Consider the following 126,886-nt stretch of genomic DNA (forward strand, 5'->3'; position numbering starts at 1 on the left):
GAGAGAGAGAGAGAGAGAGAGAGAGAGAGAGAAAATGGAAGTTGCGTGTATCCACGTCTGTGCGTTTATCTTTTTAGACTGAGTTTACTTAAAAACAGTGATTGTATCCTCTCGTCGCTGGATAATATAATGTAGCGATTCAGTATTTAAACTGTATTTAATAAAAGTCACGTGGCAGTGTTGACAAGTTTATTTTCTCCTGGATGTGTGAGCTGCACGATTTCCGATGTGTGTGTGTGTGTGTGTGAGTAAGCAGCTCATTAATAAAGAACGATAATTAAAGGCTCTAATGCACACCAGCACACCAGTATATGTGTGTACTGTAAGAGCTAGACGACGAATGATGACGTGTGACGTCATGGTAGTGGTGTCCCAATCCTTAGGGGAATATTTTCTCCCCTACCCCTTGACACTCTGTTTCAAGGGACAAGGGGAAGAGGTAGGTGGAGGGGTAGGGGAAGGGGTATAAAATAGAATTGGGATTGGGCCTAAATGTATTTATCTATACCACAACAAATATCATTATAATTAACCTTTAATTCTCTGTGTGTATATAACATGACGATAGTGTTTCTCAAAAGAAATGGCAAAATGCTCATGAAATGACTCTCAGAGCTGTTCTAGAGATCATGTCCAGGAGTGGTCATCTATCACATTTACATCACGGAAATCGTAGGGCCCTATTAATCCAAACAGTTGGTTACATATGTACAATACTGATAACTCTTTCTGTGTTTCAAATTCCCTATAAAGTGAATGCCACAGAGCACTACATAGGGAATAAGGAGAGATTTCAGAACAAACTAATGGTGCTTTTCCACTGCGTGGTACGACTCAGCTCGGTACGGCATGGCTCGGCTCGACTCTGTTCGCTTTGTTTTTCCACTGCAGTTTAGTACTGCTTTAGAGTGGGTGGAATTATACACACGTCGTTAATTTTGTGCCACCTCTATTGCCCTGACTCGTGAAAAACTTTTTCATTCTGCGTCGCCCCATCAGGCAGTGACGATTCTCTCTTGCTTATCTGTGATCAGCAGAGTTTACACGTCACGTTTTGGTACACAGCGTCAGTCTAGCTCAAAGAAAACCCCGGGCTAAGGACAGCCTGAAGTGCTGTGTCACCTCTCTTCCTGCAGGACTCCTTGATCTCCTCACACATGCGGTCAAACTCAGGGTCCAGTTCAGAGGCGATCATGGCGTGCGCAGTATCCTTCATACTGCAGGCCCTGTGGCGGATGATTTTATCTGTGGAAGCACAAAGGAAGGCCACAGTCAATGAAAAATTCATTTGGGTAGCTGAAGGAGGAGCCACATTCTTGAAGACTGAAAATAGGATCTCTGGGTATTAGGGTTGCAATTAATCAGAAAAATAATGAAAGTCACATTTACAGCTACCACAATTAGATAATAATGAAAAAAAAAATTACAAGTTACAACAAGACCAAACTCATACCCACCTATTATAATCAACAAGGTGTAGACACTGCATAAATAAGTTTTGTAATTATTCCAAATTCGAATAGCAGTTGTTTTAAAGTATATTCTATTTATGGGAAAGAATGATTGGGATTGCATTATCAATGGCAAATTATATTAGATATTTTCGTATATAAGTAATCTATATAATATGTTAAAAGTAATTAATTATTTCACTAGTTACTTGATAAAAGTGTCCAATGCATTACCACAACACTGTCAGTGACCACCAATAGGAGCAAAGAAGTTTATGCACATAATGAACCTAAATGGCAATGTTACGGAGTACCAAAAAAAAAAAAAAAAAAAAAAAACTTTAATTATATAAATAAAAATTATGGAATGAACAAGAACATGAAAAGAGGCGCAACAAATCAAAATCAAATTTGGTGATGTAAATCAAGCAACGGCTCACTGTAATCGATTAAAGATTCACTGAGGAAACTTAAGCATCGGCTTTTTCATGCGAGCATCTGAACACACTTCTGAAGCGCTCCGCAGGAAGTCAATCGAAGCATCTCTGTTTACAAAAACACACTGGTGTGAGAACAGGGATTACGGTGTTTTCTCAAAGATCTCAGAGCTACCATTTGTATTCTAGCCTTATTTTTTCTCTCTCTATCATTAATCAAGCCACTTTCATACATGTAGGGAGGAAAAATGTGTGTGTGAGAAAAGAGAGCACGTTACTGGGTAGTCCTCATTACTCTAGGACGGGCTGGAGGTCAGGATCTGGCAAAGTTCGCCTCTTAATTGGAAGATGGGCCTAATTAAGCCATCTAGAGCGAGTGAGAGGACACTCTTTACTCCAGTCAAGGATATAATGGCAGGCAGAGAGGAAGAGAGTGTAAATACACTTGTTTTGACTTTCAAAGCACTGCACACAGATCTAAGGCTGCTGGTGCCAAAACTGACAATTGAACAAACGGTCCCAGGAGAAATTAAATCAGTGGTGCTCAGTCCAGATCTTTGAGATTAACCTTCACACTGAATTTGAACACTGTTTGCAATAGAATACCAATTTACTCCTTATTGGGTCCTGCACAGTATATACTCCAAATTATCATGAACTAGTGTTGTCACGGTACCAAAATTTCAGTATTTGGTACCAATACCAGTGAAAATTCACGGTTCTCAGTACCAATTTCGGTAGCAAAGCAAAACGAACAAATTGCTAATTAAGAAAACAAAAAAGACAACGCAATTCTTTATACTTATTTACAATTGTGTTTAAAGTTCTTCTACAAGTAATATAATTATGAGAAATAGTAAACAAGTTCCTCCAAAATTTTATTTGTCTTTTAATTAATTAAATATAAACACATTAAATTTTTTTGTAAATAAAGGGTCTTTTGACAACACTATCATGAACTATAAAAAAAAATATATAAGCATATTTTATTTCAGGTAACAAAAATTTGCAGCAATAAATATCTACACCATTTACATAGTTTTTACTACATACTTAAAAATATATACAGTACTTCTCCATCCCCAGCAAAGTACATAGTTCTAATTTGAAGGATGTGGATTGGGATGCAGACTAGAAAGTTGAAGCAGCTGGTTTAGAACAGGGCTGGAAGGAAACTCAGCAGGGAGGCTGATGTCCAGGGGCAGGATTAGGCAGCTCGGAATTAAATCATCGGAATTAGAAGAACCTTAAAACTCGCACGCTAAGATGTGATTTTGAAACTTCAGCTGGGGTATGATTTCAAAGCACACATTTTCTAGGAATCTGACTTTCAAACGACCGCTGAGAGACCCTCTTGAATGAAAGGAGGTTTCCCAACTCCGCACTGGATCCGCACAGCACTTTAAAGAAAGAAGTGAAACTCACAAAAAAAAAAAACACAACAACGAACAAATGACCAAACAAAATGATTACCTATATAATGAGGGAAAGGACACCTTCGATTTTTAAGAGCAACGTTCATGCTTGAATTGTGAGAGTAAAGCTTAACAAATGGAATTTTGACAGCTCTTAAATCCCATATTCCCCTGCTCTAACTGGACTAGAAGCCTCTTTCTGTTTCCTTATTAAAGTAGCTAATTGCGTTTTGTCTCATTCCTTCAGTGGCTCCTCTGTGGATGCTGCATTTAAACAAATGACCCACGTTCTCCCAGCAAATGGGCTACTATGATTTATTCATAGGCACCAACTGCATTTAGCCAACAACCTTCACTGGCTGACCAATTAATCCAGACGACTGGGAGTTAAGTCCTGACAAAAAAGTGTTGTTCAGAAGTAGCCAGCTAGCAGACTTCAATTATATAATCTAAAGTTGTCTTATCTCACTTCGCCCACAAACAATTATGTGGAAAATCACATGACCGTTTGCACAGATTGTTAGTATGTTGTTTTAAATAACGCATGCTTTATGCACGAGTTATACAGGTTCACATCTTCAAAAGCTCTTTGCCTCACTTGATGGTGTTTCTCAAACTATTAGGGTCAGTAAAGATGCAAAATTAAGGGGCCAAATAAATATTGCACTGAAAACCCACCGTCAACTTACATAAATTCACCTTAGCATTTAAGGCACTGTTTCCATGGCTCGTTTAATTCTGGTTAAGTTTATATTCAGTAAACTATTTACATGTATGGCACATCCATAAACACCAATAAATATCTCACAGAATTTTCTACACTACAAAGTGTCCCAACTGACCGACCATATGGCCAGAGAATAGCAAGAAAGTCCATTAAAGCGATGAATGGGTTTTATGGAGACTGCTCATTATGGTGCCATTTTTCCTCTGTGGAGAGATCAGCGACAATGATTTCCTGTGCCTTTTGAATAAGGAAAGGCCAATGGGTTAATATCCAGCTGCATTTACTGTCCTCAAATTCTCATATATCTCAGTGAAGGACTGACAAGTCTGGCTGATTAATCACTGATTTAGCGTCCTCCACACTTCAAGTACCGCGGTCGCTGCTGCTGTTTTTGGTTGGTATCACGGTTTCTGAAACTCTACACGAAGTACTAGAGATGTGCACAACTAACTGACTAGTTCTGGTCAACAAGTCAAAACACTTTTTGAATGTCTGAAATGGATTTTTCTTTTATACCTATATAATTTGTTATACATTTATGTATACATCATTTTTGTGTCTGTCTCTACTGAACCTACTGTTTTTTTAATACAAGGTCAACATAAGATAAACAAACATCACATGACTTAAATATTCTAACTCGGCACCAACATTCACTGAAGTGTGACGTTCTTTTGCTGCTTTTTACTGTCTGTGTGAATATCCCATAACAAGTGATGTACTGTTATTTATCCAGCTGCTGTGTATTGTGTATTTACCTCCCGGATCCTTGTCTGGATTGTACTCTAACGCATTGCTGCAAATGAGGTCAATGTCCACTAGAAAATCCTTGGCCACCATGTATTTGTGAGTGTCGATCTTCATCATGATGGTGGACAAGTCCATAGGCTGTTTGATAACCTCGAGGTAGTCTGAAACCTAAATCAGAAAAATACATAAAAACATTTCACAAAAAATAAATATATATTAATATATAATAAATAATAATATATAAATAACTTATTATTGGGTGATTCAAGACACAGATTAATTTTGAAGGGTACAAAACCATCTTGGCCAACAAAATACAAGAAAATGCCACCAGATTCAAAGCGCTTCATATTGGAACAGGTCAATGACCCACAACACCCTGCCAGTTCAGTTAATCATGGCAAAGAAATGGAAAGTCTTAGATTACCTAAATCAGTCTCCAGATTTAAATCAGATTGAGCATGAATATCACCAGCTGAAGAGGAGAGCAAAGGCAGAAACTCCCCAAAACAAGCAACAGTTGGTATTATACTCACTTCAAATAGAGGGATGTACTCGAAAAGTGCTGTCCTTTTTATTTGGTAAAACATGTATGTGTTGAAACAGCTAATAATAAAATGTGACATTCTGTAGTTTTATATATATACACACAAACACACACACACATATACAGGTCCTTCTCAAACAATTAGCATATTGTGAAAAAGTTCATTATTTTCCATAATGTAATGATAAAAATTAAACTTTCATATATTTTAGATTCATTGCACACCAACTGAAATATTTCTGGTCTTTTATTTTTTTTTAATACTGATGATTTTGGCATACAGCTCATGAAAACCCCAAATTCCTATCTCAAAAAATTAGCGTATCATGAAAAGGTTCTCTAAACGAGCTATTAACCTAATCATCTGAATCAACTAATTAACTCTAAACACCTGCAAAAGATTCCTGAGGCTTTTAAAAACTCCCAACCTGGTTCATTACTCAAAACCGCAATCATGGGTAAGACTGCCGACCTGACTGCTGTCCAGAAGGCCATCATTGACACCCTCAAGCGAGAGGGTAAGACACAGATAGAAATTTCTGAACGAATAGGCTGTTCCCAGAGTGCTGTATCAAGGCACCTCAGTGGGATGTCTGTGGGAAGGAAAAAGTGTGGCAAAAAACGCTGCACAATGAGAAGAGGTGAGGAAGATTGTGGAGAAGGACCGATTCCAGACCTTGGGGGACCTGCGGAAGCAGTCTGGAGTAGAAACATCCAGAGCCACCGTGCACAGGCGTGTGCAGGAAATGGGCTACAGAGAAGCAGCACTGGACTGTTGCTCAGTGGTCCAAAGTACTTTTTTCGGATGAAAGCAAATCTTGCATGTCATTCAGAAATCAAGGTGCCAGAGTCTGGAGGAAGACTGGGGAGAAGGAAATGCCAAAATGCCTGAAGTCCAGTGTCAAGTACCCACAGTCAGTGATGGTTTGGGGTGCCATGTCAGCTGCTGGTGTTGGTCCACTGTGTTTTATCAAGGGCAGGGTCAATGCAGCTAGCTATCAGGAGATTTTGGAGCACTTCATGCTTCCATCTGCTGAAAAGCTTTATGGAGATGAAGATTTAGTTTTTCAGCACGACCTGGCACCTGCTCACAGTGCCAAAACCACTGGTAAATGGTTTACTGACCATGGTATTACTGTGCTCAATTGGCCTGCCAACTTTCCTGACCTGAACCCCATAGAGAATCTGTGGGATATTGTGAAGAGAAAGTTGACAGACGCAAGACCCAACACTCTGGATGAGCTTAAGGCCGCTATCGAAGCATCCTGGGCCTCCATATCACCTCAGCAGTGCCACAGGATGATTGCCTCCATGCCACGCCGCATTGAAGCAGTCATTTCTGCAAAAGGATTCCCGACCAAGTATTGAGTGCATAACTGAACATTTATTTGAAGGTTGACTTTTTTTGTATTAAAAACACTTTTCTTTTATTGGTCGGATGAAATATGCTAATTTTTTGAGATAGGAATTTTGGGTTTTCATGAGCTGTATGCCAAAATCATCAGTATTAAAACAATAAAACACCTGAAATATTTCAGTTGGTGTGCAATGAATCTAAAATATATGAAAGTTAAATTTTTATCATTACATTATGGAAAATAATGAACTTTTTCACAATATGCTAATTTTTTGAGAAGGACCTGTACAATATATATTTAAATATACTAATTTCTATAATATTTTATGTATATTTTCTAAAACTGTCCTTTCTGTATTGTGAGGAATATAAATTACATAATTTACATAAATATATCCCTTTACTCACATCACAGGAATTAAAATTTAAGAGAAATCCTCCTTTATGATAAGATATTTTGCATTTTAACATTATATCCAAGATAATTTCGCAACACAATAAGAATCCGGATCCATGCTCTCGATTCATAATATGAAGGCTTTATGAACGTCACCATACAACAAACTCAAAAAGCTTCAAGAGATCAGGGCCAAAATGTGTCGTACTCTGTATTCACAGACACACCGTCCTCCTTGATTGCTTCTCATATTTATGAACTTTTTAATTGCCTTCTCAAATTTACTGATTCAGGTAACGATCCTGCCCGCAAGCTGTCATATAATGACAATCATTTGATTTGTTTGGTTTGGGGGTTGCTAATAAACCATAGGTGCCTCTAATTAGATGGTAATATTGAATGGAGTACAGACCCTAAAGGCATTAATCATACAGCTGCTGACTTGCAGTAACAGTAACAGCCCACCTCCTCAATGTCCACGGGTTTGCTGAAGATCTGGAAGCGCTTGTCGGTGGCGAGCCGCTTTGTGACGTCCCTGAGAAAGAGGCGGAGCTCGCGCAAGGTGTTCTCCTCCTGCTCCTCCAGTCGCCGCTGCTCCTCTGGCGAGAGCTGCCGAGGACCGGGATCTTCAGCAAGGGTCAGCACCTCCAGAGCGCTCGCTGAAAACACAAAAACGGGCACAAACCCTAAGAACAGTACTTCACTACAATCATGAGGTATTAGATCGTTCTGTTTTCATTCTTGTTCGGTACTTCTGAAGGAGTAAGAAAAGAATCACTTAGAACCAAAATTATCTTTGTATTGCCTTTTGAATGGTTTTCAATGTTCATGCATTTCCTCTGGACAGAGGGATAAAATTAATCAATGCATGTTTTCTATACTAAACAGACACAAGGTAGAATTTATTGCATCTGCAGTTAACTCTAGATTTTTTGCAAAAGACACACAATAATAAAAGATCGGTATTTAACTAAATATATTTTTTCCCATAATATTTGTATTTTATTTTCATTTTTTAAACACTTTGAAATACAGCCTTTTACAACCACAAACAAATGACTTCCATACAACCATAACATTGCTGCTTTTACTCTAGAAAGACCAAATAAAATGTTTAAAAAACTCAACGCTTAATGAGAATGCTTCTCCTGTTTTTGCACATGGTAATCTATTCAAAACTGAATTTTAAAATCATAATGTATACAAAATTAAACAAATATATGTTGAAGACATTATTAATTCTACAAGGTCTGCACTGTCCTCAAAGATTAGTCATCCACTGTTAAATCCAAATTCTTTAATGTAAGTAATGAAAGGACTCCATATGTTTTCAAATACATGCTGTTTAGCCTTTAATATTTAAGTTATATTCTAATGGAAGGCTAGATTTAACTAAATATATTTAAATTCATAAATACAAAATCACAGACTTCTTAAAAACGTTTTTAAATGGAACAAATCAAATTAAGAATTTAAAATCTATTTGATGAAAAAAACACTAAAACTATTTTTAATCTTAAAGGATTAGTTCAGCCAAAAATAACAATTAAATCATAATTACTCCTCATTAAGTAATCCTACGTGTTTATGACTTTCTTTTTTCAGACAAATTCAGTTGGAGTTATTTAAAAAAAATTGTCTGATCTTTCAAGCCGTCTGATGCAACTTCCCTTGTGTTGCACTCCATCGGTTAATGAGAAGTTTAATAGAAAGTTAAACCAATAAATCGATGTGTTTTTGTAAAAAAAATATCCATATTCAAAATGCAATAATCTCTTTAATCTAATTTAGTCTAATAACATTATGCAAGATCCATAAACAAACTTTGTCTAGAAACTCAACTGTTTTTGATCTCCAAACCTAAATGTAATACCAGATGAAACGCTGAGCAAATGGTGCGAAACAGGGAAGAGTCAGATGACACTGAAACTGTGCCAGAGCAGCTAGAGGAATTACAAACACCCTGCGTTATGTGGATGAAGTCGAGAAACGCTTCCCACCACAGCGTGGGCTGCAGAGTATTATTGATTTCTGAAGAGCTCCAACAAACAACCTGACAGCTGCAGTAATTCAGGACTGAATCTATACAATGAACCAAATACACACTGCCAGAAATGACCAAACACACCATGCGCTAATGTGGCACTGCCTTGTAAGAAAATATCGCTAACAAAAGAAAAATCTTCTCGGTAAACAGGCCGAGAACCTTGTGCTAATCCAAAGATCTGGGCAGAATGCCTGAAAGTCGTTGAGCCACCAGCCTCAGCAATTTGCTTTGTGGCAGCAGCTAGCGAGCAGTCATGCTAACTGTGAGCATAATTATAGCTAATGGTTAAGGCCCGGTGTTTAATAGAGCCCCTTTCTCCCACCACAGATGCTACGCAGCCAAAGGAAGTAGGGTTTGTGTTTTATTCAGAGCTGCCCGTGGTCGGCCCACAGGAGGACCCCTGCTCTGCATCAATGGGTCGTGATGCTCCCATTTCCACTTGAAAGCCATTCTCTGCTATAATGGCTCCAGCTGTGAGGGAGCCGATGAGCATGGCAATCGGCCACAAGGAGAAGATATCCAGAAGAGAACATCAGGAACACCCGGGACGCCCAATTTATGCATAAGCTGGAGTAGCAATTCTGGAAGAGCAGCAGCGGTGACGGAAGTAATCGCAATTGAGAGAAGTTAATTCAATGACAGCAGCAGAAGTTATCAAAACCAAAAAATGAATTTACTCACAGTCATGTCATTCCAAAACTGTATGACTTTCTTTTGTGGAGCATTAAGGATGATATTTTGGATAGTGCATTCCTTTCCTTACAATGTAGTGATATTTTAGCATCATTTATGTTTATTATAATACTAACACTTTGTATTAGCTTTTAATTGTAAATTTTCAGTGTTCACTTTGTTCACATGGCACTTGAGGTTTAGGGATTTTGTGAAGTGATTTTTTCAGTTTTGGATGGATAGACAGACATACACAGTGTATATAGTAAATCTAGTACTTGAACTTATTTGAAATTGAAGCATAATTTTCATCTAATATTAATATTATATTTTAATGCATTGTGATTTTAATTCATTTTTTTTATAGTCTTAGTTTTTAGGATTATTTCAGGTCTACATCCCTTTCAATCCAATCAAAATTGTATTAGGACTGAGCTGAATCAAATTGACTGAGTTGTTTACAAAAAGGTTTTCATTCAAATTGAGCCATCAATAACTAATTATTTGGGTGCGTGTAAACTTAAAGCAAATAAACGTGGACATATGTTGTTTTGGACCCCATTGACTTTCATTCTTCAAAATATCTTCTTCTGTGTTACACAGAACTAAGAAAGTCATACATGTTTGGAACAACTTTAAGTGGAGTAACTAATTTTTCATTTTTGGGTGAACTATCCCTTTAAGAATCTGAACCAAACCAGAAGTGAGGGACAGTGTGAGGAATATTAAAGTCACAATGGTAATAAATTACATCAGCATCAACAATTACGTCTGACACCCTAGAAGACCGAAGGTAGAGACCTAAGGCACTTTAACATACACCTTTCACATGCTAATGGCCTCATTAGTGCCCAAGCTCAAAGTGCGTGTAGCCCCTATCATTCTTCTTTTTCTTGCTAAGAGTCTATGGCCGTCACTGCAATCGTCCTGTGAAGTTTCTTCTTGTAATTTTTCTATTACTTGGTTGCAAATTTCTGGTCTGGTCTCCATTAATTCCTATTATATACTGAGTCATATGGACTACAAGGTATTTTGAAACAATTTCTGAAACAAAAATAAAATATCACCATGCAATGAGGGTATCTGACCAGATTTATGATGAAGCTTAGATTTCAACACAACGTAACAAAGATTGTTCACAGTGCTTGGCCCAGATCATAGCTGCCCGCAGCTGCATTTACTCTAGTAGATTAAGAAAGTTGTTCAAGAAGTCTTACAAAGGTAAAAAAGTTTAAATAACAAAAAAGGGGATTTAACTACCTCCATTTAAGAACAGATAAATCTATACTTCTGCATTAAGCACAGTAAACACTTACCGGTTTTCCTCCTGCTGGGTGGTGCCTTGGCTGCCTGCTCAAGAATGAGGTCTGAAAAAAACTTCCTGCGTGCTTCTTCTCCCGGCATGCTTAAACAAACCACCTCTCCGTATGAACGGCTGAAGATGCATGTCAGCTGTAGAAAAAAAAAAAAAAAAAAGATAGCAAAATTTAGAAATTAAAAAAAAAATTGCAGTTTGTAATTTAGTCAGCAGACTGAAAAATAATAAAAAATAACCTTACATATGCTTTTTAACAACAAAAATTAGACACACATATACATGCATATATATATTTATATGACAATATGTGGAATCCGGGCTAAAGTCTTAAAATCTAGTAAAGAGATAAGTATCAAAGCTTGATTTCGACCATTATTTTCAATATGATTTCAATCTTTGACCTTACTCAGTTGATATTAAAGATTTCAAGGTTACATTTTTACAGAATGTTCTTTAGCTAATGAATGATGGTTTTATGTAAAACAGTAAATCACCTATATATATATGCTTTAAGTTGAGCATCAAAAACAGTGACTCATGAAGTCAACATATACAAACTGTGAGAACATCTGCCATGAAAATAACACTCCAAATCACCCATACTGCTCTTCAAAAGCTGCCAACCAGCAGGGATCAAATCCCTGGGACTCCACTAAAAAGCATCACACATCTAGCCAAAAAGTGAACCAGCCAACATACAAACTCATTTAAACTTGTGTTGAACCCTGTCGATTTGGTTTTCCCACAGCATTCTTTGTTCTTGTGCGTAACACTTTTTTTTCTGGTTTCTACCCCGAAAGCACATTGCATGACGGGCTTTGACTCTCGAAAATATTCTCCCGGCATGAAGCATTGTTCTGCTCAGCTTGAACTATGAAAAGAAAGTTTGCTGGTAAACATACAGTATTTATAGGGTAAAACCCAAAGCAGTTAGAAAATCAAACCAATGATGTGATGTGTTAAGACATCAGATATTTTTTTAAATGTTCAAATAAATAATTTAGTATAATCATTATCATATGTCATATTATACTAATTATATTATTTTATACATATATACACACACAGAGAGAGAGAGAAATACATTAACACGCTAAAACGGATTGAACAACATGTTTTATGCATAATTTCCCTTTGATTTTATCACCGTTTAATGATCAGAATAGGGTTACAGCTCTTCTTTTTAATAAGCCAGTGGTTTACTCAAATTTTAGGGGTAGGTTTACAAATTCGGCTATAGGAGCAAAAAACATGGTGTTTCAGCAACACATCCTACTTGACAAAATCATGGCTGCCGTCAGTCAGCCAATTAGAAGAGCAGGATAACAAAAGGCTTTAACGAAGAGTGATTTGACGGAAGATAATGAAAGGATGGAGAAGAAATGTGATGATGCACGCATCCTTCCTGACAGCCAAAGACTCGTGCATGAAGAGAAATCCTGAAAATAATGACCAGAGTCTGGTGCACATGGTCACAGGTGTCATTGAAGAGTGTTTTAATGAGCAGTCTCATATGGCTACATTCAACTCTAATTTCACATGGTAAAGTGTGCTGTGCCAGTCCAATTACTGAAGTCTGGGAGCGTTTTTTCTTTTACTGAATCAGCAGTTTAAACTTCACTGTAAGTTTCTTCAAGACTGCAGCAATCAGGACAAATTAAATCAGGTAAAGGCTAAAGACTCCTAAATATCAGAAAGCTCTCATATCTTAGCGCAAACTGAGCCACTTTAAGAAGTCTCCAGGGCTCCCCAAATATTACAAGGCGGCGACAGATTTAGGAGAGAATTTCTCCATAATGAGGACCCGCAGAGCACTTTAAGTTCAATTTCCAATCATGAGCAGGTATTGAAGATCCAAACAATCCCTCATCAACTGCATTATTTTATGTGTTGTTCCCCTCATGGCAGATTTGTTTCCACTCAGGTTGCTTTCAGACTTCTTTGGTCCAAACTCTTGAGGCGAGATGAAGGGAAGCAAAGCAAGTAGCCCACAAAAGAGCCAGGTAGTGATTTTATGATTTGTCTCCGAGCTGATGGAAGCCTTGGAGACTAATGCAGATTCTGAGAGGAAGAGAGCCGAGAGACTAAATAGGCCTTTCAACTCGCCCGAGAACAAGGCATCCAGAGGAAATATGGAAAACACATTTCTCGTCTCCTCCTGTCATTCTCTTATTGACGCATGTTTCATCTTCACTTCAAATGAACAACAAGCAGATAAGAAACTGATAAATAATACAGTTGGGATTTGCAAACCGGTGTGATATCTGAATTTAAAGTCAACATCAAAGGACATACGCAATGTGTTTTACTTTCATAATGCAACATTTTCAGGATGCTTTCAATTAAGAGGTAAAAATGAAGTTGTGCCATATAAATATGTTTTTAAAAAGTTATTTCAAACCATGGTGTCAACTTTGGACGATCCCCGGGGGGTAAAATGCCCCACTGATTGAAACTTAAAGGGATATTTAATTCAAAAATGAACATGCGGTCATTATTTACTCACCCTCATGTCACACAAAAACACGTGTGTCTGACTTTCTTCTGTGGAAAAGATTTTGAAAGTTTTTTTTTTTTTTGTCCATAAAATAAAAGTCAATGAGATGCAATGTAATTTGGAGGCCAACGTTCTCCAAAATATCTTATTTTGTGATGCGAGTTAAAAAGTTTGAAACAACGTTTTGGAGCAGAATTTAACTTTAAACACTTTGGGTTTTTTTTTTTTTTTTTTTGCAGTCTAATTTTCCAGTTAAAAAATGGTTGAAAGAAAATGTATTTTGTGGGGAAAAAACTGTGCTGGAGTAACAAGATGAAATAGAATTATACTGATGATATAATCGCTAACAATGAATCTAAGAATCTTTAAGTATTGCATGTCAAGTACATTTATCTTTTTAGATATTTTAACTGGATAATTAGCCAAAAAGTTTTGCATTTTTGTATTTTTATTATTATGCTGCATTGAAAAACAAGTTTACTAAAAGACTAGTAAAACGTTATGCAAGTAAAGCTGAAATATTAGAAAGTTAAAAAAAGGTCACTTTTAAAGCCAACTGTATTGAAAGACTTAGTCTTTCCACCATATATAGTTTTTGTTTTATTAAAATGTTCACTACCCATATTGACTAAGATTAAAACAATTACAAAATTGCACCGACAGATAAAAAGACATCAGGCTGTTCAACGCAGACCCTGAAGGTGTTCTAGTGAACTAACAAGTGCACACTGAGGTGTAACCTTTCTCTGCTGGAGCTCACTGCTAGCATCCCTCCTACATGCGCTGGCATGAGCCAAAACTCTTCCCGCACCCGAGCACAGGGCCACGTACCTTCTCCCTGTGATCTACACCACCTGCCCCCACTGCAGATGCTGTTTACAGACGGACATGGCATCTGGCTCTACAGCTTTCTCTTTAAGAAATGTGAGGGAACGGACGAGTCGAGAGATTTTTTGTGGTTATTTTGTTCCCCTTTCTTTTAATTTATCGGTGGCCTCACCCCTGACGTGCAGTGCTGCAGAGAGGACAGCTGTCTCGCTGAACATGCCAGAAGCCCAAGGCCAGTGCAAACTGTTCTCGAGCTTCTACTTTGCATATTTGGGATGCACTTAATGCGGATAAGCTCTGGGCTAATGGACTTTTTAAAATCTTGAACCAAAGTAGGTTCAATATCTTCTCACTTAAGGCCTACTTGAGGTGAATGGAACGGGAAATTGTTTCTTAGGTATGCTGGTTTTTTTAAATATTACAACCAATCTGTCAGCATGTTGATTTCGTACAGTTAATATAATTAATATGAGAAAAAGAAGGAGAGAGTGAGTCATTTTTTTGTTTTTCAAAAAGCATGTCAAAATGGAAAGCATGCCCAATCACAAATAAATCTTTGGATTGTTTCCAAGATTTCACCAAAACAACCTGGTCTAGATGAAAATAGTCACTAAATAAACTGCAGAGTTATGATCAGCTCATGCCTTTCACATAATTTTGACGCTTCATTTTTTTCAATAGCATAGGGCTGCACAATGCTTATAGCACAACTTTGGAAACACAACACGAGTCAACAATCTTCCCAAATTTGTAATGAGAAGCACTTGTGAACCAGCTGTTGTCAATAAAAGAGAAGCTTTAATGGCTTTCTGCCAAAAAAAATAAGGTTTAACATTTGAAACCAAAAGAAATTAAATATTAAATATTACTATTGAAGTTTTACTGTGTAATGTAAATTAATGTAATGTAAAATTGATTTTTAAGTTTACAGTGAAATATGAAAATTTCGATATTAATTATTTTGTTTAATATATATATATATATTTTTTTATTTAGTAATAATTAAATTAAATAACAATTTTGACCAGAAAACTCACAATTAAATTTTTCCTCAAATCATGGTGATATTTTGCCGAAATTAACAAAAAAACATTACTCATTTACAGAAAAAACGTATTTGTCTTGTCCAGAGTTAATATGGCTACAATAAACCTGCAACAACAATTTAGATTTAGTGCTGTCGATTCAATTTGGGGGGATATCAGTTATGATACGGTGATCACAGATAAAACCAACAGATTCCAGAAACCAGCATATTCATCCATTATGTACTTCTTCCTAAGGGTTAATTTAAAAGTTTATTCATCAGTTAAGGAAAGTACATTTCCAACTCAGTCTAAAGCATGACTACCGGGTGTTTCATATAACTACCTGCTGACATCAGTGAAGGCCAAATACATCCTGATCCTTCACAGCACTCCTTTCTGAATTCCACACACAAACTCTCCATCTCCAAATCTCACAGGCCCTGGATTCAAGTGTTCATGAGAGGGAGCGGCCGGAATGGTTTATTCTAAGGGAGAATCTGACCGTAGAAGCTCTAGTGGTGTTACTATGAAGCTCCAGTATTGATCGCAGCTTTAACACAGGACCCCCTGCCCGGATGAAGAGATGATTCTCACACCAAGGTAAGGGTGGTATGATTCAGAGCGAGGATGGTATGATTCCACTGAAGGGGCCTTGGGGTACATTTCAAAGTGGGAACGGGCTTTGTGGATTCAAACAGCCGATTCTCTGAGTTTGCCCACTTCACCATTCAAAGCCACTTCAGATCTTTCTGTGGTTGCCAAAACTCTGGGTTGAAGTCAACATAAAATGAAATTTTTAACCCATTTTACTTTTATACTACAACATATTTCTGATTCAGTCAAGGACAAAAATAACTAAATGAAATGTAGAGCTGGACTTGATAGTATCCATCAGAAATGGACTGAGTCATGAAAACTGGGTGTTCTGTACCACAATGGAGCCACAGCAAGATTGTGGAGGAATACTGCTCCGTTAAGACCTCAAAAGACACACTTTAAGGAAGCTTTTTAACCAGGATTTGCAAGAGATGCCTAAATAGATGCTTGAATATTGGTTAACACTAGACACTTTTGGTTAACATAAACCACCAGGCTGTGCAACCTAGATGAAGTATGCCAGAAGGAAAGTTCTTTCAGAGGTGAAACTATAGATGACGCGGTTTTAACAAATCTTGTCAACATAATGAACTACAAATAAATAGTGTGCATGATTACAGTTATGGCCAATAACTAATAAATGGCCAAAATTATAATATAAAACAACTAAAAATAAAACGTAAACTAATATAAGCCATTTTAAATATACATTTAGAATGCAGAGCATGAAAAATTTAAATTCATATTGAGTTTCGTTAATAACATTAAAGTGTTATTAAATAAAGGCTTTTTTTGTTTTGAAAGATTAACTATTGGAGCATAACATGATGGCAAAGGTTATATAAAAACTTTAAAATAAAGGAAAACATACACTTAAATATCCAATATTGGCCAGTGTATCCATAGTTGACTGATGCTGATTTAAAGCAAATAATAGTGATATAGATATAATAATATAATAATAGTGATATAAGATATTCATTCCTTTAAATATTTTTCCCTTTTCAGCAAAATCAACCAAATGACTATATTATTAAGCATAGTTAATATTTGAAGGGTTTGGTTTTTAAAACGCTGAGTTTCCGCACAATAATAGTATTGAATCTGGTCAGTATTGAAAAGTAAAATTTTTATTTTACGCAAAAAAAGGATACCCAACAAGTTATTAGGTCATGTTTTCTCCCTTTGAATCAATGTAACATGGCAAAGATGAATGCACTTTTAGAAATGGAATATTAGGGAAATGTCATTTTGGGATATCTGTGGTCTAACTTGTTATTGTTGTTCATGATCTTGTTAATGATGAAATTTTCTTTTAATGTTTAATTAATTTATAGCAAACAAGATGACCCGTTGAATTCATTTTGGGAGCGATGGCTGATGAATGTATTTTTAGGCCGGTGCCAAGAGGCTGTCCATATGGATCAACTTACTACGTTGTGTATTTTCAACAGTATCAATATGAAAAATTGCTTTCATATTGATTCAATTGATTTATTTCATTTAAAAAAATAAAAAAAAAACCTATCATGGATTTATTGCATTTTGGGGGGGGAAAATTAAATCTTATAATTTTGATAAAATAAAAATCTGGATTGGAATTTTTTATGTTATCATAACCTAAAGATGCTATGAGAAAGTTTGAAACAGAAAATAGTGGTTTTCATCTTGCCACTTACTCAGCAAAGAAAACACATTTTTACTCAAATTAATCGAAATGGATTTATAGTCTTTTGGAACCAAACTCTTCATTTGTCTCTGCACATTATTCTGGGATAATTCCAGAACTATTACTCATTTCAAAACACAAAAAAATTCAAGCAATACAAAGCAAACAGATTGACTGTTGACTGCAGATTCATAATGCAAACACTGTCATATTGGTAAAATTTGAACATCAAGACACCACAGAGGACTTCGAAGGGGTGATTTAACACTGAAAGTCCAGAAAGTGTGTGAGAAAACAAAAAACAAGTGTGACAGAACCCAGCACCACACAGAGGGTAAAATAACCAACCCATCCTCGTCTGCTATCAATTAAACATGTGTCTTTCCTCGGAGGAATGAGACGGGCTTTAATGAACACACCTTGCAGGAAGAGAGCGAGCAAGAGACAGGGCTGTCAATAACATTAAAGCTTTTATTCCAAACACTCTCGTGCCCTCCTGGTGGGCATCAGTCTCTTCAGTGGGCGCTATGATCAAGGGCTTCGCCACCAGCCAATCACTAGTTGCCCAGCGACTCACCCTGGGATGCATGGGGCGCACAGCATGAGCCGCTGGAGGTGCTTGATGCTGGATTGGGAGGTGAAACCGCAGAGCTGCCAGAGTGACTCCCCGTCAGCATAATTAAGAGAGAGGGGTTTTTGGTTGTGTGACTTCAGACTGCATTACTTATCTCTTCCTTCCACCCTCTCGCTCCCTCTTTTCCTCTCACATGTTCTTCCTGCCATGTCTTTGAGAATTGATTTTAACGCCTCTGGGTGTGCTTAGAAAAGGACTAGAAAGAACAGAAAGGGAATGATGGGTACAGGTCAGGCCTTAAAGAAAAAAGAAGAACGAGGGACAAAACCTCGAAAACAAAACGAAAAGGAAAAAGGTTGAGCCTTGGCCTAGCGCATGGGACACAAATTAGGCTCAAGTGATCTTTCTCAACAATGTTCAATTCAATTCCACGATGCATCACGATTATATCGAATTTATTTTGTGCATTTTCATTAAATTATTTAAGCAGCCTGGTTTAAATAATTATGTTAACTATGAATGTTATTAATATTATATTAATTCATATATTCATAAATATATAATTAATTATTGTTAAGAATTAAAAGCAAGTATAGCTTTTAAAACATACAAGCAAATGCAAAGTATTAAAGAGGGAAAATACAATTAGGGATAAACGAAAAGCCCTTTCATTATCTGGGAGTGCTTGAAGTATCCTAAAGTTTACAGATAGGCTAACCATAGTTATGGATTTTTTCTTTTTCTTTTGCCATTTGATTCTTACTGTTGAGATCATAGACAGTGGCAGCTTTAATAGGCTGCATTCACACTGATGCACAGATCTATTTCAACAAATCAGATGTTCTGTTTACATCAATTTCATATCATGAAAGTAGATACAAGTGTATTTAACCGCAGCCACGAGCTTCAGGGCAAGCTGACTAAAAGGCTAAGCTCAGATACATAGATACATGCACACAAACACACATATACCAAGCAAATACAGCGTTTGTTTTACAACTACAGATGTTAAACTTAATTTAAGATATCCATTTTATGTTTACCTAGTTTTATAAATCTTCATTTTAATGAATCGGTATAGATTCTTAAAGGAGCAGTAAGCAATTTCTGAGAAACACTGTTGATAATTGAAATCACCAAAACAAACACGCCCCCGCCCAAAAGATCACACTTCCATTTCCCCAAATTCACAGACACACTATGGGGGAACCAGAAACCGATTGATCTCCATCTTTAGGACATCTCAATTCTCTAAAGCCCCTTTCACACTGCCATTCCGGCAAATACAGCTGTAAAGTGTTCCTGTAATTGTTCCCTGGTCGCTAGATTTGGCACTTTCACACAGCCAGTGATGACCCGGTATATGTGCGTGCTTTCACACACAACCCCTGAAGATCCCGTAACGACACGTGACATCAGCGCGTGACGTGTAATGTACGAGTCGACAACGCTTGGCATGTTATACTTTAACTGAAGCAAGCAAACGATCTCTGCGTCAGCGCGGAAAGTGAGGAACTAACTGATCTCTGCTTCATTACAGTTTGCACATGTGTTTTCGTCGCGAATGTTGATCTTCCTTCAAAACAGCCGGTAAAAGAGTCGCGCGATAACGCGCGTCATCACTTCGATACCGAATTAGATCTGGCTTTTGTTCACACAGCGCTCGTTCCGGATCGATTACCGCAATGTTACTATGTCCCCGACCCGGGTTCGATTCGGTAATCAATTCCGGGACGTGGTTGCTTTCACACAGAAGGCGACCAGGCAATGTTACGGGAATATTGCGGGTCCGACGTGCAGTGTGAAAGGGGCTTAATTGAACCGTGAGGAGACGAGGAACGAGGAACGAGGAGTGAGGAGCTATGAGCGAAGATACACAGGTGTGGCCTATGCGGAGGTCTTTTCAGTCTAAACACCTGAGCGCGTATAAAGTCTGATCATTCAAATTCTGCCGATTTTATATGGTAATTCAAACAATAAATGCCGTTTGGACACTGATGTGTTGTGAAGATGTCTTAGTTCAAACTACAAATAATATTTATTTAAAAAAATTCTAAAAATCACACTATTTTTGATTAGAATTCAATATGTAAATATTTAGTTCTAATATAATAATAATTCTACCCATCGCATAATTTGAGAGTCATACATTCAACCATCACAGATTTCTATGCAACTTCTTTAGAGTGGGGAAAAATAATTTAAAGTACACCTAACCTCAACAAAATACATACAGTCTGTTACAGACATGAATATAACACAGAAAAGTGTATTTAGGTTAAGGGGTATGTCCAGGGGACAGATTGGTCACCTCGTCTGGGAGCTGCTGGTAGATGGTCTCTGCTGTGGCGAGGATGAGGAGCGGTGTGAATGAGGGTACATCCTGCAGGAGTGTGAGGAAGCTGCTCTTGACCGTCTCACTGATGGCTTCCCACCAGTCACTGATGTGAGGCATGTAGATGATGCTGGGTACACAGCGTCGAGCCTCACGAAACACCTACACACAGACCAGACGTTACAAATGACCACATTCACTCCTATGCAGAAAATAAGGTGGATAGCGTGCGCCGACTACCATCATCACACATTTTAAGCACAATAATAGTTGTACAAGCCCACAGCACCACACACTGGATGTGTGAAGACTTTAAAAGTGATGCTGTGTTTTTGGGCTTGCCTGAGCACAAGACTCCTCTGGGGTTTTGGCACTGACGGAGTATAGCGTGGGTAGGTCGAGACGGTGCACAGTGAACTTCTCCAGGTGGTGCAGCACAGCAGGGGCCAGGTGTGTGCTCTGCCCCGCGCCTTGGGGTCCCGTCAGCAGCAGCCGTGGCCGGTAAGAGGTGGGCTGCTTGTAGGCAGAACTGAAACAAAAAGAAAAAGGTCACTATCTATCTATCCATCTGTCTAGGTGAGTTAGAAACGTTCAATTCAAAGCTAGAAGCACAGAAATGTTGTCTACACAGATGTTAGTTTTGAGAAACTGCCTCAGTTTAGGAAGAGGTGCTGACAACTTGAATGAAGCTACGACGGTCAAATAAAATTTCAATAATGAAGATAAATAAATAAGGTAACTGATAAAGTTAGCAGCTAATTTTCATGCATTTGTCATCTATACTGTATATTAATATAATAAGATGAACCACTTGCCAACATCTCATTTAAGTGTGAGCAGCTGCAAGTATTGATGATCGCAAGCTAATGCCATAAAACACTGTTTCACTGAACCGTGAAGAACAAATCGATGCAAACGGGATTGAAGTAGGTCTGCTGAGGAACACAAGCTGTCTCAGTGCAGACTGTATGTCCTGCAGTAAACCAACAGATGGCAGCAAAACACAGCATTTGATTTTATTGTGTAGAGACTTTTAAATCTGGAAAAAGTTTTGTTTGTTTATTTTCTTTTGCCATAACAGCATTAAAATTGCAACATAAGCATAATAAATGAAGGGCCTCAGTGTATGTATGGATTATGAAAGTGCGCGGAGGTTGAAAGCTGAGAATTCAAGTGACTCACGTGGTAAAGTGGAGAAAGGGTTTGTGTGTCGTGATGGAAGCTGCTTCCTTCAGCGATCCTGACTGAGTTTCATAAATGGAAGGAGCACCGAGACATTCCTCGTCCTCGCTGTACGAGTCCTCCACCAACAGATGATTGTCAGTGTCTGAAATCACAGAGAAACCACTTTATATTTCTGCAGACGTCTCTTCAGATGCAGCGTGGTTTATAAAAACAGCAGATTAACAGAAACAGAAAACAAATGAAACATGCAGCAGGAAAAGTGCTCTGATTTGATGCACTAGTATTGGGGTTACTCTGATAATAACAATGATTTGATATAATCTTAGATTTTATCCCCCTTTCCCTCAATAGTAAATAAATAAAAATAAAAGGAAAATCTTGCACTTTTGAAAAAAGAAAAATTGAATTAAAACTTGGTAACGTGGGAATGCAAACGAGCGATTTTAACTAAACTTAGGACTGGTGGTGCTTTCTTTGGTTATTCAGTGTTCCTGGAAGAAACTAACATTAATACTGATAAAATAATAATTATATATATATAATTATATATATATATATATAATTATATATATATATATATATATATATATATATATATATAATTATATATATATATATATATATATATATATATATATATATATATATATATATATATATATATATATATATATATATATATATATATATATATATATACACACACACACACACACACACACACACACACAAATTATACTGACACTAACGATTTAAAACGCATCAAGGATTAAAGTGCCCCTACTATGGAAATTGAAAGGTTCATATTTTGGTTTTGGGAGTCCCCAACAACAGTATGACATGCATGCAAGGTCAAAAAAAACACTTTTATTATGTTATAATATGCATTTATTTTTACCTTACTTGCTCAACGACTCCCAAACGATTCATTCAATGATTCAAGGGCACAATAAAAATATAAAATCTGTCTTGGAAATCTTTAGCGAAAAGGGTTTAAAATCTTCTAGAGGAAAAAGATTCCATTCATTCAAAAATCAACCATTTAGGAAATATGTATAATAATAATAATAATAATAATAATAATAATAATAATAATGAACAAACTCGATCTAGGAAAACTAACATCTCTAACCAGGTGTCCGTTCATCTTTGACATATGAATTTTCTAACTAAATGGTGAACTAAATGGTGCGATGAGTCACATGACTTATTTCAAAGAGAGCAGTCATTAAAAATACTGGGAATTCTATTCCCAGCAGTAATATGAGGTGGTAATTATAAAGCTCTGTATGTAAGGCACAAAAAATAGATCTGAATGGATGATGAAACACCTAAATGAGAAAAGAAGGGCAAAGGGAAAAAACTAATTAAACATTTTTTTGTACCTGTGATGTATAGTAGAAATAACTCACTGAACAGAATAAAATCCAACAGCAGGAAATGTGAGCGTACCGTGTGTGTGTTCCCTGTGCAGGAGCTCTGCGTGGGGGAAGACTCGCATCAGGCAGGCCAGCGTTTGGGCCAGTGTGGGTTCCAGCAGGGGCTTCAACACACAGGAAAGGGCCTGGCCGGGCGGAGCCAGGGCCCTTTGACCCGCAGGTACTATGGAGCGCAGAGCACGACCAAAATCCTGCGCTCCCAAAACGATGGAGCCCACGTCCAGCTGATAACGCTGGCTGCTGCCGTAGATCTGAGGATAGCACCGCCGCAGAGCCGCTAGCGCAGCCTCTGTGCAAAGTGCTTTGATGTCGGCCCCACAGTAACCTGAGACACAGCAGAGTTAGACACTCATCTGGACAAAAACGTCACCTTTCATACGGTTCAAAAACGTTAGTAAACTGATAACTTTAAATATTTACAACCTAACAGTTGCATCATTACTCAAAATAAATATATATAAAATAAAACAATAAAAGGCTATGAAAAAATAAGATATGAAATGTTTTCACAAGCTCTCATTTTTAGTTTAAATGTTTTAAAATAGTTTTTTAGTTTTTTGGTTTCCATTTAAACGTTTTTTTGAATTCGAAATGGTTAGAAATTTGAAAAGATAAAATGAAAAAATATTGATTAAACTTTATTATTATTAAGAAGTCTAAATTGACAATAGTCTAGCTTACAGTGAAAATATCAATACTGTGTTCCATTCAACTTAACTCAAGTTTTTTTCATTTTACAGTTGGGAAAACAAACTGCTACTTAATTTTAAACTTTAAGCTACAAACAATAGCCAAAAAGATAAATTTGAGAGCAAATAAAATGTTTCTACATTAAATAATGATAAATCTGTTGAACAAATGTTGACATCTGTGTAAAACAGTCAATTATCTGATTATGGGAACAACATGTGTTTCATGTTTCATCTTCCAAACATTGGATATCAAAACACTTTATGGTCTCGAGAAATCAAGTAGTAATAACTCATTGCCATTGAATACAGATTAAACAAACATGTTCTGATCGCCTGTGATTTTTTCACTTTGCAGCATCAGTGAAGAAAGAAATTACTTGAAACTAGGGATATTCATTTTAACCGGTTAACCGTTAATTTGACTGATTGAATTTTGACCTATTAATACAATCAGTTAAATGGTTTAAAAAGTCGTTTATTTATTTTCAGTAATTTATCAAAATATTTAAAAAGGTTTGCTGCATAGTTAAAATACGCTAAACATATAATAATAAGAAAAAAATTCTAGAGAAAAAAAAAACAAGTCGCGTATGTGTCATTTTCTTTCATTCAGAAATAGTCCTAATGCGACGCAAAATGTTTACAAACATTATAATAAACACTGTAAACATAGCGAGGCTATTTTAGTTTCCCTCACTCCACAGTAGGCTATTTAGAAAAGAACAATAAATCAAAATATAGGCTAAATTATAGCCATATAAATAACAAGCCAAAACATTCATTTAGGCTAAAACAAAATTTAAACCAATGTTGGGTCTCTCCAATCAGATGTTTCCATATTCGCGATGTATTTGAATGCCAAATTTGTTATGTAGCTTACTTCACTGGTGTTCCCAGATTCATCTAAAACAAAATGTTTTGCATAACATCGCAGCGGTACAGTGATAACACTTAACGGCACAGATTTTCCTAAATATTTAAACTGAGCAGTGTGTGTTTTCTTCAAAATGTTTGACTGACTGTATTTTATTATGATAATGAACGGCTGCATTGTCAAGGTAGCAAAGCTTAACTGTGTACATGCATGCGGCGCCAGCACAATCAAATGATTTTTTTTTCCTTCTAACAGTGGAAGCAACAAATCCTATTAGTCAAAGATAATTGGAATTGTAAAAGGTTTTCCTGTATTTGTGTACATTCACAATAAAAGCAAATCTTTGTGCTTTTGTAAAATAAGCTTAAAGAAAAATAGGATGCTGCTTTCTGCTGCGCTTCCTTTAGCGCAGCACAAAAATGAACCGGAACTCTGCATATTAGGCTACTTGTTGCACAGTTTTTCATTTAATTTCTTAATTTATTATTTAGGTAAAAATATATTTATTGTATCAGCCCATTTATTCGTTTTATATATATGTATCTTTATTATGTTTTTCTCCGCTCTCAGAAGCGCTGCAGGTGCGTGTTGTGATATGAAGGCCATGTGTATCCTCATGTTGTTTGCTGCTTTTTGCGCATGTCAAATTCTTTTTTTTTTTTTTAATGGGTCAAAGACACTCTATCCTTTCTAATTTAATCAAATTCTAACTTAACGGTTAATAATTGGTTAACAAGCATTGGTTGTCAGTTAGGAAAAATAACCAAAATGATCATCCCTACTTGAAACCCAAAACGTGTTCATGCTGCAACTAGTTGTGTTGAGATATAGAGCTGAAGCTAGAAAAGCATCACTTTTGCATCCATCTTACCGACACACTTCTCAGCTAGCTCATCTATGAAGGGTTCAGCTAGCTTGGGGCTCCAGTCCCTGGTGTGGATTTCTAAAATGTGCTTTCGAGCCTGTTGATGAACGTAAACACAAACACAGACTGTGTACAGATAAAACAAGGCACTTCAAAATGCACAGCAAATCTGTTTTGATCATAAACACTTAACAAAGGGGCTGGTAAAAACATAAGAGCTAACGTCTGATTAGCCAGCACCCTGCTGTGAAGACAAACTACATACACATCTAGAAATCAGACCAGCACTGCGCTGACTTCATATCACAACAACTTCAAAAACAAAAGCTCAGGCATAGATGATGCACACAATATAAGGGTGTAGATATGTTTGACAATCCGATAAGTTGTGTTCTAGATTCATAAATTGGATTCAGTGTAAACAGAGCTGTTTCTAGTCTAGGTAGTTTGTTACCACCATTTGCGGGTCAAAATTTTCTACAACAAATAAAATAAATAGAGTTGGTATATAAATCAGTACATCAAGTTTTCTCAATACAATACATTATCAATAATTAACTGATTTTTTATTTATTTAATAATAAATTACTCTAAATGGCAAAAATAACAACATCAAAAAATACAGATTTATATATAATTTTACAAATTATATAATATATAAAATAATATATTAAATATATAATACTACAAAAGTAGTGCATTGTGCATTTTTTCATTTAAAAGTACTGCTACATGAAAACAATGCAATAACATTTGGTGTATACACACACACACACACACATATGTGTGTGTGTGTGTGTGGGGGGGTCTGAACCCACTACTGAATACACCACATATTAAATATTTTGTACTTTCTCATTACAAATTATGTTTTAATTTATAATTCATAATAAACAACTCCAATTAATTAAATAAAATGTTATGGACTGAAACAATTAGTGAAAACTTATTGCATCTTTCCAATTAATTTGTTTTTTTTTTCTTTACTAACTACATGTTGTACATTTTTGAAAACTTTTAAAATGTTAATTTTGAAAGGCTTTAAATATTTTTTAAATCTCCGATTTTTAAGTCTAAAACTCATTGTATAAAATAAAACTACTCCTAGTAATTCAACAAAACACTACTGCATTCAATTCTTCTGATCATCGTTTTCAACCTGTTTCTGGTGTCATTGGGATTTAAAATACTCTCATCTGTTTAAATGCTGTTTAATGTTCTTACTTTATCTGAAATCTCTGACTGTTGGATAATATATAATCTAATGTTATAATATCTCTTTCAATGACTAGTTAGCCTCTACTTAAAATAAATGTGTAAAAGAAACATACTTATACTTCAGATGACAGTATTTTTCACAAATAAATAAATATTTAATAAAAACATAATTAAAAAGAAAGTTAACAATGTAACTAACAGGGGACTCAGTATTCTGGGAAGTTTGTGTGCATTAGGAATCATATTTTTCAAATAAAGCCAGGTTAACCCTCATTTTACATACAGCACACAGAGAAAATGACATGAATATGACAGTAGGCAAATGCATAAAGCGCAGCATAAGTTTAAAACATTCATTTCACACGGACCGACCGTCACACAGAGCACACGCGATCATGCTGGATAAAAATGCACTCTTCACAAGATCTCACAACTGGATTCGACTAAGTTTGCAAGATATGTTACATTTTATGTTCATTAGTCATTCAAAGATTTGTTTAAAATATTTAAATGTATATTTGCTTAATGCTGATGGCAAACAAGAAAGTATCATCATGTTGGCCTTTCTATTACTAACAGGCCTAATATAAAAGCAATCATTCTAATACTTTCTGTATACATAAATTCCTTTGTTAAACCGTCTGATTATTAGACAGACTTCTATCCATATTAGACAGAACTGTTAACGACGATGATGAACAAGAGAGAGTGTGAGCACTGCGTGCGCTCAGGCGATGCCGCTCTCAGTGCAGTCAAAAAAAAAACACATTGGCCAAACAGAAAAACTTATCGTTCCCATGTCGATATTTGAAAAATGCCAAATATCGGCCGATATATCGGCCTTAGCGATATATCGGTCGACCACTACTTATTTGTAGTTTGAAGGGCTCAATACTTGGCACATCTTTAAACATACAATTTTCAAGTTACTCATAGGTAATGTTTAGGCCTTTAGCTCCGGTCATGAAATGTTTTGAACTAAAGCAGGGAAGCTTTGATATCAGCAGAGATCAGCATACTAAAGTAACCTCATCAAAATTAACTGGCTTTCCGTTTATCAAGATTAAAACGAGCTTGGCAAGCAGAATCTGAGATTATCGCAGATAAAAGACGACATTTTAGTGACCAAACCAACTGCAAAAGACTTAAAACTGAGCTGTCAGACAAGTCCAGGATAAGTGTTTTGAGAGAGGGACACGAGGACGCTCTGGGACACTGAATGTCAGTTGGCTCCGAAATACCATGTAGGAGTTCAATAGGATTTGCACACCTTTTTATCTGGCAGGTTGAACAGAAACTCCCGGTCAAAGCGCCCGGGCCTCCTGAGTGCGGGGTCAATAGAGTCGAGTCTATTTGTAGCACCGATGACCACTATCTCCCCCCGGCTGTCCAAACCATCCATCAATGCCAGTAATGTAGACACTATGGAGCTAAAACATAAAAAGAGAAAAGAAAATGACTGGTTAAACTCTTCAAATGTAAAATGAATAGGTGTTGATGTGTGAATGTGGGTAGTACATCAAACTCTTTAAAAGAGCAAGAAAAATCTTGTTTTCCATCGTATACTCCTTGTAATACTAAAAGCCTTTGTGTGGAAATCATATCGAACTACTTGATTTCTTCAGGAGCTTTTCTAATCCTGATGATGAAACCTTCTGCAATCCCCACCGCATTCATTCAAACGCATTACCTGTGAATCTGATCCTGCCTGCTGGAGCGAACAGGAGCGAGGCCATCAATCTCATCGAAAAAGATGATGGAGGGTCTCATGAGGTATGCCTGCCAGGACGAGAGGAAAACATCACCTGGCTGGATAATCACACATCTAACACTTCAAAACAGCTGGAGAGAGAACTGAGCCTGACACCTGTTTTATAGGGATATGTGATTCACTCTAAATCTAAAAAGACAACTTGTGATACACTACAAGAATCAACAAAATACAAATCTGTAAATATCTGACACTGTTTAAAGAGTACAGGTAGAGAAAGGCATTTTTTTCCTCAAAAAAAAAAAAAAAAACTGTAAAAGGTAGGTTCAGTTATGCTGCATAAGCGATATTTTATTTTTTTCTCTCACAACTTTTCACAATAAAAATGTATTGAAATGAATAGAACTTGTGATTATTGTAAGGTTATTCGATGACAATAAAATACTTATTTGAATTTTTTTTTTTTTTTTTTTTTTATAGAAATCCAATCCTCAAATTAATATTAATTAACTTTATATTTTAAACCATCAATTTACATTTTCAGTAGTGGAAAAATTATTATTTTCATGATTTATATTAGATTTTAAATACTGGATTTTCAATAATACTTGATTTAATATGTATTTTTTGACTATTATTTGACTGTATTTTTTCACTAATTATAATTATCAGTATTATTATTGCTGTTGTAGTTGATGATGTTATTGTTATTATTAAGCAAATGACAAAAACGTTTTAAAACTGTAACCTGCAAAGACGTTTAACACTTAATTTAACACTTGAACATTTTCTAAATTAACCCTAATTTTCTTTTACATAAAACAAACATCCAGGAATGTGCAATATCTGGTCATCAATAAATATCAGCTCACAGACAACAGAAATGATCTCAAAGTCATACTAGAGCCAGGATTGTGAGGTCACCTGATCAAAAAGTAGGCGGAGCTGTCGTTCAGACTCTCCCACCCATTTGCTGAGGCAGTCTGCGCCCTTGCGCATGAAAAAAGACACCTTCCTGTCACCCTGACTGCATTCATTGGCCAAAGCTCGTGCCACCAGCGTCTTCCCAGTTCCTGGAGGCCCATAAAACAGACATCCTCTGCAAAGCGGGGAAAACATTTTAAAAATGTTAGTGTCAACCTCTGACACGTCAACTAAACACAAAACTGAAAAATATACGCAATAAAACCTTACCTTGGGGGCTGGATCTTAAACTTCTCAAACACTTCTGGATATAATAAAGGAAAGACGACCATCTCTTTTAAAGACTGAATGTGATGGGAGAGACCTCCAATACTGTCAAACTTCACCTGCATTGAAAGAGACAAGGACATATGCTAACCCACAAAGCATCTTTATCCTCAGTAAAGAAATCTAGAGAAGTGTAAAAATACTCAGACTCACAGAAGTGTCCAGATTCATGGGATCCACATCTGCCAAACTAGCACCCACTTTTACTCTGTCTCGAAGCACACCGCTGGACAGATCCTCTGCTCGCAGGTTCATGGGTAGACACCTGTCACACAAAAAAAATCAAGCAACATCAAACCTTAGTAAAAATGTAGCCATGTAATAAGTCACACATTGAGTGAATTAATAGTTGTTCTGTTTTTATGTCACCTGTTACGAGCTCGGCTCATGCTTTTACTTTTCCGCCTCTCAAAGCGCTCTTCATCAGACGATGATGTCGATTCACTACTGTGAATGGCATGTTTCTTTACTCTGGTTACGAAAACACAGTGTTGATTTAGTATCATTGAGATTATATTATAGCTTTTATTAATAGTATTTTATATTAGTATTTTTAATGCTTAATTTTACATTTTGCTTTAATTTTGCTTTTAAATTTTATTGTGAGTTTTAGTACCACATTTTGTGGACTATAAGTCGCACTTTTTTTCATATTTTGGCTGGTCCTGCGATTTATAGTCAGGTGCGACTTATTTATCAAAATTAATTTGACATGAACCAAGAGAAATGAATCAAGAGAAAACATTACTGTCTACAGCCGCCAGAGGGCGCTCTATGCTGCTCAGTGCTCCTGTAGTCTACACTGAAAACAGAGCGCCCTCTCTCGGCTGTAGATGGAAATGCTTTCTCTTGGTTCTAATAATATGTTACATTTTTAAATGTAATATTTTGTTTCACTTAACTTTCCATTCTTTTTTTTTTTTCTTGTTTTTGAGTTAATTATAACAACCCTCAAACAGAAAACATTGCCCTCCAAAAAAGGAAGATATTACACATAAGAAAACACTTCTGAAAAAAAAAGAAATGCACCTAATATGGCTTCTTCTTGCAGGAGATCTGTGCGTGTCGAACAGAGAGCCCTTGCTCTGCTTTCTGTTCACTGGCTCTGAGAAAACAAATGAAACGCATTTAAAAGACAAAATCATTCATTAAAATAGCCAGTGATTGCACACGCTGCATGGCATGGGAACATCTGAGGGTCAAAAGGATGTTTTAGGTGCTCAAGCACATAAGCATGAATGAAAACTGTCTGAGCATCGATGCTCATGAGTGCATGTGTATGAGCAAGTACCTATTGGGGGCGCTTCATATCGCTGCACAGTTTTACGCTGCCTGAGGTTATAAGGTCTGTCGTTCTCCTCTCCAGCCTCTTCTGCCTCGTCTCCTTCATCGTCTTCATCATCATCAGCCTCCACATCTTCATCCTCCTCCTCCTCTTCATGAGACTCTTAAAAATTAATAAAAGAGAACTCTTTAGAACAAACGCCAAACTAAAATAAACATCATCACGGTTGAAAATCAAAAAAGGAATATAATATATGTTTAGGACAGATCAAGAAGACAAATGACATTGTTAGATGCAAAAAATGTAACAAACAAACAATAATACAATTTATTTGATAATTACTATGAAACTGGAACTGTTGAATGGAATTAGAAATGGACACAGAATCATTAATTACATTTCTTATAATTCGCCTGGTCATAAAAATTTTATATGAATGCAATAAGCTGCAATGATGCTTGGGAACATTAAACAAGCAACCTACACCAGATACAAATCACACGGTGTGACACTAGCAATGCACCAAAAATATATATATATTTTTTTTTTTTTACCAAAACATTGAAACCTAAATTAAAGTCAAACATTTTAAATTGGTAAACCAAGTTAACAGAGTTGTATAAAAATAATTAATTAGCGAATAGGACAGTTTCGGAGTCCACACATACCTTCAGTTCCCTCCTCCTCTTCGGGGTCCTTTGACTTGCTCATGGCTTTGTGATGCGCCTGCATTCCATACGTGTTCCTACGCAAAGACTTCCTCCTCTTCACGCGGGAGTACATGTCCATGTTTTCCTGCAGCAAAAAATAAAGAAATAAACATCTAAATGAGAAATGTGGAAGAATCAATGGAGTTTGTAGTGTGTGAGTTTCGACTCATCAGTGGATTCACAGCCCACACTGAAGAGAAAAACCAATGCTTCAGAGTAAGGCAGGATTTTAATAACCTCAATGTGGGCAATCATTTCCTTAATGAGATGGAAAATAAGGCGGCCCAATTGTTCTGCTGTTTAATCATCAGTGTTAAAGAATAGAAGGAGTCACCAGTTCAGTGTCCGTCCACATGCGGAGGCGCTCCACTTCCCGATTCTGCCGTATGCTGCTGATGTTGTCCATCTCTTGAAGGACTGCTTCTGCCGTACTAACAACAGACACAAGATTCACATGCATTCAATGACCAAACATTTTAGTCTCATGAGACAATAGTTCATAAACAAGATTAACCCCATGAAGCCTTGTCATATTGGATATGTAAAATTATAAAGCCTCTAAATTATTGACATGATCAAAACTTTAAAGAAATACCTGTTGAACTAGGGCTGGGCGATATGACGATATATATCAGATGAACGAAACATTGTTTATGGTAATACTTTTCATAATTATATATATATAGCAGATGTTAGCAGATGCACCAAACTGCATTTTGTTGCTCAGTTTGAGCCTCTTAATAATTTTATCCCTTCATGATTCATATTCTCTATGGAGACAAAAGCCTGATGTATCAAATGATACTCAATCATAAAATATAAGCCTACGCAAATTTCTGACTTGCACTTCATATGTCAGGCTTCACAGGGTTAATATGGAGGAACGTCATTCAGAATGAGTAAAGCAGCTCAAGCCATTCATGTGCAACACCAGCAGGTCTCCTCTCTCCAATACACTTCCACCATCTGTCTTTGACTCGCAGCAACATGTTACCTCATGCTAAAAACCCCATTAGGACACAACCCAGTTAATCCATCATTAAAAATGTATTTCTAAATCAACTTTTTTTAATACACAGCCAATATAATCATCGAATATAAAAATACATGATTATAAAAAAAAAAAAAAGAGTTTTGTTTTTGAATACCCAATGCAAATAAACGCCGCCAATCTATTCAGAATTAAAGTGTCCAAACTGCAAAGTCTCTAATATGTAAAAAAAAAAAAAAAAATGATTTGCACACTAAACCCAGCAGAAAACTCCTGCACAACTCACATATTTTTTAATGCTCATGACAAACATCACTACCTACAATTCACAACATCTGTCAGCTGCCTGGTGTTTTTCCTTGATATTTGCATAAAGTTGAGCATTTATGAACTGTTCAATGCTCTCAACATTTTCTCCAATCCACTGTCAATCCCACAATCCACCATGCTCTCAAAGGGAATTAACTAAAAATACTGCGGCGGTGTAAACACACCATACGTCTTCAATGTTAAACCACTAATGCATGCTCAAACACACGTTTTGACGGTTCTAGGGACAATCACAGAAACTTTCTTTGAAAAAGACATGACAGCAAATGTTTGATTAGCATAAAAGATCTCCAGAGCTCAACAAGTATGAAATACCACCCAAGAACTGATGCAGCTCATTAGTAAAAATGTTAACAAAGACTTACAGGATTAACAAAGTAAGGTCTAACTACATCATTTCATGTCCAGCCGGAACCTACTTAAGCACCCTGGTATACGTGTATCCTTGGCTAGGAATCACCAATTATATCATAAACCATTATCTGCATGAATGCAAGATGAACAAATGTAGTCACCATAAATAGAGTAGTCTCTTGTAATCTCTTCTAGTTCTTGTCTGTTTCTGCAAGAGTAAACTCTGTTGGCTTCATCAGATGTCCTACTAATTATACACCAGCTACTCAAAACCATGAGGGAATTATAACGTACGCACACAATGTCCAAACAGAACATGATTTGGATACTGTGACTCGTAGTGGATTCATGGGGTTGAAAGCTAGTTGGTTTGAAGCCAAAGAGGTTCATCCAAAGACATTTGATGCTCAGAATGCTTATAGACAGACTCTCTCCCAGTCAACCAGGAGTTAAATCATTTGCCTAATGATTTGCTGACTGGTTGCATCAACAATAAATATATATCTAGACATATAAATGTGGTTAATCATGTGTTCATGTATTCAATGTCTGTCATCATTAAGAAAGTAGCAAAACATCTGAACAAGCTGTTTTTGAACATTGGTAGCATTACATTTTCTGTCTAGAATGTTTTGAGTTTGAAAATGTACAGAAATCTTTTATGTTGAGATGACTATCATACTTCAGGCATGAATTAGCTATGTATACAACAATCAGCATTTACCTGTTGACAAGTTGGTCGAAAAGTAAACTCTGATTGAGGTGTTCGAACTGGGACTTCCTGATGCGGCGGCTCCTCTTGAGCTCAACATGACCGTTCATGCGAGCGTGGTCCCCATCTGATGTAGAATCACCCCTCAGACTCATTCGACCTATGGTTTAAAAAAAGGACTTACAAAAACCATCGCCTGATGATGAAGAATAACATCATAATGACATCAAAACTGATGTGAATCACATAAAGGCAGCATAGTTGATGTATCTATTACATGCTGTATATTGATTGGATGGATATTGAAAGTGATGTGACATTCAGCCAAGTATGATGACCCATACTCAGATTTCGTGCTCTGCATTTAACCCATCCGAAGTGCACACACACCTGGAGCAGTGGGCAGCCATTTATGCTGGAATGGAATTAGAAGTCATGGTATTGCTGGCCGGAGACTTGAACCCACAACCCTAGGGTTAGGAGCCAAACTCTCTAACCACTAGGCCATGACTTCCCCATCGTCACAATTTAAACATTGTGACCAATGTTTAAAAAATCTAGAGATTAATTAATATTTGCAATACTGGGAAGATTGACTGTTTACAACTTTATCTGATATTATCTGCATGGATGGAGTGAATATAAGCCATACAAACTTATAGAATGGAAATTTGGTCATTGTATTGATGTTTTTTTACTAAATCTTAAAGAAGGTAGCATATTTAATCAGAGGATTACGGATATACATTATCATACAGCAGTACATTAAGTTCTCTTTCATTGTCTTAAGTTACCATAAACAATAGGAAAGAATTCTTATGTTTGTCATTATATTTACATTTTTGGGTGAACTCTTCATTGTAGGAATTAATGTTGTCACGGTACCAAAATTTCAGTATTCAGTAACGATACCAGTGAAAATCAACGGTTCTCGGTCACAATTTCGTTACCAAAGCAAAACACAAAAATATCACATACATTCTACTAAATAATAGTCATATTTCTAGCACAATACCTTTATGTAAAAATTAACTTTTATTTTGACGGGTTACCGTGAATACCTTTAAATTGACACTGGTTTTACTCAAATGAAACAGTAAAATGCTTGTGAAGTGACTCAGTACAGTTCTGGTGATGTTATTTATGTATTTATATCCTCATTGAGACGGCAGATGCTAAAATTACTGCAAGCTTCACGCGCTTCAGTCTATGTAGTAAACAAACCATTCATTCATTCAAACAGAGACGCGCAGAACATGCAGGATTCATATTTCAACCAACTTTTGTGGCTTAACGTTTACCGTATTTTTCAGACTATAAGTCGCACCTGAGTATAAGTCGCATCAGTCCAAAAATACGTCATGATGAGGAAAAAAACATACAAGTCACAATGGAATATAAGTCACATTCATTTAGACTTACAGTTTAATATGGACAGTCACGGAATTTGTCAAAGTTAGCATAAATTTATCAAATCTCCATATGGACCAGTATCTGTACCGTATTTTCCGGACTATAAGTCACACTTTTTTTCATAGTTTGGCTGGTCCTGCGACTTATAGTCAGGTGCGACTTATTTATCAAAATTAATTTGACATGAACCAAGAGAAATGAACTAAGAGACATGAACAAAGAGAAAACATTACCGTCTGCAGCCGCGAGAGGGTGCTCTATGCTGCTCAGTGCTCCTGTAGTCTACACTTAGCAGCATAGAGCGCCCTCTCACGGCTGCAGACGGTGGATTTTAAGATTCCATCCGTGTTTTCTGATTCGCAGAAAGCATAGAGCTATATGCGTCAAGAACTGGGTTGACAGGGTACTCTGTACCACCGGTACTTAAAGAAACCTGGTACCGTGACATTTTCATTTTTTAGTACTGACTTGGTACCGAAGTACCAGGTCTTTTGACAACACTAGTAGGAATCATTAAGTAAATCAAAATAAATAATATACACTTACTGCGTCCATTCTGCAGGGCACCAGTGGACAACCTGGAAGACAAAGTGTAATTCCATGAGAAACAGTTTACAACACATAAGAATACTACTACTTTTATCACATAAATAAGAGAAACAAACATTTAAAGGTGCCATAGAATGCAAAAATAATCACTTTTATATGGTGTTTGAAAACAGCTATGTGGCTACACAGTGTGTGAAAACAACCACTATAATGGTAAAACTCTACTCACTCAATCTTTTACAATTCCAAAAAATCATAAACCGTCTCTCCACACAAGCAGTTCTAGACTATGACGACATGGTGAAAGTCCCGCTCATTTGTGATGCTCCCTGCCCTATTAGCATACACACAGCCCTGAGTGAGAAGCTGTGGTCCACAATTACTGTTCTCTTGCTGTAGCTGCCAGAGATACAATGTCAGCGCCAAAAAGCCATTAAAAGTGTTGTGTGTTGGGATGCACCAATCAACATGAGTCTCCATGGACTGCTGAGGACACGGTGGTTACATTTCATTTTTGAAGGAAATGTCCAGGAAAATAAAAACAGAAAAGTCCTATACTTTGTGCTAACCTTTTACACCGGATTTGATTGCCTCACAAATGAGGGTCATTTTAGCGCTGGAGTTGTGCAAAGATTGCTTCTGAAGAAAAAAGCAAGCCACGGCAACAGTGTTAAAGTAGTGGACTTGGCAACACTGGAAAGGAGGCAGGAGCAGCAGCTAATTTTCATTTAAAGAGGACATGCACTTAAACAGAGCATTTTGGCTCATACCCTAAAAGTGGCAATTTCAACAAGTTCTATCTCAGAGTGCTCCATTTATAATGTGCCTTTTGCTATAGTTGAGCATTACAGCCAGTCACAGATGTATACACTGAGTGCATGAATGCAACAGCCAATCAGAGGCCTTTTTGTTAGTCGTATTAAAATCAGCCTTATACAAACTGCAGACTATCATACTAGCACACTACAATGAGTGCAAAAGAAACATTGCCTGACTGACACCCAAAAAAGAAGCCTTAGAGCTAAAGCTAAATTCCTGGTAATATTTTGGATTTGCTTCATGTTATGTTGCTCGCTTGCCATGCAGACGGTATAAAAACCAAAATTCAATGTTTGTTTATTAAGTTTTTTACGCCATGTTATGGCTATTTACATGGCAGACAGGTTCAGTATCATCCATAAGATTTACATTATATAAAACATTTCAACTTAACATAAGATAGAAAATCTAAAATACATTTAGGTGGTACATTTTCAAATATTCCATGCTATTCCATTCCATGTTTCTGAATAAAAGCGTTTTCTAGCAGCATCATAAAAATTACAATTCAACAAAATATGCTTGATAGTCAAAGGAACTTTACAGGAGGAACTTCGCCTATTAATAAAACCCATGGGTAAGTCTTGAATGCCCAAGTCTACACCTAGTAAAGACAACTTGATCATGTCTTGATTAAAAATTGAACTAATATAGTTGAGCCACCAGAAGGTCGATGTATGTTTGGACCATATGCATTAAAGCTAACAAACTTTTTCAAAGACAAAGGAATGTCTGGTGACAAATGAGTTTCCAAAATTCAATGTAAGCAACACATAACTAAAATGCTGCCATTATAATCAACTAAACCTAGACTTGATGTAAATAAGGGTGCTTTCACACTTGGTTCACTTGGCTGGTCTGAACCCGACTTCGGTTGCTCCCCCCTCGCCCTGCCCACGCTGGTTTGTGTTCATATTATAATATTTGAGTCCGAACCGCTGTTCGCTTGCATCATCAAGCCAGCAGCTGTTTATACCGTTGCTTGGTAACTACAGCGCAGGAGAAGGCGGCAAATGCATAACATTACTCTCTGCACTTATGTTTTACGTTTTTGAACTGTTTGTTTTGTTGATAAAGCTTCGGTACATAACGGCACTTGCGTCTGTCTTACAAATTTACTGAAAATGCTCTAAAGAACGTTGAAGGCGAACATAAATGAGATGTACAGCTCTCTGCTTGCAGCGCGTCAGTCACGTTCATCAGGAAAGTGAGTGAAACACACACAAACACATTTTCATCAAATAATTTGTCATTAAAAGTGGTTCACTTCTGCGATTTGGTACGATTGCGTTCACATGAGCAGCGAACCATGCCAGAGTTCACATGAAGTGTACCCCAGACCACCGTTTTTAAGCGGACTCGGGTATGGTTCGCGGGTGCGCATCCGAGTATGGAAGACAGCGTTCACATCATCCAAACGAACAGAATTCAGACATCAATCGACCCCGGGTGCGCACCAAAAGTGCTAGTGTGAAAGCACCCTAAGAGATTTTTAGGAACAGCATTTCTTTGATTACAATAGGATGGGATCATCAAGATAAGCATTATTCATGCAGCTCTACACAGATTATCAGACCTCACCTAGTACAGTGTTTGGACATGGTCCACGGGGCTCTCTGGCCTTTACTCTGGGGACTTGGAGAAGTATCGGTAGAACTTGGTGGGGTCTGTCTGCGTGTCCGCTTGGGCGGCGGGGACAAACGTGGACTACTGCTGTTAACATCACTGCCTGGCTCCTTCTGTAACAGAGGAGTGTAGGATATTAAAAAGCTTGAAGGAGAATGCAGAATACACAAAGAGAATATAAATGACAAAGTCTGTTCTTAAACACAATCTGCACTAGGGAGGCACGGTGCAATATAACAGTCCTCAAACCGCCTGAAATAAACCTGTGGATTCATATGACAGGGACTTCATCGTTCTCTACTGATCCTGCGAGCGACAGACTCATATCATCTCCCAAATTATTCTTCTCCTCCCAGATTTCATTCTAACCTCCCTGCTGACTAAATACTTCTGAGTCACACATTTACAACACCCTAACACATGTAAGGTGATAAAATAAAGAAACAGAACCTGTCTACTGATGAAATCAGGCCAGTGTTATGATACTTCATAACCAATTAATTCCCATGACTTTTCCAATTGTTTGCAAATTACTGGAAAAGTTTTTTTTAGCATTTTTGTACAGCACTTTGGCGTAACTCTGTTGCTTTTTAATGTGCTACAGAAATTAATTTTGACTTGACATTCAGAATGAATAGCTAAGGAATCATTTAGAACAACTTGTGAATCAACTTGTTTGATGACTGAAAAAAAAAAAAAAAAATCATTCACACATAAATAATACATCATTACATCATTACAGCTTGCAAAAAAAGTTCAACCATTCACAATAGCAAAATAGTTTAAGGAAAATGTAGCTATATTTATATCCGTTAAAGAATTTATGACTTTTACTATTTTTGTTTGATTATTCCCAACAGGAAAACACACTTTCAAAAACCTCAAATACATATTCATTAAAGATATTTGATCAATTGCACTGAATTCATTGATACTTCCAGGTTTTCAATGACTGTGGGAAAACCTTCATGGAATCAATCAATCAAACTAAATGGGTGGTGATAATTTAAATAGTGGCAATGCAAACTAAAACAACAAAGAATCTTAAAGCATTGACCAAATTCAACACCAGAAAAGAGGAAAAGCCTAAACCTCTTATGCCAAAAACTTGTGGCAGTGGTATTATAGGATTCTTTTTGTTCAAATAATTCCAAGAACCTTGACAACTAACAAATAACTGCAATTAAACTGCACACACTTTCAATTAGTACTGTGGAGGAAATTATGACATCAGCCAAACTTTACTACTGTGATATATACAGTGGGGCTCGAAAGTTTGGGCACCCCTTGCAGAATCTGTGAAAAAAGGTTCACTTGATGCTCCAGAAGGAAACAAGATGCATTAAGAGCTGGGGGTGAAAACTTTTGAACACGAGGAAAATGGCCAAATTGTTCTTATTTTGTTGAAATATATATATATATTTTTCCATTTAGTTCTGCCCTTCGTAAGCAACAGAAGATACTTGTATGTTTCCCGGTACACAAATTAAGTACAATTTACCTTGATCTTCAAATTCCAACAGTTTCAACCCCCCAAAATTTAATGCATCTTGTTTCCTTCTGAAGCATCAGTGAATGTTTGAACCTTTTTTAATAGATGTGTTTAAGTTCCTCAATTGTTCTCAGTGTAAAAAAAATGGATCTTAAAATCAGTCACTGCTGGAAAGGGTTGAAATACGCAAAGATGCTGGAAAACTGAAGAATCTGCAAGACCTTAAAGATTTTTCTGAAGAACAGTTCTCAGTTTAACTGTTCAGAACAAACAAGGGACTCAAGCACCACCATCACAAAAAAGAAAGACAGTCGTGGATCATCCGAGGTAACAGCACACAGTATTGGGAACCAAGGGTTCTCAAACTTTTGAATGGGGTTATTTTAATAATATCCGTACTTTTTTGTCTTGTGGACTAAATGTAAACATTTTTTATGTACAATATCTTACTCAGGACAGTACTAAATAAAAAATAACATGCTTTTAGTATGAGGTCTCTTTTTTTTTATTAATCACATTTTCACAGACTCTGCAAGGGTTTCCCAAACTTTCGAGCCCCACTGTACCACTGTACTGGATACCAGAGTACTATAGTGCAGAGTCAAAAAACATGGCAGTATCTTGATAACACGTCCAAACGAACACTGCGATGTGAATTCGGGATATGTTATCATTTCAAACAGCACTCTAATGTGAAAAACATCAACAAGACACAACCTGTGTCAAGAGCCGATTACACACTGCAGCTAAAGTCACACATAAACACTCGAGTTCAAAGTTTACTTTGCAAAAAAAATTTAAATCAAAAACAATAACTGTTTTGAGCCACAAGGGGTCTGTCTCAGCTGAGCTTTTCCCTTCCCCCAACTCTAGCTTGATTTATTGTTGAAGACACGCGGAGGACGAGACGTTTTTCGTCCGACAAAAAGTGTCAAACGCGCTTTTGTTTTGACGGTTAATCGGTGTGCCCGGAGCGCGTGACAGCATGGCGCGCGCCGGTGTCTCTCGAGCGAAACAAACACAGCAACAAAATATCGCTCGATTCGCGATGGCGAGTCGGTTCGATCGAACTGTTGTTTTCGGTGATCCGATTCACTTGATTTAAGGCTCAAAAGCGCTCCTAGTTCTTTAAAAAAAAAAAGTTGCTTTTTTTTGCTAAATTAGCTCAGGAGGTTTGTAATAAAACTATACTCGTTTTACGTAAAATGCTTAATTCCGTATTGGAGTTGTGACTCTATTACTTGTTTGATAAGTACACGTTCTCGAAAATTATACTGTAAAATATTAAGTTATATATGGCTTTGTCATCTTAATTGCAAAAGTTCTCCTCTACTTAAAGTACCGTGCAAACACAGCGAATCGGTTCGTTTGAATCATTCAAAACAACTGGATCAACAGAACGATTCGTTCGCGAATCGGACACCAATATAACAAAGACAACTTGGGGGCACGGAGTCCATTAAAGCAGCCGGCCGGCTTCAGTAAAGTCCAGCCATTGTGTGTGACAAAACACATAAAACTAAGCGACACGCCGCGATTAAGCGTTGTCGTGTCATTAAACTGCCAATTCTGCATCGCCAAGTATCACTCAAGGCGCAATTTGGGAACAAAAGAGGTGGACAACCACCCAATTCGTCCATTTATCTATACATCCATCCATTCAACCATCCATCTCCAAAAGGCCAGAGTGAGCAGCTCGCTAACCGGCTGGCGGAGAGAATAGGCTGCCGGTGTCTCTCTCTTCCTTACACGGCTGTTGTGCTCGTCCAAGTTTGGGTTGCTCCTCTGAGACGACCTCGTCCGGCCCGAGATGAAGGGACTGATGGGCTTGTGCTCCGAGCTCTTTCTGGTGTTCACCATGATTGCTGTCTGTCCCCGCTGATAGACAGATCCAGTCCTGTAGCTCTTGTCAGCTGCTTTCGTTCTGAATGTGTCTCAGCTACTAGAGTGTCGAGGCGCCATTTCTCTTTCTTTCTCTCTCTCTCCCTCTGCTGTCAGCCAGCCGAAACTCTCCGGCGAGCCACTTCCGCTACAGAAAGACACGAGAGTGCACGGAGTGCGCGCGCTTCTATGAAGTTGGCGCCACAGAATTAAAAAAAATATATATTATTATACAAAATAATGCGTTAATTTATTTATCTTAGTAATATTGGGTGTTGACAGCTGACTAATGTTTTAATACGTTTATTAATTATAATAAATTATAAGTTGAAACATGTTTAAAGTTGCAGTGTGTTAATGTGCGTTAATCGTCTCTCTAATTTGGTCCCAGTTTGTTTGTAGAGTCCTTATAAGTACTTTGAAACATGGTAACCATTTCAAATGAGTAGCTTTACTAATCTTTAGGGGCAATCATTATTTTTGCCATTATCGTCCTACGGTATCTGCACAGCAGGTTTGTATGAAGTATATTGTAAGAAGTAGCCATCCATGCTATATGTAAAACATTTTCAGGACAGTCAGGGCTATCCAGATCTGCCATAATTTGACATATTTGTTGTATACGTTTTATATTAGATTTCATATTAAAGAAAACTATTTTTATTAAATTGTTATATTTGTATATCTATCTCACAAGATATTGATGTTAGGGGAGATATCTTTTCAGAGACAGACAAGACTGTCTGGTGATATCAGAACCATGATGGTGGGACAATCCATGACCTAGCAATTAAAAAAAAAAAAAAAATATATATATATATATATATATATATATATATATATATATATATATATATATATATATATATATATATATATATATATAATAGTGTATTATGCAACAATAACGACTGGTACTAGTTGAATAAATAACCAATGATTGTGATCATGAAGTCTCTGCAGCTCAACAACATTTTTCTTGTTTTTGACCAGGTATTATATATGCCAAAACTGCACAAATTACCTGGAAACACCAGGAGCTATTCAAGAACATCATCCTTAGAATGGGGGTCTTCCATACCACCTGTACTTTTATGGCAACAATTGGAAAATGGTTTGCAATTGCTGGTCTAAGAGACCTTTGTGTAGAGGCAGGAGTGATAGCTGATGGCTTAATCTCAGGGGTTATTGATGGTCACAGGTATAATCGAGCACTAAGGCTCCACAAACTGCTGTATGGGGCTTTCCTGAGATTAGCATGGACAGGTTTTCATCCATGGTTAGAACAGAAACATTAGGAAGATCTTATTCACTTGGAAGCAACTCTGCAAGCAGTCGAAAACCTGAGTGAAGAAATATCTCAGACAAGATTTGAGGAAACCCTCAAGCAAGATTCATGTCAATGCGTTCTGACATGATTCAATGAGTTCCTCAGCTTCCTTAGAGAAAACAATGATCCCCTGCCTTCTGGATTTCTTATGTGGACATGCTTGAGATTTTGCTTAGTCTTATTCGAGCATCAAGAGCACAAAATGAGAAAACAGAATCTGAAATTTTCTCAAGCATCAAGACGACAGTAAAACAGGTACAGAAGAAATATGTGGTCTTGAAAGCTATCTCTTTGGGCCTATTATCATTTCTTCACAAAGCAGAGAATTTCACATTGAAGATGTCCTGGCTCATCCACTTGGTCCAATGCCTTGGGCACTCTCAAATCCAGATGGCTCATTGCGAAAAAAAAACTAATAAGGCTGCTCTTGCAAGAGAGTTAGAGAAATCAGCATCATCAGATGAAGATATTGGAGAACATTCTGCATGCATCATTGATGGAATGATCAGAAACTACAAGGTGATGGCAAGACTTTTAGAGAGATTGCAGGTTCTGTGATGAACCTAACGCTGCACGAAGGAAGAAACAATAAGAGGATAGATGGGGGATTTGATGTGTACTGGAAAACATCAATCAAGAATGCTGAGAGATACAATCTTGGTTCAGCAAGTAGCATTCAATGGAAGAACATTGCCCCAGGATACAATCTAGTGCAGTGGAGAAAGCTGTTAAGTAATACAGACAGTAAAACAGCCTTGGTAAGATTTTCTGTGGACCAGTGGAAGCTAGCAGAGTACCAAGTAAAGCTTCAGGACAAGCAGCTATTGTTAACCTGTGGAGAGAGATGCTATTGTCTGACCAAAAAAGACTGGATGTTGTTGAAGATCTGAAATCTTCCCATGAGGAGGTGGATACCCATATGCTCCTGCAAATCATACTAGCCAGAATGGCTATCACAGTTATTGTGACTTAGGATACAGATGAACAAGGCAGAATTATTTAGTTTTTCTTTGTATGACATGTTCTGTTCAAATAAAGTAAAGAAAAAAAATTGTATTATTATTCTTTGGCTCAACAGTTAGTGTAATTGAAGGATGATTTCTGTGACAAAGCTACCACTAACAAAAGGTTATCATGTTGTCATATCATCTTACGATATTTTCTTTAAAAAAAAATAGAATTTGCCACATTGGCTGGAACCAATTAGTGAAAATTGTGGAATGGTCCATGGACTAGTTACGCCCCTTTTACAATATGCAAGAAGTCTCTGGGGTTCCCAGAATGTGTCTGTGAAGTTTCAGCTCAAAATACCCCACAGATCATTTATTGTCAGGTATACGCGGGACTCAGATGCAGGTAACAGAGTTTATTAGCCCACACTGGGCAAACAGGAAAAAACAGAAGAATGGCAACTCCTCAGAGTAGAACAAAAGAGACCTCTCAGCGGGGACCAGTCCAAGCGTCTTCTGTGACGCAACGTCAGGTCTCATCCACCAGAGCGTCGTTGGGGGACGCAGCGTCAAGTCACACCAAAATCCCTGAAGGAAAGGACAGAGTGCAGAGAGGAGCTGGGGGTCAGGTCTCAGAAGATCCAAAAGAGAGGTGAGGCAGGGACCGGAGGCAGAACCAGTCTAGACTGATAAGAGCAGTACCCGGGGAAAGAACACGAATCCAAAAACACAACAAGGCAGGACTAGGCAGACAGGTTGAAACAATCACACTCGAAGCACAAAACAATCACAACGGTCTGACAAAAGACAGAGCACGAGAGGAACTAAAATAGAGGAGAGCTAATGAGGAAGGAGTGGCTACAGGTGTGACGGAACACAGGGAATTAAGGGTAACGAGTGGGAGGGGGAAGAAACACTGACAGCAGAGCACATGAGCTGTCAAAACAAAACCCATGTGTTCTGAGACTAGACACACAGACAACAAGACAAAAATATAGCAACACAGACCTAAGTCATGACAGTACCCCCCCCTCCAGCTGCGCCACCAGGCGCAACCCGGAGGGTCTCACTACGTCGCCGGCGGAAGTCCTCAATCAGAGTCTGGTCCAGAATATCCCGAGCCGGAATCCAACTCCTCTCCTCAGGACCGTAGCCCTCCCAGTCCACTAGATACTGGAAACCCCGACCACGACGTCTAGCATCCAAAAGCTTTCTCACAGTGTAAACAGGAGTACCATCCACTAGACGAAGGGGGGGAGGGGGTATGGGGGAAGAGACAATGGGATTAAGGGGGGGATCTAAACACAGGCTTAACCCTGGACACGTGAAAGACAGGGTGAACCCGACCAAGCGTGGGAGGAAGCTTGAGCCGTACTGCCACCGGACTCAGGACCTTGGTGATGCGACATGGCCCAATAAACCTCGGTGCCAACTTACGAGAAGGCACCCGGATGGGCAGGTCTTTGGTGGAAAGCCATACCTTCTGTCCGCAAACGTACTGGGGAGCCGGAGTCCGGTGACGGTCAGCCGCCAATTTGATCCGTCTGGAAGCCCGGGCCAAGGCCTCCTCAGCCCTCCTCCAGGTGCGCCGACACCTACGGACAAAGGCCAAGGCAGACGGGACCGCAGCTTCGGGTTCCTGTGCAGGGAAAAGGGGTGGTTGATAGCCAACAGAACATTGAAAAGGAGACATACCCGTAGACGCCACCGGGAGGGAATTGTGGGCATATTCAACCCACGACAACTGCTGACTCCAGGAGCTCGGACTCTGTGATGCTAGGCAGCGGAGAGCACGCTCAAGATCCTGGTTGGCTCGCTCGGCCTGCCCATTGGTCTGGGGGTGGAAACCTGAAGACAGACTCGTAGAGGCCCCGATCTGTCTACAGAACTCTCTCCAAAACCGGGAGACGAATTGTGGTCCTCTGTCGGAGACCACATCAACCGGAAGACCATGGATCCGGAAGACGTGGTCCACGACCACCTGAGCTGTCTCCTTGGCGGAGGGGAGTTTGGGTAAGGGGATAAAATGGGCCGCCTTGGAGAAGCGGTCCACCACCGTCAGAATAACGGTGTTACCCCTCGACGGGGGAAGGCCAGTGACGAAATCAAGGGCCAGATGAGCCCATGGACGAGAGGGAATGGGTAGAGGCTGTAACAGACCAACAGGAGACTGGTTAGAAGTCTTATTCTGAGCACAAACTGAGCAAGCCAACACAAACTGCCTGACATCTTGGGCCATGGATGGCCACCAAAATCGCTGACGGATGGCAGCCAGCGATCTCCGAACCCCTGGATGACAAGCAACTCTGGACTCATGACCCCACCGAAGGACCTCAGGACGCAGCGCAGCCGGTACAAACAACCGACCCCCCGGACACCCCCCTGGGACCTCCCCCTCCCGCACGGCCTCTCTTACCCGTCGTTCGACATCCCAAGAAAGGGACCCCACCACCACCTCTCTGGAGAGAATAGTACTGGGGCTCACCTCCTCACCGGGATTCTCGAACAAACGAGAAAGGGCATCAGGTTTAACATTCTTTGACCCTGGCCGATACGAGAGGGAGAAATTAAACCGCCCAAAAAAAAGTGCCCAGCGGGCCTGGCGGGCATTCAACCTCTTGGCCGAACGGATATACTCCAAATTCTTGTGATCCGTCCAGACCAAGAAGGGCAACGCTGCGCCCTCCAACCAGTGGCGCCACTCCCCCAGGGCCAGCCTGACTGCCAGCAGCTCCCTGTTACCTATGTCATAGTTTCGCTCGGCTGGGCTCAGACGGTGAGAAAAGAAGGCGCAAGGATGCACCTTCCCATCCTTGGGGGACCGCTGGGACAGGACCGCGCCTACCCCGACATCAGAAGCATCCACCTCAACAATGAATTGCCGTTCCGGATCTGGGAGACAAAGAACAGGAGCAGAGATGAAACGGGACTTAAGAGCACCAAAGGCCTCCTGAGCTTGTACATTCCATTTGAACGATACCTTGGGAGAGGTGAGTGCAGTTAAGGGTGCAGCAACCAGGCTAAAGTTCCTGATAAATCGCCTATAGAAGTTGGCGAACCCCAAGAACCGCTGCAACGCCCTCCGTGAGTCAGGGGTTGGCCACTCGGCCACGGCCCTTACCTTAGCGGAATCGGCCTTGATCCCCTCCGTCGAGATAATATGCCCCAGGAACGAAACCGACTTGGCATGGAACACGCACTTCTCCGCCTTGACGTACAGCTGGTTCTCCAGCAGCCGTTGTAGCACCTGACGGACATGTTGAGTGTGGACCTGCAATGAGGGAGAGAAGATGAGAATATCATCAAGGTACACAAAGACAAATCTGTTCACCATGTCTCTCAACACATCGTTCACCAGGGCCTGGAAGACAGCTGGGGCATTAGTAAGCCCAAAGGGTTGGACCCGGTATTCAAAGTGTCCCGTCGGGGTGTTAAATGCTGTCTTCCACTCATCCCCCTCACGTATACGGATCAAGTGGTAGGCATTACGGAGGTCTAGCTTGGTAAAGACCTTGGCTCCCTGTAACAACTCAAAGGCTGATGACATCAAAGGCAGAGGATACCGGTTTTTTACAGTGATGTCATTGAGGCCACGGTAGTCAATGCAGGGTCGCAGGGAGCCATCCTTCTTCTTAACAAAGAAGAACCCAGCCCCAGCAGGTGAGGAAGAGGGCCGGATGAGGCCGGCATTTAAGGAGTCCTGAATATACTTGTCCATGGCCTCTCTCTCAGGACTAGACAAGGAATACAAACGACCCTTGGGCGGAGAAGTGCCTGGGAGGAGGTTGATGGCACAGTCATACGGCCGATGAGGAGGCAGGGATGTGGCCCGGGACTTGCTGAAGACCTGACAAAGATCACGGTACCCCTCCGGGACCCCGGCAAGATCACCCTCCTCAACCTGAAAAACAGGAGACACAGAGCCAGGAGACAAAGCAGAACCAAGACAAGACGCAAGACATGACTGACTCCAAGAGAACACAGAATTGCCGGACCAATCCACATGAGGGTTGTGCTGCACCAGCCACGGGTGCCCAAGGACAACAGGAGCACCCGGGGAATCTAGGAGGTACAACTCAATTACCTCACAGTGATTGCCGGACACAGTCAAACTTACAGGGGTAGTGGAATGGGTGATGGAAGAGATGAGGAGACCATTTAGGGAGCGAACAGAAATAGGAGAAGGAAGAGGAATAGTAGGAATACCCCACCGTGCTGCAACAGAGGCATCCAGGAAGTTGCCCTCAGCACCAGAGTCAACAAGTGCAGAACAGGAATGAAAGGAGTCCTTGTGCTGAATCGAGACCTTTAACATGGTACGAGAGATGGGGGAGTCGACATGAGGAGTAGCACCCACCAGGATCCCCCGGACTACTGATGGGCTCTGGCTTTTAACGGGCACTGGATAGCTCGATGGCCCGGCTTCCCGCAGTACAGACACAGGCCCCGAGTCAGACGATCCTGCTTCTCTTTAGGGGTGAGGCGAAGACGCCCCACTTGCATAGGCTCAGGGTCTGTTGACGGTGACAAGGAGGTGGAAGCACTACTAGGAACGCCCTCCACGAGCATCCAGGGGGACTGAGCACCACGCCGCTGATGTCTACGCTGAAGGCGCCCCTCCACACGGAGGGCCAGATCCACAAGGATGTCAAGACTCTGCGGTAGATCTTGAGTGGCGATCTCATCCTGGATGTCATCATCCAAACCTTCCCGAAACCTTGCACGCAACGCTGCCTCATTCCAGTCACAGGAGGCTGCCAGAGTTCTGAACTGGATGGAGTAATCGGTGACTGATTGCCTGCCCTGGCTCAACCGCGCTAACTGGGCAGCTGCCTCATCGCCCTGAGCAGAGCGGTCAAACAGTTTGATCATCTCTGCCCTGAAGTCCTGGAAAGTGGCACAGAATGGAGCACGGGCATCCCACACAGCTGTTGCCCAGTCCCGGGCCTTTCCTTTCAAGAGGGTGATCACGAATGCGACTTGGGACTCCTCAGTAACATAGCGCCGAGGCTGGAGGGCGAAGACCAGAGAACATTGGGACAGAAAGGCACGGCAGGAGTTAGGGTCCCCATCATATGGCGGTGGACAATTGGCATGGGGTTCAGGCTCAGAACGAGTAGCCGATCTGCTGGCCAAGGCTTCAAGCTGGAGCCTCTGAATCTGGAGATTGAGGTCCGCTACCTGGGCTGTGAGGCCCTCAACCTCCCTAGAGGTGGTGGTCAACTGGCTGGAATGCTGTCCCAGAAGAATGCCTTGTTGACTGACTGCGACTCTTACTTGGTCTGCACCTGCTGAATCCATCTTGGTCAGACCGTTCTGTCAGGTATACGCGGGACTCAGATGCAGGTAACAGAGTTTATTAGCCCACACTGGGCAAACAGGAAAAAACAGAAGAATGGCAACTCCTCAGAGTAGAACAAAAGAGACCTCTCAGCGGGGACCAGTCCAAGCGTCTTCTGTGACGCAACGTCAGGTCTCATCCACCAGAGCGTCGTTGGGGGACGCAGCGTCAAGTCACACCAAAATCCCTGAAGGAAAGGACAGAGTGCAGAGAGGAGCTGGGGGTCAGGTCTCAGAAGATCCAAAAGAGAGGTGAGGCAGGGACCGGAGGCAGAACCAGTCTAGACTGATAAGAGCAGTACCCGGGGAAAGAACACGAATCCAAAAACACAACAAGGCAGGACTAGGCAGACAGGTTGAAACAATCACACTCGAAGCACAAAACAATCACAACGGTCTGACAAAAGACAGAGCACGAGAGGAACTAAAATAGAGGAGAGCTAATGAGGAAGGAGTGGCTACAGGTGTGACGGAACACAGGGAATTAAGGGTAACGAGTGGGAGGGGGAAGAAACACTGACAGCAGAGCACATGAGCTGTCAAAACAAAACCCATGTGTTCTGAGACTAGACACACAGACAACAAGACAAAAATATAGCAACACAGACCTAAGTCATGACAATTTATCATATCATTTTGAGAATACCTATTTTGGGTGGAAGCAGAAACTGTAAATTTCAAAATAATGTGCATTAAATAATAAATCTTTGATTATGAATATTTGAATTAACGTGTCCCCACACACTATTCAATGCAATTCTAGTGTTTATAAAGAACAGCAGAGTGAGCAAGTTTTTGGAAATTATAAGATTAAATTTATTTCAGTGAATAAAGTACCACATTTTCAGCTATCGTTTTGTTGTTATAGTGGCTAGACAAAATGTTATTTTATCCTTGCTTCTAGAAAATCCTCAATCTAACGTTACATGTTTTATAACAGCCTCTCATTTAATTTTAACTTGGCTTTACTATGTATCGTTAAAGGCCCTGTCCCAAATTTATTTATTTTTTATTGAATCACTCAAACTCAACATTTTACAGTAGCCAGGGGGTGAATACAAAAAAAGAGATACAAAATTACAATGAAATAGAAAAAAAATAAAATAAAATAAATAAAAACATGTAAATGTTGACATAAGCTACACTTAATAAACTAACAGCTTTCTTGTTTATTAATTTGTAAATAGATTTTAGATATTGTTTAAATTCTGGTTTTCAAAATGAGAAACAATGGTCGCAGTGAAAGTGAAACTTTGGCCCTGTCCCAAATGGAACACTTTCATGTGCACTTTCGCTAAATTCACTAACGAGCAAGCATCTGTCACTGTCACAGCCAAGACAAACACACACACACGCGGTCTTTATTTAACCTTCCTTCAGTGAACCAACTCATTATATTCATATCATAGAGTATGTAAAACACCTTTTCAAATTCAAGCTCGTTTGGCTTTCGTGATGTCATAGCAACGTGTGCACAAACGTGACGTCACTACCACGTCATAGGAATGGTGGACAACCGTAGCGTACGGAGCGGCAAGACCACTGTGAGAAACTTACGAGCTAAAGAGACAGTTTTTCGACACCATTCAAGCCTTATACTGGTAACAATCTGCAATTTTACAATCGGAATTATGAATCTGCTATACAGAAGTTATATGCTACGTGTTTGCTGTCATAACGGAGCGCAGTGCGCTTGCGTGCTCTCTACACTGTCCTTACGTAATTTTGGCGCACTGCTTTCATTTATTATGCTGCTTTTCATCCGTTTGGTACAGTGAATATGAATAGAATACTCAAAGCCTTTTTAAAGTTTAATAATCATTTAATTAAATAAAAACTACAGAAATTGGATTCAGCATATTATTGGTCCTTTCTGGTCAGCTGAAACATAATTTTACCTAGATTTACTGGACTGGTATGAAAGCCAATCAATGTGTTTTGAGAATGTGAGATCACACTGCACATGTCAATCTCACACAGAATGTCCTGCTCCATGCATTATTCAGGAAGCACTGATGCAGTGGTTACACTGACTTGCACCATCCCTTGTAACTTATATATGCCCGCTTATGTTTGTGTTGCAAGATGGACAATACAAGAAGTCATGATGAGAGATATTGATTCAAGAGAAAGGGTTCAAGATGACACATGGTACGCTATACACTGCTCTGTGTCCATTATCCATCCTCAAACATCATCATGTCAGTAACATTACATCATTACTGCATGTGCATAATTGGAGGAATCTAAAATTAATCACACTCTGATGCCTTTGTGAGCTCTTAGGTGTGAAGGGGCACAAAATGAGGAAGAGGAGGACGACGAAGAGGTGAGCCCTATTAGATCCAGTTTCTCTGTGGAGGACCTGCTTGATGAGGTGGAGAAGATCAGCAGTGTCGCCAGCAGCGGCAAAAAGGTCAGACACTTCATATGAGACTTCTTGTGGTTCTAAACATTCTGGTGGTTACCGTACATAAAAAATGTTGCTGTGACATCAATTTAATGACACTTTGAGAAGAAACTTCACCTGCAAAATAAAATAGCTGAAAATGTTCTCAATCTCAGACCTTCCAAGATGGAGAGTTTGTTTCTTCATCAGGAAATGTAGCATTGCATCACTTGCTCATCAATGGATCGTCTGCAGTGAATGGGTGCCGTCAGAATGAGAGGCTGATAAAAACATCATAATAATCCACACATGACTCTAGCTGATCAAAATCGGTCTTGCGAAGTAAAAAGTTGTTTGTTTTTATCAGCTGTTTGGACTCTCATTCTGACGGCACCTATTCAGTGCAGAGGATCCATTGGTGAACAAGTGTTGTAATGCTATACATTTCTCCAAATCTGTTCAGATGAACAAACAACCTCATCTACATCTTGGACTGAGAGTGAGTACATTTTCTGCTTTTGTTTTTATGTGAAATATTCACTATAGAGTCACTAGCATAACCAAAAAGAAATGCAAAAATAATCAGTTTTCAAGGATTCTTCATGCTTCTTACGAGTGTTTCATGGCCCAACTTTTTCAGGTGGAGATTGTAGTGAGACTGTGGAAAAATGGTTTCACGGTGAACGATGAAGATTTACGCAGTTACACTCTAGAAGAAAACCAAGAGTTCTTGGAGGCCATTAAAAGAGGGTGAGCAGTGTTGAGAATTGTCACGTTGTCAATACTATAGCAATTCAGATTCTACTTCTCGCTAAGGTATAAAATGCCCATTCTATTATTATTATTATTGCACATTTCCCCTCAAATGATAACATACAGACAGAATAATAATCTGTAATAATCTACATATCCTCTATTTAAAGTGAGCTGCCTCTTGAGCTTGAAGGAAGCGCTGAGGATGAAGAACTAGAAGTCAATGTGGAGGACATGAAAGATGAAGTTTATGTCCCAAAGAAAAAGACCTTTCACCCGTTTACAGGCCGAGGTTACAGACTGGGAAGGTATCAGATCCTCTCTGGCATATAGTGTTTTAAATTGGCCTGTAAAGTTTCACACCTGAACTTAAGTAAAGAAATGAAATGAAAGATTTTAGTAATTTATCTAGTTGTTCCTACAAACATCCACTAGGTGTCCTCGAAACATTTCTACTCTGTGATGGTTTGACTGTAAATGTGTCAAGGATTATCCAGATGTTAGTGTTAGTTCGTTGATCCTCTAATCACAATACTTGCAGTTCATTAGACAAATTTAAGCTTTTAACCATACTTCAGAAATGGATTAATTTACAGTTATTGTCCTCTGTAGCGTGGCTCCGCGAGTGGTGGCCAGGTCTCGGTCGATACATGAAGACTGTTCTGGTCCTCCTCTCCCAGCTGTGGAGCTGAATGAGGACCTCCCTGTGACCTCCCTCCAGATTTGGCTGGCAGACGGTCAGCGTCTCGTGCAGAGGTTTAACCTGTGCCATCGGTGAGTATCATATGCTGCTAGAAGGTGAATCTCTTAAAAACACATCTGGGTTATATTTCCCCCTAAAGAAAGAAAAAAGCTCAAAAGTGTGTGTCATTTTTGCAGCCTTAAATGTTTCACAATTAAATAAATTGATTTTAAAAAGAGTTAAAGTAACTGTTTACAATGTATAAAAATTTAATAAATGTTTTTATGATATTTAAATTTATAATAATTTATAATATTTTAATATAACTTATGTAATATTATGATATAGAAGTATTATATGTGTGTGTGTGCTGTGTATATTTATTATGTATATATAAATACACATATATATATATACAATATATATATATGTATGTATATATATATATATATATATATATATATATATATATATATATATATTAAATAGTTTATATGATTATAAATATATACATATAAATATTTTCTAAATATATGCTGTATGTGTGTGTATTTATATATACATAATAAATATACACAGTACATACATACATATTATGTAAACAAAAACTTTTATTTTGGATTCGATTAATTGCGATTAATCATTTGACAGCACTTATTTATATATATGGCAGTGACTGCAAACAATACATGTTTTAAAGGGTTAGTTCACCCAAATATTCAAATTATGGCATTAATGTCTCACCCTCATGTCATTCCAAACCTGTCGGACCTCTGTTCATCTTCGGAACACAGTTTAAGATATTTTAGATTTAGTCTGAGAGCTTCTGTCCCTCCATTGAAAGTGTGTGTATGGTATACTGTCCATGTCCAGAAAGGTTAGAAAAACATCATCAAAGTAGTCCATGTGACATAAGGGTGTCAGTTAGAATTCTTTGAAGTATCGAAAATACATTCCCGGAGTAATTAATGTACTCAAACAGTACACTGACTGAACTGCTGTGAAGAGAGAACTGAAGATGAACACAGAGCCGAGCCAGATAACGAACGACAGATTGACTAGTTCTCGAGTCAAGATCAGGTTGCATCGGTTTTCGGATCACCAGTAGTTATGGGAAGTTCGGTTCTTTTCTAAACCGCTTCTTTCGGACAGTTAGATTTAAAAAACTAGTTGAAGAAAACGTTTCACCGGTTCTTTTGCGCTCGGCGTAATGACGTCATTGGAGATGATTGCCCTTGATTCAAGCCTTCGGTTTACCCGCGCTCATAACACTAGCACAGAATCAGTTCAGAATCAATCACCAAAAGAATCAGTTCGGTTCAGACGCTCTGTGTGTCAGTCTGCTTCACGCTGAATCACACATGCACAGTATCATCAGCTCCTCGGATCTCGAATCCGACAGAAACGGATCTTGACTCGAGAACAGGTCAATTGTTCGTTCGTTATCTGGCTCGGCTCGGTGTTCATCTTCCGTTCTCTCTTCACAGCAGTTCAGTCAATGTACTGTTTGAGTGCATGAATTACTCCAGGATATTGGTTTGTTTGAACTCAGAAGAAGTGTCAGCCACATTAAAAAAGTTAACAGCTTAAGTCATTTGTGGAGTTTCAAACGATTCAGTTCGATTTGGTGAACTGGTTCAAGAATATCCGGTTACATCGAGTGATTCGTTCGAGAACCAAATATCACTACACTTGAACGCGCTCACAACAGATACGGAGGAGAAGACAATGCTGAATAAAGTAGTGTAGTTTTTGTTATTTTTTGACCAAAATGTATCTTCGATGCTTCAAAAAATTCTCAAAGCATATGGACTACTTTGATGATGTTTTTCTTACCTTTCTGGACATGGACAGTATACCGTACACACAGCTTCAATGGAGGGACTGAGAGCTCTCGGACTAAATCTAAAATATCTTAAACTCTCTCACGAGGTCTCAAGAAGGTCTTTGGGTGAACTAACCCTTTAAGAAAATGTTTATTTTCCACACGCCATTAATATACTTGAGCCAACCATTTGTACTATTAAATAACTGTTTGGTATAAATGCATAGAAAAAATTTTTGGTTTGTACTTTGAAAACTGAATATGCATTCTTTAGTGTACTGTGCTTTTATAAACTGGACACAGCTAAGGTTACAGGACTTAGACATGATTATGCCTGAATGTTCTTATTGTATTGTCCACCCTGGGCATGTTGTGGTGCTCCAGTTTTGAAATCCTACCCTCAAAAGCTCTTACATAATTCTCCTTCATCATTTATGTAATGCAAGCTCACAAGGTAAAATGGAAGAATCGTAAGCTGCAACTTTGCAGCAGATCAAATCAGATTACGCTGGATTTAACGTTTGCGTCACCACATGTAAGGATTTCATGCCTCTGACTTGAACATGATTGCTAAGATGCTGCTGCAAAGCTCCCTGGGAAGATGCATTCATGTTGGCCTTTGTGTAATTGTTCCAGGATCAGTGATGTGCAGCATTTTGTGGAGCGGGCTCAGAGAATGGATGCTCCGTTCATCCTGACTACATCCCTGCCGTTCCGAGAGCTGAGAGATGAGGGTCAGAGTTTGGAGGAAGCCGATTTAGCAAATGCTGTCATCGTTCAGAGGCCTATCGACACACAAGCTGCTTTTGGTCACTCCTGACTGTTCCTGCTTGCACCAGAGACCCAGATTTATTGGTCCCACACGTTTGAGAGACATTTCATAAATCCTTCGCTCTTATAGGAGTGGATCACCTAAAAATGAAAACTGACTCACCTTCAGGCCATCCAAGATGTAGATGAGTTGTTTCTTCATGCGAAAAGATTTGGAGAAATTTAGCATCGCATCACTTGCTCACAAATGGATCTTCAGATGTCTTATCTGAGTCAGGAGAGAAATATGCACACATCAGGCACTGTTTATAGGCTTAGACTGTTCTAAACAAATATGTTAGTGGATTTTGATGTGAGAGGGCGAAAGAGAAAAACAATTATTATGGATTTGTATTTTGTCCAAAAACAACAGTTTAAAGTTAAAATGCCTTAATTAATGATGATTATTTTATTATTTCTTTTGCAAACATGCAGCTTTTCACTTCATAAGATATTTATTGATATTGATTGATTGGAGTGGTGTGGACTACTTGTGAATTACTGTGAAGTTGTTATCAGCTGTTTGGACTCTCATTCTGACGGCACCCATTCACTGCTGAGGATCCATTGGTGAGCAAGTGATGTAATGCTAAATTTCTCCAAATCTGTGCCCATGAAGAAACAAACTCATCTACATCTTTGATGGCCTGAGGGTGAGGATATGTTTAATTGTTTTTTAAACCATAAAGGCCGGTGTTTTTCGTTTTTCTATTTCCATTTAATTTTGAAAACCCTTCTTAAGACATTATAGATCAGTTGACTCACTCAGTGACCCAGGTACAGCAAGTTCGCCGGATTAAAAGATAAACAGTGAATAACAATCTACATTTCAGTCAAAATGAGTGGCTGATTAAAAATGGTAAATTATGACAGAGATATCATATTTGGGTGAATTATTCTTTTAAAGTTTTATTTTGATTTCTTTCACAGTTGGATGCGTTGGCCTTTTCTGATGCAATGCAGTATGCACAAGCCAAGTCTTTTAACCTTCACTGCTATACATGTTTACACAGATCAATGAAGAATTCAGATCATGGAAGCTGAAGCATGATGCTTAATGGAGTTGTGTTCGATCATCTGTGCTCGTATGTCTTACTGTGAACCGTTAAGTTATAAATGTCAAATGTTTTATGCACTTTGCCTAAGACAGAGGCTCTGTTATAAAGACCTCTGCTTGCAATAAACCTACTGAAGATATGCTGATTCCTTTTCTCATTTCAAAGGGGGGTAAATGGGTTCCAATGTGTTTTAAGTGCTCACAGAGAGTACTTTAAGATAATTTTTGATCAGTATGCTGCTTTTTCTTCTGACATATTACTTTTAAATATTTTAGAAGTGCATTTGTAAACATATAGTTTAAATGTCTTTATCAGTTTTTGGGTAGTTTTAGATCCACTGTCAATGCAATTTTAGTCAAAGCATTTTCATCACTATTAATCATTCAAGGAATTAGTGTAACTAGTTGTTCCATATGAATCTCTGTACTTTTAAACATCCTGTTCATTTCCACATCTTGTTTACTGTTGCACAAAATGTTGGAAATGCGTTTACATGTAATGCTAACCATATGGTTGGTTTCCTGGCCAGTGGGCTGAATGTCAGGAATTTCTGGAGTAATATTAAGGATGATATGACTGTTTTGACCAGGTCTATTTATTAATCTTTTAATTAACTTTATGGCAAGTGTATACCTGGGAGTTTGTGAGCAGTTAATAAATAAATATGTATTTTTAATCATGGTTTTTTTTTTGTGGTTTATGCATAAAACGTCTGTCAAAAACAATACTGTGAAAATATTTTCACAATTTAAAATAACTCTTTAAAATGCTGTTCTTTTGAACTATCTATTCATTTAAGAATTCTGAAAAACAACTGTTTACAACTTTTGACAATAGCCTAATAGGAAATGTTCCTAGTATTTTTTATTTTAAATCAACCTATTAGAATTATTTGTAGAGACTGGAGTAATGATGCTGAAAATTCAGCTTTGCATCACGGGAATAAATTGCATTTTAAAATAGATTCAAACGGAAAACGGTTATTTTACTTTGTAAATACATTTCACAATATTACTGTTTTGTATCAAATAAATGCAGCCTTTGTGCAATGCCATGCCACTACAACTTAGATTTAAAATGCCTGCATGCTTATTATTTGATTTATTTACTACAGTAGATCTAGGATCCTGTGAGTTGTGTTTGCTGTCCTGTAGGGGGCGCACGTGTGTGTTTGTAATTACATCTATTGAACGTGCTGCAGAAGCTGATAGTTCACCGCATCACTCAGTCAGGTTAGATAACATCTATCTATCTATCTATCTATCTATCTATCTATCTATCTATCTATCTATCTATCTATCTATCTATCTATCTATCTATCTATCTATCTATCTATCTATCTATCTATCTATCTATCTATCTATATCTGTATCTAATAACATAGGGTATTACCATACGTTTCGTTAGTCAACGTGTAATGATTTATTCAAATTAAAATGTCACTTGGTCATGTTAAAAATGCTTGGATAATTTTATTTATTATTTTATTTTTTACATTATATTCAAGGTGTTTCTGATGGAAAAGTGAACGTTTTGTTTTGTGATATACTAATTATATATTCAGCACATGCAAGTAATTAAATTCTTAAGCAGCTCTTACTTTGCATATGTGTTTATCTAGCGTTTTTAGCGTCAGTGTAACAGTATAGGAATGTATGCTGTATCAGATTCAGGTAAGCAGCTTGTTTTGGCAGAGCGAGGCATCTGATTGGCTCACATCTGTGAGTGACGCCTGGAAAGCATCTGTGCAAGCTCTGTAACCCCGCCCATCCTCTCACTGCTGCAGTATGTGAATGGATGCAGGCACAGCTGTAGCCAGCTCTGAGAAGCCCGAGAGTTCAGCTGCTGTCTCTGTACCCCTCGCACCGGCTGCCATGGCCAAGGGGGAGAAAGCCCGGGTCACTCCAGGGGACAAACTCACAATGAAGCACCCTGAACCTGCTTTCACCAAGGTGCCACCACAGGTAAGGCAATGTGATGCACACTTAAGTTTTTCTGCATTAGTTATGTGCTTGCATATTGCAATATCTTTTTAATGTTCTCCATAATGATCTTTAGCTTGCAATTTCCATCTAAATGTATATTAATGTTATTCAAGTCATGTATATGTGTATAACATGACAGCATTGGGTTGCACAAATCATATATAGTGTCAGGCAATGTAGAGTCGATGAACACTCAGTAGGGGGGAACAGGTGCCAGTATATATGTATTTTTGTTTTTAAGTTATGATACCGCTCTGAACTTTTTTTTTGCATCTGTATGTTATGAAAGTATGCGGAATGGCATGTTTTAATGAGCCAATGGAATGTTTTTGTGGATGCTTTACCAACACACATACCCAAATGCTGTTTAGGCGTAGCGCTGACAGGCAGACAGTAAACCCACAAGTACATAGTGCTGTAAAGACACAAGCTGTATTTTTAAGTCATATATTACAAGATTACAAGAGTTTAACCATTGCACCAGTTACAAATCACTTCTGTAATCAGAACCGAATTCCTTTCACATGCCACAGACTGACAGTGTATTATCAGCTGGGTTAGAAATAAATATAATGTGCGTTGAAAGTACGTGAAAAGCTTTTCACTGTTAAGTGTTTATTCCTAGATTCTTTTTAATAGTTTAAATATATAAATGCTTGGCTTTTGGATGTTGGCCAGCAAATATTGGTTTAATTCCACATGCAATTGACATTGTATTCTACTTAAAAGACCGTATAATATTTGAAGACAGCATTATACTGGAAGCAATATGACCTTCATCCATGGAAAAATAATGTCAGGGATGATCTGTCAAGTGAAATAAAGTCTGTGCTGTGTTGTTCCTCTGCGCTGACCCTCTGGTCGAAGGGAAAATGGTAGATGTGCGTCAATAATGTATGGAAAACACACTAATGGAGCTCTTGTTCTCACACGCGCCATCACAAAAAGGAAAGCTGGAGACTGTCATATATATAGTGGAAGGTTAAAGATTTTAAGAAGATATTTTTCAACCATGGACTTTTGGATATGTTATCATGGTAATACCTTGATTTTTGAACATGTACTGTGACTTAACTGCAGAATTATTTGAAATAACTTGTAAATATCATACAGAATGAATATTTTAGTCATGGGTGTCTTGAGAAAATTGTATTACTGCTCAAACGTTTGTGGGACTTATAAGGAGTGTGAATGTCTTAATAAAGATGGGTTGTGTGAGTGTGGTTACTGTGACCGTCAGGCGTGTTTTTTGCATGCAGTCTGAATCTACAGAGACTCCATAAGAGAACCTCTGCCTCAACATTCATGAAAAAATGATCGCTACACTTGCCATTCTTGGGTTTTGAGAGCTTGATATTGTTTATCACACTCTCTGCAGGAAAGCAATCTCATTCAGTTTGGAGGTGAAAGTCCACCTCGCGAATGTCATGATAAAATGTGTTTTCAAATCTCACTGGGCATCAAGCCTTAAACCCTTCATTATGTCATCCAGATTCATCCTCACGCAAACAGTGAAAATCAGCTTACAGAGCGGCAACTGTGAGGCAGTGCGCTAAGCACACAGAGCTTTAGTTCGGTTAAATCTCACTAAAATCATGGGTCAGGCACACATTTCACCCCAAAATCAGAAGATAAAAAAGTAGAATTTGCATGATGAAAATTAAGCCTTAGTTTAAGAAAATTTAGACATGATTTTAATGACTGTTAAGCAAATTTCCATTTTATATAATGAAAAAAATATATTAAGTTGACATGTTTTCAAAAAACTTTGTGCTATACAGTTTTTTTTTTTGCATTTGTTTTCCTCACGTCTGTTGTCCACTTCATATGTCTTCCCACACTTCAGTGCTGCTATCATGCTTCTTTCAATCTGCTGTTTTCAATCTGTGAGGAAGCCAGATATTTTTGTGTCTCAACTCAGTGACTTCCTGTTTGTTCATCATGATAACAGCAACCAAAATAAACTTTGTGAGAATTCCAGCAATCCATGATGCTAGAATGTTGTGGATACGATGATAGGGTGTTGCTAGGGTGATCGGGATGGTTGCTACTGTGATAGTATACAATCAAAATCCAAAGAACCCTTAATAAGGTTCTTAGTATGCAGTCAGTAAGATTTGTGATTTTGAGAGTGCATTCATATTTGAAATCAGCTAGAATCCATTAAATTAGTCAGTGAAGTGACAGTACAAAAAGTTATAAAACATGATTTCACAGTTTTATTTATAAAACTAAAATAATGTTATATTTTCAGATAAATGTTGTTTCATCAAAGAATTATGGAAAAAGCATATCACAGCTTCCAAAAAAATTATTGATCAGCACAACTGCTTGTAACATTGATAATAATAAAATATGTTTTTGAGCAGTAAATAAGCATATTAGAATATAATATATAGCATATTTCTAATGGATCATGTGGATAAAGACACTAAAGAATAAAGATATATATATATAATTAGAAACCCGTTATTTTAAATTATAATAATTCTAAAATAATGATTATAATAAAATATAATAACAATTTAAATCAGCTAAAAATCTAGTGAGGTTTATGCTCACTATAGAAATACTATTTGCCAATGTAAATTATTATTAATTAAAAAATGTAAAAACTAGTTTTCTATCTTACACAGCTTTGATCATTCTAAGAGTGTTGTGATATTTTTTACCAGAAAGCAAGTATTGAAAAATTCTAATTAAAAAGAGGGTTTTTGTGTTCTTTTCTAGAACTTAAGAATGTGTACGTATGGTTACAGAGTTTGTTCAGATCACAATGTGTGCAATCGCAACAGTCATGCTTAGTAAGAGATCAACCAGAATTAATATCAGCCTCAAGGCTAAGCGCACAAGCTTCCTCATTTCACACTTTAGCACCATCAAATCCTCTTACTTTCCTTCTTAAGAGGAATAATTCACAGAAGCATCAGAGTTGAGATTAAATAGACTTGGGTGTATATCCAGTCTTTTCATTTCCTTGCCCGAGTTATCAGAATAATTACATTGTGATTTCAGAAGTCATTCATCTTTTCTTCATCTTGCCAGTTAATTACAGCGTCTTCTGAAGAGCGATCGTTCCTGCCCTCTGTGGTTGTTTTGCTGCGAGGGTACCCAGAGTGCATGTTGGCGTGGAGACGCCAAACACTGGCTTTGATTGAGCGGATGCACGGGTTAACAACTCAAAAGAGGAGTGTTTGACTTCTGTAGTATTTTCAGCACCAAATGTCTGTCTGACTGTCTCCAAGATTTCTCTCGTAAATATATGGCTCTGAGCGGTGGTTAGGCTTCCCTTTTATCTGTTGAAAGGATCTCCCCTCTGTTTTCTACTCACACACCGCACATTGGCAGACACATGCACACACACACCCTCAAAAACATATATTTACTCTGCCTTATCCACAGAGTGAGTGTCCTTTTTAATGTGTGAAATGCTTTACATTCAGAAAGCCATCCAAAACACACGCACATTTCTTTATTCATTACGGTAATGATAAGTCACTTACTGTTTACTCACTATATACCGATGTTTTCTCCATTGTGTCATTGCTGGGTCCCGTTGAATGTCAAGTGCAGTTTAACAATGTGGTTTTACTGTAAAGTGAATAGTTTAGCAAAAAATGAAAACTTGCTGAACGTTTACTACTCAGCCTCAGGCCATCTAAGATGTAATTTAGTACATTTTTAATTGTGGGAAGAGATTTGGAGATATTTAGCATTACTTGCTCATCTATGAATCCTGTGCAGTGAATGGGTGCCATCAGAATGAGAGTCCAAACAGCTGATAAAAACATTACAATAATCCACAAGTAATTCACACCACTCAAGTCCATCAGTTAACATCTTGTGTAGTGAAGAAGTTGCATGTTTGTAAGAAATAAATTCATCATTGAGACATTTTTTACATTAAACTGATGTTTCCAGCTAAAATAATACTTCCTCCATTAAAAAAAAAAAAAAAAAACACATCCTCCGTTGTCCTCTCACATCAAAATCGACCAACATATTTGTTTAGAATGGTTTGAGCTTGTAAACAGTGCTTGATCTGTGCATATTTCTCTCCTCATTCAAACAAGACTAATTCTTCACTAGAGAAAGCAATATTATGGATAGCCAGAAGCAGCAGTTTGAAGATAAAAAAGCTTGATAGAGTTGTTACAAATGCATAAACATGCAGCTTTTCATTTCACAAGATGTTAATGGATGGAATTGCTTCTGAATCGTGCAATCATGTGAATTACTTGTGGATTATTGAGAAGTTTTCATCAACTGTTTGAACTCTCTTTCTGACGGCACCCATTCACTGCAGGGGAGCCATTGGTGAGCGACTGATGATTTTCTGCTAGGATATTTTCCATTACATTTAACTTTTTTTCTTTTGAGCCCTAAAACATAATACTATGCTTAATTGAAAACATGGGTAAACACCTGTGAAAAATCAGTGTAAGATGAATGAATATATTAATGTAAGACCAATAGTTTTTTTTAACCTTTAAAGAACCATATGGCAACTTTAAAATGTTACACAGTGAAAAGTGTTCTTTAAAAGAAGTGCTGAAGAAGTTTTATTTTAAGGGCGTTCTCTGTGATCAAATACTCACTCACAGCAGTGCAGCATCTGGTTTAAATATTACCTGTGGTTTTGAAGGGTCTCCGGCTGAGGACCCTTCAATCTATCCCACCCACATGCTGGAGAAAGAGAAACTCTGATCCGGCAGTCCACAGACAGATGCTGTGATTATCACCCAGAAACCTCAATCAGATAACACATGGAGATGATTCAAGCACCTCTAATCAAGTATCAGACTAGAACAAATCAGGATGAATTACATTGAAGAAAATAAAAGTGAAAAGGTAGAAACCACAAGATATATTTACCAGAACATTATTTGAGACCGCAGTCACATTATTTCAGAGATTGAACTCTACAATGTTTAGTCTTCAATGCAAATAAATGTAAACAATTTTAATAAATCTTTATTTGGAAATATTTGTTTCTCATTGGAATATCAGACCATTATATATATATATATATATATATATATATATATATATATATATATATATATATGGTTTGTTATGATAGGACAATATTTGGTCGAGATACAACTATTTGAAAATCTGAAATCTAAGGGTGCAAAAAAATTTAAATACTGAGAAAATCGTCCAAAAAAAAAAAAAAAGATGTCCAAATGAAGTTCTTAGCAATGTATATTACTAATCAAAAATTAAGTTTTGATATATTTACAGTAGAACATTTACAAAATATCTTCACTTATTATCCTAATGACACACACACACACACACACACACTATTGATTAATTGCATCCAAAATTTTGTTCACATAGTGTATGTTTGTGTACTGTTTTGTACTATATTGTGTATGTTTTTTTTTTGTTTTTGTTTTTTTATTAAATGCTAAATATTTGAAAACTAAATATTTCTGGTACAAATACCGCCATAGAAAAATACCCATTAAAAATAACAAATAAAAAATGCTAATTTTACCTTAAATACTTGCACTTCTTGTACAGAATTTTGTATTTATGTTGGTTGCATATTATTTTCTGACTCAGAGACTCTTTTTTTTCAGACTCATCTGGATCAGAAGCTCTCTGTATGTAGCAAACTCTGTTTCGCCATCGGAGGAGCACCGAATCAGGTCGCCGGGAGCGCAACAGCATTCTTCCTTCAAATATATCTACTGGACATTGCACAGGTAAGACCTCCACATATTAGAATAAAAGATTACGCTATGAAATACTTGCGGATATGAAGCTAATATTGCATATTAATCTCAGAATAGCACCCTGTTCATTTTTTAAGTAACAGAGAAGCCAAAAATAATTTTACTGTTACTGATTCTTTTCTTTTTATACTTTTAATACAATACTTCTAGCAAGAGTTGAATAACAGATCAGAATTTCCATTAATGTAGATGTTCATGTTCTCTTCTCCTGACAGATTAACCCATTCCAGGCCTCCATGGTGTTGTTCGTTGGCAAGGCCTGGGGGGCAGTTACTGACCCCATTGTGGGATTCTTCATTACTAAAAGCAAATGGACAAAGATTGGGCGACTAATGCCATGGTGAGTGGTGTATGAAAACACTCACAAAGTCAGCAGGTTTAAGATGCATAGTGTTTTAAAAAGTTGTGTAGTGTCTTCCAGGCTTTAGTCAAGATAACACTAAATTATTACTGTAAGTAATGATGACATCTAAGCAGGTAACAAAAGTTTGCTAAAGGTTGAGAGCCTCTTAAAGTGGGCATAATTACAAATCTCAGGAGATTGAAGTGACCACATCCTGGGATGTGAGTGTCTGACAGGAAGTTCTCATTATACTCTGATGTGACATCATGGTGTCTGGGAGGAAGTAGTTAAGGTTTGTTTTCAGAGAATCACTGCGGAACATCTCGGCCATGCCCATGTGGGTCTTCTGGTGTGTCTCAGAGTTTATTATGCTAAAGCTGTGCCAACATTTCAGCTTACAGATTCTATGTTCCTTCTTCAAAGGGCAAATTCTACTATATTACTTATCCCATTATGCACATGTAATGCAAAAATCACTTTAAGTTTATTTAGTTTTGAATTATGTAATTAGTATTGATATTCTTAATGTGCTGTTAATTTTGTCCTCTTAAAAACTACCTTTTAAACTGTCAGATGATGTTTAGAAGCTAACATTTAAAGGGTTAGTTCACCCAAAAAGGAATATGATGTCGTTCTAAACCCGTAAGACATCTGTTCATCTTCGGAACAGAGTTTAAGATATTTTAGATTTAGTCCGAGAGCTCTGCAGTCCTTCCATTGAAGCTGTGTGTACGGTATACTGTCCATGTTCAGAAAAGTAAGAAAAACATCATCAAAGTAGCCCATGTGACATCAGAGGGTCAGTTAGAATTTTTTGAAGCATCGAAAATACATTTTGGTCCAAAAATAGCAAAAACTACTTTATTCAGCATTGTCTTCTCTTCCGTGTCTGTTGTGAGAGAGTTCACTGCAGTGTAGTGATATCCAGTTCGCGAATGAATCACTCGATGTAACCGGATCTTCTTGAACCAGTTCACCAAATCGAACTGAATCGTTTGAAACGGTTCGCGTCTCCAATACGCATTAATCCACACTTAAGCTGTTAACTTTTTTAATGTGGCTGACACTCCCTCTGAGTTAAAACAAACCAATATCCCGGAGTAATTAATGTACTCAAACAGTACACTGACTGAACTGCTGTGAAGAGAGAACTGAAGATGAACACCTAGCCGAGCCAGATAATGAACAAAAGATTGACTCGTTCTCGAGTCAAGATCCGGTTGCATCGGTTTTTGGATTACCAGTAGTGATGGGAAGTTCGGTTCTCTTCCACGAACCGGTTCTTTTGGATAGTTGATTCAAGCCTTCGGTTTACCTGCGCTCATAACACTAGCACAGAATCAGTTCAGAATCAATCACCAAAAGAATCAGTTCGGTTCAGACGCTCTGTGTGTCGGTCTGCTTCACGCTGAATCACATATGCGCAGTATCATCAGCTCCTCTGTTCTCGAATCAGACGCGTCCAACAGAAACGGATCTTGACTCGAGAACGAGACAGATCATTACTGTATATTAATTTTTTTTTATTATTTCTTATCATCGTATTATAATTTATCATGTTTTGTTGTAGGAAACTGTGGGTGTATACTATGTATTTTTTAGGTTCAAAAGTCCAGAGACCACATTACATAAAAATAATAATAATAAATGGAAATATGCTACATTTTGAGATTAAATAAAAAGGTTCACTGTTTTGGTTGAATATAAAAAAAATCTGGTTAAAATCCTGGGTTAAAATACTATGCTATGTTGATAAAAATGTGTCTTGTATTTTTAAGTTTAAAAAACTGTAAGCATTTTCTCTAGCAGTCTCAAACGTTTGGACCTCGCTACATGTGTCTGTGCATTATATTTGCCTCAGGTCACTTGCCCACAGTTCACCCAGAGTTGAAGTATCAGGTCATCTCACCTCATTCAGAACCTTACAGACCATCCAGCTCTCTCCATTCACACCAACCCATCTGTCCTGCTCTCTCTCTTTCCTGTACGGCGGCTTCTTTGTGTGACCGAACAATCGACAGGGCACACAGGGGTTGCTCCACACTGCAGCAGTGGCATCTGGACTGTGCCAGAATTGGCCGCTCTCTTTACCTCACTGTTCTCTGTGTTGCTTGTTTGCTTACACTTGTTTATTCTCTGTGAAAGTGAAAAGCGGTGTGGTGCGGAGGTCAGTGTGTCCAGGGTAAACCTGCTTAGAAATGACCTGACCAAACATTGAGGTTTTCTTTACAGGAACAGGGTTGTGATAGTTCTAGAGTTGACAAGGTCACGTAATTTAGAATGGAAGCCAATCATCTGAATTCAGCAAACGGTTACTTGCTGTGGGACGAGTCTCACTCCTGAAGCGGAGATATGGAAAACAGGGCTGTAGATTGTGACTAAAATGGTACCAAATGTGATAAAATATAATAAAAATGTGCAACAATAATTTTAAATACAAATTTGTGTAAGGTTTGCATGCGTCCATTTGAGTTTAGTCAGATTTTAACACATTAGTGCGTGCCTGAGTCTTCTGCCCACAACAAATGAATACAGCGGAAAATGACTTTTATATGACCTGGTTCTTTTCAATGATTCATTCATATAAAATTAACCAAACTACCTCAAGTTCATTCATTCAGAGCCGCCATGACTCCTTACTGAGCTAACTGAGTCAGTTTTAAGTAATGAACCCATTCTGTGATTTCTATTTTTGGTTTGTAACACCTTACAGTCTATTAACCTATCATTGTTCTTTTCATCACTGTCAGACTCAAATGACAAAGAGATGGGCCCGTAGGTATTCACAACAGAGTTTTGCAGCATGCATTAATAATGGTAATATTCTGAATACTTTGAAATATAGGTCTATATATAAAAACATTTGCTAGTAACTTGTTAGTCATGCTAATAACCATAGATATGTATAGATGCCACATTCGACAGCTCCAGATACGTTGATACGTTTGCAATCTTCCAATATGGCAGTTAGCTTATGTATAACGGCCCATAGAATAAGCAATTTTTAGCTTATATTTTTGCCAATAACAGGCTAATCATGCTAGAAACATGCTAGCAACATGCTAGTCACATGCTAATCATGGTAACAACATGTTAGTAACATGCTAATCACCCTAGCAACCACTCTAGGTACCCTAAGCAACTGCATAGCAACACCCTAGAAACTGCCCAAGCTTCCCTAGCAACCACATAGCAACACCCTAGCAACCATCCTGGGTAACTTGGCAACCGGATAGCAAAACTCCAGCAACTGCCCTGGGTACCCTAGTAACCTCATAGTAACCCCTTAGCAACCACCCGAGTATCTTAGTAACCAAAAAGTAACACCCTTACAATCATCCAAACCAACTTAGCTACCATTCAAGTACCCTAGCAACTGCATAGCAACACCCTAGCAACCACCCAGAGCAACCTGGCAACTGCATAGCAACACCCTAGCAACCACCCCGCATACTCTAGCAACCACAAAGCAACACCATAGCAACCACCCAAAGCAACCCTAACAACCACATGACAACACCCTAGCAACCAACTCATGTATGTGTGAGTGACATTTTGGAATTGTAATCCCCATCATTCATTCATTCATTCATTCATTCATTCATTCATTCATTCATTCATTCATTCATTCCATCGTTCATTCGTTTATTCATTTGTTCCTTCATTCGTTCATTCTTTCATTCATTCGTTTTTTTGACCTTATTAACAAGTAAGATGTAATGGCGCTATAAGGACAATGATATTTCGCTAGTTTAGCGTACTGTCGAAAAGGAAGGATCGTATCGTAAAGCACCAATGGAGTAAAAACATAAAAAAGCAAAAACACACCCATTGCACATTATTTATTCATCAATCATTCATCTGTTCATTCAGGAACACTAAGTAATCCATTTGCACACTGAAATATTTTCTATGCACTTTACTGTCCCTTGCACTAGTGTAAATGATGTTCATATGTTTATAGTTCTGCCTATAGTGTACATACACTTACATAATCCATCTGTATAATTTGTTCATAGTACACCAGTCTGTATATCATGCTAATAGTATTTGAAATGTGTAAATTATGTCCATAATACTTATCTGTATAGTTATTTTACATATTGTAGACCTTGTATATTCTCTACATACTGCTTATTGCACTTCTGGTTAGATGCTAACTGCATTTCGTTGCCTTGTACCTTAAATGTGCAGTGACAATAAAGTTGGATCTAATTTAATCTAATCTTATTTTGTAGATTTTATGCAGAAAAGATACATCATCATCTTGACGTTATTTGCATTTACTTTAAGAATGTGTAAATATGTTTTAAATAAATGACGTAAAAATAACTTTAAATATTTAAAAATAATTTAAGAATAATTTAGCTGGCTTGCGGGGTTCTGAGAAGAGGGGAATTCAGCTCAAGTACTGTATTTAAATTCTTCCCACTGTCACTTGCTCATGCCTGCAGCTGATTTCCTGTCCCATAATGCTACAGAAGACTTGTATCAGTATGAATTATAAATGGCCAACACATTCCCCACATCCTGGAAATGCCGCAGAATTCCTCCCTTCTGAGATACACGACGACCATGTCAGATTGTCGCTGTGGTTCTGTGGCCTGCGATCCAGCGGTGTAGATGATTTTTCCTACATCAGGAGCATCCTCACAAACACCATGCTGTTTTTCACACAGAGACAGAAACCATACACGGATGCGCACATCTGCAATAAATGTGCACTGTAGCTTTAAGATGACACTCAAGCTGCTCTTGTATTGATTAGTACAGAAGCTAAAAAATGTTATTTAGCTTCCTTCTAACAGTCTTCCTGTGCACAGATGACTTGCCATGATTTCTTCAAACAACATTTGCCAAAAATATAGTCCCCAAAATATGTTTTTGATTATAAATTGCATGTTGTAACCTTTTCGTCTTTAGGATGGTGGGCTGCTCTCCATTCATGGTGGTCTCTTACTTCTACCTTTGGTTTGTCCCACCTTTTACCAATGGGAGGTTCATCTGGTATATGGGCTTTTACTGTCTCTACCAAACTCTCATCACAGTAAGTACCCTTTGCTTTGATGTTTTTACGTTGTAATGTAATTTCATTCTAAACGCAGGTTTACAGATGGCCCAGAAACCACATTAACAGCACCATCCATCATGTATTCACAAATACCCCACAGATCTATTAAAATCTAATTCTGCCTCTGCTTTACCTTGGTGATATTTTGGTTTTGTGATGAGAAATATGTATTGGACTGATGAAAATATATAGAGCTTCCTTTAAGACTACCCTACAGCCCAATAACCCCTAATATATAGCCTATATTAAAAACAAACTTTTCAACACGTTATTAAAAAAAAGGATTAAGAAAAAGGATTAAGAGTTTAAACAAGAATAAAAAAAAACTATTATTAATTAAATTACTTAAGAAGCAACCTTGCATAATATATTAAAGATTTTTCCATGTTATTTTGTAAGAAGTCTCTATCAAGACTGCATTTGTTTACTGAAAACACAGTAAAATCCATAAAAATGTGAAATATTATTACAATTTAAAATAGCTGTTTTCTATTTTAATATTTTAAAAAATGTAATTTATTAGTGTTATGCAATCCTGCATTTTCAGTATTCATTACTTCTGATTTGCTGCTCTCTTTTTGTTATAAGTTTTGAAAATTTTTTTTGTGGAAATCAGTATACATTTTTTTCAGGATTCTTTGAAACGAAAGCAGAAAAGAACAACATTTAAACAGAAATAGGTTATTTTATAACAATGTGCAAGTCTTTACTGTATTTATAAAAGTCCAATTTAGAACAAATGTATTAAACCCTTAAACCAATCCTATAACGTTTAAAGCTAGTGTCCACAGTGTGGCTTCTCAAGTAAAATGATCTTGCTAAAAAAGCTTGTCAACAAAAGTTCATGTGGTTATCTATAGCCAAGCCTCTTTGATGTCTGCATGGAGTTTCCATGATTCATTTGTGTTTCTATCCTTTGTTACTATGGCTTGGCATGGCTCTCTCCATACTGTCCTCCGTAAACCCGCCAGTAAGTGCTGGAGTGGGGAAGCCGCTCCGACCGCAGCAGTCTACGCTGTAATGAAAAGTCATTCTAACTACTTGATAAATACATGGTACGACTTGCCCCAAACCACCAGAGAGGATAAGTGCTGCTTTCCTCTTTTAGCGTTCTTCATTGTCTGTAAGCACAAGGCTGAGAAACAGCAGCTGCTTCCAGCGTGCATGAAAGGGAATGTAGTTTACGTGATTCTAATTAGTCCGTTTTTCATAATTAGGCTTTGGTTTATGTTTAAATAAACAGTTCCTCAAGCTACTCGAAATTTAAAAACCTTAATGGAAGTCAAATTGAGAAACAGAAGCACTGCTGCAGAAGCAGTCTGTAGTTAGATTTATTTTGGTAGCCGTTTGGCCCATTGGTCTGCCGCAGTGCTGACTTGGCTTTCGCGGAAATTGGAAAAGCTAGCCGAGTGTAGTACACACTTATAGTAAGTTTGCAATGCGAGTTCAAGGAAGGTTTGCTGTACTTGAATAAATATTGATTTTGTACTGCACATGCACTCAGAACATGTTGTTCTTGGAATGAATAGCGCTGATTTATGTGCTTGTAAGTTGTCTCCTTTTAAAATGTATAATACAACATAATATAAATGGGTGTATAAATGGGAAAGATGAGTGGTTGTGAAACCACTGATTAATGTACATGCCCTAACTTTTGGATCCCCCATCATTTTGCTTGCCTTTTTTTTTTTTAGATCAGCATTTATGAGAGCATACAGAATATGCACCATAATTTCTTAACATCTTAAAAATAAAGCATCCAATTAGAACCAAAAATAATTTTATTGCCTGAACCATAGGAGGTCATATTTAACTTCCAATAAAAAGTTGTATTATCTAGTTACTTAAAAACAAAACAAAACAAAAATAAAAATCAAACCCCTTGTATTGCACTAATGTATTGCATTTGCAATATATTGCATATTGCAGACATTTATTAATATGCTTTTACAACTCCAGTTTTTTTTTTTACTATTTTCAGACTATTATTAATAATAAATGTAGTTATTTCTATATATATTAATCATATCTTATTGCTGTCATATCATATCATATTGCACATCATTTTCTATGACGGTAAATAAAAATAATTGCTAAGAATACGATTTTCCATGTTAATCACGGTCTGTCTTGTGCTTTGTTCTAAATCTTTCTTGCAGTGTTTCCATGTGCCTTATTCTGCCCTGACCATGTTCTTGAGCACCGACCAGCGCGAGAGAGACTCTGCTACAGCTTACCGTAAGCTTACAGCTGTACACACAACCGTGCTCATCTAAAGCCGTGTTTGGATTGCTCTTGAAGATTAACAACATCTGATTTCATTGTGGCTTCATTAATCCAGAAATGCCTGCCAAGTGCTTCTGTTGAGAGCTGTGCTTTCAAATGTAAATGACAGTTTGAGTAAGGATGTTGTGCATGCCTTTGTGCAGGTATGACGGTGGAGGTGCTCGGGACTCTGGTGGGTGCCGCCATTCAGGGTCAGATCGTAGCGAGTGCACACACTTTCAAGCACTGTCCACATCGAAACCTGACCACTCAGCAGGGAAACAGCAGTGGCACAGAGATCATCCGATCCCTGGCGCTGTCACAGGACTTCCTGTCTCATGCTGTACGTGTCACAGTTACACCTCGAAGTGCACCAGTGAATCAAAGATCCTATTGCAGTCCCTTTGTGTCTAAATTCTATTTTTATGTATTTTCTGCAAAACTACTTATGTTTTTGTATCTTTATTCAGCGAGGACTATAAAGACTTCTATAATGTTACAAATAAATGCTGTTCTTTTAAACTTTCCTAATTATCAGATAATCCAAAAAGTACAGTTTCCTCAAAAATATGAAAGTGCATAACTGTGTTTAACATTATAACATAATAATCAGAAATATTTCTTGCAAACCAGCATATTGATTTCTGAAGGATAATGTGACACTAAAGACAGGATTAAAATTCAGCTTTCTGTCACATGAATAAATTACACTTTAAAATATATAAAAATAGATAATAGTTATTTTGAATAATAATAATATTTCATAAATTTACTGTTTTTACTGTATTTGTGATCAAAGAAATGCACCCTTGGTGCACATAAGAGACTAACTTCAAAAACAATAAAAAAATCAAATTGACCTTAAACTTATGAACGATAAGATTTTGTAACAATTTTTATAACACAGATAGATAGATAGATAGATAGTTTTTTTAGTTCTAAAAATAACTGTTTTGCCTCTTTCTTTCTTTTTTTAGATGGCTTTTCCCTGAAAACATCCAATATCATTTAACCATAAACCCTCCAAAACCTAATTAAGTTTGGACTTTGAAGTGTGACCTTCAGGGGAACAATTTATATTAATCAGAATCCACAAAATCAATAAATGAATGTGCTTATTTAGTGGACTGAATACCACTATTTCGAGCCGAGAGCCAACAAGCTCAATGTCAATCAAATTCGACATGCGAGCGAGCCGACAAGCTTGGCTTGTGGATGTGGCTGAGGGTTCCATAGTGGAAACCCATGATGGAGAACCATGAAGGGCCACAGCTATTTGGAGCTGGACTGCCGAGCGTCTCTGGTTAAAGCTCTCAGAGGCGGCTGGGCTGAATCCACCACGCTCCGTGTGATTGAGCATTCCTCTGCGGGACGGTTGGGTGCGCCAACCGACTCCTCTGGAACGGCACTTTTGATCGGGAACAATAATGAAGTGCTTGCCGCGGTCTGTGAAAAAAATAGCAAACAATCCTGAGGTTGTTTAGGGCAGAGCAGTTCCTGTTTGGGGATATTAGATTGAAAAGTTCCTCTTTTCTGGGGTTGCGCCTAATTTGGGCTCCCTAAACTTTACGGCGCCTGAAGCAGCAAATACACTCAAATAAACATGATCATTTGTAACATGACAACCATGTCCTGGAATAGAACTACAACCACACAAGATTAAGAGTTATTAAAGACAGATTTAAATGTGTTGACAGAGGTTTTCCATCACCGCTCATGATCTGTTTTTTTCTCTGTACAGAAGGAAGTGTACATGATAGCTGCCGGAGTGATCGGTGGGCTGTTTCTGGTTTGTACGGTGGTCATGTTCCTGGGAGTCAAAGAGAGAGATGGTGAGCGTGTGTGGTAATCATGGGACTTAAATTTGTGTTTGTCATCTGAATTGAAAAGTATGATTAATTCACCCCAAAAAAGGTGCATTTTCATGATTTTCTTCTGAAAACTTAAAATGAGATAGTTGGCAGAAAGTGCATGCTGCTCTTTTCATCCAAATGACTTGTAATTATATATTCTACTGTTCAGAACTTTGGGGTCTGTAAGATCTGTTTTTAAAGAAGAATCTTATGCTCACCAAGGATGCATTTATTTAATCAAATAGAGTGTAAAAACGGTAATATGGTGTAACGTTATACTCTTTGAAACAATTGGCTCGTATTTTAATCTATTTTAAAATATCATGTTCTTAGTGATGCTAAGCTGAATTTCCCATCTTCAAGGTCACATAATCCTTCAGAAATCCTTCTGATATGATGATTTCACGCTCAAGAGATTTTGTATTACCAGTAATGTTGAAAACAGGAAAAATAGGAATATTTTGCATAAATGTAAATGTTATTATTGACGTTGTCTAATATTTTGACGTTGTGCCTGACACAAAGCTGTTGTCACTCTACACTTCAGAAAACATGTTTATCATTTGGCATTTCTCCACTTTTTGTGTCTGCGTTAGATCCCTATGCTCCTAAATCGGACAAGGCCATTCCTTTCCATAAGGGCTTTATTTTGGTCATGAAGCATGGGTCCTACCTCACTCTGACTGCGGCTTTCCTGTTCATATCCGTGGCCATCCAGGTAACATGTTTTCCTTTTAGTTATGTCATTGTAGAATGTGTTCAGTTGGATGTTGTGTGGAGCAAACTATGTAACTGAATAATTATATTTATTCACAGCCTATACTGTTTCTTCAGGTTTAAGTACCTTAATAGAATGTAAGCTTTAGCTTTTCTTGAGGAATAGTTCACCGAATAATCATGTACTGGCCATTCCAAACCCGTAGGCTATTTGTCCAATGGAACGTAAAAGTCCTTGATTGAAGTATTCCTTTAATCTCAGCATTTGGGCTGGATTAATTAAAGACATCATTAGTGCTGTTTTATATTTCTATTCACTGCTGTTTCCTTCTGCAGTTGATACAAAGTAACTTTGTGCTGTTCTGCACATATGCGGTGGAGCTGCGAGAACACTTTCAGAACATTGTTTTGACGATTCTGGTGAGTGAAGAACACATCTATGAACTTAATTCAAGAAATAATCGGTACTGCCATTGGCGATCCTCATCACACTGACATTAAAAAGAAAGAAAAGTTCTCTATTGTTCTCTGATGTGTCTGTGTTGGAGGTAAAGTGAACATGTGACAGAAGTTTTGTACTGTATATCTTTCTAGATGTCGGCCGCAGTGAGTATCCCATTCTGGCAGTGGTTCCTTGAGAAGTTCGGGAAGAAAACAGCAGCTTTCTGCGGCATTACAGTAATTGTTCTTTTATCAAGTGTTTTTTCTTAAAGGGACAGTCCATGCAATTTACTCACCTTTTACTTATTCCCAACTTGTATGTTTTCATTCTTTTACTGACCACAGAAGAAGATAAAAAAAAAATCAGAGCTTGTGTTGTGCAAAAGAAATACACACAGGTTTGGAACAACACGAGGGTGGGTAAATTATGATAGACATTTCATTTTTGGGTGAACTGTCTCTTTAATCAGTGATTTGGAGGACTCCAATTGATCCGATTGATCTTTAGCGTCAGTGGTTTTATGAGTTAACAAATGATGCTACCATGTTATGATTCTGAATGACAATAATGAGGCATTTTAACTGTAATAAAAGTTTGTTATCATGTATAAAAGTGTTGTTTTTGTTAACTAAAGCTATTAAAACTGTTTCCAGTAATCAAAGTAAAGCTAAAGTGAAAAGCAAATATTGGATAAAAACGTAAAAAAAATTAGAAAATCAATTAGAAAATTAGAAATGATTCGAAATTTCAAATTGTACTAAAATGACAAAAAAATATTTTTGACTAAAATTACTATTAAAAAATATATAGAAATGAAATATAAAATTATTATATAAAATAACAACTATAAAATAGAAAACTGACTTGACAAAATTACTAAAAATGTGTAAAAATAAATAAAATACAAGTCTACTTTCTACTTCAAAATTTCCCGTCTAATTCAATGTGTTACTTGCCATTTATTTGTACGTATCTGTTACATTTACAACAACTTCTGTGTGAAGATGCAGAAGTGGGTTTTTTTTCTCTCTCTCAGTGTAGGATTCTATTATGATCATTGACCAGACTTCAGATTTCAGTACAACAGTGTTCTTTAGCTGTATACTGACATCTGTTGGCATGAAAGCACCATCACATGATGTCGATGTAAAAACAGCTCATTTGCAAGGTGTTGTCCATGATTATTTTATTCTCCAAGTATCTGATAATAAGGGCCTAACCAGACTTAAATGAACAGTTCTCAGGTGGTCATGTGATCTCAAAATCATATATACAGTTTAAATGGCCTTTTCTAATATGACAGGAATCAGAAACATACTTATCGCACCTTAAAACTGGTACAATGCATATGTTGATTGTGTTACATTCATTGAGCTCTTTTAAACTGTCTTGTGTGCAGTGGATAATGCCGTTCACGGTGATGCTGGTGTTCATCCCAAATCTGATAGTGGCTTATGTGGTGGCCGTATCATCTGGGCTCAGTGTGGCCGCTTCTCTCTTGTTGCCATGGTGAGTCTTACAAACCAAAATATAATACAGTTTTACTCATAAACAAAGTAGGGTGTTTTATGATTTTCAAATTCCAAATCAGTTTTGCAGTGGCAATGAAAAAGGCAGCCTGACTCTCATCTTTTTCAGAAATGGAGCTTATGCCATGCATCATAACTTGTTTATTTAAGCTTTGATTTAACCCCTCGGATACATAGGTTTAATTACCCCCAAATAACAGGTTTCATGGCAAGGTCATGCTGTTTTTTGGTTTTTAAAGATACACTCGGAAAATCCCCAAATGAGTAAATTGCTGCTTTTATGTGCCGACTACAAAGAAGAATTGGCTTTATGGTACCAATGGTCATGTTTAATAGAGATGATGATTGATGCCTCCGCCTTGTTGTGTTTCCTGTTGCTCAGGTCAATGTTGCCAGATGTAGTGGATGACTTCAGACTGGCAAACCGCAACTCAAAAGGACACGAGGCGATCTTCTACTCCCTGTATGCTTTCTTCACTAAGTTTGCTGCGGGCATTTCTCTCGGAGTGTCGACGCTCTGTCTACAGTGAGATCACTCTTTCAGTATTTACAGCTGGGATTGATGAATCATGACAGACAGTCAGTCTGTCTATTTCCTATTTGTGTTGAGATGTGTTGTTGGTGTTTGTAGGTTTGCTGGTTATGACACAGGCGCGTGCAGACAGCCCCCTCCTGTGGTCTACACGCTCAAACTTCTCATCGGAGCCGCCCCCGTGGCCTGCATCACCGCAGGCCTCATGATCCTCATGGTGTACCCCATCAGTGAAGACGTCAGGTTACGAAACAAAGTCGCACTGGAGGAGCTCAGGTGAAGACTCTGATTTACAGAAAACCCATTGCTTTCTTTTATGCATTAAATTAATCAAAAGTAACAGCGAAGACAGTTATGTTTAAAAAGGGTCTATTTCAAACAGACGCTGTTCTTTTGTACTTTCCATTCCTCAGAAAACCCTGAAGAAAAGTCATGGTTTTCACAAAATTATTAAGCAGCACAACTATTTTTAACATTAATGAACAATACATGTTTCCTGAGCAGCAAATCAGCATATTATATTGATTTCTGAAGGATCATGTGACACTGAAGACTGGAGGAATGATGCTGAAAATTCAGCTTTGCATCACTGGAATAAATTGCATATTAAAATATATTCAAAAAGAAAACAGTTGTTTGAAATGTGAATAATATTTCAATTTTTTTCTTGTTTTTCTTGTATTTTGGTCAAATAAATGTAGTCTTAGTGCATAAAATTGTACAAATCTTACTGAAGCCAACATTTTTAATGGCAGTATGTGTGTGTGTTATATATATATATATATATATATATATATATATATATATATAAACTGAATTGAATTTATATTGATGTATTTTGTATGCATTATATATAATGTAGTATATATTTGTGGATTATTTTTCAGAAGCCAGAGTATTACCTGCAAATCTCTCAGAGCTGAGCTGAGCAGCGCGTGACGTCCTCAAACAGCCGATCCTTATATTCTAGCCCAGCGCTGGGATGAGTGGTGTTAGTGTATATTACACTGTGTGACATATATCATTTAGTTTTTCTGTAAACATTTCTGTTTGTTTCTGTATTCAGTCTGCTTCTGTATTTTCAAGTGAGCATATAGCCACATATACAGTTTAATTACAGTATCTAATTTACACCCGTGAATGGACTACATATCATTATACTGTATATCAGGATTTCCTGGGGGAAAATTGACTGATAATATATTGTTTAAGTTGTATTAGTGATTATCAATATTAGGGAATGGATTACAGGATTAATACAAATTGTGCTGGTTCACATAGCTTCAGCATATTTTGAAGACGCTTCAATAAATATAATATCGAATATTATTTGGATGAATTCATGTATCTATCCAAATGTTTTTGTACAGTATGTTTTTAAACATAAGCCTGAATGAATCTTTACATTTAATATAAATAATAATCAGGCAATGCAAAATGTGTAAAGGTGGACTTGAAATGAAGATGTTTTACTTGTTTTCTGCTTAAACATTTCATGTTTAATTCAGTGTTACTCTGCATTTTTTTCTGAAATTTAAGCAATAATCTGAGTGAAGATTTTTGCACAATCAAAAAACATTTTTCTGTGTGTGCTATTATTAGGTTCTTTTACTGTGGGTTATTACTATGCAACCAGAATGTGCTTCAAATCAATGAAGAAACAAAAAAGAATACAGTCACTATGAATCTTCTTTAATTTCACATAACATTGTGTAGGACAAAATAGAAACTATTTAAGCAAAAATAATCAAGCAGGCACTCAAGTATTTCTTCTGAAAATGAAAAAACTGTTCTGCACTTGACAACTGTCATTTTACATAAATCTATCAACATCTAATAAGTATCACAGTGGCCAATATGTCAGCAAGAAGTTTTCCCTGAATTCCAAACTAAGAGTTTGGATTATCCCCGTGTTAACCAAAGATATCCAGCTAACACAAGACAGATATTATAAAAATAGTTCTAAAATGTCCTCTTGAGATGATACAGGCTTCATTTTTCTGCACTGGGAGACACTGGACTTTCAGGGAGAAACACATCCGCACAACTCGGCGGTCTTATAGGAGATTTCCTTCTTGCACTCCTGATTGTGAGCTCATCTTTATGTTTAAATGTGAGTGGAACAAAACCATCTGCATCAGCCACCAAGACGATCCACATGGGACCTGTGAGAAGAAGAAAAAAAGGATTTCACTCAATTTTCACTCAAATAGAAACAATTGATTAAAATTGTACTCACCCTCTGGACATCCAAAAAGATAATTTGTTTGTTTCAACAGATTTGGATAAATTTAGCATTACATTACTTTCTCACCAATGGATCCACTCCAGTGAATGGGTGCCGTCAGAATGAGAGTCCAAACAGCTGATAAAAACATCACAATAATTCACAAGTAATCCACACCACTCCCATCAATTTATGTATATTTAATATATATATACATATATTATATATATATTTTTTTAATAGTCTGTTTACAAACAAAAATAGTCCAAAACAGTTTTAAAGAAATATGTTCAGACAACAAAGGATAATTTTTGGTTATTATGGATTATGGTGATGTTTTTATCAGCTGTTAGAACTATAACTACTGTATTCTGACGGCACCCATCACTGGAGAGGATCCGTTGTTGAGCAAGTGATATAATGCTAAATTTTTCCAAATCTCTTCCGGAGAAGAAACTAATTCATCCACATCTTGAATGACCTGAGGGTTTTTTGAGTGAACTATTCCTTTAAATCTGAGAAATGTCTGCACAGTAACTTGTGGTCTTAGCATAAGTGCCAGTGGTTCAAGCATACATCAGCTGTAGAGATGCACAGCACAAAAGGCTGTAAGCTGATTCAAACTTAAACCCTCAAATCCGATTGCTCCACCTAATCGCTTCCTATTTTAGTCATTGACAATTAAATGAAGCCAAAGCACACTGAACAATCTGTCTTCGACAAAGGAAAACGGGATTTGTGCTTTGCACGGCTTCATTAATACATGCCACCTGCTTGCTGCCTGAAACATCAACACAGAGATCTCAGTAACATTCAGGTGCTTCGTTCAGTGTGCAATGTTTGCAAATGCTATTCAAATTCAAATAGTCAGTTTATCAATGTGGGTGACCATAAATACTTATTTCTTGGATATATCTTGGCCAGTATTTATAAAGGGCCTAAAATGTCTAGTTTTGGCTTTGTTTTCCAATTGTTTTCATGCTTGCTGCAAGTAAATGACTGAAATGTCGTTTGACCAATAGCACGGAGGCACTGCATATGATCGACCAGTTATGTCATTTGAGAAGGTGGGATTTACAGAGACTGGTCAAAGCAATGCAAATGTCTAGATAATGTACGACTACAGAGTACGTCAATAAGAAAGCAAAGCCAAAACCCAGACATTTTTAGCAATTAAGGGTATAATTCAAGGCCAGAGACATATGGGAAAAAGAGGACGTATGGTCACCTTATACACATCTGCATCAGATTACATCTCATTTTATTACAGATGCATTGATTAAGGTGCTGAGATTGACATTTTGGAAAGTCTCCATATTTATATGTATGTGATGGAGACTCATTCTTCCAGACATACCATGCATCATCTCTATGACCGTCAGGCCAAAGAGTTCCTGCACCACCCGCAGGCAGATCCGTCCCCCACACAGCAACAACGGCCTTCTCTCATCCGTATACACATTCTCAGACAACTGTTTCTGAAGGAAGAGACAAATACAATATGCAGCACCATGAGCCACTTTAAGGAAGCATCATTCACAACAGATCTGGTCATGTGCTCGTGGATTAAGTCTGATGATTTCCCTAAGACAAGTTATGCCATGGTCAACAGAATCAATTCAATCTGACATCTGCTGACAAAGGGTTGTACTGACAACAGTGAGAGGAATTATGAGTTGGCGTGATACTTCACAATGCTAAACGACCTGATGGTCTGTCTAAGAGTAAAATGGGCTTTGTAGAGTCTTGGTTTGGATTAGGATTTAGCTCTAGAAGTAAATCATCTAATCAAGTAATCATTTATTTTGCTGTATAATTATTATATTTAACATTTAAATACAAGTTAAGCAGCATGTGAAATGCTTTGGAATATGAATAAAATCTACTTATGAATTCAACAAACAGAACTACTAATACAATTATTGTATTTAAAAAATAACAACAATAACACTAATCCAACTACTCAAAAATAAATCATCAAAATGTCTGACAAAAAGCCAGAAATGATTATAAAGGACTGGGCTATCATAATTTTTATATTTACATTATAATTATAGTATTGTAATGCAAATGACTATAAATAATCATAATTATAAGAATTATAATTTAGATTAGTCATAAATTATTTATAAATTCATTATTTATTTATAAGTAGTTTATAAACAAATTAAATAAATGATAAGAGTCTGTGCTTTTATATTGTAATGTTTACATTTACATTATAGTAATGTAAACTCTTGCTACAAGTGTGACTGCATCATATAACAATTATTAATTAATAATATTAATAATATTCATCGTCTAGCTGACTATGTCTTGCATTAATTTTTTCTAAAAATCCTGTCAAACGTGCACAAACTGACAGTCACCACCATAAGCTACTACTAAATATTGTAGAAACATAATTTTCTGTAAAGTTGCTTTGTAACGATTCGTATTGTAAAACGCGCTATACAAATAAACTTGAATTGAATTGAATTATAAATAATAATAATTATTACTCTTTATGTTACTTATAATTCAGATTACTTATGAATAATATTTAGAATTTTTTGCATTATTAAATATTTGTATATTACTAAACAAAATGAATGAATGTAATTATTATTACATTTAATAGTAATATATATGATAACATTTACTTTTTTCTGATAAAAATTTTAACACTGTAAACGTTTTCATGTTATATGTAACTTTTGTTTTCTTTTAGAGTCTTGATTTTGCATATTGAGAGTACTGGACAAGATGATTTTTCAATACAATGCTGAAAATATAATTCTTTATGCAATAAATCAACAGATTCGTTTTTTACTTGATATTTCTACTACAGAAGACTGCTGACTTTTCCTGCACAATTTTAAAGAAAACGATAGGTAATTTCATACCTGACATGTAATGTGCACATATTGAGGTTCATAAGCTGAAGGATAACTGCATGCAATCTTCTTGCCGTTCTGGGTGAAGTCTCTGATTTCTGCGAGGCACTGTTGGACATCTGCAAATCGGGTGAAAATCTTCTCCATGTTCTGCGTCAGCTGCTCCAAGTTCTTTTCTTTGGATTGACAGCTGTTCTTTGGTGGAGTTGCATCAGAATATAATTTTTCCGAGGCCTCGTACCTTGGTGAACAGGGTCGACTGGAATCCCGGCTGGCCTGACCGGCTACAGCAAGCGTTGCCATGCGGCTGATGTGATCCATGTCGTAGTTTTCCAGAGCAACAGAAGAGGCACTGGATGCTCGATCGGAGAAGTCGACGGAGCTCGCCACGGGGCTCAAATCTGAGCTGTGTACCTCCTCGATTAGTTTCCTCCGACTGGATGGCGAAACAATTACTGAGCCTCCAGGAAGTATTAGATCCTTAATTGATAGACGGTCCTCTTTAGAAAAGTTCTCAGAATGACGTCTAATCCCATGATGTTGGCTTGCCGACTCAGACTTGGCAACCACTGGGGTGGCACCTTCCTCGTCGAATACCAGCTCCTTGGCTATTAGTCTCAAGATGTACTTGTCCGTGTTTGAGGAGGGGAGGAAAGCAGGATCATTGGACTTCTGCCGGCCAATCATGAAGAGCAACATCTTGTTGGTGAAAAAGCACACCCCTTTTGGCCTCTCATTTTTTTGCAGCTGGATCTGCTGCACGTTGGGTATGGAAGAATCTGTGATGCAGTAAACTAGGATCATGTTGCTTGTGTTGGATGCCACAGCCACCGTGCTCCCGCTCGGATCGAAGGCGATAATATCAGGGACCAAGATGCCAGGGATGCTGACCTTCCTCGTAGTGGTGACCTTCCGTTCATACGTCACCAGAATCAGATGTGATGAGTCCTGACCTGTTCCCGTCAAATTATCCCGCCGCCTCAAGTGTATGAGTGGACTTGGATCTGATTTTCGGTGTTTGGCAAGAATGTGCGTTAGATCTATGGGTCCGGATGAGGAAGCGTGTCCCGAGCGCTCAGAATCACATGATCTCCGTCTGTCCAAATAATAGTCCGCATCCACTGTCAAAACGGGAGAAGGGCGGCATGTTGAAGCCTCTGACTCGTTAGGCAGGTCGAACGCGATACCTGCATTGAGTCCGCAAATTTTATCAAGTGGGAGTTCAGTGGCTACAGCCACTTGAGCCTCGTTGGTGGACTCGATGGCACAGATATATCCTCCTACATCGAAAATAGGGCAGAAGGAACATGCCACCAGGCTTTTTTGGATGTCGTTCCAAATATATGAGTGCAATGCGCTTCCGATGGCAACCACCAGGCGGGTTCCATCTTTAGTCCAACAGGCACAGTGGATCAGACCACTGCCCTTGATCTCGGCCTTCACGCGGCGATTATCGACCCGCACGGAAAACAAGACGGAGGCATCCCGCTTGGTCAAAATGGCTAAGATGTCCATTTTGGGATGCCAGACGCATCCCTGGGACAGCAGTGGGAACGGCTCGCTCATTTCGCAGGTCTGCGTGCAGAGGAGTTTGTTCTGCTCTAAAGCGCTGAGCTGAAGCTGCCAAACAGTAACATGCTTTTTATGCTGGACGGCAAGCAACGCCGGGGACCCAGAGCAGCACAGTGGCCCCCAGAAGAGTCCCAAGACATGTTCAAACTGTCCGATGACATTGGTGTCGCCAAATTTGGGCTCGCCGTCAACAGAATACAATGACGTGAGACAAACCTGCTTACCGTCCGTCCAGGCTATTCCGTGGACCGGGTGAATGGCTTGGTGCAGGGTGTTCAATCCTGTTCTTAGAAGCTTGGCTTTTCCCAGCTCCATGCTTGGGTCAGTTTCTTCAATGGAAAGGAAAATAATGTTCCTTTTCATACAGAAAAGAGGTTTAAAGTCAGAATTGAGAGGTAGATGTAACTCTGTGCTTCAGTAGGAGAAGGCTGCCATCACATACTCCAAGAATAGGTAAAGCCTCTTCCCTCACTCTCTAATCCTATTGGCCAGAGTGAGGCTCCACTCAAGGATGACCAGATTAGGCAGATACGACCCCCAACGTCATAAAACCCTCTGAGGTTGGGATGCTATGTCTTTTGACTTGTTTTATTTCTGTCCCAGGCCTGAAATGAACAAAAAGCATATGTGAAGTGAAGTGACATTCAGCAGAGTATGGTGACCCATACTCAGAATTTGTGCTCTGCATTTAACCCATCTGAAATGCACACACACAGAGCAGTGAACACACACACACACACTATGAGCACACACCCGGAGCAGTGGGCAGCCATTTATGCTGCGGCGCCCGGGGAGCAGTTGGGGGTTCGATGCCTTGCTCAAGGGCACCTAAGTCGTGGTATTGAAGGTGGAGAGAGAGCTGTTCATGCACTGCCCCCACCCACAATCCGGCCCGAGACTAGAACTCACAACCCTTCGATTGGGAGTCCAACCCTCTAACCATTAGGCCACGACTTCCCTATGTAAGACCAACACTATATAATGGGTGTCAAACTTCCAGTTCCTGGAGGGCCACAGCCCTCTAGAGTTGAGTTCCAACCCTTCTCCAACACACAAACCATTTAGGCCTAGTTTTCAAATAAGCCGGGATGACTTGATTACCTGGATCAGTTTCATTTAATTAGGGTAGAATCTAAACTAATCTAAAGAGTTTAAAACCTGCGCACTATATGGACAAAAGTATTGGAACACAGCCCATAACTGTGGCAACAAAGATGGAAACATAAGTAATTTATATACCTCCGTTGCAACATTTTTGGAAGTGTCTGAAATGACTGTACCCATATGTATAAGTCATTGGTATTTGGTGATGAGTTTTTGGCTCAAGGTCTGCATTTATAGTCACACCAGAAGTGTTTAGCTGGGATTAGGACTTGGCTTTATGCAGATCAATCAAGTTCTTTCACACAGAACCTTGTCTTATTCACAGAGGCATTGTGATGTTGGAATAGAAAGGGGGCCTATCCAAATTGTTGCTATAAAATTACAAAGGACACATTTCCCTAGAATACCATTATATGCTTAAACATTAGGATTTATTCTCAAGGAAATTACTTAAATAGTCAAACCATTATAAGGGTGTGTCCCTATACTTTTGTCCATATAGCCCTAGTGTATATATGCTGATATTACAAAACAGCCCATTAAGGTGCAACATGCAAAAAAGATCCATTGTTTCTTGTCAATAGCATAGTGATGTACAAAACTCACTTTCAAATCAAGCAGGTCTGTTGATCAGCAGGGTATATTCAAGTGATCAGCTAGAAAATGATTGAAAACTGCATTTTTGCCCTCAAATCATGCATATTCCTATAGGAATGACTCAATTTAATAAGTTTCCCAGAGCAATGGTAAATGTGACTGCACCATTACAAATAACCATATTTACTACAGTTATTAATACTACAAAACCTGTGGTGACTTGTTTGAAGCCAACACTTGAAAAGAGCATGATATTTGATTTTAGTGGAAATAACTGTATTTAACATGATGTAAAATGATATTTATGGTTGTTTTTGTAATGGGAGGTAATTTTGTTCAACATAGCCTACATAAATGAAGAATGAGAAGCATCACATAAATGTCACTTTAAACTGCACATTGTTTCCACAAAATAACCCCTTACTAAAAGGTAGTGAGACCACATAAATATTTTAAGATCGTATTTAATTGTTTACAGGTAAAATTTACAGTAGCAACAATATGTAGTACGTTACCTATGATAGTCTAACAGAAACTAATAATTTTTTTGTAGGGGCATTATGTATTACACCAAGACCACACATGCTGGCCTGTGAAGCAGGCAATTTAGATCTAGAACTATCCTGAAAATAAAGGAAAATATAAGAAACTGCACACAACGACTCTCGAAAAATAATATTACAAACATAGCCTACCATTATGCTGTTTGCAAAACTCGGGAAACCATGACAACTCCGCGCATAAACATATAAACTTGAGCTGTGTCCGCATTTCCCCGCGGAGACATTTGAAGCCATGGACAACCGGAAACAGAATGACTCAGGCATTCTGGGAACTGTAGTTCAAACTGGAGAAGGGAGGTTTGATTCAATTCGAATCGATTCTTTCGAACAGTTCGTTTTAAGGGGCCAGTTTTGACGATTCAGAATTACTTTTCGGCAAGACATGAAGAGCAACATCAAGCACACCCCTTTTGGCCTCTCATTTTTTTGCAGCTGGATCTGCTGCACGTTGGGTATGGAAGAATCTGTGATGCAGTAAACTAGGATCATGTTGCATGTGTTGGATGCCACAGCCACCGTGCTCTCGCTCGGATCCAAGGCGATAAAGACATAATACTCAGCACGCGGGTTCGGCGTTGGCACATAACCTTATCTAAATTTTTCAAATAAAACCATAGGTAAACCTACATTACATATGTTTTCTTATATTTTGGTTAAAATCATTGATGGGTATTTGTTGGAGCCATGATTTAGCTACTATCTTTGTTTAAAAAAGTTTTTGTGAGCATGTTTTAACATTACAATTAAGTTTTATTTGTTAACATTTCTGCTAATTAATTAACGTACTGCTCCATCAGTCAAATTTTACATTAAGCCTATATTTACATTTAGCAGACACTTGTATCCAAAGCCACTTAAAATTATGACAGTAGAAGCAATCAAAACCAACAAATGAGCAATAATATGCAAGTGCTATGAAAAGCCTAAGGCAATAGGCCTACATGTAGCAAGTTTTTTATTTACACACACACACACACACACACACACACACACACACACAGTGGGCCTACATGTAGCAAGTTTTTTTTTATTTACACACAAAAAACAAGTAGAATAGAAAAAGAATAGAAAAAGTTATAGGAGGCCTTTTTCTTTTAGAAATCGTTAGAATGTTAGAAATCGTTAGATTGTTAGAAATCGTTAAAATGTTAGAAATTGAATATGGAGTTCCAGTGTAAGTTAATTACTGTAAGTCAACAAATATTCTGAAATATAATTAGAATAGTGCTAGAGTTTGAGGGTCAAATAAATATGAAAGAGATGTATTTTAGCTGTTTTTCTAGTTTTTTGAACATGGCTAAAGACTTGAGAATAAATGGCTGCTCGAATTGAGTTGAGCAGGCCATTCAGGGAACGGTTAAAAGTCTGTGAAAGTGTGTGCCAGCTTGGAGTCATAATATGGGAGCTAGCATTATTTGTGCATTATTATTTTTCTGCTTAAATGTTAAAACAAACACTCTTATTCATTTACTAGCCTATGGAAAACGCAGGTAACTTAACTTACAGCATTTATTTATTTTTATTTATTTTTACATTATAGGCTACAAACGTAACATATTTTTTAAGTGCTACTCAATAGATTTTACACAGTACAATATTCCAGCATGCCAGAATCTCCTAAAGACTGATGGTTAATCAGACAGGAATCTTGTCTAATATTTCACCGCGGTTTGACCATCGCAATCTAGCCGAGGGCGCGTGCAGTAGATTTGATATGACAGTGGGCGGAGTTCAGCAGCGCTGCTGTCTCACACAGTCTGTCTCTCTCTCTCACTGTCTCTCTACTGTAGGATCTGCCCGCACTAACAGAATGGGTGTTGAGGTTGAAACAATATCTCCAGGAGACGGTAAGACGCTATCATCTAATAAGTTTGAATTTCAAATTCAGGAACGTTCTAAACGCTCTGGCGGATTCGAATGTTGTTTCTATACATTTTTGCGGCAAAAAGCTGGATTGCGGGAACATTCTGTCGCTGTAATTACATAATCTATTTACATTCTTGATTATTTTCACTGCATATTATTTTAGCAAAGCTTTGAAAACTAAGATTTCAAACGAAACGCCTATGGCTATGAGGATGTTTCCCGCTCGCTGTCTAGTCAGAGATTTAACGTAGCAGCAGATAATATGTGCCATGTGAGCCAACTCTTCTCATTATGATTCCTCACTGTAGCTGTCAGATGTCCTCTACAACATTCTGCAGTGTGATTTTTGCTTCTGAAATGCAGGTTGAACACATATGTCTCAGATGGCAGCACTCATGCCCGCCCTGGCTAGACATGAGCTTCGATGTTAATCTGAGGGGGGCTTTGCAGGGTAATTTGGCACAGTTGGCAGAGTCACTCGGTTTCTGAGACCTGATCTGGTCGAATGGCACAGTAGACTCCGTTATGTTTGCCACTTGTTGCATTATGTGTTTGCTGGTATGACAACAAACTGTTAGAAGAAAGGGATCATTGGTGTTCTATATAGAACCATAGGGTTCTTTACTCAACTCCAAAGAACCTTTTATGCTAAAAAGGTTCTATAATGACAAGAAAGAACCCTTTTGGCACAAAGGGTTCATATCTTGAATTTTGTGATCATTCACATGCATTCAAAAATTCATTTGAATACACCGAATAATGCAGTGAAAGAACGCACTCAAAATGCACACGTGCACTAGTATGACTTCATCATGTAACTTTAAATAAGCCTAGATGCGTGCACTTTTAGGCATTATTTGTTTCGTTTTTGAATATACTTGATACTGTTAAAAGGCACATCATTAAAACAAAAAATACGAGTTCACATTTCACACCTAAACAAGCGTGGAAAACGTAATTATAACTAGCTACTAAATTAGTTAAAAATGCCTATCCATATACAGCTATGATTTGCGACTGACTCAAATGATTCGCGAAACCGCTCCGAACTCCCAAACTGATTCAAATGATTCGCGATCCCCAAATTGACTCAAATGATTCGCGATCCCGCTCCGAACTCCCGAACTGACTCAAATGATTCGCGATCCCGCTCCAACTCCCAAACTGGAGTCAGATGACTCAAATGATTCGCGATCCTGCTGCGAACTCCCGAACTGCTTCAAATGATTTGCGATCCCCAAACTGACTCAAGTGATTCGCGATCCCGCTACGAACTCCCAAACTGATTCAAATGATTCGCGATCCCCAAATTGACTCAAATGATTCGCGATCCCGCTCCGAACTCCCGAACTGACTCAAATGATTCGCGATCCCGCTAGGAACTCCCAAACTGACTCAAATGATTCGCGAACCCGCTACGAACTCCCGAACTGACTCAAATGATTCGCGAACCTGCTACGAACTCCCGAACTGACTCAAATGATTTGCGATCCCAATAATACACATAATGCTATAAAAGTGTGCACATCGAGAGAAATTAACAGCAGATGTTCATGTTAACAACTTCTTTAACTTGAGCAAACGCTGCTAATACACATACATTTGTTAATAAAGTAAATAAAACGAAAACATGAATGTTTTAATGCTACTGAATAAAAATAAACGATCCACTCGAAAGTCTCTGCTCATCATGACAGCACCTGGATCAGTGAGCTGCGTCTTGGGCCGATGACGTCACTTCCATGGAGGCATGTTGTACACGCCCCCGTCCATTGACTCCGCCCCCCACGTCAAAACAGTGCCACAAACAGAGACGTGCAGAAAAGTGAAGCGCAAAGGAAAAATGGCTTCGCAAGCTCAAACTAGACTGACACGCAAAATAAAACTAGCGTTGCAAATAAATTAATAGATATGACCATGGAAAATATGTATTGCAAAATCATTGCTTTCGCGCTGTTTCATTTGTTTTGCAATTCTTAATTTTTGTTTGCAAAAAGCAAATGTGTTAAATTTTTTTTTGTTTTTATTGTTTTTGTATATTTTAAACAAGGTAAATCTTTCTGATTTATTAAAATAAAAAGTCACATACATGGATTTTTCTGGGCTAACCCCCGGATCTCCACTCATCCTAGAACCACCCTTGCTGGTAGCACCAAATTTACTGTCTGGACATGATGACATTTTTATTGACACAATGCATTGTTGATATATGTATTATATTTGTATAGCTCTAGTCCTCAAATCAGATGTCATGATCCTTCAGAAATCATTATAATAAGTGACCCTGGACCACCAAACCAGTCATAAGTGTCAATTTTGAGATTTATATATCATGCTCCAGGGTCACATATGCTGAATTGCTGCTCAAAAACGGTTTCTTTTTATTATCAATGTTGCGTTGTGATGCTTAATATTTTTCTGAAAACTATGATTTATTCCTGTGATCTAAATTTTCAGAATTATTACTCTAGTCTTCAGTGTCACATGATCATTCAGAAATCATTATAATATTCTGATTGGCTGTTCAAGAAAATTATTACTATTATTATCAATATTTTAAACAGCCGAGTAATTTATTTCAGGATTCTTTAATGAATGGAAAGATCTGCATTTATCTAAAATTAAAAAGCCTTTGTAACATTACACTATACAATACAAAAGCTTGGAGTTGGGGGGGGGGGGGGGGGCGGTTGATTATTGAAATGAATACTTTTATGTAGCAAGGATGCTTTAAATTGATCAAAAGTGGTGATAAAGGCATTTATAATGTTGCATAAGATAAATATATATTAATATATACAGATACATGCTTCTGAATCTACTATTCATTAAAGAAACCTGAAAAAATTCTACTCAGCTGTTTTCAGCATAGGCTAATAATATTTATGAATGTTTTTTGAGCAGCAAATCAGAATATTAGAATGATTTCTCAAGGATCACATGACTGGAGTAATTATGTAAAAAATTCAGCCTTTAAATCAAAGGAATAAATTATATTAAAATAAAAAAAACTGTTTAATTGTACTGTTTCTGTTGTAGATCAAATAAATGCAGGTTTGGTGAGCAGATGAGACTTCTTTAAAAAACATAAAGAATATTACTGTTCAAAAACTTGACTAGTAGTGCATGTATAAGTATATATATATATATATATATATATATATATATATATATATATATGTCTATACTTTATTTTCATTTTGCCACTAATAGTATTCTAAATACAAATGACGCTATTCCTAAAACTCAACACATGTTCTGTATGCTTGATATGAGATCTGTCTGAATTTAGAGCTGAGAGCCTGATTTTATATCATTGTAAAGAAAATTGTGCTATGGCTGCCAAACGAAAACTGTAAAATTCAAGTAAAATATCTTAATTCAATAAAGTGCAAAAACAATCATTTTACTGAAATTTTCATTTTTTTTAGTTTTTAAATATTAATTTTGCTGATTTTTACTTTAATTTTACTTTTTTTTGTTTGGCAGCCGTAGCTACCAGTCATTTATCATTTTTTTACGGGCCTTTTTTTACAGTGTGAAACAGTAGGAGTCATAATAATGAGAATTATTATAACTTGAACATTACCATGAACTCATTTGATTTGAACACCTTTCAGACATAGCATTCTTGGCTTAAGTCATCAAGCTCAATGGGTTCACCAGGGAGAGGAATGAATGCCATGTAATGGCGCTTTCACATTTCTTGCTCTGCTCGGGTCTCTTGCGTCTTTGGGCTGCTCTCCACTGACATCCTATCTGACCCCCACCGGCCTGCTGTCATGTGGCTCACATTCCTGTCCAGCTCCCACACATTAATCAGACACCACCCTCACCGCACGCGTGCACTGTCTTCAGAGGACTGCAGATGAAGTCGAAGACCAAACCCAGGCCTCATGACTGTAGAAGCTGCTTCATGGATTCCCATGTGATTTTATCAGTCCCTCTGGGGTTTGTGGATTAAATTAGGGTGGCAAGTTGTTAGAATAAAAGCCTGAAGATAAAACTGTATAGTTAGTGTTCTAAGCTACACTACGCGATAAAAACCTTTGATTCCTGGAAGCTGTGTGTCCGCCAGCCAATAAGATTGAGCCTGGGCGTTTGAGAGAGTTCATGTCATTTATGTGTAATACATATCAGATGGCCAGTGGATGGTCAACAAGGGTGTTGTCTGTGTCTGAGGAGTTAATGAATTGATAACATTAACCTAAAGTTGAAAAAGTGTCTTTCATCACCAGATTGAGATGGTGCAGTGGATATTACGGTTCACATGTTATGAATCATCTTTGGCACTAACTGTCTTGTTCTTCTCTTTCTTTACAGGAAGAACTTTTCCGAAGAAAGGACAGACATGCGTTGTGCATTACATAGGTAAACAATCTGCTGTAACTGTTCTCATATGTTGTTTGTCAGACGTTTCACTCAGGCGACTGGTGCGCCCTGCGGACTTCTAGCTCATACAGACAGGAAACAGGATGTCGATAACAACATTCTGTCTCCACTTGTTTAATGTTTTCTTTCCTCTGAGTTTCGCCATGCTTCTCTTTGAAAATGCAGGTAGAACTTTAAATGTTGGTACATAATAAGCCCTTATAATTATTATTGCTTGAACTTTGGACGTTTACTATTGTGCTTGACGTACAGGACGTTGCCAGCTGGAGCAGAAAATTCATGCCTTCCACTATGGTTAACGTTCATATTGTTACCTTTAAAATACAATAGAGAATGTTTGGAAATGTAAACTGATACTCCCCACTGACACACTACAGCAAAAGATAGAAATAATAGAATTAAAACCGTTTTTAGCTGCTGGAAATACTATTGTTCTATTAATGTAGGCCACAGTTGTATTTTAAAACAACTGCATTTATTTTAATTAGAATTAGTTTTTATTATTATATTACGTCTTGTGTCATCTTTAAACAGACATCATTTCAATACTGACAAAAAAGGCAAAAACATGAAAGGTTTTTCCTGTCTAGTCCGAATTATCAGCGGTATCTGTATCTGGACTAAAGTAAACAGCTCGAGGCAGAACTATGCTGGAGTCAGACAGCAGTGATTGTGAGCTTCTGGCCGTCATTAGCACTCAGAGCAGCTAACAGGGTCAGACTCACTGCAGACGTCAATACAGCCCTTCTGCAATACTTAATATAGCACTGCAGGGCTTTCGCTAAGAGCCCTCGAGCCCTGGAGTGAACCAGATACAGCACTACCACCAGAGACAGTCATCACTAGAGCTAATGTTTGGATTTCTCTATGATTACAGTCTGAAGATATTGAATGCTAAATCTGTCTAGAGTGACCAGATACAACAAAAAAAAAAAAATGGGGAAGTGAATTAGAAATTATTTTTTTTTTCAGAAAAACTGCAGTATCAGTTTTTTATGGTTGGTGGTGTTATAGATTTAATGTATGCTAGGGTCTGTAAGATTTTTTTTAAGAAGTCTCACTGTATGCTTACTACAGCTGCATTTATTTGAGCAAAAATAGAGTAAAAACAATGATGTGAAATATATTTATATTTTTAATTTTGTATTTGAATTAACTGTTCTCTATTTGAATATATTTTAAAATGCAATTTATTCCTGTGATGAAAATCTGAAATATCTGCATCATTACACTAGTCTGCAGGGTTTACATGATCCCTCAGAAATTAAATGCTGATTTGGTTATTGAGAATAATTTCTTATTAATATTAATGTTAAAAAAAGCATTTATTTACAATTGAACTTTATTTGTCACTTTTGATCAATTTAATGCATGCTCTCAAAATAAAAGTATCAATTAATGAACTGATCCCAACTTTTGAACAGTAGTATAAGCAACTGTGTAATTCGGTTTTACTCACATTGGCACTAGGTGAATGTTAATTCTAGACTCTGGTTGCATCTCATTTTTGATGGAAAAATGCTTTACCTTGACTGAATTATGATTGTAGAGGATCTGAATGATAATTGCTGCTTTGCTAGTCATGGAACCTTTTATTCCACTTCATAATATAATAATTTAACATAATGTTCAGGTTGTATATTATCAGCATTAATGGTTGCATGACATGCAAAACGGGATGGATTTTATTTTATCACAGGCTCATGCCTGAATTAGCAGAGAGACCCCCACCCTTCGCACACCTACCTTCCTCTGACCCAGCTGGGCAGAACAAATCAATTAGCCCAGTCCCGCTGGATCCCCTGGGGTTTATTAATAGAGCACAGGAAGCCATCAGACCTCCCGTGAATGGTGGCTCTATTAATAACAATTGCAACACTATGTATAAATATGCTCTGAAGAGACACCCATGTGATTGGTGGTGGGCCACTATAATGGCAATGAAGAGAAACCCACCAGGTGTCCAGTTTCTTGAACCCTGATCAGGCATTCAGAGGCATTAAAGTAGTGATGTCATGTGCAATTATGAGGTATGCTTCCTTCTCTTGATTCTAGAAGATACTACGCTATGTGAGAGCCACAGTTCATTGCTCAATGTTTTACTTTAACTAACTTTTCTAATGGAATAATTGCCTAAAATTGTTTCTCAGTCAACTACAGCAAATTGGCTCTCATCCATATAGTTTTGAATATGTTTTAAATATATCAGCTCCTTCACTATAGCTTCATAAAAACTTAAATTTGTATCTCAGTGTCACGATTCTTCAGAAATCATTCTGATATGCTGATGTTGTGCCCAAGAAACATTAGTTAATATTATCATTTTTGGAAATGTTTTGTCGTCCAAGCTGTTCGTGTTTATACAATACAATTCTTTCTTTCTTTGGTCTCTGTTACAGCTTCTCATTCATAGTGCAGGGGCTTGTAGGTAATAGTATTGAAAAACATGCATTGAAATCCCACCGGAATAGTATACTGTACAACTTGGGCACATTTGGCATTCTCTTTTCAACTATGATTCATGATGCCCTAATCATATTCTGGCATACTATATAGTATGGATAGTCTGGAAATTGGGATGTAGCCCGGGTTTCAGGTTCTGGGAATGAGTTGTGCAGGTCACCACACAGCAGGCTGTAATGTGAGATTAAGTTTAGCAAGGAAACTATTGAACAGATGTACACACATACCTATTAAATGAATCAAAAGATTTTATGTTATTACAAAAATATCTGTTTCAGATAACATGCTGTTCTTTGAAACATTGCATTCATTAAAGAATCCTGAAAAAAATTAGTTTCCACAAAAATATGAATATTTATTAATTAACAAAGCAGCAAAACTTACAATAAGAAATTTTTATTGAGCAGCAAATTGGTATCAGAATGATTTCTGAATAATCATGTGACACTGAAGACTAGTGTAATGATGCAGAAAATTCAGCTTTGCATCGCTGGAATAAATACATTTTTTATTATATACTTAGCAATTTTAATTACAACAGAAGGTTTAAAAAAAAAAAATTGTATATATTAACACCATGATAATATTGGAGTGCAAAGTAGTTTGTCTTAACCAGCTGATATTACTGTTTTTAACTCTCTCTTTGCACTTGACATTTCCGACCAGAGTACTCTTGTTTGATGATACATGAACCTTGCGTGTGCCGTGCCACGAGGTTTTCTGCTGACATGTTTTCGAGCTGAAATGTGCCAGCAAATCTATAAGAGGCTGTCGCATTCAGGTAGCGTGAGCATCTGATTACATTTGACGCTGACTGAGAGAAACCGGCTGCCAGCTCTTGTAGACAGATACTGTAAGCCGTGGTAAAAATAGCTGCCTGCTGGGCTGGTTCACACTCTTTCCCACCGACCTCTCACGCACAGACTCAGGAACTGAGAACAACTTCATGTTTTTTCAAAAAAAGGCTCCCACCCTACATGACCGCTTATTGTTATTGTTGTCACAGGGGAGCTGATAGGAGAAACGGCGATATATTCTGTGACTTGTACTGAGCCGGATTTTGGCTCACTGCAGGTCTAATGACCCCCGTGCAGCACCCTAAAACATCCAGAACACCCCAAAATACCCATAACATCAAAAACACCCTAACAACCACAGGCAACACCCCAAAAACATCCAGAACAAGTGAGCAGCACCCTAACATACTAAGAACATCTAGAACAACTACACAGAACAGCCTAGTAACACCCTAAAACATCCAGAACGACCATTCAGAGGATATTAACAACCACATATCAACAACCTTATAACCCTAAAAACATAAACAGGATTCTAACAGCACACTTACACACCAAGGACATTCTAACAGCCACAGAGAACACCCTAAAACTTCCAGAACACACTAGCAACACCCTAACAACCATCCAGAAGACAAGACATTAGCAATCTCCTAGCAACACCAGAACAATCCCCCAGAACACCCTAGAAACAACCTAAAACATCAACACCCTCACAACTATGGAGAGCACCCTAGCAATGCCCTAAAACACCAATAACATCCAAAACACCCTAACAACCACAGGCAACACCCTTAAAACATCCAGAACACCCTAGCAGTACATACTAAAAGCAAAATACAGAGAACACCCTAACAACCTTAAAAAACATCAAGAACATTCTAACAGCACCCTTACACACTAAGAACATCCAGAACACCCTAGCAACACCCTCATACACCCAGAATACCATAACAACCATCCAGAAGACATCAGCAACACTCTCAACCACCTAGAACTCCCTAGAAAACCCTATAACATCAAGAACATCCTAAGGCACCCTAACACATTAAGGACATCTAGAACACCCTAACAACATACTAACTACTACCCACAACAATTTAGCAGTAACCTAACAACCACCTAGAACAACATAGCAACACCTTAAAGCATTCAGAGCACCCTAACAATCACCAGAAGACACTAGAAGCACCATAACAACAGGGAGCAAATAGTACAAGCTGCAAGATATTCTGTTACTTGTACTGAACACATATTCTATAAGTACATTTTTGGTTTGCTCACCGGAGGTGCAACACCAAATTTTCTGTAAGGCTACCGATCTTAGCAACTACATAGCAGCAGCCTGTAAAGTTTTGCACGGGCAAGCACTACTAATGTTTCGAATTTTATTTTTTAAATCTAATTCGTAAATAGACTGATCAAAGTTCCAAAGGTTTGCAGCAACACTGGATGTATTTAGTCAGTTTAGTTCATTCATAAATAAGCTTTAGTTCATCCTTGTAGTAGAACAAGCTTCTATTATAATATACTGTCTGGTTTTTGGAATGAAGCCCACTCTGCAGATATCTTGGCGCAGGGTCCTTCCTGGAAATCTCAGCTCCATTTATGTCCGGGGGGAGGGAAAGTTAATACTGTACTGTACTAGAACCATCTCTCAGCGTGAGGGATCTTTCATATCTCCCTCGGCATGGACGAAACTGTAAGGAATAAATGCTTCTAATGGTGTGTCAGACTCTCATTTAAACAAAGCACAAACACATTTGTCCTCACTAAAGCATAGGTAGATAGTTATTCATACATTTAGTGTTGAAAGTGAAATCAATACTGTACTTGTGATATTGAATTCTGTGTAACAAAATATCTTATCTTGCCATATAAATTGTAGGCACAGGGAAGCTTGTACTTTTTAGGGAAAGGAATTTAGATTCATATTTTAGATTTATATTTAATTGTTATATTTTTGTGTAAATTAATTAAGTCTATTTAACATGTTAATTTGGTGTGATTAATTAAATATAAAAAGTGTTACAAATAAAACACAGTAAATAAGAATATATTATTAAATGAGCTGATTAAATTTAATCATCAAATGAAATGAATCCTATTAATTTTTTAGCTGAGAGTTAAATGAAATGTTATTCAAATTTTAATTAACAATTAAATTAAACATTTTAACATTTAATCTGGAAGATCTGAACAGCTTTTGTTACTAAATCTTAAACATTTAACATGCTTTATTTTACATTTGGCAACCTTTATAAAATATTCTTATATATACACTCTCATACTATAATTATGGTAGACCAGGGTGTTATTGGTTATGTCTTTCTCTCTCTTTCTCTTTTCCTTTCTGTGATATAGACGGAGGCAAAAGGTGACCTACTTAAACCGGCCGAATAATCCGGCGAATTAGGCCAATGTTTCATATTTCATTCTTTTTGTTCATTTGGATCACAAGAGCTCAGATTCCAAAGGAGATTTAGATAAGCACAGAAACGCTCCCTCCAGCGGGTCATCTGTGTGTTAGTGGACCACTCCTGTCTGATTGGAGGCACCCCGCAGACCCCCTGAAGCAGTTAAACAAAGAATATTCTAGTGCAGTCGACTGTTTTAGTCAGGACATCCAGTAGACCTGCTGTTAAAATTCACAGGAATAAATTTAGCAATCATCTCTATTAAACTACACGTTTTTTTCTTCTGTTTCACAAAATTAAAAATAACATATTCTAGCAACTTAAAAAAAAAGTTAAACCATATCTGGAGACCAGAGTATCACATACTTGGGGGCCACCCAGAACACCTTAGCAACAGCCTAAAACATCTGGAACACCAAAGGAACACCCTAACAACCACCTAGAACCTAGCAGCACTCTAAAACATCCAGAATACCCTAACAACTACCAAGAACACCTTAAAAACCTCCTAGAAACCACACAGAACACTATCGCTACACCCTAACAATCACCTATAGCAACACTGCTAAAACATCCACAACACTCTAGTAATACCCTAACAACCACCCCAAAGACCCTAAAAACTATCCAGAACATCAAAATAAACAAAAACACTCTAGAAACCATCTATTCCAAAACTCCTAAAACATCCAGAAGACTCTAGTAACAACCCATAAACCACCCAGCAGACCCTAAAAACTATCCAGAACATCAACAAAAAAAAAAAATCTACAAAACTCTAGCATCACTTATAAAACACCCAGAACAATCTAGTAAAACATTAACAACCACACAGAAGACCCTAAAAACTATCCAGAACATCAAAGAAAAAAAACACATCTAGAATACGCTAGCAACAACAACAAAAACAAAATGATCCTGAAAACCCTAGCAACAACTTAGAAGACCCTACACTTATCAAAAGCACTCCAAAAACCATAACACCCCTAAAACCTATCTAGAACACCCTAGTAACAGCATAACAACCACACAGAGGGCCCTAAAATATCCAGAATAATCTCCAATAACTACCTAGAACACACTAGCAACACTCAAACTATGCCGAACTCCTCAGCAACACCCATCCAGAAGACCCAAATAGCCAGCCATATACAACACCCTAGCAACACCCTAAAAACTGTCCAGAACACTGTAGAAACACCTTAACCACTATCAACACTGTAGCCTCACGGCCTGTGCAAAAGCTGCTTGAAAAATACGTTTAAATCTAGTTGTATTTTAAAGTGACATATATAATACTGAAGTCGATCATCTATGTCTTGCTCATGACTGAGTACGATGTCAGTATAAACTGGGTCTGTTTGTATGATGCTGGTATGCCGGATGGTTGATGTGGACTGTCTATTTCACCAGCTGCTGTTTTAGAGTAGTGTCGTTCTGTCTGTTTTGTCCACCATGTTGTAGCGTGTGAATCTGCTGTTAAATGGATGCTTGATGTGGTTCTGATGATATCTGTTCAGCTCTTGGTCCAGGGCTGCAATTACTGTCTCCTGTAAGCCTGGAAACTGCAATTGTGCAGTCTCATCGTCAGCTGCTCGTATGCTTAGATTGTGTAGATGTGTTAACGACTTGTGCTTGTGCTGTTCCATTTTCTCCTTCATTTTAGGTTTCGATTTTTGCATTTTGAACAGTTCTGCTTAGTTTCCTGTTTTCTTTAGAAAATATAAAAAATGTTAAATGTTCTTACAAATTGAAGTCCATTACTGATTCCAAATTACATGACCAAAATTACTGTTAGCAATGTAATCCATTACATTACACATTTTAGGAAATATAATCAGACTACTTTTTTGATTACTTTTAGATTACTTTTGATCTAATGTATCACATTGACTTAAATAGGATAATTGTGTGACATATTCATATAAAAACACAAAAAGGAAAAAATATATTCCATTCGTTGGAATATACAAAGTGCATAAGTAATAATGAAATCATAGAACTGTAAAGCTAAAATAAATAATTTTAAAATAATCTAAATAAAACACTTAAAAATATTAAATATTTTATTTATAAATGTATAATATAAATATTTATTTATATGGTGGTAATTATGTATTAACTTGTAACTTGTTTTCTGTTTAATTGCAGGAATGCTGCAGAACGGAAAGAAGTTTGACTCGTCACGAGACAGAAACAAGCCATTCAAATTCAAGATCGGCCGACAGGAAGTCATCAAGGGCTGGGAGGAAGGAGTTGCACAGGTATTTGAGCCTGATGCTGTGCTGCATGTATTCTTAAACATTTCTGTCAGTTTCCACTTGCTCTATAGTATTTCCATCTACTTCTAGATGAGTTTGGGTCAGCGGGCGAAGATCACCTGCACCCCAGATATGGCTTATGGGGCCACGGGACACCCTGGTGTCATTCCTCCCAACGCCACACTAATATTTGACGTGGAGCTGCTGAAACTGGAGTGAAGCACTAGCTTTTGCAGGGCTGAAGTCCTCAAATGGAGAAGTCCCTGCCCCTCCAACAAAACCTTCTTCATCTACACACTCTCCACATCAACTTTTCAGTTTTTTTATTTTGCCAATAAATGCAATGTGAATCTTTCTCCCCTTGACCTTAATGCTATTTTGCCATCACGTTACATGCAAAGTGTTTTTTTTTTCATACTACACTTTCCTGAAACTATGTGAATACTATAGGATCATTCAATCAGTATTTTAATTTGTATCCATTTGGTAGGGTTAGTATTTTACAGGAGGGTGTAATGGGTTATAATTCTGTATTCTGAGGGGCATTAACAACCACTGTCTGCATTGCCACTTTTGATAAAAGTATATCCTGCTGAATGCATATGATAAAATGACAATGTTACTGTATTTACTATTATATTTTATATATAAATATCTGTCCCTTATAAACATTTGCTGTTAGTCTCATTCAAATCTATAAAAATGTGACGTGGAACAAACTGATTAGGCCTATGTACCGTGGAGTGCTTTGGCTTCAATTAACATTTTATCAACTTGCTCTTAATAAAGATATTTGAACTCTTTGAAATCATTGTGCTGTTGCAACTGGTACTGATAAATTTATTTTTGATTATTTTATCTGATTTCCTACAACTGTGTGTAAGACAAGAGAGCAGGCAGTAAGAATATTCAGTGTATCATAACTTAGAGGTGAGACATTACATTTTCCATTACCTAAAATGAATATGCATTTGTATAAAGACTTTATTTAAGACTGCAGTTTTTGAAAATTATTTCTCATTACTTTTGTTTTATTATGTATGAATTATAAAAGATAGATAGATAAAAAGTCAGATGCTAGATAGATGGATATAAACAGTCAGATAGATAGATAGATAGATAGATAGATAGATAGATAGATAGATAGATAGATAGATAGATAGATAGATAGAGAGAAACGTTGCCTCACAAACAAAAACAGTGGGATATGTCGCCACCTGCTGAAATTAATATATTTTGTAACCCCTGAAAATAGTAATCAGTGCCGTATCGTTATACTATACTACATTATATATATTATATTATATTATAATAACTATCCTATATCACTGTAACTATAAATGTTATTTTATGGCGGCGCTTAGCCACAAATAATATTCAAATATTTCAAAAACATTAATAGGAACCTTTGATTCAAAGCCTCTTCACCCTCCGTGCTGAAATAAACAATACATCCGGGTCAGAGCTGCAGGTCGCTTGATGTTGATTGGCTGTTCTTGGTTTGTTGTTAACTGTGATAGGCTGGAGCGCAACACGTCTATCAGCGTGTGTCGTCGGTGTCTGGTAAATAGAAAGAACGCAAGGTCAGAAATTGATATTGTTTTTAAACGTTTTATTTTAAGACATTATGATGTTGCCGTTTGTATGTGGGTGTTATTTTGACGTACATCGTCTTAGATTATCAATCGTTATTAGTACGCGAAGGCTTTAAGCTGTATAATCTAAATGGGTCTGTAAATTAGCAAACTTTAACGGACAAAAAGTTTAAACGTCAGGGTTTTTAATGTGAAATGCTTTGATTAATGGTAATTAATGTCATGTAATATAATAAAATAGGCGCTGTTTGATGACATGTTTGCTATCCTGTCAAGTCACGTCTGAAGTCTTTATAAGATGTGTTTAGCCATAACAATCCTAGTCATAAAAACATTGTGTGGGTGACATTCAGTATTCAGGATTAACCATACACTACAGATCAAAGTTTGGAGTCATTAAAATATTGCGTAATATTATTAGAATTTGTAAAAAAAAAAAAATCTATTTTAAGATGTTTTAAAATGTAATTTATAAATCTAGAAATGTAAAATTGTATAAAATTAAGAAATCATTCTAAAATGCTCCAGAAACAGTTCTTATTTCATCTCTCATAAATGTTTAAACATTTTTCTGTTTCTTTTTATTAGATATCCATGAGTAGCTAAACTCGCTTTACCTAATGCACACAACATGTTGACTGCAAGGAAGGCATGCGTGTCTTTGACAGCCAGACGACTTCTGGGGGCATCTGTATCTTCGACCTTTGACCCCCAGCGTCACCCCAGAGCGTTCCGTACCGCCGTCCCACTCAGAGATGAAGTGAAGCTCCATGAGGACTGGGCTGCCCTGGCCAAGAAGCAGCTGAAAGGGAAAAACCCTGAGGATCTGATCTGGAGGACCCCAGAAGGCATCTCTATTAAACCTGTATACACTCAGACAGACACTGCTGCGGTCCAAGATGAGCTGCCGGGAGTCTTCCCATTCACCCGAGGGCCTTACCCCACCATGTACACCTACAGACCCTGGACCATCAGGCAATATGCTGGATTCAGCACTGTAGAGGAAAGCAACAAGTTTTACAGGGATAATATTAAAGGTATGATGTCACTGCATTAAAACTGCTGAGTGAAATTATATATTGAGTTGTATAGTAATGCTGTTATAATAAAAAAATAAAAATAAAACATTGCATATATATATATATATATATATATATATATATATATATATATATATATATATATATATATAAAAAAAAATATCTGTATAATATATCTGAAAAGTTATATTTTATATAGTATATGAACATATTTATAGATGTTATAAAACAACACATTAAGATTTTTATATTTGTTATATTTATATACATATATTTCTACAATATAAAGTATATTTTATAAAATAAATACTTTTAAGAAGATAAAGGCTAAATGTTTTCCAATAATTTATATTAATGAATAATATAAAACAAAACAAAACACTAAAAATATATATTTTATATTATATAAAATGATATTGATAAATAATATATATTATTTATTATTTTACATAATTATTTATAGAAATATATTTATATAGTTCAAAAGTCTTTTAAGATTATAACTTAAGGAATGTTTTTAATATTCTAATGACCTCTCTAAATAGATAATATAAAACAAAACACTTACTAAAAAGTATATTTTAAATAAATAAATTATATATTTATATATATTATATTTATATACAATTTCTAAAAAATTATAATATTAAAATTAAAACTTTTATTGTACAAATACTGTTTATTTGCATGCCATGTGACCATGAATGTGCTGTTGAATTATTATACATTATTATCTTTAGATCTCAGAGGAACTGCTGATAAATATTCAGGGTCTAGGTTTAGCTCACAAAAATGTTTGGGAATCTTTACAAACTGTTTGTCCTTTGCAGCGGGCCAGCAGGGTCTTTCTGTAGCGTTTGACCTTCCGACACACAGAGGTTATGACTCTGACAATCCCAGAGTTCATGGGGATGTGGGAATGGCAGGTGTAGCTATTGACACCGTGGAAGACACCAAACTGCTGTTCGACGGCATCCCTCTGGAGAAGATGTCAGTATCCATGACAATGAACGGAGCCGTCATTCCCATTCTAGCCATGTTCATCGTGACCGGAGAAGAGCAAGGTGTGCCCAAGGAGAAGCTGACGGGCACCATCCAGAATGACATCCTCAAAGAGTTCATGGTGCGAAACACCTACATCTTTCCTCCAGAGCCGTCAATGCACGCCATCGCTGATATCTTCGCCTACACCTCAAAGGTACGGCTTGACTGATGGGACTTTAAGATCTTTTTTTTTTATATACAGTCTGCTGTCCGTTTTTACGTACGATAGAGTATTCAGCATCCCAGCACGTGTGCTTTTTACAGCCTTGTAGTTTTGACCATCTTTGTAAAGTCAATATATCTGACCTCCATACTCTAAAACATTGGATTTTCTTTCTTACAGAATATGCCCAAGTTTAATTCTATTTCCATCAGTGGATATCACATACAGGAAGCTGGAGCTGATGCCATCCTGGAGTTGGCTTACACTATTGCCAACGGTCTGGAGTACTGCAGAACTGGACTGAAGGCCGGACTCACCATCGACGAGTTCGCTCCCAGGTTAGCTTGGGAAGTTCCATATTCTTTTACTTCGTCTCTTTTTAAAAATAATGGATTTACATTTCTTACAATGCATGTACATTTAATACATTATACTTTGTTTCATAACACCTTTGCATCAATTAAATAGAAAAAGAAAAAACTAGTTAACGCTAATGCAAGTGTGTTTCTAAAGCTGCGTCTATGGGAGGGATGGTCAATTTAACATCATTCTCTTTTCTGACTGATGCTATCAGTCGCTCTCAATTTGTTTTCGTTCTTTTGAAAGTCGTGAAAACGCTGTCGTGGAATTTTACTTTTGCTTTTTGAACAAATGGAAATGCAAAAAATATATTTGTTGTTTTCTCCCATTCACTGCTCTCGAAGTTTACCCAACTATGATGACTTCTACTTTTGAGAAACATTGAAATATGAAAAAAGTCTATTAAAAAAATAATAATAATAATGATTAATTCATGATTAATAATTAATAAAAATTTTAATTACTGAATTTTTGATAATTAATGGAATGTATTTAAAATGTAATAAAGTCTTAAATATGGTATTATTATTATTATTATTATTAAAAATTATTTATTAATAATAAATACATATTAAATTATATATTACAAAATTCATGAGTAATAATTATCAAATTGACTATAAAATAATGAATACTACTATAACTACTAGTAATAGAAGTGCATTTTAATAATTCATCTATTTTATTGTTTTATTGATACTATTATATACAATTAGCCTTTCGCTGGCCTCTCCCCCAGAACGGCCATTGTCCAATCGCACATCATAGCAACCGTTACTATGTGAGCAGCTCCGTCAAACATTGACTCCAAGCAAGATGGTGAAGCGGTGCGCCCACGGCGTTTGTAAATCGGACACTAGATACCCCGAGAGATTGTCTGGAGGACTTGTGTTCTTTCCATTCCCAAAGCCGAAAACACAACGCAATAAAATAAAATGGATATCTGAATGCCTTATATTTTATTTTATGTATTTCATTTTATTATTTTATCTGTTATGCACCTTTTAAGCCAAAGCAATTTTCTATTTATGGATTCTGTTCATCAACAATGGAAATAAAATATTCTGATCCTGATTCTCAAAACAACAGAGAAATGTTAGTTAGCTTTGAATGGCTTTGACACACATCTAGCTATGTTAGCTAGCTAACATACCCTTGTATTTGAACAAAATCGCTACTCGCAATAGACAATAATAGACCATAACATATGAAAGAGAACTTTCCCGGCAGTGCAAGAGCATGACTGGTCCACAAGGTGGTGCTGGTTGCATTTGAGGTACAGGTCATGGGGTTTCTCAGATTTCGCTTGAGACCGGTAAGCATAAGCCTCGATAGTAGTCGTGTCTCCTTCATTGCGTATTTTTATATTTTGAATGTATCCCTCCACTGCATACTGTAACCCCTTTTACCTCGATCTGGAGGATATCGCGGAGGTATTGCTCCAAAAAAGGTCACTGACATGCACTGGTATACCTCTTCCTGTCATGTTTGTCGGAGGTAGCAACAGTAACTAAGGGGGGCGGGGCTTGGCGAAAGGCTAATTGTATTGATTGTATAAAAGTTTATTATTATTATTATTATTGCTATTACTAATACTAAATGTGAGTACATTATGTCTAATGAATTCAATTACTATAATTACTATACTATAGTTTATTTAATTAATATTAGTTAATACATTACAAAGATGTTGATTATAATTAGGGGTGCAGGATAAATATCAGCCGATAATTAATGTGCATCTCGTCAGTAAAGCCTATAATTCCACGCTGATAATGAATGTGAATTTGCGCAGCTTGTCACTTAACAACGACTCTGTGTACTAACAGCTATGTGAAATCACGCATATGATGGAATTTACCACTGATTAGAGAACTGGCTTTACTGACGAGATGCACATTAATTATCGGCCGATGTTTATCGCGCACCCCTAATTATAATTATATGGTAATCTAACAGTACATACTACAAATTAATCATTTTAATAATATTGATAAATTATTATTCCACTTCTACTACTAATAGAAATACATATAAAATTGTATTGTTACTACTTTTACATGTACATATTCTTTCTAATTAATTCAACTACTATAATTATCAACTACTATAATTATTATTAAAACTATAAAAATAATAATAATTCTAATAACAACACAGCTAATGTATTGGTTTTCTGAAGGTTTCATATACAGCATTACTGAATGTGATTTTTTTTATTTTTTTATTTTTATATATGTGTGATCTCTTTTTAGATTGTCATTCTTCTGGGGGATCGGCATGAACTTTTATATGGAAATCGCGAAGCTGAGGGCAGCGCGGCGATTGTGGGCGACACTTATCAAAGAGAAGTTCCAGCCCAAGAACTCTAAATCCCTCCTGCTGAGAACTCACTGTCAGACATCAGGATGGTCCCTCACTGAGCAGGTACTGTCACTGATCTCAGCTCAAACTGTTCATGCCTGCTGAATGTCATATTACACAAGTAGTGCTGCAGTTAAGTGTAAATGTGTTAGATCACATTTTTGACATGCAATACATGACATGTTATGCGTATCTTAAGATTCTGTGATGATATGCTGGGTAGCTGAAAGGTGAAATATAATTTCCAAAGTGCTGCTGTATTTTGAACTAATTATGTTCTGATGGGTCTGGTTGAATCTACCTCATTTGCTCTTCAGGATCCTTACAACAATGTGATCCGTACCGTGATCGAGGCCATGGCTGCAGTGTTTGGAGGCACACAGTCTCTGCACACAAACTCTTTTGACGAGGCACTGGGTCTGCCCACCGTCAAGAGCGCCCGCATCGCCCGCAATACACAGATCATCATCCAGGAGGAGTCGGGCATCCCGAAGGTGGCTGACCCCTGGGGTGGGTCCTACATGATGGAGGCCCTCACCGATGACGTGTACAACTCAGCGCTCAAGGTTCGTACTATAGAGAACCGCTCGTTAAAATAATTCTAATATCTTTCTATTATTAAACTTTCTCTAATCTGCTCATAATTATGTGGTTTGCATCATAATACATGGTGACAGCTGTATTTAATTATAATCCGTGGTAATAGATTTTTACCATTATATGCTTATTGCATAATTTTTTTAAATAAAAACAAAAACAAAAAAAAAGACTTTATATCTAGATCTGTAAATAAACTTGATAAACACATTAAATGATTAATGCCAAGATACACTGTAGAAATTTTGGCTAATCCGAATTTTATAATATGAATGTTATGGTTGGTAATTGATATGATCTAGCCAGTATTAAAAGTCTGAACTGTTATAATAATAATATTACTACTGTTATTAATTATAAAGATAATAATAATAATAAAGAAAAATAAACATAATTAAAATAAATAATATATATGGTGGCTGGCTAATATGGTCAATATAAACTATTATTATAAATGATAATAAAAATGTATTTATTAATTGCATTATTATTATACATGCATGTTAGATACTTCATAGTACATAAATGTTAAATAATAATAATAATAATAATAATAATAAAATGATATATTTAGTTATAATAATGATAGAAGTATAAATTAATAAGAAATACATTTGATTCTATTAAAAATACAGTTTTAATTTCAGCTGCAGAGATTTAAGCTTTACACCTGGCATTGAATTAGTTTCATAATTTAGTGAAATTTGTAACATTTGTTATTTTTTCGTTTAGGCTTTGAAACTGTTGTATTATAAGTGGTATATAAGTGAATGTAACTTGACTTATTTATTAAATTATATAAATAAATATTATTACTATTATTAATACTGGATAAATTCAAATAATCAAATAATTAGAATTTGTTGAAATTAATACTAATTTAGAATTTATTGTTATTATTATTATCATCATCATAAAATAACAGCAATTTCTGGATTTAAAAAACTAAGCAGTTACTTAAAGTAAGCCTGGATATTCCTACTCTGAAGCCCTCTGATTTGTTTCTTAGGCAGCAATATCTGTGATATTAGTGTGTGTTTACAGGAGTTCTGTTCTCTTTGTGTCTCGTTTAGTTCATCACTGAGATTGAGGACATGGGTGGTATGGCTCGTGCTGTAGCTGAGGGAATTCCCAAACTGCGCATCGAGGAATGTGCCGCCCGCAGACAAGCGCGCATTGATTCAGGTATCAAAGCAAAACACTCATATACACGTGACTGAATCCAGAATTACAGCCCAGGACACGAGACTAATGTCCCATTTAACTAAAGTGCTACTTCAGAAGCCTCCATGACTAAAGGCCAGTCCACACTGAGCTTGAAAAAGCAAAACGAATATTTAAAAGCGATATTGCAAAAAGTCGCTGTTTTAAAAACAAACACAGAAGAGGAGTATCCCGGATAAGAGAAGAAAGTGGATGCTGAGTTCTTGTTATCGTTGGTATTTGAGAACAAATTTATTCTCACGTGTTCTTTATACAGAATAACATTTCTATTAATTGTCCACTGAATTATGTGATCTGTAGAGCACTGTCCGTTTTCTTCCATGTGTGTGAGTGTTATGAGTGTGTTCACTTTTTTTCTACACATAAAATATGAAAAGCAAATAGACATATGGTTATGACGATATATTTTCTGTATGTAAATATAAAGGATGTTTATGACAAATATTAGCATTATAGCGTTATTAAACATACAAAGAGTGAATGTGTCTGCTTATTAATCAAAATCAACTGTATATCACAATTGGAAGTTATTATAAGCACTCGATGATGGTTTAAAGTGGGTAAGCAAATACATTTTTAAGTGTAGCTTGATGCTAATATTACTTGTAATTATATTGTATGTAGTTTTGATGTAGTTTAGTTTGTTTCTGGTGTAGAACCTTGTTTATCCTAATTCAATGCTGTATATTGAGCAGCGGACGATGTTTAATCCATTTACGAGATACATATCTGAGGAAAACTGCATTGTTGGTCGGCGCCACCTAGCTTGCAGGTGTGAATTAGCAGAAGGCGAACAATCGTTTTTTGTTAAGTGTGAAAGCACCGTTCGCATGCGATTCACTTTGCTTTTTTGCATCGTGCTCTGTGTGGAAAAGCCTTAATGGAAGAGTCTCATTTAGAAATATGCAATTAAAAACGTCTCAGGTTACTATCTTAACCTCAGTTCCCTGAGAGATGGGAACGAGACATGGCGTCAGAAGCTGATGCTTTGGGGACTGCCTTCCTTCCTACACCTACCTGAAATCTTATTGCACAACCCAGTGAAGCTGCAACTCTCACTGGCCAATGCCAGCCAGTACAGCGGTTAATGTGCCGTCTTGGTGGTATAAGCTCAGAATCTTCTGACTGAACCAACAGCGCAGCTGACCTGAGCAATGAACACTGCAGCCTATGCCATGTCTCGTTCCCGTCTCTCAGGGAACCAAGGCTACGACAGTAACCAGAGACGTTCCCTCTCAAGAACGGTTCACTCGACATGGCATCAGAAGCTGACGCTTTTTGGACTGTATAGAACAACACAGTTGTAACAGCTAAGAAAAAGCCTGAACGCAGAATTGGTGAAAAACTGTTTAACGTTCTAACTCCATTATTCAGTACTACATAGTTCACAGTCTTTGTAATGTGTTTCAGCAATACATATATATGCATTCAGAAACAATTCTCAGAACTGACTATATAGGGACTTTAAGAAAATGAACCATACCATAAGTGTAGATTACCATTATAATTTTATACATAGTATTGCATTGTATAATACATTGTATTCAAAATATGTTATATTTTACGATGTTTTCTATTGTGTAGTCAAACAATCCAAAGAAAACAGCTTTTAAACCGCTGCTGTTATATTGTTGGTTTCACGTAATCAAAATTGTGTAATCATTGTCTGATGAATATGCAATAACATAAAAAGCCCTTTTTATGAATTATGAGTATGTTCGCTATCATAGCTATAAATAGACTTTAAATTACATGAAACTGTGGTCAAAAGCCTATCATAAATGTGAAAATGTTTTAGTAGTTGGATGGGGAGGGGGATGTTGTCTTCTGTTATATACACCATGAATGTCAAAATCAAACCTGCAATCTAGGTAAACAGATGTGCATGTGCATGATGCTCTGATCATCACACATTGTTGGGCATGCCATCCAGCTCTGCAGCTGCAGGGAGATAACATGAATTATTTTTAATTGATTTTGCTGTCTGTGTAGTCTAAAGGTTTTTAAGTCGGAGATCTCAGATATTGACATGCTGTTTTCAGAACTCATCCCTCTTTAATGCTTTTACTGATTGATAAATACAGTTCCACTAGAGGGCAGTGTTTTAGCATGCACAAATTATCATGCCAACACAAGATTTTTTTTTTTTTTTTTTTCACATGCATGCCTATATTTCCAATCCTGAGGCCTAAAGTATGATGTCTCTAATTGAGTGTTTCTTCACATCTGGTAATGGTTTGCAAGTGGCTCTTTTTCCAAGGAATTATGCATAATTTAGATGTCCCACTTATGCCGCACAGCTGGATATTTTAGTGGCCGTTATGCAAATGATTTTCCTTTAGGGTGAACCACTGCATAGTTTTCCACTGCCACTCTAATGCTTCCGTCTGAACCTCAGGTGGACAGAAACGCTGTAAATAAATGAACACATTAATGAAGTGATGAATGCATTAGCTACATTTGCTATGGACCACACATCACCACAATATCGCACTTCACTCAAAAAGTGAGTCAATAATTCAAAGGAAGTGTGGTTCAAAGGCTAAGGCCTCTATTTTGCACCCCCTCTCCCCCAGAGTTTATTACTTTATATCATCAGAATAACAATTTGATTTAAAAGTTGAATGGGAAACAATAACCTTTCCCTGTATTGCTTAAATGACAACAGCTCTTGAGCTAAACTACCTGAAATATTTCTAATTAGTTTTATGCCATGTAGTTTCTTAGTTTTACATTTATTGAATCCTTAAACTTTATTTACAGGTTTAAATTGGATTTTAAAATCCAAGATGTTCAGTGTGGTCCTGAAACTCTAAACTGGCAGTTTTCCAGCATTTCTATATGACCTTCAAAACAGTCCTCTCAGGCTGTGGTTTTCAGCGAATGTCACAGTCTCGCTGAAGTTGCCCAGTAGATGCAGTGAACATCATTTCAAACAGAAACTCAGCCATATTGGTTTCACAGCAGATGTTTGAAGCTCCCCGTGTTCATTCTGACACTAGAAGCTGAGGGTTTTGATCTCGAGGGTCCCTCTTATCTTGTGTGCATGGGTACGTTTCAGGAGAGTAGTGAAATATGCATGAGCACACCAGCCTGTCAATTATCTTCTGTCATTCACTTCACTTATCAGGAGAAAAAAATAGAAATCATTTCTTTAAAAAAAAAATCTTACTGACCCTAGTTTCAAACCCAGAACTGTACTTTACTGTATATCTGTTAAAAAAAAATATTGAAAAATCTGTCATATTTTAAGAGCTATTTTAGGGTTATGATAGATAGAATCTTTTCATTTAGTTCACTGCAACTTGATCAATAAAAAGGAATACAAACTATGTAGATGTAGGTAGAAAAAACACAATTTATACTTACCTTTTTTTAACATAAGCCTCCTTTTCACATTCCCCTGCATAATTATATATATATATATATATATATATATATATATATATATATATATATATGATATATTTGTATAGACTGCCATGCTGTCCCTATAGATGTGCTCTCCTGATCTGTGTTTAATGAACGTGCTGCTGTATTATAGAACACTTCTTGTGAGCTTCTTTTTCTATATTTATGGCTGATTATCTTTGTCTCATAATGAGGTGAAAGGAGCCCATGTCCTCCAACCTGGACCTACATGGTAATGCACCTAGATCTGCAAATCTGAGATGGTTTATTTTAGCTCTAGGCATCTCTAGCATCGCCACTTCATTATTTAGGGTCTTCTGCTGATGTCTCTGTCTCAAAATAGGCTCCGAGGTCATCGTCGGGGTCAACAAGTACCGCCTGGAGAAGGAAGAAAGTGTGGACGTGCTTGCCATCGACAACACCGCTGTGCGTAACAAGCAGATTGAAAAGCTGCGCAAGGTTAGTTCCCTCCGGCAATGATTCACTGCACGGATTTTGATGTCAAGTGCCTTCATCCGTGTTGATGCAATCTGAAATAGTCACATATAGTCTCTTCCCTGCAGAGCTCTCTGTGAAGTTACCTAATCACAATCAAGGGCTGTAATTCAATCAAGTACGTGAAGTGCTTCATAGAAATGACCAGAATTTATCATTTTGTTCAGAGAAACTGTCAACATTGGATTCATCATTGCAATACAGATCTGTGAACATTAAAGAACATACATGACATAGATTTGAACTTTATTTAACTCCTTATATTCAGTGATGTAGGAGCATTAAGAGAACATTAAGGTATGTATCTTTTAATAGCAATGACCATTTCTCTAAAAGCTAAGGGGCAGGTATTTTAATGTTTGTGTCACATAACAAAATTGATTCTGCTGAAATGTGTGTACCTGAAGTAAACTTCCAATAGTTCAACTTCAGCACAATCAAATGTACTTAAGTATATCTTTAGTACGACTTCAGAGATGCTTCCTCACTATTAAAGAGCATTAGGTACAAAATTAGTCATTCCAATTTAGCAGACTAAGTATAGAAGTTTAATAAACCTATTCTAAAAGCACAATTGCAGGGTACTTGTATTAAGTAGCCTACATAAATATGTACAGTTATTTGAAGTATACTTAGCATAAAATAAAATGAACTTCTTTCACAATAAATTTTAGTATATTTATTTTTCATTATGGTATGTAAGCCAAGGTTTAGAATAAAATACTTTAACAGTAGCTTATTATTTTTGTTAACTATTATGTAGCATAGTGTGAATGTACAGGGTAACATTTTATGTCACACCTTTACATGATGAGCTTCTTTATCTTATTTTCATAAAATAAAATCCTACAGTATTTAACTTTTTAAATCTTTCTTAAATGTTGATTCTGAAAGAAAATGAGCCCGATGTCTACATTACAATAACAAACACAATTTTCACACATCTGATTGACAGATAAACCTTGCACTTTTATTTTAATGTTTTTTGTTAATGCTGTGGTTGTTTTATCAGTTTCCTTCATACTTTCAGTTAAACGACATTAAGTTAAAAGTCATTTATCATTCAATGGAACTGTGCGTATGCTTGTTTTTGCTCTGTCTATGCAATAAATGCGTAGCCTTCAACTGCTCAGGAAATGTCAATGGTATGACCAAGAGCTACTGAAAAACTGCAGAAGAAAAACCTGCAGTCCTGTGACAGGCGGTGAATATTGTGAAGCACGTGAAGAAGAGATGTGAGGGCACGAACTACACTGCTTAAAGCATAATTGTTGAGAATGTGTAGTATTACTAGTTTACTAGCCATAAAAAAGCTAAAATTGTAATCATTCAAAAATGTGTAAGTGTTCAGTAATTCAATGTATTTAAAAATAGTTATTTCTATTTTAATATTGCATCATGCATATCATTTTAGAAACTGATCTAAATGACATATAGAATATATTTTTTGCTGAGATTTGATGTTGTGACAATTTTGCGTCATGATTACACAAAAATACAACATTTCTAAATGACTTTGTGATGTCATTGTGTCACTCAAGTCACATCAAGTCACTTTTAGCAACAAATTGGCCTTCTTTTAGCCACGTTCTCTGAATATTAATTGGCCACACTGAAGCGAGACGTTACAGCAGCAGATTTCCTTTTGCAACTGATTAGCCATAACAACATCCATGTTCCATCATGCCCTAAGTCACAGCGCACAGATGTCCTCCTGTGCCTCCACAACAAAGGCAGTATTATTAGTATGACTACATAGACAAACCAAAATGTATTTAATTTTTTTTATTCTATATAGTTTTAACTTATATATTTTATATTTGTATTTACATTCTCTTACATCTCCATCTACATGGTTTCAGATGGACGTTGGCTGGTTTTTAATCCTGGTTTGACTCATCCACGGTCAGTGTTTGCACATTGTAATGAAACTGTGATTGCACTGCAGGTCAGAGAAAGCAGGGATGCAGAGGCGGCGAAGAGGTGCTTGGCTGCGATTGAACAGTGTGCACGCACCAGAGACGGAAACCTGCTGGAGCTCGCCGTGGAGGCTGCAAGAGCCCGGTGGGTACGGGTTCATGAAGTCCAGATGCAGAGAAATTTAGAAAATGATTGTATCGCAACCAAAAAGCAAACGCATTTACAAAAGGTTTATGCAAATCCTGAATCTGAAGTAATGGTGTCAGTTAGGGTGTCAATTAACTGTGTTGAAGAATTAGTGTCATTTGCTTTTTCATTTATTGCTCATTAGATTATTTATTATTTATCAATGTATTTATTAGCTTTACATCTAATCATTTGCATAATTATTAATCTGTAACAAGAAACATTACACCACCATATTTGCAAAGATATAGTGGCAAAAATTTTTTCGAAACAACAATACAGCAATTGTGTTACATTTTATATAATGTGACAATGTGTGGATTAAAGGATTCTGTCGACTTCTGTAGGTGTTCAGTGGGGGAGATCACAGATGCCATGAAATCTGTTTTTGGGGAGCACAAGGCCAGCACACGTATGGTGAGCGGAGCATACCGTAGTGAATTCGGCGAGCATGAGGAGATAGCACTGGCACACAACAGGTAAGAGCTTGCAGATTCCTGAAACCCAGAACCACATCCAGATATGCCTGTTTTCATACTATATAGTCAAATGAGTAGCATGTCCAAATAAGTGGACAAAAACTGGTACTTCTCAGGTCTTGACCGTTGGCAATGTATTTTATTAAAGTCAAAGTATGTGTGTGTGTGTGTGTCTATATATATATATATATATATATATATATATATATATATATATATATATATATATATATATATATATATATATATATATATATATATATATACACAAGTGTGTGTGTGTGTGTGTGTCTATATATATATATATATAGGAATACATGGTAGGTAAAAATTGATAGCCTGAATGCACTGTAAGTAGCTTTGGTTAATAGCGTCTGCTAAATGCATAAATTTATATATATATATTAGTGGGAAAAAATATTTCTTTGATCAAATGAGTATTTTCCCGACTGTATGTTTTATTTCTACTTGAGTTACCGAAAACGGCTTTATTTCAGTCACTGGAAAAAAAAGTAACTCTGTTAGGGAAGTATATGAAGTAACCAACCACAGTTTTGTCCTTTACAGGAATAGCTCACCCAAAAAATAACTAACCATCATATAGTTCTAAACCCATAAAAGTGTTTGAAACTTTATCAGTAATTTCTAGTTCTTGTTTCTTAGAGTTGTACAGTTCAAAAAGCATGAAGGCAGAAATCCCCGTCTGCTTGTGGCCAAAATGGGACAGGACGGTCATGATAGAGGGGCAAAGGTCATCGCCACTGGATTTGCAGACCTTGGGTTTGATGTGGACGTCGGCCCGCTTTTTCAGGTAAGAGAGATGCTGTATGCTGCATTTAAATCTTCTATTTAAAAGAATCTTTCTTTGTGTATGTTGTTAAAAATATCTATCCTTGTGTTATAGATGCTCAAGAATCTTTAATATCACTCATTTTAGCACACAGTGTTAAGAGATTAAGAGATCCTTTCTGAGCCATGATCATTAAAACACTGAATCCATGACTGAGCAGATCAAATGCTCCCACTTCTTTACAGTTTTCAAATGAAGTCCAAATCTCCATGAATACTCATCACCATCCTAAACATGGATGTTTCTGCATTAGATTGTTGGTTATAAAGTGAAAAAATGTGTCCCTAGGACTTTAAACATGGTGTAAGGGTTTATGCTACTATAGAAAATGCTGGGGTAAGATCTTTTTTTTTTATGTGTTTGAATGAAGTCTCTTAGGGGCTATTCACATATCGAGTCTTTTGTGCACTCAGCTACGACCGCACCACAGAGAGATAAAAACATCTCAACTTTTCAGAATGCCACAAGCACACTTCAGGTCATGTGACAAAACACGAGACCGGTGAGAGGAGCAGGTTTCGCTCATTTCCCAATCACTCCACCAGCCTCTCTCTGTTCCCATGGCTCTCGGCCCTGCCCCACTCGTCATATATAATTTTAAATATCATTATACTTTTAAAAGAATAGAAGAGTCCAAAAGTACAGTATTTGCTTAAAATATATGGAATGTTATTGTGCATTGATGTGGAGGCTGGTATAGTTATGATTGTATTTATTGTTCTAGATTTAACAGGATTTAATGCTTGTGTCTGTTTCTGTGATAACAGACCCCGCTGGAGGTCGCCCAGCAGGCCGTGGATGCAGATGTACATTGTGTGGGTATCAGCACACTGGCAGCTGGACACAAGACCCTCGTTCCTGAACTCATTAAAGAGCTGCGTAGCCTCAACCGACCCGATATCATGGTGATCTGCGGAGGGGTCATACCGCCACAGGTAACACCTACCTTTTGTTCCAAATGCCATCACAACTGTTCTTTCTTTGATTTCTCTTGAAATATATTGTCTACATGTCAAATGGCCTTACATTGCGAAGAAAATTATCCAAAATGTTCAAAGGGAGCTGTTATCTTCGTTTTGACATGGACAACATTCAACTTAGATGATCTGTCCAGAACCTGATCATTATGTTTTGACAGTGATAGTAGATTAGACTCAAGTGAAATTTTACCATTCACAAGGTGTAAAGAAAAGATAAGAAAGCTTTTTGTGGCAGAAAAGTTTTTTTTTTCTTCTCTTAATCGTTAAATCTTTGAATCTCATCTCAAAAGGTCAGATTACCTTATTCTATTGATTAATAAAGTAGAGAGTCATGAAAGGCCACATATTATATTGCTTTTAGCTTGATTAAAGGTTGTTGGGAACAGCATGCAGCATAGCCTGATTATGCTTGCAGAGCGGCATAATGATCTAAAATCAATATAATGAACACCATTCGTACCTTTGCCATATTTATATAGAATTCGATTCATGTGAGCTCACTGATGATTAGCAATTAAGTGAATGTTGCAACAACTGCTTCATTCATATAAAATGTTATTGATGTGCACGTACAAGTTGCTATACAGTATTTTGACTATTTTATAGTAGCAAGAAGACCATATTGTATATAGGAGATTGTTGTAGCTGAGAACATGGTGCCAGCAACACCAAGTTCATGGGTTTGATTCCTGCTGAATGCATTAACTAATGAAAATGTAAAACTTGGATGCAAATGCTGCTGCTTAATGTAAAAAATAAATACTCTTTACGTTTAAAAGTTTGTGTCCAGTAAGATGATGACAGAAATATTTCCAACACTGCAACGAAAGTAATTTTATTTATATATAAATTTCGTTTTTGCTATTTAATATGCTTGTGGAAATCTTTTTCTTCAGGACTTTGATGCATACATTTTGAAAGAACAAAATGTATCGCTTTTTTCAACTTGATGCATGCTTGCTGAATAAAATAATTAATTGCTTAAAAATTACTAGCCCCAAACTTTTATACAATAACCTTAATAAACCTGCTATTTTCAATATTGCATTATAATTAATATGACCCCACCATTTGTGCTCCGATCACATAACTAACTGAAGCCTGAGTTGAATTCAAACACGATGTAAATTTGCACGTTTTCTTCTTCAACCTGAAGCTGCTTGGCTCTTTCAGCATTGCACAGATAAACAGATACATTTGCATCCAAGGGGTCGATTCATTTATGTATAAGTCAAACTCTATTCTTAGTCACAGTGGGGTGTAATTAGGACCTGTATAAGGTCAGTCTGCACATTCCTACATAATGATCTCTTAGCTAGTCAATATGAACATGGGATTGTGGGTAGCAGCCATGCATACACTTTGTTGCTGCGTAGGTGCACTGGTGGCTGTGTTTAGAAATGGATTCCATTTCAGCCTAGGCTTGGCTGTTTGAGCTCTGGAGGTGTCTTTAGTTCCTTAGACTTCTTGCCTGAGCGTCATTAATTGATTATTGAATGTTAACATGTAGTGAGTGTGAGTGGATGGAGCTTGAAGCTGCGTTAATTGAAGCAGACACGAAAATCCTTTTAATGCACCCAATCCGTTTGTTTGTACTGGATCAGATCTGTCAGGTAGATTCCACTGGCATTTGGCATGGCAGTTCAAATATACACTGATGTGATTTGCTTTGCAAGGGAGGGTTTGAATCAGTGAGCCAAGAGTCATGCATGTGAATAATATAATGCAGATGATCATATAATTGTGCATAGCTTTGATAGAAAATCAAACTGCACAGTACATTATATTATTATTACATTATTTTAATCCTGTTGAAAAAGAATGTTTTACTGAACTAATGTCGCTTGATTGCATGAGTTGTTGACGAATCATTTAACAAATCATTTAAAAATAAAATACATTTTTTGAGAAAACTAACATGTTTTTGACCTTGCATGCATGTAAACTTGTTTGTCTGTTCCTGGCCTGGTTATACAAGATTTGATCCCCACTTTTATACCCAGCAGCTTCAAAAACACTCCAATCGGTGAGGTCATAACAGGCATGTTAATCACTCTCTGCTTCATTAGTTCATCTTTTAGCAGTCCTTAATATAGGTTAAGCTGATTTCAGTTTCTGCCTGTAGGCCGGTATAAGATGAACCAAACAGTGGTCAGAGAGCCCCAAAGCTGCCCATGGAACAGAGTGATATGCATCCTTAACTGTTGTATATCAGTGATCAAACGATCTTGTAACGTGTTTTCTGCATTTTGGCTCATTTTGGCACAAGGGAGCGCCGTTCAGAAGCCATGTTCGCGGAGCTTAACCAGCGAGCCGGCGCATTTCTTTCTTTTCCGTCTGCAATCTATTTAATTTCAAGACTTAGGTGTTTCTATTTATGACTATGATCGACAGTTTCAGTCTGTGCTCCAAAGCACACTTATCATGTTGCAGTTTCAATACAAGTTAAATTAATTTGTTTGCTAATCATGACATGACGTAGTTCAGTACTGATGCTTTACGTGATTTGATTATCTCATCATCTTTTTAGGACTATGAGTTCCTGTACAAGAGTGGCGTCAGCTGTATCTTCGGCCCAGGGACCAGGATTCCTCAAGCTGCGGTGGAAGTACTTGACAGCATTGAAAAAAGCCTGGAGAAGAACCGACAGGCCATGTAACCACAAAACAATCACTATTGCATCTCTAAATGCACTTCAGCTAAAGACAGCAATTCAATAGGTTGACTGTTGAAAAAGCTGAAAACGTTTGATATTCTAACAATTATCAAAGCATAGTGTAATCCGTATGAAATCGACTCTTATCAGAATTGTGTTTGATTGAAAAAGTGTTGAAGCAGTCTTTGATTTTGTCTGAAATGTGTACAGTTTGACATAATGCATTAAAATCAATATGTTGATGTGGTCACCAGCGCTTTTCTTGCATCATCATTTGCTATTTCAACCCATAATTTCATAGTCTTCTCATCAGAGTGAAGCTGTTTTGTGGTTTTATTCAAGAGTAGAAAACACCGTAAACACTGGAAATTAACTTGGATAATATATTATATAAATATATAGTGATATAAGCTTTCTGTCTTTTCTCAAAGTGTGTACTTACAGACTTATTGTACAACATATTGTACATGATGTCTATCTCATTGAGCAACATCTGTTTCAGCTTTCAGTAGAAATGTGGATGTTGATGTTGAGATCTGTGAGTCCATATGAAACCGTAAACCCTGAAAGTGAGTGGCCACATATGCTTCCTGTGACTGCCTTTTGGCTGATTTTATGATGTTAATGTCACTCATTAAACTTGCTTTAAGTAACAATTCTCTTGTGAAGGAATCTCAGTTTAAGGAATTTTTCACCCAAAAATAAAAATTTGCTGAAAATGTCCTAATTCTCGGGCTATCAAAGATGGATAGGAGTTTGTTTCTTCATTGTAACAGATTTGGAGAAATGTAGCATTACAACACCTGCTCACCAATGGATCCTTTACAGTGAATGGGTGCCGTCAGAATGAGGGTCCGAACAGCTGATTTAAAGATCAAAATAATCCACAAGTAATCCACATGATTCACTTCACAATATGTTCATTGTTCGACTGGAGTCATGTGGATTACTTGTGACGGCACCCATTCACTGCAGAGGATCCATTGGTGAGCAAGTGGTGTAACGCAAAATTTCTCCAAATCTGTTCTGATGAAGAAACAAACTCATCCACACCCTGTATAAGGTGAGTAAATCTTCAGCAAAGTTTTATTTTTGATTGAACTATTTCTTTAAAAAAACAAATCGCTTTATGCTGGTAATTTCTCAGATTTCTTTTTTTGAAAGGTATTTCTCGCCCGGTGTCCATCATCTTAAACGGGAGCAAATCTCAGCGGTCACTTCACATGATCCTCATGATAATGACCACCTGCCAGAGTGTTTAGACCCCATATAGCGTTTGTCACGCTGTGATGCATCTCCTCAAAAAAAAAAATACATGCCTCTAACTAGATTTTTCCAAACAACAACAAACGGAGTATGACAGGAAGCGTGATTTAGTCTGACATTTTGTTCACGTCTCATGGGCTGTGAGCTTTGTAGAAGGTGCTATAGTCCCTCCTGCTGTGGGCCTGTTTATGTTGTTGACAGGTTTATACAACACTTTAAGAATATTTTCATCTATTCAGTGTGAACATGTTATATGTTGATAAAATGTTCCCTGACAGGCATTGGAATAACATTCGTCAAATGTTTTTGTAATTCACATACATTTCTCTTTTCACTGAATTCACACAAAGAAAATGTCACTGAAGTGTCATTAATTATACCTATTCATAATTTATAGCATATTATGTTATTTCATATTTGTAGTTTAATAAATTTTTTAACCCCAAACATTTAACATTTCTGTATTCATAATATTTTATGTTTAAAACATTAGTCTTAATACTTATTTAAACATTATTTATGCAAGTGTAGCTGCAGCACTCCTTGCATCTCCGAGTTCCATTGAACCTCTGGATTTTGAAGTTACTGATTCGTTCGATTAGTAACAGCCCTACAGTGTCTCATTATTTGAACTGCATGCATTCAATAAACGCAAGTGCAACCATTTAAAAAAAAGGTAAAAAACTGCCCTTATAAAATTCTGTACATTTATTTTTTTTTTTATGCCCCTGGAAATCTATTAAAGATGGCAAATGTCACCCCTTAATTAAAAAGTTAATTTGTGACTACTCATAGTTTCTATCCTGGCTTTACTAAATCCTCCTTTTAATAGAAATGGCCACCCTAAGATCATTAATTTTCAGGTAAATTGTGATTGTACTATATATTCTATAATGCAAAACATATAGACAGTGATAAATAATTAAAGTCATTTCTGCATGTTCTTTAAGCACTTAAATATATCATTGTGAAACCTGAAGTTTGTTGTCAACCCAGTTTTAAAATGTAGTCTTCAAGAAATCTCAGTTCTTCGAATCGAGCCTTTGAAATGCTTTCAGAGGGGATTATTAGTGCTGTCAATACCAGCCATTAATCGAGCGCTCAGTGATGAGTTTTTTTAGATTGATAAACCTGTTATTTGCAGAAGAGTGATGGTTGGAGGTTAACGCATGAGGGTCATCTCCCCCAGCGTGAACTCTGATTGTAATGGTAATGCACATATCGTGGGGTCATAGGTTCTGCAGAAGAGATGAATCATTCTAATTATCCATGCAGATCTTATTGAAAGGTTCAATTAGCAGTATGAATCAGGGCTGATTGATATTGCTTTAATGCTGATCTTTATTAACAGTCTTTTGTGAGCTGAAAAAAACTATAGATTTTCTGATGTACAGTGTGGGAAGTGTCACCCTTGACTTTTCCGTTGCTCTACATGGGTTTTAACTTTTCATATATTTTTATTGAACCTTTTGAAGCTTAATGAGTTGTTGCTTTATAAACATTTCTGTTTTCAAGTTCCCAGCATCCCTGCGGCCCCCATATGATAAACGGTATTAACCATGAAGGGATACAGTTTCATGTTGTTTTATATTCTCTGTTGTGTATGTACAGTTTTATTTGACCCTAAACCTTTTTTCTTTCTTCTTTCTTTTCTGTTAATGCTGTACAATATGGTCGGTAATAATGTTGTGCAATCTCAATGCAAAAATACAGTAACACCATCTTTTTTTTAAAGTTGTTTTTCTCTTCTGTAATGAGGCTCTAAAGTGCAGGTAAAAATAGCAATTTTGTGGATTACTGGATTACTATTTTTATTTTTTTAACAGTTACATCTGATTGAGTTGATACATTATGACCAATTGGGATAAATAAGTACTTTCAAGTGTGTATATTTTATTATTTAAATGAACATTATAATTAACATAAATCATTAGCTCCGTATTATCACATGTATTTATTTATTTTATAATTATGCATTAGATCTTTTAACAAAAACAGATTTGATGTTTTATTAACAGTAAGGAAAGCAGGACATATTTAAGCATGGATGTGGTTATCGAAGCAATGCAGTCCAGTGGCTAATATTAAAGAGAGTGTAATCAAATCATCATGTGACGTGAGGAAGGTGAGAATTAGCTGTCGTTGCATTGCATGGACAGATCAAGGTCAGCATAAAATGAAAAATCTTATCATGGCTTTTCCTCATATTTCTTATTACCTGCTTTGACTGAAATTACAGACGTGACTGAAGGCATGCTGCAGCCCTCATTACACGGCCTTCAGCAATATATAAATTTGCTTACACATATAAGTACTTTAAAGGTATTTATTAGTACCTTTTGAAAGAGAACCTACCCACTTGGAGTGTATAAAAAAATAAAAGAAATTTCCCTATATGACATCAGCAGCTTTTGACATTACTTTTTATTACTCTGATGCCAAACAAACATTGAATGGAGTGCCTGCAGCGAGCCAGCATGTTTATCAAACACTTCAATCTGAAACACTCAGATGGAGAGAGCATGCTGGTTTATCTGTTTTTATTTATTTATTAACCACATGTGGGGAATGGTCAGACGGTTGTAGTTCATATCTCATTTTCTGCTTTGTAAACACAACACTGGTCACACAAGATTGAGATCTAAACAAAACCAGGAAAAAGCTATGTTTGCCCACCTCTTTCTTTAAGTTTTAGATCTTTATTTAGATTTTATGTTGAATCTAATGTCAAATTATTGTACCCTCCTGCTTGAGTTTTGAATGTGAAGTACTTGTCTGAGAACATGTTAGAAATCCAGCATAAGGCTCGATTTTCTGTTTAATTTAAGAAATAATGGAAAGAAAAATAATAATATAAATAATAAAAATGATAATCCATCAAAGTAAACTAGTTAAATGTACATTAATGTCCATGTTTTCACAGCATTAGCCAAAAGGACTTCTAAATAATATTTGAACTATCTGCATTTGTTCACACTGCCTTGACCGTGTGCAATCATGTAAGTGCTTCAAAACAAACTGAATGAATAATGGTATTAGTCATCAGTGAAAAACCAAAAACATTTGTTTGTGAGGGTGTTGTGACGAAATGGTAGCCTACACTATTTTTAATGTTTTCTTTAACCTAGCAATTTTGATTAGTTTCCACACTTTCCTCTTTCAGTAGGACCAGCTGGAAAGAAAACCTGCTAGTGGTGTTATAAGTTACTGGAATCAGATTGGATTGTAATCTACTGACCATGGCAAGAGTTTTCAGTGCTTTACTGGCGTAGGGATACAGTGAGTATCAGGTTGTTTCCATCCCTAAAATATCAAAGACAGCGTTTCATAAGGACATGGCCAATCTGCAGACATTGGGGACAATAAAGCTTCAGGCCAGCAGAGGGTAAAAACAACTCCACTGACCTGGGTGACTATCAATGCTCTCGGATGTCACTCAAGAACCGTAGGATGATATCAAGTGACCTACAAAACAATGTTAAGCGGCAGCGGATGGTTCGTAACAGGCTCTTGGATGCAGGGCTGAAGTCATGCAAAGCTAGAAAACAGCGCTTTGTCAATGAGAAGCAAAGAAGAGCCAGGCTGAGGTTTTACAAGGTCTCTGATAAGTCCAATTTGTTTTCTCCAACACCTGGTCATCTAATTATTAGGCAGAGACATACAAGCAACAGTGTCCTACAACCACTTTGGGGAAATTTGGTGGAGGATTCATTATTATCTGGGGGTGCTTCAGCAAGGCTGGAATTCGTCCTTGTGAAGGGCGCATGAAGCAAGCCACACACAAAGTTGTCCTGGAAGAAACAAATGTTCCCTAACTCTGAGGAATGTTTTTTCCAGCAGGAGACTGCAGGCCACACAGCCAGGTCAATCAAGGTGTGGATGGAGGACCACCAGATCGAGACCCTGTTATCTCCAGACCTGAACCCCACTGAAAACATCTTCAATGGGACCAAGAGGAAGACGGATGGTCACAAGCCATCAAACAAAGCTGAGCTTCTTGAATTTTTGCAACAGGAGTAGCATAAAGTCACCCAACATATAAATGTGAAAGGCTGGTGGAGAGCATAAAGAATGTGATGGAAAATCAGGGTTATTCCACCAAATACATTAAAACATGAACTTGTTTTCTTTGCTTTATTTGAGGTCTGAAAGCATATTTTTGTCAAAAGACAATGCTTATTTGGAATTTGGGAGTTATAATGTCAGTAGTTAATGAAATAAAACAAAAGCATGAATTTTACTCAAACACATTCCTATAAATAGTAAAACCAATGAAATGGATCATTTTTCAAGGGTCTCTTAATTTTTTCAGCTGTATTTTGATGTTCCTCCCCAGGTATTAAACAGAACAAAAAGGTATTTTAATAAAAGGATATTGTGTGCTTCACAGACAGAGAGAGCCTGCAGGGTGAAGCAGTGCAAACACTCTCATCAATGCTGGGAAACAACCTGCACATCCAGCAGCAAAGTGTTCTTTCTCATTGATGAGATGAATGCCTGCATTCTCAAGCGGCCTGGTTATGGTCACAGCGGAGTCACTGAAGCGAAAAAACACAGCACTTTTCATCAGAGCATCCACATATTCTTTGACTGAATGTTTTTTTTCTCTTTCCCGAGGATGGCTAAATCAATAAAAAGGGTAAAAACAACAATTCAACATGTTTTTCATTTAACATGGCAAAATCAGGATGATGCAGGCACACCAGAAATAAACATGGGCCATTATAAGACTAAATAAGTTTAGCAGTAGTTCACCCGAAAATGAAAATCCGGTCTCACTGTCATGTTGTTTCAAATCTGACTTAATTTTTTTCCATGAAAACTAATTTGGATGCACGTGTGCGCTTCAAGTTGAGACAATAATTGTGACCCTGGACCACAAACCAGTCATAAAATGAAATTAGGATAGGAGAATATTTGGCTGAGATAAAGTTATTTACATACTGATATATTTACAGTATGAAATTTACAAAATATATTCATGGAACATTATCTTTACTTAATATCCTAATGATTTTTGGCATAAATATATCCCAGGGGCTTCAGACTGGTTTTTTACTCCAAGGTTACATCTGTGATTGTAAATCCATAGCAAACAAATGACCACACAAAATTGTATAAATGATTAAGAAACAATTGTGGCAATTATGAATATCACACTAGTTGTGCTGTTGGAATTGGTGTGTTGATTTGACACACTGAAGTAACACTGATCTATAGATATTATATGTGATTATCTATCTAATATATATATGATAATATATATAATCTATGTAAAGAAATCAGTGAATGGAAAACGAGTCTGTAGTAAATTAATTAGTAAAAATGTACAATTAAACTACTTAATGCATTAGTACTGTAAAACTATATGTGTGTGTGCGCGCGTGCATGTATGTATGTATGTACAGTATATATACATATAAACACAATATATTTACCTTCATAAAATGAAAAAAA

At 37.3% G+C, this 126,886-nt stretch overlaps 6 protein-coding genes across 9 annotated transcripts in view; 4 read left to right on the forward strand and 2 right to left on the reverse strand.

Moving 5' to 3' along the window:
• The window catches only part of atad2b (ATPase family AAA domain containing 2B), an 82,114-nt gene extending 39,912 nt beyond the window's left edge, over positions 1-42,202 (reverse strand). The window contains exons 1-23 of one of the 2 annotated variants that reach the window (XM_052587111.1): positions 41,912-42,202; positions 38,626-38,783; positions 36,223-36,254; positions 34,276-34,423; positions 32,211-32,307; positions 31,835-31,961; positions 31,173-31,328; positions 30,911-30,986; positions 30,251-30,352; positions 30,035-30,146; positions 29,825-29,940; positions 29,555-29,729; positions 28,610-28,698; positions 28,190-28,349; positions 25,708-25,798; positions 23,284-23,595; positions 21,829-21,973; positions 20,989-21,175; positions 20,623-20,808; positions 11,117-11,252; positions 7,547-7,740; positions 4,789-4,948; positions 1,123-1,245 (exon numbers count right to left, since the gene is read on the reverse strand). In XM_052587111.1, coding sequence (XP_052443071.1) covers positions 1,123-1,245; positions 4,789-4,948; positions 7,547-7,740; positions 11,117-11,252; positions 20,623-20,808; positions 20,989-21,175; positions 21,829-21,973; positions 23,284-23,595; positions 25,708-25,798; positions 28,190-28,349; positions 28,610-28,698; positions 29,555-29,729; positions 29,825-29,940; positions 30,035-30,146; positions 30,251-30,352; positions 30,911-30,986; positions 31,173-31,328; positions 31,835-31,961; positions 32,211-32,307; positions 34,276-34,423; positions 36,223-36,254; positions 38,626-38,783; positions 41,912-42,022 — 3,193 coding nt within the window. In that variant the 5' untranslated portion in view covers positions 42,023-42,202. Of the gene's footprint in view, positions 1-1,122; positions 1,246-4,788; positions 4,949-7,546; positions 7,741-11,116; positions 11,253-20,622; positions 20,809-20,988; positions 21,176-21,828; positions 21,974-23,283; positions 23,596-25,707; positions 25,799-28,189; positions 28,350-28,609; positions 28,699-29,554; positions 29,730-29,824; positions 29,941-30,034; positions 30,147-30,250; positions 30,353-30,910; positions 30,987-31,172; positions 31,329-31,834; positions 31,962-32,210; positions 32,308-34,275; positions 34,424-36,222; positions 36,255-38,625; positions 38,784-41,866 lie in introns of both variants that reach the window. The other variant, XM_052587110.1, reaches the window with a different exon arrangement.
• Positions 42,203-51,141: 8,939 nt separating this feature from the next.
• Positions 51,142-57,319, forward strand: ubxn2a (UBX domain protein 2A). 2 transcript variants are annotated; one of them, XM_052585779.1, is made up of 7 exons: positions 51,142-51,264; positions 51,749-51,814; positions 51,950-52,079; positions 52,693-52,802; positions 52,976-53,113; positions 53,418-53,579; positions 55,949-57,319. In XM_052585779.1, the coding sequence occupies exons 2-7, from the start codon at positions 51,768-51,770 to the stop codon at positions 56,130-56,132; spliced, it is 771 nt and encodes a 256-aa protein (XP_052441739.1). In that variant the 5' UTR covers positions 51,142-51,264; positions 51,749-51,767; the 3' UTR covers positions 56,133-57,319. The 2 variants fall into 2 exon arrangements, with proteins under 2 accessions (XP_052441739.1, XP_052441740.1); XM_052585780.1 differs by having other exon boundaries at positions 51,181-51,264; positions 51,943-52,079.
• Positions 57,320-58,974: 1,655 nt separating this feature from the next.
• Positions 58,975-79,167, forward strand: mfsd2b (MFSD2 lysolipid transporter B, sphingolipid). Its single transcript, XM_052587234.1, has 14 exons — positions 58,975-59,144; positions 64,757-64,882; positions 65,128-65,252; positions 70,179-70,302; positions 72,486-72,564; positions 72,756-72,934; positions 74,333-74,423; positions 75,041-75,162; positions 75,498-75,581; positions 75,756-75,839; positions 77,003-77,112; positions 77,515-77,658; positions 77,764-77,940; positions 78,552-79,167. Exons 1-14 carry the CDS (start codon positions 59,055-59,057, stop codon positions 78,601-78,603), a joined length of 1,587 nt encoding a protein of 528 aa, XP_052443194.1. The 5' UTR covers positions 58,975-59,054; the 3' UTR covers positions 78,604-79,167.
• A 168-nt stretch (positions 79,168-79,335) lies between these two features.
• On the reverse strand, positions 79,336-86,856 carry wdcp (WD repeat and coiled coil containing). Of its 2 annotated transcripts, XR_008160615.1 has the most exons (5): positions 86,736-86,853; positions 82,777-84,944; positions 81,249-81,369; positions 79,904-80,029; positions 79,681-79,829 (listed from the first exon to the last, which is right to left on the reverse strand). XR_008160615.1 is itself a non-coding variant. In XM_052587233.1 (4 exons), the coding sequence occupies exons 2-4, from the start codon at positions 84,700-84,702 to the stop codon at positions 79,657-79,659; spliced, it is 2,220 nt and encodes a 739-aa protein (XP_052443193.1). In that variant the 5' UTR covers positions 84,703-84,944; positions 86,736-86,856; the 3' UTR covers positions 79,336-79,656. The 2 variants fall into 2 exon arrangements, 1 of the variants encoding a protein (XP_052443193.1); XM_052587233.1 differs by lacking the exon at positions 79,904-80,029 and having other exon boundaries at positions 79,336-79,829; positions 86,736-86,856.
• Positions 86,857-88,325: 1,469 nt separating this feature from the next.
• Positions 88,326-101,607, forward strand: fkbp1b (FKBP prolyl isomerase 1B). Its single transcript, XM_052585550.1, has 4 exons — positions 88,326-88,450; positions 92,793-92,840; positions 100,690-100,802; positions 100,890-101,607. The coding sequence occupies exons 1-4, from the start codon at positions 88,414-88,416 to the stop codon at positions 101,016-101,018; spliced, it is 327 nt and encodes a 108-aa protein (XP_052441510.1). The 5' UTR covers positions 88,326-88,413; the 3' UTR covers positions 101,019-101,607.
• A 642-nt stretch (positions 101,608-102,249) lies between these two features.
• mmut (methylmalonyl CoA mutase) lies at positions 102,250-120,413 on the forward strand. The gene is made up of 13 exons (XM_052586840.1): positions 102,250-102,382; positions 102,983-103,431; positions 104,265-104,632; positions 104,822-104,979; positions 107,257-107,428; positions 107,683-107,931; positions 109,036-109,147; positions 112,941-113,056; positions 115,041-115,156; positions 115,546-115,677; positions 116,341-116,488; positions 117,295-117,462; positions 120,038-120,413. The coding sequence occupies exons 2-13, from the start codon at positions 103,026-103,028 to the stop codon at positions 120,164-120,166; spliced, it is 2,274 nt and encodes a 757-aa protein (XP_052442800.1). The 5' UTR covers positions 102,250-102,382; positions 102,983-103,025; the 3' UTR covers positions 120,167-120,413.
• The last annotated feature ends 6,473 nt before the right edge of the window (positions 120,414-126,886 follow it).

This window comes from Carassius gibelio, chromosome B20, assembly GCF_023724105.1.
Source record: "Carassius gibelio isolate Cgi1373 ecotype wild population from Czech Republic chromosome B20, carGib1.2-hapl.c, whole genome shotgun sequence".
Taxonomy (NCBI): domain Eukaryota; kingdom Metazoa; phylum Chordata; class Actinopteri; order Cypriniformes; family Cyprinidae; genus Carassius; species Carassius gibelio.

Excerpts from the sequence above, each read along its gene's own strand:
- ubxn2a (XM_052585779.1), top strand. The coding sequence starts at position 51,768 with ATGATGAGAGATATTGATTCAAGAGAAAGGGTTCAAGATGACACATG. Across the intron at positions 51,815-51,949 it reads AGGGTTCAAGATGACACATG|GTGTGAAGGGGCACAAAATG; the intron begins GTACGCTATACA and ends GTGAGCTCTTAG. Across the intron at positions 52,080-52,692 it reads TCGCCAGCAGCGGCAAAAAG|GTGGAGATTGTAGTGAGACT; the intron begins GTCAGACACTTC and ends CAACTTTTTCAG.
- mfsd2b (XM_052587234.1), top strand. The coding sequence starts at position 59,055 with ATGGCCAAGGGGGAGAAAGCCCGGGTCACTCCAGGGGACAAACTCACA. Across the intron at positions 59,145-64,756 it reads TCACCAAGGTGCCACCACAG|ACTCATCTGGATCAGAAGCT; the intron begins GTAAGGCAATGT and ends CTTTTTTTTCAG. Across the intron at positions 70,303-72,485 it reads TCTACCAAACTCTCATCACA|TGTTTCCATGTGCCTTATTC; the intron begins GTAAGTACCCTT and ends TCTTTCTTGCAG.
- wdcp (XM_052587233.1), bottom strand. The coding sequence starts at position 84,702 with ATGAAAAGGAACATTATTTTCCTTTCCATTGAAGAAACTGACCCAAGC. Across the intron at positions 81,370-82,776 it reads ATGTGCACATTACATGTCAG|AAACAGTTGTCTGAGAATGT; the intron begins GTATGAAATTAC and ends CTCTTCCTTCAG. Across the intron at positions 79,830-81,248 it reads GGTCATAGAGATGATGCATG|GTCCCATGTGGATCGTCTTG; the intron begins GTATGTCTGGAA and ends TTCTTCTCACAG.
- fkbp1b (XM_052585550.1), top strand. The coding sequence starts at position 88,414 with ATGGGTGTTGAGGTTGAAACAATATCTCCAGGAGACG. Across the intron at positions 88,451-92,792 it reads AACAATATCTCCAGGAGACG|GAAGAACTTTTCCGAAGAAA; the intron begins GTAAGACGCTAT and ends CTTTCTTTACAG. Across the intron at positions 100,803-100,889 it reads GGGAGGAAGGAGTTGCACAG|ATGAGTTTGGGTCAGCGGGC; the intron begins GTATTTGAGCCT and ends ATCTACTTCTAG.
- mmut (XM_052586840.1), top strand. The coding sequence starts at position 103,026 with ATGTTGACTGCAAGGAAGGCATGCGTGTCTTTGACAGCCAGACGACTT. Across the intron at positions 104,633-104,821 it reads TCTTCGCCTACACCTCAAAG|AATATGCCCAAGTTTAATTC; the intron begins GTACGGCTTGAC and ends TCTTTCTTACAG. Across the intron at positions 109,148-112,940 it reads ACAAGCGCGCATTGATTCAG|GCTCCGAGGTCATCGTCGGG; the intron begins GTATCAAAGCAA and ends GTCTCAAAATAG.